The sequence below is a fragment of the Globicephala melas genome, chromosome X (assembly GCF_963455315.2).
Source record: "Globicephala melas chromosome X, mGloMel1.2, whole genome shotgun sequence".
NCBI lineage: Eukaryota > Metazoa > Chordata > Mammalia > Artiodactyla > Delphinidae > Globicephala > Globicephala melas.
Genome location: NC_083335.1, coordinates 2,212,172 through 2,352,343, shown reverse-complemented (window position 1 = coordinate 2,352,343; position 140,172 = coordinate 2,212,172). Strand labels below are relative to the sequence as shown.

At 51.7% G+C, this 140,172-nt stretch overlaps 5 protein-coding genes across 19 annotated transcripts; 2 read left to right on the top strand and 3 right to left on the bottom strand.

Moving 5' to 3' along the window:
• Nucleotides 1-24,857: 24,857 nt before the first annotated feature.
• Nucleotides 24,858-27,480, bottom strand: LOC115849296 (paraneoplastic antigen-like protein 5). 2 transcript variants are annotated; one of them, XM_060292360.1, is made up of 2 exons: nt 25,935-27,480; nt 24,858-25,097 (listed from the first exon to the last, which is right to left on the bottom strand). In XM_060292360.1, exons 1-2 carry the CDS (start codon nt 26,961-26,963, stop codon nt 24,927-24,929), a joined length of 1,200 nt encoding a protein of 399 aa, XP_060148343.1. In that variant the 5' UTR covers nt 26,964-27,480; the 3' UTR covers nt 24,858-24,926. The 2 variants fall into 2 exon arrangements, with proteins under 2 accessions (XP_060148343.1, XP_060148342.1); XM_060292359.1 differs by having other exon boundaries at nt 24,958-27,480.
• A 9,921-nt stretch (nt 27,481-37,401) lies between these two features.
• On the top strand, nt 37,402-54,153 carry ZNF275 (zinc finger protein 275). 6 transcript variants are annotated; one of them, XM_030850388.3, is made up of 6 exons: nt 37,449-37,540; nt 42,641-42,721; nt 46,268-46,359; nt 46,821-46,928; nt 47,835-47,919; nt 48,226-54,153. In XM_030850388.3, the coding sequence occupies exon 6, from the start codon at nt 48,255-48,257 to the stop codon at nt 49,380-49,382; it is 1,128 nt and encodes a 375-aa protein (XP_030706248.1). In that variant the 5' UTR covers nt 37,449-37,540; nt 42,641-42,721; nt 46,268-46,359; nt 46,821-46,928; nt 47,835-47,919; nt 48,226-48,254; the 3' UTR covers nt 49,383-54,153. The 6 variants fall into 6 exon arrangements, with proteins under 6 accessions (XP_030706251.1, XP_030706250.1, XP_030706247.1 ...); XM_030850387.3 differs by lacking the exon at nt 42,641-42,721 and having other exon boundaries at nt 37,437-37,540; XM_060291964.2 differs by lacking the exon at nt 46,268-46,359.
• ZFP92 (ZFP92 zinc finger protein) lies at nt 37,439-103,537 on the top strand. 7 transcript variants are annotated; one of them, XM_060291961.2, is made up of 5 exons: nt 37,439-37,540; nt 95,508-95,635; nt 95,827-95,953; nt 97,018-97,122; nt 97,462-103,537. In XM_060291961.2, the coding sequence occupies exons 2-5, from the start codon at nt 95,603-95,605 to the stop codon at nt 98,727-98,729; spliced, it is 1,533 nt and encodes a 510-aa protein (XP_060147944.1). In that variant the 5' UTR covers nt 37,439-37,540; nt 95,508-95,602; the 3' UTR covers nt 98,730-103,537. The 7 variants fall into 7 exon arrangements, with proteins under 7 accessions (XP_060147944.1, XP_060147945.1, XP_060147942.1 ...); XM_060291962.1 differs by lacking the exon at nt 37,439-37,540 and adding an exon at nt 89,978-90,402 and having other exon boundaries at nt 95,535-95,635; XM_060291959.1 differs by lacking the exon at nt 37,439-37,540 and adding an exon at nt 89,978-90,402.
• Nucleotides 103,538-108,250: 4,713 nt separating this feature from the next.
• Nucleotides 108,251-111,595, bottom strand: TREX2 (three prime repair exonuclease 2). The gene is given in 6 exon segments (XM_060291888.1): nt 108,251-108,566; nt 109,127-109,251; nt 110,191-110,997; nt 111,000-111,195; nt 111,197-111,490; nt 111,492-111,595. Coding segments are annotated over 4 exon segments (648 nt in total). The 5' UTR covers nt 111,584-111,595; the 3' UTR covers nt 108,251-108,566; nt 109,127-109,251; nt 110,191-110,931.
• On the bottom strand, nt 108,251-131,783 carry HAUS7 (HAUS augmin like complex subunit 7). 3 transcript variants are annotated; one of them, XM_060291887.1, is made up of 12 exons: nt 131,654-131,783; nt 130,596-130,711; nt 126,523-126,590; nt 123,981-124,042; nt 120,996-121,087; nt 120,418-120,576; nt 120,208-120,304; nt 119,537-119,761; nt 118,545-118,655; nt 110,191-114,974; nt 109,127-109,251; nt 108,251-108,566 (listed from the first exon to the last, which is right to left on the bottom strand). In XM_060291887.1, the coding sequence occupies exons 1-10, from the start codon at nt 131,750-131,752 to the stop codon at nt 114,699-114,701; spliced, it is 1,305 nt and encodes a 434-aa protein (XP_060147870.1). In that variant the 5' UTR covers nt 131,753-131,783; the 3' UTR covers nt 108,251-108,566; nt 109,127-109,251; nt 110,191-114,698. The 3 variants fall into 3 exon arrangements, with proteins under 3 accessions (XP_060147870.1, XP_060147868.1, XP_060147869.1); XM_060291885.1 differs by lacking the exons at nt 108,251-108,566; nt 109,127-109,251; nt 130,596-130,711; nt 131,654-131,783 and adding an exon at nt 128,135-130,556 and having other exon boundaries at nt 114,831-118,655; XM_060291886.2 differs by lacking the exons at nt 108,251-108,566; nt 109,127-109,251; nt 110,191-114,974; ... (1 more) ...; nt 130,596-130,711; nt 131,654-131,783 and adding exons at nt 118,663-119,211; nt 128,135-130,563.
• Between the last annotated feature and the right edge of the window lie 8,389 nt (nt 131,784-140,172).

Genomic DNA, 140,172 nt, shown 5'->3' with positions numbered 1-140,172 from the left:
CTTTTCAAGTACCTGTTGGCCATTTATATGTTTTCTTTGGAGAAATGTCTATTCATGTCCTTCGTCCATTTTCTAATCAGATTACATGTTTTACACTGTTGAGTTGTATGAGTTCCTTATATATTATATTTTAGACATTAATTCCTTGATTAAGGAGTTAATGGTTTGCAAATATTGCCTCCCATTTTGTAGACTGACTTTTCTTTTCCTTTCCTGTGCAGAAGCTTTTCAGTTTATTGTAGTCCTACCTCTTTACTTTTGGTTTCATTGCCTATACTTTTAGTGTCATATCCATAAAGTCATTGCCAAGACCTTTGTCATAAAGCTTTTCCCCTGTTTTCTTCTATGAGTTTAACAATTTCGTGTCTTACATTTAAGACTTTAATCCATTCTGAGTTGATTTTTTTTTTACATCTTTATTGGAGTATAATTGCTTTACAATGGTGTGTTAGTTTCCGCTTTATAACAAAGTGCATCAGTTATACATATACATACGTCCCCATATCTCCTCCTTCTTGTGTCTCCCTCCCACCTTCCCTATCCCACCCCTCTAGGTGGTCACAAAGCACCAAGCTGATCTCCCTGTGCTATGCGGTTGCTTCCCACTAGCTATCTATTTTACGTTTCCTAGTGTATATATGTCCATGCCACTCTCCCACTTTGTCACAGCTTCCCCTTCCCCTTCCCCATATCCTCAAGTCCATTCTCTAGTAGGTCTGTGTCTTTATTCCTGTCTTACCCCTAGGTTCTTCATGACATTTTTTTCTTAAATTCCATATATATGTGTTAGCATATGGTATCTCTCTTTCTCTTTCTGACTTACTTCACTCTGTATGACAGACTCTAGGTCCATCCACCTCATTAAAAATAGCTCAATTTCGTTTCTTTTTATGGCTCAGTAATATTCCATTGTATATATGTGCCACATCTTCTTTATCCATTCATCCGATGATGGACACTCAGGTTGTTTCCATCTCCGGGCTATTGTAAATAGAGCTGCAATGAACATTTTGGTACATGACTCTTTTTGAATTATGGTTTTCTCAGGGTATATGCCCAGTAGTAGGATTTCTGGGTCATATGGTAGTTCTATTTGTGGTTTCTTAAGGAACCTCCATACTGTTCTCCATAGTGGCTGTACCAATTCATGTTCCCACCAGCAGTGCAAGAGTGTTCCCTTTTCTCCACACCCTCTCCAGCATTTATTGTTTCTAGACTTTTTGATGATGGCCGTTCTGACTGGTGTGAGATGATATGTCATTGTAGTTTTGATTTGCATTTCTCTAATGATTAATGACGTTGACCATTTTTTCATGTGTTTGTTGGCAGTCTGTATATCTTCTTTGGAGAAATGTCTATTTAGGTCTTCTGCCCATTTTTGGATTGGGTTGTTTGTTTTTTTTGTTATTGAGCTGCATGAGCTGCTTGTATATTTTGGAGATTAATCCTTTGTCAGTTGCTTCATTGGCAAATATTTTCTCCCATTCTGAGGGTTGTCTTTTGGTCTTGTTTATGGTTTCCTTTGTTGTGCAGAAGATCTGAAGTCTCATTAGGTCCCACTTGTTTATTTTTGGTTTTATTTCCATTTCTCTAGGAGGTGGGTCAAAAAGGATCTTGCTGTGATTTATGTCAGAGTGTCCTGCCTATGCTTTCCTCTAAGAGTTTGATAGTTTCTGGCCTTACATTTATGTCTTTAATCCATTTTGAGCTTATTTTTGTGTATGGTGTCAGGGAGTGATCTAATCTCATACTTTTACATGTAGCTGTCCAGTTTTCCCAGCACCACTTATTGAAGAAGCTGCCCTTTCTCCACTGTACATTCCTGCCTCCTTTATCAAAAATAAGGTGACCATATGTAGTGGGTTTTTCTCTGGGCTTTCTATCCTGTTCCATTGGTCTATATTTCTGTTTTTGTGCCAGCACCATACTGTCTTGATTACTGTAGCTTTGTAGTATAGTCTGAAGTCTGGGAGCCTGATTCCTCCAGCTCCGTTTTTCGTTCTCAAGATTGCTTTGGCTATTCGGGGTCTTTTGTGTTTCCACACAAATTGTGAAATTTTTTATTCTAGTTCTGTGAAAAATGCCAGTGGTAGTTTGATAGGGGTTGCATTGAATCTGTTGATTGCTTTGGGGAGTAGAGTCATTTTCACAATGTTGATTCTTCCAATCTAAGAACATGGTATATCTCTCCATCTCTTTGTATCATCTTAAATCTCTTTCATCAGTGTCTTATAATTTTCTGCATACAGGTCTTTTGTCTCCGTAGGTAGGTTTATTCCTAGGTATTTTATTCTTCTTGTTGCAATGGTAAATGGGAGTGTTTTCTTGACTTCACTTTCAGATTTTTCATCATTAGTGTATAGAAATGCCAGAGATTTCTGTGCATTAATTTTGTATCCTGCTACTTTACCAAATTCACTGATTAGCTCTAGCAGTTTTCTGGTAGCATCTTTAGTATTCTCTATGTATAGTATCATGTCATCTGCAAACAGTGACAGCTTTACTTCTTCTTTCCCGATTTGGATTCCTTTTATTTCCTTTTCTTCCCCGATTGCTGTGGCTAAAACTTCCAAAACTATGTTGAATAAGAGTGCTGAGAGTGGGCAACCTTGTCTTATTCCTGATCTTAGTGGAAATGCTTTCAGTTTTTCACCATTGAGGACAATGTTGGCTGTGGGTTTGTCATATATGGTCTTTATTATGTTGAGGAAAGTTCCATCTATGCCTACTTTCTGCAGGGTTTTTATCATAAATGGGTGTTGAATTTTGTCGAAAGCTTTCTCTGCATCTATTGAGATGATTATATGGTTTTTCTCCTTCAGTTTGTTAGTATGGTGTATCACATTGATTGATTTGCGTATATTGAAGAATCCTTGCATTCCTGGAATAAACCCCACTTGATCATGGTGTATGATCCTTTTAATGTGCTGTTCAATTCTGTTTGCTAGTATTTTGTTGAGGATTTTTGCATCTATGTTCATCAGTGATATTGGCCTGTAGTTTTCTTTCTTTTTGACATCTTTGTTTGGTTTTGGTATCAGGGTGATGGTGGCCTCGTAGAATGAGTTTGGGAGTATTCCTCCCTCTGCTATATTTTGGAAGAGTTTGAGAAGGAGAGGTGCTAGCTCTTCTCTAAATGTTTGAAAGAATTTGCCTGTGAATCCATCTGGTCCTGGGCTTTTGTTTGTTGGAAGATTTTTAATCACAGTTTCAATTTCAGTGCTTGTGATTGGTCTGTTCATATTTTCTATTTCTTCCTGATTCAGTCTTGGCAGGTTGTGCATTTCTACGAATTTGTCCATTTCTTCCAGGTCGTCCATTTTATTGGCATAGAGTTGCTTGTAGTAACCTCATGATCTTTTGTATTTCTGCAGTGTCAGTTGTTACTTCTCCTTTTTTGTTTCTAATTCTATTGATTTGAGTCTTCTCCCTTTATTTCTTGATGAGTCTGGCTAATGGTTTATCAATTTTGTTTATCTTCTCAAAGAACCAGCTTTTAGTTTTATTGATCTTTGCTATAGTTTCCTGCATTTCCTTTTCATTTATTTCTGATCTGATCTTTATGATTTCTTTCCTTCTGCTAACTTTGGGGGTTTTTTTGTTCTTCTTTCTCTAATTGCTTTAGGTGCAAGGTTAGGTTGTTTATTTGAGATGTTTCCTGTTTCTTAAGGTAGGATTATATTGCTATAAACTTCCCTCTTAGAACTGCTTTTGCTGCATCCCATAGGTTTTGGGTCGTCGTGTCTCCATTGTCATTTGTTTCTAGGTATTTTTTGATTTCCTCTTTGATTTCTTCAGTGATCACTTCGTTATTAAGGAGTGTATTGTTTAGCCTCCATGTGTTTGTATTTTTTACAGATCTTTTCCTGTAATTGATATCTAGTCTCATAGCATTGTGGTCGGAAAAGATACTTGATACAATTTCAATTTCCTTAAATTTACCAAGGCTTGATTTGTGACCCAAGATATGATCTATCCTGGATAATGTTCCATGAGCACTTGAGAAAAATGTGTATTCTGTTGTTTTTGGATGGAATGTTCTATAAATATCAATTAAGTTCATCTTGTTTAATGTATCATTTAAAGCTTGTGTTTCCTTATTTATTTTCATTTTGGTTGATCTGTCCATTGATGAAAGTGGGGTGTTAAAGTCCCCTACTATGAATGTGTTACTGTCGATTTCCCCTTTTATGGCTGTTAGTATTTGCCTTCTGTATTGAGGTGCTCCTATGTTGGGTGCATAAATATTTACAACTGTTATATCTTCTTCTTGGATCGATCCCTTGATCATTATGTAGTGTCCTTCTTTGTCTCTTCTAATAGTCTTTATTTTAAAGTCTATTTTGTCTGATATGAGAATTGCTACTCCAGCTTTCTTTTGGTTTCCATTTGCATGGAATATCTTTTTCCATCCCCTCACTTTCAGTCTGTATGTGTCTCTAGGTCTGAAGTGGGTCTCTTGGAGACAGCATATATATGAGTCTTGCTTTTGTATCCATTCAGCCAGTCTGTGTCTTTTGGTGGGAGCATTTAATTCATTTTCATTTAAGGTAATTATCGATATGTATATTCCTATTCCCATTTTCTTAATTGTTTTGGGTTTGTTATTGTAGGTCTTTTCCTTCTCTTGTGTTTCTTGCCTAGAGAAGATCCTTTAGCATTTGTTGTAAAGCTGGTTTGGTGGTGCTGAACTCTCTCAGCTTTTGCTTGTCTGTAAAGGTTTTAATTTCGCCATCAAATCTGAATGAGATCCCTGCTGGGTAGAGTAATCTTGGTTGTAGGTTTTTCTCCTTCATCACTTTAAATTTGTCCTTCCACTCCCCTCTGGCTTGCAGAGTTTCTGCTGAAAGATCAGCTGTCAACCTTATGGGGATTCCCTTGTGTGTTATTTGTTGTTTTTCCCTTGCTGCTTTTAATATGTTTTCTTTGTATTTAATTTTTGACAGTTTGATTAATATGTGTCTTGGCGTGTTTCTCCTTGGATTTACCCTGTATGGGACTCTCTGTGCTTCCTGGACTTGATTAACTATTTCCTTTCCCATATTAGGGAAGTTTTCAACTATAATCTCTTCAAATATTTTCTCAGTCCCTTTCTTTTTCTCTTCTTCTTTTGGAACCCTTATAATTCGAATGTTGGTGCGTTTAATGTTGTCCCAGAGGTCTCTGAGACTGTCTTCAGTTCTTTTCATTCTTTTTTCTTTATTCTGCTCTGCAGTAGTTATTTCCACTACTTTATCTTCCAGGTCACTTATCCATTCTTCTGCCTCAGTTATTCTGCTATTGATCCCTTCTAGAGTATTTTTAATTTCAATTACTGTGTAGTTCATCGTTGCTTGTTTCATCTTTAGTTCTTCTAGATCCTTGTTAAATGTTTCTTGCATTTTCTCTATTCTATTTCCAATATTTTGGATCATCTTTGCTATCATTATTCTGAATTCTTTTTCAGGTAGACGGCCTATTTCCTCTTCATTTGTTAGGTCTGGTGGGTTTTTATCTTTCTCCTTCATCTGTTGTGTGTTTCTCTGTCTTCTCATTTTCCTTATCTTACTGTGTTTGGAGTCTTCTTTTTGCACACTGCAGGTTCATAGTTCCCGTTGTTTTTGGTGTCTGTCACCAGTGGCTAAAGTTGGTTCAGTGGGTTGTTTCGCCTTCCTGGTAGAGGGGACTAGTGCCTGTGTTCTGGTGGTTGAGGCTGGATCTTGTCTTTCTGGTGGGCAGGTCCACGTCTGGTGGTGTGTTTTGCGGTGTCTGTGCACTTACTATGACTTTAGGCAGCCTCTCTGCTGATGGGTGGGGTTGTGTTCCTGTCTTGCTAGTTGTTTGGCATAGGATGTCCAACACTGTAGCTTGCTGGTCGTTGAGTGAAGCTGGGTGCTGGTGTTGAGATGGAGATCTCTGGGAGATTTTCACCGTTTGATATTATGTGGAGCTGGGAGGTCTCTTGTGGACCAGTGTCCTGAAGTTGGCTCTCCCACCTCAGAGGCACAGCACTGACTCCTGGCTGCAGCACCAAGAGCCTCTCATCCATACGGCTCAGAATAAAAGGGAGAAAAAGTAGAAAGAAAGAGGATGAAAGAAAATAAAATAAAGTAAGGTGAAATAAAATAAATTTAGTAAAATAAAAAATAATTAAGAAAAAAATTTTTTAAACAACAAAAAAAGAAAATGAATGGATAGAACCCTAGGACAAATGGTGACAGAAAAGCTATACAGACAAAATCTCACACAGAAGCGTACACATACACACTCACAAAAAGAGGAAGAGGGGAAAAAAATCATAAATCTTGCTCTCAAAGTCCACCTGCTCAATTTGGGATGATTCGTTGTCTATTCTTGTATTCCACAGTTGCAGGTACATCAAGTTGATTGTGGAGCTTTAATCTGCTGCTTCTGAGGCTGCTGGGAGAGATTTCCCTTTCTCTTCTTTGTTCTCACAGCTCCCGCGGCTCAGCTTTGGGTTTGGCCCTGCCTCTGTGTGTAGGTTGCCTGAGGGCGTCTGTTCTTCGCTCAGACAGAACAGGGTTAAAGGAGCCGCTGATTCGGGGGCTCTGGCTCACTCAGGCCGGGGCGGGGGGGAGGGCGGGGCATGGAGTGCGGGGCGGGCCTGCGGCTGCAGAGGCCAACGTGACGTTGCACCAGCCTGAGGCGCGCCGTGCGTTCTCCCGGGGAAGTTGTCCCTGGATCCCGGGACCCTGGCAGTGGCGGGCTGCACAGGCTCCGCGGAAGAGGGGTGTGGAGAGTGGCCTGTGCTCGCACACAGGCCCCTTGGTGTCGGCAGCAGCAGCCTTAGCGTCTCCCGCCCGTCTCTGGGGTTCGCGCTTTTAGCCGCGGCTCGCGCCCGTCTCTGGAGCTCCTTTAAGCAGTGCTCTTAAACCCCTCTCCTCACGCACCAGGAAACAAAGAGGGAAGAAAAAGTCTCTTGCCTCTTCGGCAGGTGCAGACTTTTCCCCGGACTCCCTCCCGGCTAGCCGTGGTGCACTAACCCCTTCAGGCTATGTTCAAGCCGCCAACCCCAGTCCTCTCCCTGCGCTCCGTCCAAAACCGAAACCCGAGCCTCAGAGCCTCAGCTCCCAGCCCCGCCCGCCCCGGCGGGTGAGCAGACAAGCCTCTCGGGCTGGTGAGTGCCGGTCGGCACCGATCCTCTGTGCGGGAATCTCCCCGCTTTGCCCTCCGCACCCCTGTGGCTGTGCTCTCCTCTGCGGCTCCGAAGCTTCCCCCCTCCACCCCCGCAGTCTCCGCCCGCGAAGGGGCTCCTACTGTGTGGAGACCTTTCCTCCTTCACAGCTCCCTCCCACTGGTGCAGGTCCCGTCCCTATCCTTTTGTCTCTTTTTTTTTCTTTTGCCCTACCCAGGTACGTGGGGAGTTTCTTGCCTTTTGGGAGGTCTGAGATCTTCTGCCAGCTTTCAGTAGGTGTTCTGTCGGAGCTGTTCCACAGGTAGATGTATTTCTGATGTATCTGTGGGGAGGAAGGTGACCTCCGCGTCTTACTCTTCCGCCATCTTCCCCCTCTCCCCTGGGTTTTGTTTTTAAAAAAGAAAAGCTAGCAAACCGTCAGGTAGTTCCTCAAAAGGTTAAACATAGGATTTCCATACAGTCCAGCAATTCCACTTCGGTATCTACCCACAAGAATCAAAAGCAGTGTCTCAAAGAGGTACTTGTACACCCATGTTCACAGCAGCATTATTCACAATAAGTAAAACATGAAAGCAACCCAGGTGTCCATCAGTGGACAAATGGACAAACAAAATGTGGTCTATCCATACGATGGAATATTATTCAGCCTTAAAAAGGAAGGAAACCCTGACGTATGCTACAGCATGGATGAACCGTGAGAACTTTATGGTGAGTTCAATTAGCCAGTTGCAAAAGGACAGGTAATGCATGATGCCACTTCTATGAGGTCCCTAGAGTAGTCAGATTCATAGAGACAGAAAGTAGAATGGTGTTTGCCAGGGGCTGGGGGAGGGGAATAATGAGGACATATTTAATGGGGACAGAATTTCAGTTTTGCAAGATGAAAAATTTCTGAAGATTGGCTGTACAGCACCATGGATATACTTAACACTACTGAACTGTACACAGAATTGTTCAGATGGTAAATATTTTGTTATGTGTCTTTTACCACCTTTAAAAATATTTTTAAAAGAGAAAGAAAAGCTAGCTAAGCATTTTAATTTCAGCACACTAACTAACGCTCCACGTTACAAGTAAGGACAAGCAATTTCAACCACGGGGATTTGAGGAACTCTGAAGCTACTGACAGCCAGTTAGGACCACCTCGTGCCAACATTTCTGAGCCGCAACCCACCTGGGAGGTGAGGCTTTCAACATCCAGCAGTGTCCTGCGGAGGATACGCCAGCTGGGTCTGAGCCCCACAGCCAGCATCCTGAAACCACGGGGAAGAAGGTCCAGCACAAGGGGAAGCAGCCTCAAGGAATAGCCTGGCTACTGCTGTTTTATAAACAGTCACATCAAGAACCTGCTAGAAGTCACTTAAGTAAATATAGTCCTTGGCAATTACTGAAAGAAAAGCCTTTTCTTCTAGTGTACCCGTGATGCTTAGCCTGAACAGCCTGACCTAATGTGCCTGGCCCATGGCTGCAGCGTGTGTACTGGAAACCTACAGGGACTGGCTCACACGCCCGCTCTCAACTCCTACCCCCAGCTTTGTGTGTGCCTGCGTGGACCCCTCCCTCGTCTTCAACTGGCAGATCATTAACAAAGCCCCACCCTCTTATCAGTGCTCTGTGCTGGATAAATACATATAAACATGTAGATGGCAAAAGAGAGTTTTGTCCTTTGGATTGATTCACTCCCGATTGGAAAACAATCCGGGTTAAGATCAGTAGGAGCTTTGCTATTGCTTTTTGAGTCTCTGCAGAAAGAGGAATGTAAACTGAGTTATCCCAGTCGGCCACGAAGTTGAGTTCTGGTGTTTATCTAACCGAAACCCTATTTAATTTGAGCACAGAGAGGCATTCATTCATTCAAGAAGCACTTTTGGAGCACCTATGCCATGCCAACAACTAGTCCGGGAGCTGGGATTAGAGCAAACCCCCAGCACAACACACATAAACCAGCACCCAGTAGAGGAGATGCTGAAACAGGCACTTGGAAATCAGAGGATGCTGCTAAGATCCGAGATGGTGGAAGTCAGAGGACTATGGGAGGCAAGAGCAAGGGCACCTCCCCGTATTCAGCAGATAGGGAAGGCTTCCAGTGGGAACTCTTTAAGCAGAAAAAGGCATAATGAGTAGCAGCTACCCAGGCCAAGGAGGCGGGAATAGGAGGCAGGGAAAAGCACTTACAGGCAAAAAGGAGCACAGTGAGTCAAGGTGGGGATGGCAAGCTGTTTCCGTAAAGGGCCAGAGGGAAAATATTTTTAGTTTTGCTGGCTCAACGCTGCTGGAAACGAATGGGCGAGGCTATGTGCCAATACAACTTTACTTATGGACACTGACATTTGAACTTCATAAAATTTTCACGTGTCGTGAGATATTATTCTTCCTTGGATTTTTTTCAACCATTTGAAAATGTTAAACCATTCTTTACCCTCCAGTCAGAGAATATATATATATAATGGGGCAGTGCTGAGCATGAGGCTGGAGTGAGAAAGTGACTTTGGTTAAATGCCACTCACTCAGCTTATGCCCAGTCCTCAATGTCAGCAGTCTACAAACCGGGTGGCAGGCCCCAGGTGGGAGGGGGCAAGAGTACATCTTCCATTTTTCTTACATGATTTAAAGTGTCTAGTTTGTGGAGATTTCATAGTGCAGTAATACTATGTTACAGTAGTAACACATATGTGCTTTATAAATAGCTAGCTATGCACACATTTGGGAGGGGGGCATCTTGAGTCCTCTGGGGACACCAAGAGGGCCTTTGGATGCTGCCTCTGCCAGCCATGACTGGATAAACAGTGGGTTCCTTGCTTCACATACACAATGCTCTGGGTATACGTGTACAGATCTGCCCTGGTAAAGCCCTCCGGACCGCCCGCACTATGCCAATTCCCCTTCATGCACCTTCATTGCCCTGAGAACCTCTCCATTTCATGACTGTAACTGTAAATCACACTGTGTGGGTATTTGAAGAATGTCTCTTAACCCTCATTAGCCTGCAGGCTGCGTGAGGCAAGGGACTGAAGTGTCCTCAGAGCCTGAGACTGCCTGGCACACAGCAGGAGCTCGGTAAAAAAAACAAAACAAAAAAAAAACCCTTGCCAATAAATAAAAGAGCAGGCAACGTCATCCACTCGTTTTAGACCTCCCACAGTACTGAGCACCAGAACATGCACCCAGGAAGCAGATACTCCTGAAGTTGAACTTGTTAAATCGTATATATTCTAAAATGACCCCAGTGCAAATAACCTCAAGAATTAATGTCTACAAAAGAAAATTATGGCGACGCAGCACATGTAAGGAGGAAGAGGACATGGGTTAAATTCCCATCCCTACTGGAGACCAGTTTTGTCCTTGGCAAGTCACCCAACCTGTTTCCGTTTCTTTATCTGAAAAATGGTCATACTGGGTTCTTGTGAGGCGTCGATGAAATAACCTACACAGAGTATTCGACACATTGCCTAGAGCATCACGATCGCTTGATGCTTGTGTCTATTATTGTAATTACTGCACAGTTTGGTCCTGGAGTTCAGCCTCCTCCTGGCCCATGTCATCTGCATGTGCCCTTATCCCTTAGTAGCAATGAGTCTATCATCCAATGACTCTTTCACCTGCGTTTCTCCTTAGCACACACGAATATTTCTTTACTTATTCATTCTCAGCCCAAGTCATTCAATTCCAGTGCTAAGCCACACACATCCACACCTGGGGTCCTGCATACCTGCCTACCAAGAACGGCTTCTGGTTACCTCGCCACTGAACACATCACTTACAGATTTCTAATTCCAAAGGATTTGAATATGATGAGACACTAAAATTATGCTCTAAAATTATACCCAGAAGCTTGTTGTCTTGGTCAATTCCAAAGCTGCCTGGAGCTTTCAAAAGCCATCTTTCAAGACCTTAACCTTGCGCGTGCCACTCCATGACCTTGGAATGGCAGCTTCGCTGGAGAACACTGCCAGTGCCGACCCACCAGGGTTTCAAACGTGTTTCGCAGCATCGCCCTGCCCATGCGACTCGAATGCAGATTCCAGGGCCCCACCCCTGCGAGTCTGACTTGGGGAGGTGACCTGAAACACCGGCTTCTGCATTTTCACATGCTGCATGAGGATCTGGATGCACGCCGTGCCCGCCGCCCTGCTCCATGGGAGTCCAGGCCTGCGGTCAGTCAGCGTCTAGATGCCAGGAAGGCGCGCGGAGCTCACCGAGCCTGCATCCAGGGTCGCACTGCGCAGAGACTCCAGACTCGCCTTTCTGCCCACGTGGCCACTGGCAGCCCGGCCCACTCGGCAGGCCACGCCCCCTCACAGCCCCGCCCCACGCTCCCAGACGCCAGAGGAGCCGCTGGAAGAGCCGCAGAGCCCAGGCACCCGGAGGCGGAGGCGGGACCGAGGCGGGGTGGGAGCAGGGCAGGGCTCTCAGTAGCCCCTCTGAGAAAACCGTAGGGCTTCTTCCCACAGTAACGCTGCAGGAGCGCCCCCTCTGGGCGGTGATGCTGGGCACACGCAGAAGGACAATCACAGCAGACGGGAAAAGGACCGAGAGAAGGGTGAGCACCAGTGTACGGGAGAGGCCGTCTCTGGTCATCTCACTTCCTCGCTCCAGCCCGAGAGCGCATCTCATGACCTCCATTCTACAGATGAGGAAACTGAGAAGGGAAGGAAATGGTGTTTCTTGGGGTGAAAAGGGTAATCACCAAAACAAGTCAACTGAGCAAGAGAACATGTCTGAGTGAGGCCAGTTCCGTGTCAAGGGCAGTCACATGGAGAAGGGTGGGCAAAAGGGCGCCCCGTTCTGTCAGCCGAGCGCTGTGTCTGAGACACCTCCTGAGTGCTCTAGATGCACTGTCCCATCCAAGACTCCCTGCACGCCTACCAGGGAGATACCTTTATTATGGCTACTTCAGAGTTGTGGAAAATGGGGTTCAAAAGGTGGAGAGTATTGCTGGGGGTCACAAGGCTGATAAGTGGTGGGACTGGGCTTAGAATACAGTCACACCAAACCCTGTACTCTTAACCCAATGCTGGGCTACAGTGCTTCTAGAAGCTTCTTCCCTGTCAGAACCACTTGGAGAGCTTTGTTAAAGCTCAGAGTGCTGCGCTCCACTCCCAAAGTATCTGGGGTAGGGTAGGGCCTGAGAATTTGCATTTCTGAAAGTTTCCAGGGGATGGTGATGCTCTAGTTTCCAGGCCTCTACCTCCTCTCAGAGCCCACCGCCAGCACTGGCCCAGCAGTGCCCTCAATACTGAAGATCCAGTCCTGCCTGCATGCTTTGGGGCACTCCCTTCTGGAATGTCCCCTTCCCGGGTCACCCTAGGAAAGTTCTCCAGGTCCACCCATAGGAGATGGCTTTCTCCAACCCGTTCTCTGCCTGCGGCAATCTGCACCCACATTCTGTCGCTACTCCTTGTAACAATGACCTCATAGTTTTGTGCGTTACTTACGTTTGTCTTTATCTGTCCCTCATGCTGAGTTCTTAATTGTCCAAGCGAATGGCCTTGTCTTACTTATCTTTTTATGCCCAGCTGCAAGTACAGGCTTGCAGAAACGCTTGTTCACAACGGCATGTCTCCACCATGCTAGCTTTCAGGTCCCTCCGTAGCCCTGGCCTAACCACTGTTTCATTCTGACCTTTTGCCATTCCTTTGACTCTCCGTGCTGCTCCAGATTGCTTTCCACGGGACAGGTGGAGTGACAGCATCCACAAACATAAAATGTATGATTAATGATAACAGTGACCATAGTCAATGTAATTAATAAATACATTTCCAGGACCCAAGAAGTACGGAGTAACACTGCGGTTCTCAAAGCAGAGTCCAGGGAACCCTGGAGTCCTTGAGACCCTTTCAGCTGGAGTCTACAGGATCAAATCTCTTTTCATAATGATGCTAAGATGTTTTTGCCTTTTGCACTTTTTCCCAAGGGTAAGGTAGAGTTTTCCAGAGTCAACCTAAGTGTGATATTGCAGCGGACTGAAGTCAGAAACAGACATGATTACCCAGCTGTCTCCTATTAAGCCAGACATCAGAGTGTTGCAAAAGTGTAAAACAATGCCACTCTTTCCACTAAATTTCATTTGTTTTATAGATTTTTTCCATAAAATATGTTATTCATGTTAACATGTAACGGTTTTATTACTGTCATCTTTAAATGAATGAACAATTTTTTTAATTTCTCATTTTCAATTTTAATACAGTAAATATTGATATGTATAACCCACATAAACAAGAGCTCTTTGAGGTCCTCAGTAAATCTTAAGAGTGCAAAGGGGTCCTGAGGCCAAAATGTTTAAAAGACTTGCTTAATTTGATGCTCCACAATGGAATGAAGAAAAAAATTTCTCATGGTATCTTAGGTTATTGGGGTGGGGGTGGTCTTTACTCTTGTACGCGGGCCTCTCACTGTTGTGGCCTCTCCCGTTGTGGAGCACAGGCTCTGGACGCACAGGCTCAGCGGCTATGGCTCACGGGCCCAGCCGCTCTGCGGCACGAACCCGCGTCCCCTGCATCGGCAGGCGGACTCCCAACCACTGCGCCACCAGGGAAGCCCAGTCTTTACTCTTTTATCAATGACTTTATGTTTTTTTCCTCTTGATGATGGGGCAGGTACCACAGAATGCAAATTCAGGAGGGCAAACATGGAAGATTTTTGTAATCCATGCAAAACATCAGATGTTTGTACTAACAGTTTTTGTGCCTTAAAATTCTCTTTATTTGTTTTTATATGGGAAGGGTCTATAAATGGAATGCAGATAAGGAATTATGGATTCAGCTTGAAACTGCCTGCGATAAAGAAATGGGCTGTATTTGTTTGTTAGGGCTGCTGTAACAAAGTACTGCAAACCGAGTGGCTTAAACAAGACACTTACTGTCTCAATCTGAAGGCCAGAATTCTGAGATCAAGGTGTTGGCAGGGCCATGCTACCTCTGCAGGTGCTAGGGAAGGATCTGCCCATCCTAATAACTTCATTATAACTCAGTTATCTCTGTGAAGATCCTGTCTCCAAAATAAGGTCACATTCTGAAGCACTGGGGGTTAAGATTCCAACATATCGTTTTAGGGGGAACTCAATTCAACCCATCACAATGGACAATGGCACAAGTTAGAGAAATTATACAGGAAAGAGGTATGAGTTAAAGTCATGGAGCTCAAATCAAAGAAGCCAATTCCATATTTCAGTCCATGATAACAAAAAGCTGAGATTGTCAGGCCCAAATCCCTTATTGTATTGTTGCTTTTTGTCGCCATGTGCTTGAAGACGTTACTTAGGGACCTGGGTCTTCTGATGTTAAGTTTCTTGCTGGACCTCACAGAGACCGGGAGTGTCTGCTGGGCTGGGGGAGCCAGTTCACGTTAAGTCAGCACTGCTCAGATGATGCAGATGGGAAGAGTGATCCGGACCTGCAAATTTTAGAACCAACTCCAATACCCTTGCGCCAAAAGCCTGGGAAAGGAGGGGCCATATGGAGGAAGAGAAAGAAGAAAAACATGGAGTCTTCCAAAATTCAAAACCTTCTAAACCTTGGGACCTCGAGGCCATTTAAAGATGCAGCTTGCAGTGATGAGAAGCGTTGCTAGGAATGAAATGAGTTTGGTCAGTGAATTTAGGGAAGGAGATCTTGTAAAGAAAGACAAACGAGGGCAAAAACACTGCCGAATTGTTATAGTGAGTTGAGCCAGGAAAACAGTTGGAAGTTGACCAAAGGAAGCCCAGAGACTGAGGAGTGCTGAGCCCCGCATCCACCACTCCGTGTGGCCTTGATGACGAGAGAGCCACACCCATGGGAAGGAGCTGCACTTACCTAATTCAGCCTCGTGTACCCTATAGCTACAAATTTCGAAGCTTAAAATAGTGCCCACTTATTATGCACAGTTGCCCTGGGTCGGGAGTCCAGGCACAGCCTAGCTTCCAAGGCTGCACAGTGTCGGCTGGCTGGGGTCTTCCAAATTGCTTTCTAGCCAATCCTGGCTTATAATTGCAGGCTTTTCCTCTGCAAGAACTGGAGCTGGCCGCCTCTGTCCTGACGCAGACCACCGTTATGCATTTTTGCACAGAATGCGCCTCCACAGCAGATATCAAGAGAGCTCTCTGCTTATTATGGAAAACTTCCTTACCAGTCCCTGTTTGCCTCTCCAGCCTCTCTCGGTGTGCCAGGCCCTCCAAGAACACATGTATCATGGTGCACATGGATCTCCTCTCTGACAGAACTGCTGACACTGCTCCCTTAGTCTTCCACCCTTTAGCCCTGGCTGGGCCTTTAAGACCAAGCTCAGAACACGTCTCCTCCAGGGAGGCCCTGTGGATCCCCCTCAGACTGAGTTCCATGTCATCGAAGTTGATCTCTCTCTGGCCCCCACACACACACCCCACACACACTCAGCCCCAGGTGCTCTGCACTGCCCGAACATGGGACACCAGTGCCTACAAAGTCCTAAGGAGGGCCCAGCACTTAGCGAGTGCTCAGTGAGGGCAGCGGCATTCCTGCCACCACTACCTTTGTCAGGGTGCCTGGTGGCACAGGTGCCGGCCCTGTCAAACAGAGTAGCAACTCCAAGGTGTGAGTAAACAGGCCAGCAACAAACCCCACTAAATGCCTCCATCTCTTGGAGAGGAATGCACCAAGCATGGGGCCCTTTGTTGGTAAACAATGAAAGAAACAGACCCCCAGGATCCTGACCTCTCCTCTGAGCAAGTGTGTCCTATGCAAGTGTGTCTAGCATCACTAGATCTGCCGGGGCTCTGAGTCACCATGGGGACCACCTGCAGGGCAGGCAGGATAATGCCTCCCTCTCTCCCTCTAGGCCATTCTGGCCTTCACAGCTCCTCTGGCCCCCCAGGCACTCCCCCCTCTTTGGGGGACGCCTTGAGACCAGCATCAGCAGGAACTTGCCCACAGTCAGAGCCCAGGGCCCTGAGGTCTGCAGGGCCCGCCCTCCATCCCCAAGTACCAGAGGGTCTTTGACTCTACCCAGGTGTATCTCGGTTCTTCCCCCACCCGCTCCCAGGCATGCCCCTTCCAGGGCCTCCGAGGGCCCGGGATTCGCCGGGCATGGTTGGCAGAGAGCTGCCCGAGGGAGGGGGAGGGAGAGGCACGCACACCTCCTGCCCCTCTCAGGGGCCCTTTCCCACATGGCCAGCCTGCTTTTTCGTTTGTTCCCAGAGCAGCTCCCCTCTGGGAGGAGTCAGGACCCGACCCTGGAACCGTAGCCCCCATCCTGTGCCCGCTACTTGTCAATCAGACCCTGGGGGTGCAGGGACACAAGTAGATACACACGTGTCCCACCCAGGCAGGAGTCTGCAGGGGGCATGGAGTGACAGGCCGGACATGCCCTTCCTCCAGTGCCACCTCAACTCCAGGGCAGCCCTTCATCTGCAGCACCTCTCAGTGATTCCGGATCACTGGGAACCCGCCTGCAGAATTGCCCAGAACATTTGCACGTCGGTTCTCAGAGAGGGGTGGTGAAGGGCTGAACTGATTCAGGCGACAGCGGACTTCTGGGAGTTTGCTCCAGTTGCTTTTTTCGTATGTTAACATGTAATGATTACGTGGGAAAGCGATCCCAAGTGACCTCACTGTGGTCTTATCATCCTCAGTGATGGGCACAGGGGGAGCTGGATGTGGCCTTTCCCCTGTGCCCTGTAGTACTGGCCGTGGGTGGTACTCCCGAGCACTGCACAGATGTGATGTGAGGATGCACACATGGCGCGTGTGTAGGGAAAAGCGGTGACGGCACTGCAGTTCCACATCCACTTCTGTGTGCACTGCTGTGGGCTGACTCAGGAGCTGTGGTAGTCTCCAGTATAAAGAAATCACCTGCTTTTAAATCGAGATAGAATTCCCTTTCCATACAATTCACTCTTTTGAAGTGGACAACTTCACAGTGTTGTGTAGCCTCACCTCTATCCAGCTACAGAACATTTTCATCCCTCCAGACAAGACCCCGTCCCCATTAAGTAGTTACCCCACAATTCCCCCTCCACCGGGCCCTGCCAACCACTACTCTTTCATTCCCTATAGATTTACCTGTTCTGAACATTTCATATGAACGGAATCAAATATGTTGCATTTTCCATCTGGCATCTTTCGCTTAGATAATGTCTTCAATGTTCGTCCATATTGTAGCATGTATTGGTACGTTATTACTCTTCCTGGCTGAATAATACTCCATTGTCTGGATAAACTACATTTTATTTATCCATTCATCAGTTACTGAACATTTGGATTGTTTTTACTTTTCAGCTACTATGAATAATGTTGCTGTGAACATTTCTGTGCAAGTCTTTGTGTCAACATATCTTTTCATTTCTCTTGGGTAGGTACCTAGGAGTGGATGCTGGATCCTATGATACTCTATGCTTAATCTTCTGAAGAACTACCAGACCATTTTCCAAAGTGGCTGCACCATTTTATGCTCCCACATACGTATGAGGCTCCAATGTCCTCACATCCTCGCCAACACGTTACTGTCCAGCTTTTTCATACCAGACATCCTGGTTGGTGTGAAGAGCTATCTCATTGTGTGTTTTTTTAATATGATATTGCTTATATGCGGAATCCAAAAAAATGGTACAAATGAACTTATCTACAAAACAGAAGCAGACTCACAGATGTAGAAAACAAACATATACTTACCAAAGGGGAAAGGGGGGAGGGATAAATTGGGAGATTGGGATTGACATATACACACTACTGTATATAAAATAGGTAACTAGTAGGGACCTGCTGTACAGCACAGGGAACTCTACTCAACATTCTGCAACAACCTATATGGGAAGAGAATCTAAAAAAGAACGGACACATGCACGTGTATAACTGACTCACCCTGCCGTACCCCTGAAACTAACACAACATTGTAAGTGAACTATACTCCAATACAAATTTTTAAAAAATCAAATAAAATATTTTTCTATTAGGATTCACTAAAATATTTGACATCTTACAGGGGAAAACTATTTTCTAAGAATTCCATTTTACTAGTCGTGATCATTCATTCATTCATTTCCCAATGGTTCCACACCCACCCTTGGGCAAAACAATGTCACATTAAACAGCAAAACCGAATTTTACCAGCTAACGACTGCCATCTTTTTAGCAGGAACTCCATTGCCTTGCAAATCTCAACCATATATTTTCTAGGACACACTGGGAGGTGTGTTCCACAAGTCCAGGATCCCTGGGAATCATTTCCAGCCCCCACGGCTATTCCAGGCACAGAGGGAGCCTGAGGTTCTCCAGCATTGCTACCCTTGTCTCTACAAAACTGGGAATCCTTTTCCACAAGTGCCTTTATCTCCCCTGAGCCAGAGTCTGAGGAGACAAGAGTCGGCAGCTGCCGCTGAGAACGAGGTGACACAGGGACCATCATCTCTCTCAGGCTCCATCTTCGCCATCCCCAGTATCCTTACACCTCCTGAGGTTGTGACTAAAGGCTGCTCTAAGACGAGGTGACATGCTCTGCTGGTCTTGGAGAGTCTCCTGGAGTGGCAGGGGGTGGCTACAGCTCACCCTGGAAACATGGACACTGGTGTCAGACATACTGGGGAAGATTCAACCTCATAAACACTCCAGGCAGCTGCCAGCTTGGCTATTAGCACCAATACCTGGCCTCACTGTGGTTTTAATTCGTATTTCCCTGAAAACAAACGAAGTTGGGCATCTTTAATCCTTAATCCAGTTATATTTAATGTAATTCCTGATAACACAGGATTATGTCTGCCATTCTTTCCTATATGTCTTACGTCATTTTTGTCCCACTATTCCTCCATTATGGCCTCTTTGTGTTAAATAGATCATTTCTAGTGTACCATGTTCATGTGTTCTCATTTCTTTTACTATATTTTTGAGTTATTTTCTTAGTGGTTGTGCTGGTGAATACAATTCTGCCTTCCCTGTGGAGCATCTCCCTCCCCGGCCCCACTGCAGCCCCCGAGTCACGGGAGGGAGTCACTGGGCTGAGGGCTACAGCAAAGGCAGACAGTGTGGGGAGAAGGGAGAGGACTGGGTCCAGCTTGTAGAACAAGGGTCCTGGAGGGAGGGGTGAGCCCAACAGGGCTGGAGAGAAAGAAGAGAAGGAAGAGAAACCTGGGTCCGCATGGGGAAGGAGGGAGGACCCTTCCCAGGAGTGGCAGGGGCTGCCTGGAGGAGGCCCCTCTGCCCAGCTCTCTTCTCTGTGGCCTTAGAGAGAGGGCCCGACCCTGCACAGCTCGGAGCTGCACCCCTGGAGCCCCACAGAGGGAGGAGTTGTCCCGGAGCAGCCAGGGATGCAGATGAGAGGCTGGGGGGAGCTGCCCTGGGGGCTGTGCCCGACAAGGTTGAGGGCCTCCAAGGACAGGGCATGTGCGAGGCTCTGGGTCAAGGAGGCACGGTCCTGGGAGCAAGTACAGCCGAGGGAGACAGGAGGTCCTTGTTTCAAACCTCACAGGCGCTGCAGGATGAGGGCTGCGTCCCACAGCCTGGCAGGGGCACGGGGTCTGGAGCACACATGTGGGCAGTGGCTCGGCCCTGCTCACCCCGAGGCCCTGCTGCCGGTCTGGAGCCTTCCCCAGGCCTCCCCCAGGGACCAGTCCCACCCCGGGAAGGACCCCGCAGGCCCTGAGATGAGGCGGTCAAAGACGTCCCCTCATTCAAGCTCAGCCCCACAGGGCAAGCCCCGCCTTCCTGCACAGCCTCATCTGGCCGTGTCCCCACTTGTGCCAGGCCCCCTCCAACTCCAAGACTGTGCCAGGCCCCTTCTCGGCCCTTTCCTTGGCCTTTACCATGCAGCCTGACTCCCGAGACGGCTGGGGTGCCGGTGGGGGTCTGAGTCCTCCCTGCCTGGCGTGCAGCCCACACCCGCACCACCAATCCGGGCCCCCTCTGGTGCCCCACCTCATCTGGGCCCCCCACAGAGCCCGGGCTCTGGTCTCCGCATCTCGTGGCCTGCAGGCAGCTGCTGCATGAGACAGCACGTGGGAGAGGGCACAGGGTCCCCCAAGGTCAGGATCTGGGGTTGGAGCCCACGTTCGCAGGCCCCCAGCTGGCGTCTGGCGAGCTGTCCAGAGCAGGGGCTCAGGGACGTGAGCTGAATGGCCTGTCTCGCTTTCACCTCGGCCCTCTGCCACTCTCTTCCTTCTCGTTTTCCATTTTTGGCAGGACCTGGCCACCCTCACTTGTCCTCTCACTTGGGTGGGGAGCCTTGTGAGAAACAAGCTTGTGTTGCCTGAGAACCAGCCGGGCTGTGTGCACAGACCGCAGTGCACAAGGAGATACCCAGCGAGGCCCTGAGGATGTGAGGGGTGACATCCCAGGGGATGCCAGAGAGACACCCCAACACCTGCCCCAGAAGAGGCAGAGGGCCAGCAACAGGGCCGTGCCTGGGGTCAGGGAGGAGCGGAAGGCCAGGGGCCATCACTCCCTTGTCACCACTAACAATGTGCCTCGAAGCCCTCAGGTGCGTATCCAGGACTGGCACTGCTGGCCACGTGTCTCCAGCCAGCGCTGTGGCTGCTTTTCCAGGGCCGGGGCTGTGCGGCGTGCCGGCTTAGCCTGGAATCCCCGCGCCTTTGCTGACAAGCTGGGGCATTTCAGGCAAGTCTCTGAACCCTCCTGTGCCCAGTGTTCTCAACAGGAGCAGAGGGGTCGTAACAGTGTTCACCTGCCCCCCAGAGCTCCTCTAAGGACTTGAGCAGCGAGTGCGGGCCCAGGGACTCAGCCCAGTGCCTGGTACATAGTCAGTACTCAGAGATGCAAGCTTTTGGGTGTAGGGCTGACCCTTCTCCCAGGCTCCAAACCCTTCAGCACCTTTGCAGTGCTACGGGGCCATTAGTGCCAGGTTTCTGCTGTCCCTTGTTTCACCAGGTGGGATCATGGCTCTCAGACTGCCTCGCGGGACTGGAAGTAAGGTGCGGTATTGCCATGAGCAGTGCACAGAAGCACAGTGTGGACGGCACGCAGCGTGGGGATCACCCTGTGCAGGGCCCAGGTGGCCATGTGCTAGGACACCTGGAGCTGGCCTCAGGGAGGAGGTCAGGGCCCCGTCTTCAGCAGTACAACGTGCCCTGGAACAGCGCCACAGGCCACGAGGGTACTCGCTGGTAATCTGGGCTTGCTGGCAGCCCTGGTGGAGAGGAATCTGCCCCAGCCATGCTCTAGCATAGGAAAGCAATCTGTTGAAGGGGCTCATCTTCCATCTTTGTGATGGGGACCATGGCTTGCAACGAGGTGCTGGGGAGATAGAGAGCTAAAGCTTTCTACTGTGAGATAGACAGCCTTGAGTTTGAGCCCAGGTGGGTAGCTGTGGAAAAAGCAGGGCAGCCCGAGGTGCTGACAGCCAAAGTGCTCACAGGAACCACCCCCGAGTACAGGGACAGCAAGCTCAGGCTCTGGAGGCAGGCCCTGCTCCAGGCTCCAGGAGGAGGACGTGGGGTCTGGAGCAGGACGGCGGCCTTGAGAAGGGCTGCACCCCAAATGATGGGGGCTTCAAGTGGGGAAAATCTCAGAGGGCAGAGCCAGCTCCCGGGCACGGGGCCCCCCTGGATACGGAAGAATTTGGGGTGCACAGCTCTGGGGGCCCCCAGCAGCCAGGGGATGTGGGTCTATCTCCCAGGCCTGGGGAAGTGGCTTGAAATCACCTGGTCTTTGAACCTTGCCTACTGGCCCTAGGCAAAGGAGCCAGCAGGTGGGGGTGGGGTCAGGGAGAGGGGTGGTCCCACTGAACAGGCAGAGGAAAAAGGGAGCCGATGGGGGAAGAGTGCACATTCCTCTTTCCAAATCCTCTCCCTACCAGGGAAAGGCTGGGAGGCAGGGGCCTCCGGGGGCTGGGGGCGGGGTCCTCTCTCTTCTGTGCCAGGCCCAGGAGGAGGAGGGCTGATTCCCAGGGTCCCTCTTGGGTCAGCCTGCGTGGGGGCTCCGGCCCTCCTTGGGATGCCCCTGCCATGGGAGAGGCGGGAAAGTGGCTGCCCCTCGCCACCCTAGGAGGACTCAAAACCACCAGCCACCCAACACGCACACACACCACTCCCACAAGTACACACTCAGACTCACCTGCGAGCTCTGACACACTCTCTTGCACACTCCCACTCACTCACACACACTCACACCTGCCCAGGGAACACGTAAACACAGGTACGCTCTGAATAAGGGAGAGACGAGGGACCGGCCCCCTCCCATCCCCTCTCTTCTTGTCCTGCCCCCAGAAGCTCAGGGGCTTCTGGAAAGGGGCCGGTTGCCATTGCCCTGCTGACGGTCACGGGCCCCACATGGGGCCTCTCCTGGATCCTGCAATGCAGCATGATGGGACACATCCAAGTGTCCCCACAACAAGGGACCAAGCCCATTGGGCCGAGGAGGCTGCAGGCATGGCCCTCGGGACCTCCTTCCCAACAGCACCCTGCAGGGAGGGGCCCAATCCCTTGCTCCCTCCCCCAAAGACTCTGAATCCTTTCAAAGGCAGATGGAGGGCAGCCCCCAATTTGCACCGGGCTCATCCATTCCCTGGGGTGAGAAGGCAGGACCCGGGCGGGGGGGGGGGGTGGCGGGGGTGAGGGATGTCGAGGAAGACGGTTCCTGGCTCCTAACCCGATGACAGCCGCCACCGAGAACTGCCCCCCAGGCTGCGGCCCTCTGGGAGGGGTCTCCCGGATCAGCAGTGCCTTCCAGCCTGGCCGATGCCCTCTTCAGGTGGCACAGAGGGACCCGGGGGGTACAGAGCCAGCCTCTGGGCAGGAAGGGGTCATCCCGGGGCCCCATCTACAGCCTCCCACTCACAGGACCCCAACCCCCCCCCCCCGCCTCCTGCCTGCTCCCAGGACACAGGAGTGATGCAGGGAGTGGGACAGGGAGGGGGCGCCCCTGCCCCTCGGGGGGCCGCCCCGCCCGGGACTTAAAGTGGAGGACAGCTCTCCCTGCCTTTCTGTGCCCCCACCCAGGGCCTGAGGGCTCTGCAACTCCTGCTGGGCGGCCCTCCTTCCCTCGGCCACCCCATAGCCCCAGGTCCCCAAACGTCCCTCAGCGCCTAGACCAGGGCGGGCCGCTGCGGGACGGCAGGGGTAGACGGATCTCAGGCAGGTGGGCAAATAACCCCCACCCCGGAATCCTGCACTGCGTTCCTGGCAGGGGCCTCTGACCTCACGCCCGGACCCTTCTGTGGCCGGCTGGTCCTTGGGAGGGCACACGTGACGTCTCTGAACTCTCTGGGTGCCCCGAGCCCCCACAGAGCTGCCAGGGATCCTGGAGCTTCCGGTCCTGCCTGCCGTCCCTCCCCCTCCCCCTGACACCGAACCCACTGGTTCCCGGGGACCCCCTGAGTTTCCCGGGGACCCAACCAGCCATGGCCCGTGCCCACAAGGCCCTGCCGCCCTGCTCCATCCAGCCGAGGAGACCACATGGACCCTCTTGGACCCTGCCCGGACCGTACCTCCGTGCCGACTCGGGGTGCCAGGCCACTGCTGCTGCCCCCAACCCTGACCCCACCACAGCAGCCCCTTCACGCCATTGCCCACAGCAGAGGCCAAACTCAGAAGAAACGTTCAGAGAAATTTATTAAACAGAAACATTGACTGAAACCATTGAACACAGGGCATAACAACACACAGAGGAACTTCTAACGGCCACCGGAGCTCACGGGTCCCGGCCCCACCCAGGGTCCTCAAAAAGGTGCCTCCGCTACACCCCACCCGGCGGCCCTCCATCTCCCCACAGTCTCCCTTCCTGAGGGCCCCGCGGGTGGCCTCTCGCCAGGAAGATGGGCGCCGGCCATGCCCGCTCCCCCCAGGGCAGACCCTCCATTTCTGGCCCACATGCCCGGGGCCTGGCCCTGCCCTACGGTGGGCACAGGACAGTCCCACAGCAGGGCGCACGCCACCAAGCCGGGGACGTGGAGTCCCGAGGAACAACGGGGTGACCCAGCAGAACACAAGCCCTGGGGGGCCTCCCGCAGACCTCCTGCAGCCCCGGTCAAGGTCTTCCTTCTGAAGGTCGCAGGTGGGCTCCCAGGTCCTGGGGTGGGCGCTGGCTGTGACCTCGTCCATCCCGTCCTTCCCGCCGGCTCCTGGGACTGGGCTCGGGGTCTCCACGCCGCGCAGGGGTTGGGGGAACTGCTCAGAGGATAACACATGCACATTTCCACAACAACAGGCAGCGCTGGGCCTGAATCTATGCCCAGAAAGCACACGTTGAGCTCACGACACTGGCCCACAGAGACCAGAGCCTTGGCTGGCACGTGGCGCACCTCAGGGCTCTGCGGGGGCACGATGGCTAGGGTGTGTGTGTTGGGGGGAGGGGAGCGGGGGCTGGGGGGTTCCTTGACACCTGGGTCCCTCTGGGGCCTACAGGGACACATTTGGGCTTGCCAGTACAGGGAGCAACCTGCCCCAGGGGATGATGAATAGGGGTCCCCTCTCAGGAGGGAGGCCCAGGCACCTGGAGTGGCCCCTAACGACTCCCAGGCCAGTGTGGGTGGCAGCCATCTGCAGGTGCCCCTCACCCAGGCCGGGGCTGGCCACTCAGGGCTGCTCCCAAGTGGCAGGCTTTGGGGCTGGCCTTGGCATTGGCAGCTGTGAGCTGTGGTTCTCCAGGCCAGTCCCACGTCTCCAGTGGCCATGCACAAACCTAGGGAGAACTAAACACTCCTTCCTCCCGCCAACTAATTCTCTTGGACCCTGCCCGGACGCCCTCCCCCTCCCGCCCCTCCCCCTCCCCTCTTCTCCGAGTCTCCCACCTCCGTCTCCTCCTCCTCCCTCCTCCTCCTCCTTTGGAACAAACGCTTCCCTGCACCCCCACTCACACCAAAGCCAGTTGTGGGGTACTGGGCAACCAGGGACTCAGCGCCCTGCCTGCCAAGCTGACCTGACGCTCTCGCGTGGGATCGTCTCCTCAGTGTCTGCTGTCCTTGCCCCTACTGCCCTTTCAGGCTGCAGGGGCAGGAGACTTGCTCCTGCCCTCACCTGCGCAGAGGCTCCAGGGTGCTGCCTTCCCGGGGCTCCCCTCGAGCGCTGTAGATGATCGTGAAGTTGGACCCTGCGGTGTCCCTCCGGGGCATCTCCTCTCTGCCCCACAGCCCTTCCTCGCCAGGCCGGCTCCTTCTGGCAGGGGCGGCCCCGGGGGAGGCGCCTCTAGGCCCCGCGTGGCCTGGGGACCCATCAACACCCTTAGCTCAGAGCCCCCAGGGTGGGCGTTTGAGGGTGGCCAGAAGACAGGACTGACGCCAGAGCCCCCGACTATACCTTTGTCAGCCTCTGCTGTGCTGGGGTCTGTGTCTGAGGCTCGGGTACGCCTCGTGCTGCGTATGGCGGCTTCCCGCTTGTGCCGCCGGTGCCTCCCTGAGCTGATTTCGGCTTGCTTGGTGGAGTCCCTAACAGCTGGTGGACGCTGCGGGGGCTGGGGCGGGGCCTCGGCCTGGCTGCCCTGCCCCTGTGCCCCAGTCAAGGCCCCCACTGTTTCTGTGGGCTGCCCCTTCCCCTCGTTGAAATATCTGTGTTGCCTGCTAGGGGAGGGGGTGCCTGGATACCTTGAGCCTACGCTTCCTGGGGCCTGGGGTGGCTCCCGGCCCCAGCCCGCATCTCGTTTCCCGACTCTTCTGCTGCAGGCTGAGGCGCCTGCTTTGCCGGGGACTGGTCCTCGGCCCTAGGACACGCGGCCTGGCTGTGGCCTTCCTCCCCAGTCTCGCAGCAGCGTGGCACCTGCTTGCGCTTCAGTGACAGGGTAGCCCCTTCCTGGACGGTCTGAGTGCTGCTGTCATGGAACTGCCCTGCCCGCACCATGACCGGACGGACCGGGACACTGGTTTCTGCCACTACCTGGGTGCCAGAGGCCCTGTGGCCCCCTCCTACCTGCCTCTGCTTCTCCCTGGTCACTGCCGCGGCGGTCTGCCACTCCTCCACGTCTCGAACGAGCTGCATCAACTCCAGGAAGGGGGGCGCACAGCCTCGCTGATCCAAGACCATGAGCTTGTCCCGGAGGCCGGTGCTCACGTGGGCCTGGGCTAGGGTGTATTTCAGGCGAATCATGTCTGCGCTTCTCACTGGCAAGGGGCTGTGCCGCACAGCGTTCTGCAGCACGGGCTCTAGCCGCAGCAAGAAGGCAGAGACTTTCCCTCCGGGCTTCTGCAAGGTCTGGAGCAACTGAAAACGTGCGGTTCTATAGTTGTCTTTATTCCCGAAGATCTGCTTCAGGGCGTCCAGGCACTGTGCCACGGTCATGGAGCCACTGTTGGCCCGGAGCATCCGCACGATGGACAGGGCGGGGCCGCGCAAGCTCTCCAGCAAACGCCGCTGCTTCTCTACCTCACACACCCGCCACATCTGCATCATCTGCGTCACCTGCTCCAGCCAGGCTTCAAAGTTCTCTTCGCCCGGGCCTGGGGAAGTGCTTCCCGAAAACACCTTCAGTTTTCGGTACCACATGCTTTCTTGCAGAGGCTGCGGGTCTGGCGGCCTGACTTGGGCCAAGCCTTTTGGCTGTCCCTCCTCAGGGCGAGTGATATACCCCAGGGTTTTGACCACATCTACCATTCTCCGGCCCTCAGCTTTCAGGAAGTGGTTCAGTCTGTTGATAAGTTCATCATCTGGGTTACGGGGCTTCACCACCACTTCCCAGGTACCTCCCTTTCCTGGGATCTGACTCGGCACCGTAGCATAATTGACCTGGGCGGCCAATCCAATGAGAACTGCCTTAGAGCTGTCTTCCCTTCTGAACATTCTGCCCAGCACCCTGTAGGCACACAGGGGCTGTAAGCCCGCCCTCAGGGTCTCTTTAATTTCCTCTTCACTACACTCCACAGGGACGCCCACGATCAGCAGGGCCTTCCTGGGGTCCAGGTCCATGCCCTTGCACCAATCCTCCAACAGATTCACAGGCATTGCTCCCACTGTCTATGGACTGATCTAACACTAGGGGCAGTAGTCAGCTCACAGAGTTGGACCGGGACTCAGGGAATTCTGAGTCAACGCCGAGTATGGAGGCAGAATCGTTCCGGGTTTGCACAGCCTATAATGCAAATGGGGTGAGAGCATCATTCACGCGCACCCTCCCACCCCGACTAAAAGTCCACGCACTACCCCCACTTCTGGTCACAGAGATCCAGGCCCTGCTTTTCAGAGCTTCCCCAGTCATTTGCTGGAGAGGTGTCTTTAGGCCAAGCTCCCCTCCCTGCTGACCTCGGCTTGCCGTGCACTCCTCCTCAAAGTCCAAGGACTCCTCTGTGTGTACTGCAGGTGCCTGTGGTGAAAAGGTCAGCGTCAGGAGGAGGGGCCTGACAAAGCCCGCCAAACGGGAGAGGACAGCAGGCTGTCCCACTCCCTGCCTCAGGGCTGTTCAGGCCCAGGGCACCCGGTATCCACTTCTCTGGGGCAAAGGTTGGAGGACGGAGATGTGAGTTCCCTCCTTTCTCAGAGAATGTCTGACAAATGAGAAAGATGGTTGGAGCTCTCTCTGCACAAGGCAATGAAACTGGTGGGTGTGGAGAACGTGTGACAAGCTGCAGTGTTGCCGTGGATACTGAGAAGGGCGGGGACCATGGGTTTCCATCGCAGAGGGGTGCTATGTGGTAAAGGTTAAGGAGCAACAGGGGATGTCACTGGCCTCCAACCAAAGAAGTGTCCTGTTGTCGCTGGAGGGGAGGGGACATGGGGGGTGGGCGGCAAGGATCACGTGCTGAAAAACAGTAGCCTACCGTTTCAAACTGTGTGGAAGCCAGAATCAGGGACAGAAAAGGGACCCAAAAAGGGTCTACAGTGCCACACCGCTGAAACAGACAACCCTCACCCTAGGTGTGACCCCACCCTGTAGACCCTGGAAACCCTGGCAGGCAACCCCACCCCTCCGGCTTTTTGCCAGGAAGTTACAGAAGCCTCTCCCAACATAGGTCTACGTCACAGCTGTTCACCGTGCTGACTAGGGACCCACCGGCAGTGCAGATACGGGGATTCCACCCACACGCAACACTAGGCCTGCCCTCTAGCTCTGCCCAGAGGCAGCTCCCGGTGCTGGGAGGTGGTACTGCCTCACTGCATCTGTCCAAGGCGAGGCAGAGGTGCTGTGCTACGGTTCCACCCCACACGGCCCTGCTCAGGCTGTGCCCATTCTGAGCCTACAGAGGCACTCTGGTACAGGGATACAGGAAACTGCTCAGGGGGCGGGGGGTGGTGGTGTGATGAACTGGGCCATTGGGATTGACATGTATACGCTCATGTGTATAAAATGGATGACTAATAAGAACCTGCTGTAAAAAAATAAATAAAATTCAAAAATTCAAAAAAAAAAGAAACGAAACTTCTCAACTGGTGTACAGTGCTAGTAGGGGAGGGATCCTACAGTATGATTATTGCCCCGCCCTCCAATCCACCCCCTCCCTCAAACTCTGCCCCCACTGACGCACGACGGAGGACTTAAGCCCCACCCCTGACGCCAAGCCTCCCCTCACGGAAGTTTGAGCCCTGTCCCCCCTCCAAGTCCCACCCCCACCCAAGCGCCACCCCCACCTAAGCCCAGCCCCTGACGCCAAGCCCCACGCTTATGGAAGTCCGATCCCTGCCCCCACCGAGCCCCACCCCTTCCCATGTCCCATCCCCCACTCAAGTCCGATCCCTAACAAAGCCCTGCCCCCACCCAAGCCAAATCCCTGCCCCCACTCAAGCCATGTCCCCCCCCTTCCCAAGCATCATCCCCGTCCCAAGCCCTGGCCTCACTCAAGTCCAACTACTGTCCCCAAGCCTCCCGCCCTCATTCCCCTGTTGCCCCCACCCACACCTAAGCCCTCCTCCCTAAGTCCCCACGACCCCTCACACACCCGCTACCTCAAACGTCCCTCATTCCAGAGCAGGAATACACGTGGTCAGTGGAAGTTGGTGGAGGCCAGGGGAGGAAGGGCTGAAGCCACTTTCCCTCTAGGATAAGGCCCAGAGCCACTAGTCCTGACCGCAATGGCTGTGAGCAGGGTTAGGTGTGGAATAGGTTCCCCTGCAATTCCTAGGCTGGTCGCGGTGCCTGGAAATGGCACGGAATGGATGCGGTGCCAATGCCTGGTGTAGTGGGATCCCATTTCCAGGGGAAACCTGTAGCCACCAACCCCTGGGACGCCAAGGGAGATGGCAAGGGTCATTGTGCGGAACCTCACGTGGTTTGGATGGCTCTCTGTACCTGCTGGAGGTGCCTACAGGCCGAAGCGCCTGTGCACCACGACCACCACGCGTCCGGAACCACGGCTCGCGCGGTGCACACTGGGCCGGGAGCCCGTGGAAAGGGGCTGTCGGGCTACAAACTCCCCGCCCCCCCGCCCCCGCTCCCCCCGCTTCCCGCCCCCGCAGAGCTGCACACGGCCCACTCGCGGCTGCGCCCTAGCAGCGTGGCGCCCACCGTTTCCCCTCGGAAGGGGGAGACCTCGCCCCGCCCTGCGCCAGTGTGCGCAACTACGCGGACGGAGTTCGAATTAAACCGGGGCACCTTAAACTGCAGAGCTGGACAGGATCCAGCCTTGGACTGTGAGCGGGGTTAGGTGTGCAATAGGGTCCCCTGCAATTCCTAGGCCGGTCCCTGGAAGGAGACCGCCAGACCCACCACGTGCCACGCCAGGCCCAGCAGCCATCTTGGCTCTTGTTTAGCATGTCTGTTCCCCATTGAGCGGGAGCTGTGGCGTGACAGTCACCAGTCGCTCTCCCTATTTGAATATTCCAAGAGGTCAGCGCAGGGCCGGGTGCAAAAGTAAAAGCCCGGTGGGTGCTTACTAAATGAAATCCTGATCGTTTTTTTTTTTTAATTGTTGTTTTCTAGAGGCGGACAGCAGAAATACAGCTGCTTCCGGGAAAAATGCAAGGGCAGGAAAAATTTTCGTATTCACCAAGAGACCGAAAACTTTGAAAGGATTACATTCTCCCATTATTCCCTTGACTTCACAGCCTAGTACTACCCACCTAGTACTGCCCACCTAGTACCCAAACTGCTTCCCGCCCTTTTCCAAAGAAAATTTCTTCCACAGAAGGAAGACTGGAACATTTTCCCTGGGGCCCGCGGGACTCTTAACTGGCTGTTCCAGAGAACGGCGTGGGGGGAGCTCAGGTTATCGCACTGGAAGTCTGCAAATCTGGTAGATCTTGGTAAAAATGAAAGTTCTGATTCAGGAGGACTGGGGTGGGACTGAGGTTCTGCGTTTCTCGAAAGCTAGGTGACTCCCATGCTGCAGGTCCCTGACTACGCTTGGAGTACCAAGGCTCTGAAGCCTGTAGTCACTTTTCGGACCAGAAGTTGTGGTCATCTGGTGACAGAATAGATTTCTTTTGCTTTATTCGGGACACAGAAGAAGAGGCTTTTCGATAACGTTTTAATAAAATATTAAAAGCAGACAAAAACGTTAAATTAAAGATTACCTTTAAGTCCAGATATTTCCTATATCAGAGAAGGAGAACACAGACCTGAACATGCCTTACTTAATTAGAACGTACTATTGAGAGGCTGTTAAATCATTCTCCTTCCATGCCAAGAAAAAGGGGTTACCTGCTGGTGTCAGAAAGTCTCCTGCAGACCTCCTGCCATCCCGGTCCAGTTTCTGTAACAAGAGAATGGGAGTAATAATAGTACATGCCTCAGGGTCATTGTAAGAATAAGATGAGATAGTATTTATAAAACAGTGCCTAGTACATAGCAAACAATCATCAAATAGTAGCTTTTGATATCAGTTCATTATTTTTTTAAATAAATTTATTTATTTATTTTTGGCTGCGTTGGGTCTTCGTTGCTGCGCGCGGGCTTTTGCAGGAAGCGGGGGCTACTCTTCATTGCGGTGTGCGGGCTTCTCATTGCGGTGGCTTCTCTTGTTGCAGAGCACGGGCTCTAGGCATGAGGGCTTCAGTAGTTGTGGCGCACGGGCTCCAGAGCACAGGCTCAGTAGTTGTGGCACATGGGCTTAGTTGCTCCACGGCATGTGGGATCTTCCCTGACCAGGGCTCGAACCCGTGTCCCCTGCATTGGCAGGTGGATTCTTAACCACTGCACCACCAGGGAAGCCCCTCAGTTCATTATTAAGATGGATGTGAAAGACTAGGGAACAAATTTTAATCCCTTAACCACCAGACTGGAACACAGATGTATTCATTTATTTAAGAAATATTTTTGAGCACCTATTATATGCCAGACATGGTTTTTGGTTTTACTGGGAAAAATAGTATCTGTGACCTTAAGATCTAAACCTGACATTAAGAACTCAAGGAATCTGTGAACTTGGATGGGGGAAAATTCATATTTATTTTTACTCAAGCAACTAAAATATAGCATTTCCTTCAATTATGAATGTGGACAGCAAACCACAGTACTATTAGCAGTACGTTACTTCATCACCAACAAAAATAAATATTTCTATATCCCATTATAGTTACTGCAGATATCTAGAAATATTTACTGAAAATAGCATTACCTCAAACTTAGACAGTCGGTAGACCAGTTTTAGATACTGTTATATTATGTGTTCATGAGGCATATATAGCACTGTAAAAATATAATTATATAATTATATAATTATGCCCTTAAGCATATTAATAATAGCGGCTTGGAAAATATTGTCTGTGAATTATGATATCAGGGTCAGTTTCCCTTGAATGTGTTTTTTCTTGAGTGTCATCACATTTTCTTGTTTCGTCTAGTAATTAAGCATCATATCCTGGACATTGTCAATAATGTGTTCTAGTGGCTCTGGCTTCTTGCTTTCTGTTGTATTTCTCCAAAGAGGTGTTATTGTTGCTGCTGCTGCTGCTGCATTAGCAGCCAGTTAACTTAGCTAAACTCAGACTGCAAACTCTGTCTCCCATGTTGAACGTCATCTGATATCTCTGCTCAGTTATTTTCTTAGAGTCTGCCCTGTACATACACATCCCAGTGTCACCAGAGATTTGAGCAGAGTTTATATGCCAAAGTTGGGTTCCGTGCCTCTGGTTCTTTCCTGTCCAGGGTTTTCCTTCTCACTTTCCCTCCACTGTGGTCACCCTGAACTGTGTCCTCTGGGTCTCTGAAGTTTTAGCCACCCAGCATGACATCCTCTGCAGCCTGCCCTCACATGTAAGCAAATATGCAAGCGGGAATATCAAATTCTACAAATTATTTAAGGAAGAAATAATGTCAATACTACACAAACTCTTCCATAGACGTGAGGAGGAAAGAATACTTCCAACTTATTCAATGAGGCCAGCACTAGCTTTATATCAAAAAACCATTCAAAGACATCATATAAAAGAAAACTACAGACTGATGTGTTTCATGAACATACATGCAAAAATTCTAGACAAAATTTTAGCAAATGGAGTTCAACAAGATACAAAAATGATAACATATTATGACTAAGTAGTCTATAATAAGAATACAAGTTTAGTTTAAACATTTGAAATTTTATCAACATAACTCAGCAGATTAACAAAAATAAAAACAATATGACATATCTCTTAGTCTATTCAGGCTGGTATAACAAAATACCACACACTGTGTGGCTGATAAACAACAGAAATTCATTTCTCACAGTTCTGGAGGCTGGAAGTCCAAGATCAAGGTGCCAACATGGTTGTACCCTGGTGAGGGCTCGCTTCCTAGTTAATAGCCAGCAACTTCTTGCTAGGTCCTCACATGCCAAAGGAGCAAGGCATCTCTGGAGCCTGTTTTATAAGGGCATTGATCCCATTGGGACCTAAATACTTCCCAAAGGCCCCACCTCCTAATACCGTCACCTTTGGGAGTTAAGATTTCAGCATATGATTTTGGGGGGGGGGGGGCGGGGGGATACATTCTGACTACAGCAATATTCTCAATACATGCAGAAAAAACATTTGACAGAATCCAACATCCAGTCATGATAAAATAAAATTAAAAAACTCCCAGTAAACTAGGAATAGAAGGGAACTTCCTCAACCTGATAACTGACATCTATAAAAAAACCTACAGCTAACATCGTCCTTAGTGGTGAAAGACTGAGTGCTTTCCGCCTAAAATCAGAATGAAGACAGGGAAGCCCCACTCTTACACTTTCTATTCAACACTGTGTTGGAGGTTCAAGCCTGGGAAATTAGGCAAGGAAAAGAAGTAAACAGCATCCAGACTGGAAAGGAAGAAGTAAACTGTCTTTGTTCACACATGACAAGATTATCTATTTAGAAAATGCAATGGAATCTATAGAAAAGTTGCTAGAACTAATATGGGAGTTTAGCAGGCTGCAGGATATAAGATCAATATACAAAAATCAATTGTATTCCTATATGCTAGCAATGATCAATCAGAAATTAAAATTTTTAAAAACAATACCACTCACAATAGCATCAAAAATGTGCAGTACTTAGGAGCAAATCTGGCAAAAGATATGATAGAACAGCGCATTGAAAAATACCAAATATTGGTGAGAGAAACTATAGACCAAAATAAATGGAGAGAGACCTAGTTTATGGCTCAAAGAACTCAATATTGGTGAAAAGATGTCAATTCTCTCCAAATTGATCTACAGAATTTAAACCAGTACCGATCAAAATCCCCAAATCCCATTTTTGGGAATGCAAAAAAACCTAGACTAGTTAAAACAACACTGAGAACAAAGTTATAGAACTTACACTATCTGATTCCAAAGATTATTACAAAACACTAATCAAAGCTTCATGTTATTGGTATAAAGATAGAAAATACATCAATAGAACAGTATAGACAGCCCTGAATCCACAAATTTCTGGAAAACTGATCTTTGATATAGGCAAAAAATTACAGTAGAGATAGTCTTTTCAACAAATGATGATGAGATAATTGGATATCCACATGTACAAAAATGAACTTTGACCCATATCTCACAAAACACACAAAAATTGACTCAAAATGGATCAGAAACCTAAGTAAATATAAAACCTAGAACCATACAACTTTTAAAAGAAAACAAGATCTTTGTGACCTTGGGTTAGACAAAGATGTCTTAGATATGACACCAAAATCACAATCCATAAAAGAGCAGATTGATAAATTTAACTTCATCAAAATTTAGAATTTGTGCTCTTCAAAGGACAAGCTACAGACCGGGATAAGATGTTTGCAAAGCATACACCTGACAAAAGACTTGTATTCCGAATATATAAAGAGCGTTTGCAACTTAATAAGAAGACAAACAACCTGATAATAACACTGTAAAATGGGCAAAAGGTTTAAGTAGACACTTCACCAAAGAAGAGTAACAGACGGCTGACATCAATATCACTAGTCAGGGAAGCTCAGATTAAAGTCATAATGAGATTACACTACATACCTATCAGCATGGCTAAAATTAAGACTGGCTATACCAAGTATTGACAAGGGTAGGGAACAACTGGAGCTCTCCTACACTGTTGGTGGGAATGCAAAATGGCACAACCATTTTGGAAAACGATTTCGTAGTTTTCTTTGAAAGTTAAACATACCTCTACTATATTATCTAGCCATACCACTCCTTGGTATTTACCCAAGGTAGAAGGAAATGTATGTCCATATAAAGGTTTGTACACAAATGTTCACAGAAGCTTTATTTATGGTTGCCCCAAACTGGAAACTACCCAAATGTCCATCGACCAATGAATGAATAAACCCACTATGGTACGTTAATGCAATGGAATATTATTCAGCAATAGAAAGGAGTGAACTGTTGGTACATACAACAATATGGATAAATCTCAAAATAATTTTGTTGGGTGAAAGGAGCCAGATACAAAAGTACACTTATTATACGATTCCATTTACATAAAACTCTAGAAAATGCAAACCACCCTATAGTGAGAGAAAGCAGATCAGTGGTTGCTTGAGGACAAGAGGAAGAAGACAAGATAAGAGAAAAGGACACAAGGAAACTTTGAGAGTAATGGATATCTTTAATTGCCTTGATTGTGGTGGTGGTTTCATGAACATATATATATATATATATATATATGTCAAACCTTATCAGATAGTACAGCTTAAACATGTCCAGGTTATTGTTTGTCAAATATACCTCAAAAGAGCTGCTTTTTTAAAAAAAAATACACCTACAAGTAAATAATAAAAAGACAAATAACGCATAAATGTGGGCAAGCTATTTGAACAGACACATAAAAACATCACACGCAACATGATTAGTCATCAGGGAGATGATAATTAAAATCACAATGAGTTACCACTTCACACCCACTTAAACGGCTAAAAATAAAGGCTTACAACCCCAAATACAGAGGAGGATTGGAAGGAAAAGGAACTCTCATACGTATCTGTGGGAACATAACTCGTACAACCACTTCGGAGAACATTCTGGCAGTTTCTCATAAAACAACTCTACTGTGATGTGGCAATTCCCTTTCTAGGTAGTTACCCAACTAAATGAAAGCATATGTCTACACAAACTTGTACACGAATGTTCACAGTAGCTTTATTTATAATACTCCAAAACGAAAAGAGACCAGATCATAAACTGGTGAATGAATAAAAACCAACTGGAATATATCCAGATAATGGAATACTATTCAGTTATCAAAGGAAAGAAGCAACACATTAAACAACATAGATAAATCTCAAAATCGTCATACTGAATGAAAGAAACCAGACACAAAATAGTACATACCATATGATTCCATCCATATGAAGTTCTCAAATAGGCGAAAGTAATCTAAGATGGAAAAAATTTAGAACAGCGGTTGCCTCTGTGTGGAATTGTGGTGGGAGCTGACTGGGAATGGGCACAAAGGAGATTTCTGGGGTGTTGATAATGTTCAGTATCCTGACAAGAGCTTGGTGTATGCATTTGTCAAAAGTCACTGCATGGGGCACTTAAGACTTGCACATTTCACTGTATGTAAATTTTACCTCCAAAAACAACAAAAAAACCCCCAGTAAACAGGTATTGATCTCTAGGTAATGCTATGCGTGCTGAAGTGTTAAGGGGTGAAGTGTGCTTGTATGTCTGCAACTTACTGATACTTTGAAATGGATCAGTTAAATAAGGATGACCATGCAATCAAGCAGGTGTAGCATAATGCTAATTGTAGAATATTGGTGATTGGTATATGCGTGCAAATCTTTCAATTGATCTGTATGTTGCAAAGTTTTCATAATAAAATGTGGAAGGTAAATAAGAAAAAAAGTTGGTAGCATCTAACAGATAAAATTGTTACAAGAATATTTAAGAAGTTGGTTATAATCATTATCACTAATAAAACAATAAATGTATATTAATAAAAAATGAACAAAAAAGTTAGACCGTGTCCTTCAGACTTAATTTCAGTGCCCAGCTAGTGTGGCTCCTTTTCCCTTGGCTTACTGCTTTCCAGCATTTTCCTTTTGATCCTAGAATATGCCCAGTTGGTTCCTACCACAGGGAATTTGCACATGCTATTCCTTTTACCTGTGGATGCTCTTCCTATCAACAACCTTCACACGGCTCAGTCCTTCTTGTCATCCAAGTCTCATATCAACCATAGTCTCACTGAAATTACCCACCCATCACTCCCAAACACCCCCCTAATTGATGTTCTTCACAGTTCTTGTCATTCTTGTGTGTTGTTTGTTGACCCTTGTTTATTATTGTATTCCTTACGAAACAGGAATCTTCAAGAAAGCATCGATGGGCTTAGCACACTGCAGGGTGCAGCAGCTTCCTAGATCTTTGTTGACTGGCAGAAATTCCTCTGGAAGTGGCTGTCACTACTTGCAGCACCCCCTATCCAAGAATCCTGTTCTCTTCTCTTCTTAGTATGACCTGCCATTTTGAAATTAACTCAAATGACTTTCCCCTCCACCTTTACCCGAGCACGCGGGCGCGCGCGCGCGCACACACCCACACACAAACACATACTCACAGGAGCTCTTGGGCGCCAAATGCGCGCCCCCTGAGGGCAGGGATGCAGCCTGGTTTTGCTCACAGCTGTATTCTCAGTGCTTGGCACGGCGAGAGCTCACACCTTCCGTGACTGAGCGAGGCGCTTTGACCCCTCCAGTGGGGGCTGGCTTTGCTCTGCGTCGCCCTCCGTTCTCATTCCCCCACCCATATTCCCGTCCTAAAGGCGCCCAAGGGGGAGGGGTCCTCTCCATTCCTTCGTTCCCTCCTTCGTGGGCTTGTTGGTTCATTCGCTAGTTCATTCATTCATTCATTAGTACATTCATTTTACTCCTCCCGCCTCCACCCGAGCACCTGGCCCCACCGCGTAGCTCCCCTGGGGTCTGGCCTGACCCACCCACCCAGGGCTCGGCCACGCCCCCTTCCAGCCCCGCCCCCTCTCTGGGCCAATCGAGACCGGCGGGCCGGGCGGGGCCGGAGCCAGGGTGGGGCCTCGCTCTCCCACTACCCACGGCGGCGCCCGCGGCTCCGGAAACGCGCCGTGGGGCTGCTGGGCTCAGCCGGGTGCTGGCGGCTCCGTGGCGCTTCCTGCCACGCCGGGCCTGGGCCGCGCCAGCGCCGCTCCGCCGAGGACCGCGCGTTGGCAGCCGCTGGGCCGAGGTGAGCGTGCGGGCCACAAGAGGATGTGCGCGGATCCCGGGAGGGTGTGCGGAGCCCGGGAGGGTGTGCGGGGCCGGGATGAGCGCGCGGGCCGCCAGAGGATGTGCTGGGAGTCGCGGATGAATGTGCGGGTCCCGGGTGATCGTTTGGGCCTCGGGAGGATGTGCAGGGGACGGCCCAGGAGAGTGTGCAGGACTGGGGTGAGTGTTCCAGAAAGTGTGCGGTGGGGGGGCAGGGGGCGGCCAAGCTTTGTTGGGGGGCGTCTCTGTTCCCGCGGGAAGCTGCTCGGCCCTGGGGCCAGGTGGAGCGGGAGATGGGTCCGGGATGGCGGGTACGAAGAGGCCGAAGGCCTTCCCGTGGCGGACAGGGGGCGACGGTTAGGGGCGGGAATCGCTGGACGTGCTGAGGCCTACGCTGCTTTTGGGGTGACGCTAAGGGATGGGAACCGGTCGCTATGGGAAGAGGGGGCCCCCACCCCAAGTGCAGAGGAGGCCAAGTGGGAGGGGGCGTTGGGAGGTGTTAAAGGGCTTTTCCCCAGTCTGGGGGAGGGGCTGAACAGCTGTCGGAGACGCGGGGTAGGTGTACTGGGGACTTCCTGCTGGCGGAGTCTCTCCTTTCCTTTTGGGTGGGGGTCGAGCGTCAGCTTGTCGGGGAGGATGGGGGGGCAGCCTAGAGCCCAAATGCTGTGAAGGAGGGGGAGGGGCAGCCCTTGCTGGGTGAAAACGAGCTCAAGGCCCTCGATCTGAACAGTGCTTTTTCTGTCGCCCTTCTGGGGCCACCATCACCCGCTCCAGTGCCCCCCCTTAAACTCCTTTGCTGCCTCCTCTAGTCTATATTTGGGTGATTAATTACATGTCTTTTTCCATCCTCCCCCCGACACAGTCGCCTGCTGCCCGAAGCCCATGGTCCCTTTCAAACACCAACCCCGCCAGAATCCTGGCCCTCTTCCCGGAGGTCCCACCCTGTTCCAACTGACACCCTCCAGCCAACGTTGGCCCAGCTGGGGGCCACCAGCCCCCTTCAGTCTCCTTGGTCAGTGAAATATTTCCTCTTCAACCTCAGACCCGACATTTTTCTTTTACCAAAGGATTTCAGATGGGATTGCTAGAACAGCACCCGCTCTGGGTACTAATGCTGCCTCGCCCCATCCCCCATCCTCCCTCCTGCCCTGGGCCTTTAAGTAGAAGCAGCTTGCACAGTGCCTGACACAGTCCAATCCATTCCCCCCAAATGCCTTAGGATCTACATTTAGAATCCTATCGAACAGTGATTTTCAGCCTTCTTTGGGTGAGGAGACCCCTTAGAAAATCACTAGAAACTGTGAATTCTCTTCGCAGAAATCTGACAGTCAGCACAGAGAGTGGGATCCCGTTCAGGAGGCTCATGGGCCAGAGTCCTGTCTGATGAGCCCTGGAGGTGAGGAAACCTCCAGATCCTAGACGGGCCCAGTGCTAACCAGGCACAGAGCAGCATCCCAGTTTCCTGAGTGCTGGTTGAAAATGCAGATTTCTCATCCCCACCTACACCAGCTGCTCTGTCCCGAGTTCTTAGGAAACCCCAGGCCAGGGTTCTAACCCACCCATCCAACCCTGGCCCTAACCTGCCTGGGCTCCCCAACTGCCCAGGGCCCCTTGGGATTTGCACAGCATTCCCCCACCCCCATTTAGAATCGTTCATATCCTGGGCAGTGTGACTTAAACGAAGCTATACTTAAAATTTATTTTGATTTTCAGTAAGAGAGCATGCGTCTTCTTGGGGAAATGGGAACATAAACCTTCCCTCAATTAAGTACAACAAACACTACAAAATCCCCTTCTGGTCTACCTTCTGGCTTTTTATAGAAGGCAAAGAAAATGGAAACCTAAACAGAGAGAGACAGGTGCCCAGGCAGAGAGACAGGAAAACGGGGAAGACGGAGACAGATGCCTCCCACCCACGCACACAGAAAAAGGCACACACAGACGCAAACATCCCGAGAGAAACAGACTTTCCTGGTGAAACACCCTCTCTTTTGGCCCTTTAGGATTCACTTCTAGTAGCGTGCATTTTCACAGTACAGGGTGGGCCCAAAGGGGGCCTTTGCAGCCACATCCTGGCGGGACGGGTGGAGAGCTGCCGAAGGCTAAGCCCAGCTCCAGCCCAGGGGCTCGGCTTAGGATCCCAGGCTTGCCTGACTCAGGTGGATTGGGGTCTCAGCAGTGTGTTCAGTCTCACAGCCTGTCCTTTGGTTGAGCACTCATGACCCAAAAAGACATGTTCCCGGAAGGAGTACCCAAGTCTGCTTCTGTCCCCCCAAATTATTTCAGTCCAACAGGTGGGATCTTACCTGCCTGACTAATCGCTCAGAACTGTTCTGAGACATGATGCCATCCCTGCATCTCTCTTTGGGGCAAGTCTGGATGTTTATAGACCATGTCTGCTGGCCTTAAAGCTGGCCATGCTGTTAGAAGACGCCATGGGGACGCAAGATGGTGAGAAGTATTGTTTTCGATTCTGGAAGCACTTATATTTTTATATATGCCAGTGTCGTTGAACCATCTCTGCCCAGAGATAGTTCTCTCGATCTAAACAACACAACTCAAGGGAGAACAGATATCCAGTAAGGAGAATTTTGAATCTAGGTAATTAATAGGCTGATTTAGGGTTAGGGCTAGGGGTGGGAGAGGGCGCTGAAGGCACCCATCTGAATTAGGTGATCGAGAGTGCAGTCTCTCCTGTGACCTGTAAAGATTCCCTCCAGGGCATTTTTGCTCCGGCCCAGAACTGAAATGCACACCAGGAGACACCTGTTGTCTTCTGGGGCCTGAGGACATTCTGTTTCAGGTCCTTATCTAGATGCTCCAGGGAGTCCAGGTGTTTCTGGCACCCGTTTGAAGTTTCTGGAAGCTGCCAGATTGGTCTAGTTTGGGTGGCCTTGCTCCCTCTCCCCTGCCCCCACTGCCCAGGGAAGGATGGCACCTGCTGAGAAGGTTGCTTGGCCACTTGTGCCATGGAATTAGTCTAACACTGATCTTTTAGGCTCAGAAGTGAGCTTTCCTAGTAGCGAGACATCCTAAGGAGGGGTCCCGAGCTCAAAGGTGACCAGAATACACCTAATTATTCACTGTTTTTTTGTGACAGCTGTTGGCTTTTGTCTCCACTGGGTTCAGCTGTTAACTTCTGTTCTTTCAAGTCAAAGTGAAATGATGGGTTTGGTTCTCAATGTTTCTGATTCAATATGGAAAATTGGATTTAAATAAGTTGGTTAAAATTTACATTGCCATCTAAAGCACATTTCAGGAACATTTGTTCACTCACGTGAACTCTCATGTTTTAGGAAGCATGATTTTTCAGAAATGTGTCTGTGAAGCAGCTGCAGTGTCTGTGGCACTTGGCTAGGTCCAGAGTGGAATCCGCAGTCAGCTTTGATAGGGCCTTCACTCTCTGGGAGCATATAGTCGTTAGACTCTATACTTCAGATCCCACTTACAGAAGGAAGATAATATTTATATTAAGAGGCAGAGATTTGTTTTCCCGTAGTCTTTCTACCGGTTGGGTGAAGAAGTGCGCTTACAAGGTTTGGGGCATGCTTTTCCATGGTGAGTGCAAGTGCCTCACATTCAAGGTCAGGATCACCCTCTGTATCCATCGGGTGCACTACAGTGGTTTTCACATTGTGCCTGGAATTGCTTTGACCTTGATCTCCCAAGGTCCACTTTTGGAAGGCAGTAGACACCTGTATGTGTCACTTTTGTCACAGTGCAGTTTCTTTTCCAGATTAGTTCCACCGTTTTAAAGTGGAGCAGTTGGGCAGTCCGGCTTCTGAATTATCAGATTGTTTTCAGGATTGATGATGATTTTGCTTTTAACTGCAGTGGGATTAATGTGTATTATCTTTTTTAATGATCTTCCCTTGCGTCTCATAAAGCTTTTACCCGATATGCCTTGTTCATTGTGCAGAGTTTAGCTTCCTTTTGTGAAAGCAGGGCTCACTTTTTCCCTCCCGTTTTTATGAGCACCTTCGAAATGTTCTCTGTGTGTCTGTGGGTTCTGTCACTGTGGGTAGTGATCTGAAGTGCACTTGGGTTAAGTCCCCTGGGCAAGCCTGGTACAGGAAGGGCCAGTCCTGTTGCTACACAGGAATTAAAGGATAATTAACAATTCACTTGGGGGTTGCGGCTCCAGGACTTCGACAGTTAATCATGCCAATTAAGTGAAAACACTTTGGTGGGATCCGCTCAATTAAATGGGAACACTTTGGGAGGACCTGCTCAATTAAACATGGGTGGCTTGGAAAAAAACATGCCTTGGCATGTTTCTGACTGGATGAAGGCCGAGGGTCTGGAAGGAATGACTGAGACATGGGGTGCAGACGTGGGTCTGGTGGGCTCAGCCAGGGACTTGGAGGGGGTTAAGGCCTTAGGTCTCTGGCCTGAGGGTGGTGAGATGAGGCTTGTAACAGACCATCTTCCTCAGGAGGTGAAGGTGAGATGTTCTCCTCTCCATTCTACTCGGCAACAAAACCTCAATGTCAATTGGAAGCGAAGTTTTTAGAATGAATTGTATAAGTAATCTATGACCATTTCATTTTGTATTGGAAGCCAAAGTCAAACCAGACATCAAATGTATAACAGGAAGAATCCAACTGCTCCGAGGGTGCCCCGCCTGGGTGACAGTGGGGTACAGAGGGCTTGGCTGCTGGGCACCTGGGGCTTCCCTCACACACTGGGGAGCACCTGTGCTGCCAGCTACTTAAAGATGGAAATAGAGTTTCCGTGGACACTGGGGCCAAAGAAGGCCTTCTGCTCACACGTGTCATGGTTCTGATAGCTTGGGGGGATGATCCCAGGAAGTGACAACCTCATGGACCTGCCTCTAAGCTGTCTAGGACTGCCCACATACTCCGGCCAGCCCTGGTCCTCTGTGCCTGCCTTGCCTGTGTGGGCACCTCGGGATGTTGCCCAGCTTCAGGGGCAGTTCCCTGTTGTCTCCTTGGCATTAGCCCTGTCCTCTCACATGCTGAGCGTCTTTCTTATCCAGAGTCAACTGAAATCTTTTAAAATTGTTGTTCCTTTCTGATTACCAAAGAAATGCAGTTTGGTTACTAAAAATTCATTACAGAAACAGAAAGCAGAAGACCTTTCTAGACCTGGACTCTACCCCAGGGTGGTGCACACTGCAGTCTCGATGTGCTCATTCACTGTGAGTCACTCTCAGTTTATTCCTTTTTTCTCCTAAAACATAAATATATACCGTTCTCTTCCCTTCTCCTACCCTCTTTGGATTTTTTCAATAAACAGTTACTGTCTGTCTATAATCTTCTTTGAAGGAGGATTCAAATTTTTGTAATCTGCTGTGTGTCATTCTGCATTGGCCACCTGTTGATTTTTTTTTTCATTTTCATTTACTTTTTAAATGTTTTCTGTTTTTTTTCTTGTCTCTTACCACCAATTGATTTTATACTTAAGCTCTCCAGTCTTCTTCCTGCTCTGAGTTGTAGGATTCTTCAGAAAGGTCTCCCTCATGTTTTTATGACGTTGGGGTTATTGAGACTCTTCCTGTTGGTTATAGTACATTGTTTTCCATCCTTTTACTTTTAACCTATCTCTGTCTTTACATTTAAACTCTTTATATTTAAAGTTTCTTGTTGACAGCATATAGTTGAGTCTCATTTTTTTTAAAAAAAAATACAATCTGATGATCTCTGCCTATTAACTGGTGTGTTTAGTCCATTTATATTTAATTTAACTATCCATATGGTTGTGTTTAAATTTGCCTCTTGGTATTTATTTCCATTTGCCCCATATGTTCTTTTTCCTTTGTGTTTTTTACCTTTCTTCTTTTGGATTAGTTTTTAGAACTGTATTTTATCTCCACTACTGGCATGCATCAGAGTCTTGGAGGGCTTTGTAAAGCACACAGATGTACATTTTATTTCTACGTATGTTATAAACCCTGCACTACCTTATTATTTTTGCTTTAAATGTTCAGTTATCTCTTAAAGATTTAAAAATGAGAGGAGGTAAAAGTGTTTATATTTCTGCACATATTTACATTCTTGATGTTCTTCATTCCTTTGTGATCCAAGTTTCCATCTGGTATCATTTCCCTTCACCTGAAGAACTTTCTTTAATATATCTTGTAGTACAGGTCTGCTGGTAACAGATTCTTTCAGCTTTTCTCTGTCTAAAAAAGTTTTTATTTTGCCTTTATTTTTGAAGGATACTTTCCCTGAATATAGAAGTCTCGGTTGACATGTTTTTTTTTTTTTCCTTTAGCACTTTAAAAATGTCATTCAGTTGTTTTCTGGCTTGCACATTTTCTCATAAGAAGTTAGCAGCTATTCTTATCTTTGCTCCTCTGTATACAACATCTTTTTTTCCCTCTGGCTGCTTTAAGATTTTCTCTTTATCACTAGTTTTCAGCAATATGATTATGATGTGTCTTAGTGTACATGTGTGGGGTTGTTGGGTTTTTTTTTTCGTTTTGTTTGTTTGTTTAGACTTGCTAGGGGGTAATTGGGCTTCTTGGATCTAGATTTCGTCAAATTTAGAAAACAATACATTTTAACCATTATTTCTTCAATAATACTTTTATCCCCCTCCTCCTTTCCCTCATCTTCTCAGATTCCAGTTACATATGCGTTAGACCACTTTCTGTTATCCTCAAGTCACTGAGACTCTGTTTTTTAAATATGTTTTTCTTTCTGATCTAAATTTGGGATAATTTCTATTGCTGTGTCTTCAAATTTTCTAATTTTTTAGGGAGGAGAGGGCTGTGTCTAATCTGCTGTTAATCACATCCAATGAAATTTTCATTTTAAATATTACAGTTTTTACCTCAGTAAGTCCCATTTGGTTCTTGTTTATATCATCCATTTCTTTTATTATGTTCCTGTTTTTCTTTAAATACTTATACATTGTTAAACTAGCTGTTATCCTTGCCTGTGAGTTCCGTCAGTGATCATTTCTGAGTGTTTCTATTGACATTATTTTCCTTTCCATGAGTCACATTTTCCTGCTTCTTGACATTTACTTAATTTTTTATTGGATGTTGAACATTGTAGAGATTATGTTGTTGAGTGTCTGTATTTTGTTGTTTCACTGTGAAAATTGTTGGACTTTGTTTTGGGAGGTAGTTATTTGTGGAATAGTTTCATCCCTTCAAGGCCTACTTTCAAGTTTTTCTAGAGCAGATCCAGGGTGGCTGTGGCTCCAGGGAATAGATCAGTCCTACTACTAAGGTATGGCCCCTCTGATTCTCTACTGACTACCCCACGTGATCACTGAGGACTCCCTGCTCTGGTTGGTTAGACCCCGAACATCTCCCTACCTTTGTGTGTCCTAGGAATTGTTGAACTTACAGCTTCCTGGTCATTCTTTTCCTAGTCTTTGGGAGTTTCACTCTATGCATGCATGGCTTAGTAGTTAAGAAAGACTAAAGGGGAGCCTTGGACAGATTTTTTGGAGCTCTTTTTTTCTGTATGGCTCCCTCCTTTCTGGAACTCTCTTCTGCCTCAGCTTCCCTGAACGCTGGTCTGTGTTGATGATAAAGCCACCAAGCTCTGCTTGGGTTCCCCTTCCCTATACTCTCAATCTGGAAATTGCCTCCAGGAAGAGATCTGGGCCACTGATAAAGCTCCCCTCATTTGTTTCTCTTCTCTCCAGGATCATGATCCTGTGCTGCCTGCTGTCCAATATCTAAACACTGTTGTTTCACATCTATTTTGTCCAGTTTTCTACTTATTTATGGCACGACATTAAATCTGTTCCTTGTTACTCCATCATGGCCAGAAATGGAAGTCTCTGTCCAACCCTTTTAATATAACATCTAATTTTATGTAAAAGTATTTCTGGAGTATCTGGGTTCTGTACTCCTTGAGCTAGTGTAAAAATGCTTCCTTTTCATATAACTGTGAGCCGAATTGACCTGACATCAGAATAGAAACTGTGTTCCTGTTTCTGTGAACTCACTGAAGTGGGAGGCCTGCGGTGCATGCACACCTGTGGTGGGATCCAAAAGACAACGGCAACTTACACATGTGGTTCAGATCCTTTTTTTAGCAACTTAGTCTTTGAAGATCTTTTGTTTTTTTTGGAGGTGTCTTTTTCCAGGTATTTTGTTCAACTTTTCATTTTGTAAATATATCACAGAAACATTCTTGTCTGCAAGCTGTCACCTGGTGAACTGTTTCGGTGGGGTGGAGTGTGGCCTTTAGACGGCCTTACTGCTAGTCAGGAAGCCCTGACTCCTGCTCTGTTATGTCTCTTCCCTCCAGTAGCCCAGTCTGGTTTTTTGTTGCCCCTACCAAGTTGAGAAGGATCTCTCACTTCCTAGTTATTTCTTCTGATGTTCTTTTGGGGATGCTTCCTCCCTGTGCAGTGTGAGCATTGAACTCTACAAGGCCTACTGCTGGGAGGCCTGTGGCCGACCTGTCTCTGAGAGCCAGTCTCCCTGCCACTGGCTCTTCGTCTGAGTTTGTCTTCTCCTGCCTGTGCCTGGGCTAACATTCATTTGTCTTGTGTGGGTTCCCTCTGGCCTGCCTGTATCAGTTCTCTGCCAGCCCACTTTCCCCACTGTTTGGGATGCATTTTGTTAGGTATATCCGTGCTCTGGCTTGTCATTCAGCCTCTGTGCAAGAGAAGACTCAAGAAAATTTAAAACAGGGGAAAAGGAAATCACCAGTCTCATCCCACGGGACCCAGAGGCAGGGCTGCTGTCACTCACGGCTCTTTTCACTTTCCTTAGCTCTGCCTGCCCCACAGGGTCTTGCCCTTCCACAAGATGGATTCCTGGGAAAGCAAGTCCTGGCAGGCCCCCTTGGGGTGCTGGAGGCCCAGGTGAGCTGTGCTTCCTTCAGTCTGGCTTGGGAATCTGTCACTGCTCCCTGATTCTGGCCTTGGACTCTGCCTCTTGCCCCAGCATGACACACAGCAGGGCCTGAACCCCCCTGCTGCCTTCCCTCCCTCTCTCTGCTTCTCTCCCCGGAGTCTGCCAAGGAATGGTTGCCTGCCGGGCTTGTAATTCCCATCGTACTGATGGGGGAGCTGCGTTTCAATCCAGGAAAGTGATTGAACTGAAGTCCCTTGGGAGGACAGTGGGAGCCAGGGCCACGGCCCAGGTCTCTTGGTACATGGTCAGGTTCTCTTTCTAGCACTTCTTGAGGCTTGTAGTTACATTTCCATGTTAGCAATGCACGCTCACTTCAGACTCTCACCTCTCATCCCTGGGGTTAGTGGCACTGCCCTTGCCTCATTCTAGAGTGGATGGAAGGACAGATTATCCCTGGGAATTCTTTCAGGATCCGGTGACATTTGGTGACGTGGCACAGTACCTCCTCAAAGGGAGTGGCTGAGGCTAGATCCTGAGCAGAGGACACCGGCATATTGAAGGAATGTGACCTCTGTGGGTAAGGATGCCCCCAGCCCTTCCACAAGCTTTGCCACCAGCTTCACGGTCCTGCGAAGCTGGGAGTAGGATAAGGGGCACCTGGCATAGCGTTCCACAAGCTCACCTTCCAGGGGCTTATGCCCCTTGGGAATGGGCTGTGAGGAAGTACAGAGGGTCTGCTACACCCGACATCTCAAAGTAGCAGGTGTCCCTCCCCACTCCTAATGGCATGGAAAGAAGCCCCCTCAGTCTTTCATTGGGAAAGAAATTAGAACAAACTAGCCACTAGCATTAAATACTTATTTTACATCTTTATTGGAGTATAATTGCTTTACAATGGTGTGTTAGTTTCTGCTTTACAACAAAGTGAATCAGCTATACATATACATATGTTCCCATATCTCTTCCCTCTTGCATCTCCCTCCCTCCCACCCTTCCTATGCCACCTAATTAAATACTTTTTTAACCCACAAGTTATATAAATTTCATGGCAACTTTACCGTAGTTTACCGTTGAGAGAGGTTGACGTAGCAAGCTCCTTTGCACCATCAGGGGCTGCACGTGGGGAGGTGGGGAGGCTTCTTCGGAGGAGAGACTGCCAGGGGTCAGCTTTGACAGTTATGGAAGAACCCCAAGTTCAATGTGCAGACCTTGAGGAGGGCGGATGGGGGAAAGGGAGGATCAGCTCCTCAGGAAGACAAACTGGCACCCAGATGGGCCCAGAGCTTGCTTCATCCACAGCCCCTGGAAGGAGCCGACTGTTGGGAAAGGCATTTTAAATGGAGGAATGACTTGCCTAAGGGAACAGCCAACCCAGCCTTTGGGGATTGAAAGGCTCTCCCCTTCAAAGGCCCTGAGCCATTCCTCCTCGATCCTGATGTCATCTCTGGCTGCTGCCATAGCTTGTTTCCTTTTCCGCAAGCAGGAGTTCCTGTTCTGAATCCTGACTTGGTCTCTCACCTGGTGCAAGTCAGACCCATCCCCTCGCGTGGACCGAGCTGAGCATTCAGGTGAGTAAAAAAGAAACCTGAAGAAATGTCAGGGCATCATTGGGGAGGCCCAGGTGAGCCCTTGGGGTGGGAGTGGCGTGCCTGCCCCTCAATCACCTTGACAGGGAGCATCCAGCAATCGGGCCCTTATGCCCCTTCCATCTCCCGCGCTTGTTTCCAGCTGGGCGGGGAGCCGCCATCCCGCCCCAGTGGCCCCAGGCCCGGTGCTCGGCGGCTGTCTCAGGAGGAAAGTGATTGTTGACAGAGGAGAGTAACCTCCTTCCTTCCGCCTCGGCAGAGTGCAGTGTCTTGTGGTTTTCATTTCAGAAAGCATCTGGGTGACCCAGCCGCCGAGGATGGGTGAAGTCGCCCAGTCACAGGAGATGGCGTCCACGAGCTCCCCGACGGCCAGCGAGCACAGCCCTGAGGTCAAACAGAACGGGGACTCTGAGGGGAGGGGAGGGAGCCCCCAGAATCTGCCTGTAGAACATCATTTTGCATGTAAAGAGTGTGGGGATGCCTTTCGGCTTAAGGTCCTCCTCGTGCAGCACCAGCGAATTCACAGTGAGGAAAAGGGCTGGGAGTGCGGCGATTGCGGGCAGGCTTTTCGCGGGGTGTCTGAGTTCAACGAGCACCGGAAGAGCCACGTGGCGGCAGAGCCCCGGCCGGGCCCCAGCCGGGCCCTTGACGAGGCCGTGGAGAAGAGGGAGCAAATGGAGAGGGAGGCGAAGCCCTTCGAGTGTGAAGAATGTGGGAAAAGGTTCAAGAAGAACGCGGGCCTCAGTCAGCATCTGCGCGTCCACAGCCGCGAGAAGCCCTTTGACTGCGAGGAATGCGGCCGCTCCTTCAAAGTCAACACCCACCTCTTTCGCCATCAGAAGCTGCACACTTCGGAGAAACCCTTTGCCTGCAAGACGTGTGGCAGGGATTTCCTGGATCGCCAGGAGTTTCTCAAGCACCAGCGGATGCACACCGGCCACCTGCCCTTCGACTGCGACGACTGCGGCAAGTCCTTCCGAGGGGTCAACGGCCTGGCCGAGCACCAGCGCATCCACAGCGGGGCCAAGCCCTACGGCTGCCCCCACTGCGGCAAGCTCTTCCGGAGGAGCTCAGAGCTCACCAAGCATCGGCGGATCCACACGGGCGAGAAGCCGTACGAGTGCAGCCAGTGCGGGAAGGCCTTCCGGCAGAGCTCCAGCCTCCTGGAGCACCAGCGCATCCACACCGGGGAGCGGCCCTACGCGTGTGGCGACTGCGGCAAGGCCTTCCGGGGGCCCTCCGACCTCATCAAACACCGGCGCATCCACAGCGGACTGAAACCCTACGAGTGCGACAAGTGCGGGAAGGCCTTCCGCCGGAGCTCCGGCCTGAGTCGCCATCGGAGGACCCACAGCGGGGCAAGACGCTGCGAGTGCAGCGAGTGTGGCCGCGTGTTCAAGAGGCGGTCCGCGCTGCAGAAGCATCAACCGACCCACCGCGAGTAGGGAAGGCCCGCGGCCCCGTGGCCGGCAGCGGATCCCCTCGGGGCCCGGGGCCCTAGAGGGGGAGGGCAGGGTCAAAGGAGATGAACAGTTTTGTAGCGCTTATATATTTTCTCTTCAGAAAGGTTGAAACCAATTTATACTGCCACCAGCAATTTATAAGTGTTTGTGTTTCCCATCTTGCCTATCGAGAGTAGCTTCTACCATTTTGATTGAGTTTTGGCTGGTTCAGCTGGAATCGAGTACCTTCAAGGTATTTAAATGCACAGGCCTTGAATTGGAGAACGAGAGAAGAGAAACCCGGACGTGGGGGTGGAGCTCAGGATGCTTGGTCCTCTCCTGCAAGCTCCCCCTTCAAGGAAACTGAGACCCAGAGCTATTCAATGATGGTGTCCACAGAATGTGATCCCGACTTTCCCCAACAGAAGATCGATGGCCCCAAACTTTTTTGGCCTACTTGAATTTATAAATTTTTAGGGTTGTAGATAGAATAATCAAATGTCTTATAATATTTAATTTATTAATTTAGTTCTACATACATATTGCAAATCACATATTATATAGAATAATATATTAATTTAGAAAAGATTCCTTTTCTCCCTAGCTCCACTCCATGAGATCTTTTTATCCTAATTCCTCGTATGCATTTCTAACCTCACCGTCTTCACCAACCTCAGAGGCCCTTTGGAGTCATCATTTTCAAAGCACACATCCAATGACTTCCATCCATCCGAACTATGTGCCACGTAGCACTGTGACAATCCCTGCACAAGGGTCTCACTAGAAAGCGCCTCCCAAGCCATAAGTACAGGTTCATGTAACATTAGAATGATGGTTGTCGTTTTCTAATTTATTCTGTAGCTGTACAATGCAACCACTTAAGGTTTTCCTTTTTTTAATGACCTTTAAAAGGCTTTTTTAAAGCATCGAAGACTTGTCATTGTGAGGTCATACTCTTAAGAAGAAGTACTGAATCTGAGTTAAATTTCTTTTGTGTCCTTTTTTCTTAAACCAATTCAATCTGGTGACTCCCAGGCATATCCAATACTAGCGTCGAATGGGGTTTGTTTCAGGCTAATGGGTCTTGTCCTCAAGCAGCACTGTTTTGTTCAAAATCAGGTAGCTGAGAGAGCATCCCCGTAATAACAGGGACGTCGCAAGGACTCAAGTGTAAGGTGACGCCTTCCCTTCGGGAACGATAGCCTCGCATATGGGGCCTAGATGGTACTTCTCCAATCCTCCGTTTCCACCTCTGTAAAATGGGGATGATCACAGGACTACCTCCTAAGGTTATCGCAACGACTGCGACGCCGTGCCTGGCGTGGAGGTTCACACTCAGTGAAGTCATCTGCCGTCATCACCATGGTTATTGCTGTTCTGTGACTCATTAGTACCCAAACTGAGGATGGACCCAGGCCTCCTGACTCCTAGTCTCATCTTCTTTCTCTCACGTGATGACTTAAAATACTGTTTCCGTTTTCGTGCATGCAGAGTACGTTCATCTCCTTTGACCAGTTACCAAGTTACCTTTGGATATATTGACTTTATACAGCAGTTCTTTCTGTATCGATTGTGATGATCTCTTTTCCAGTTTTATTGCTTTGCTCTTTGTAGCAGTTTTATTACATTTTTGTTGTGCAAGCTTTTGATTTTTACGTATCCAAACATTCACTGTTGTCAGTTAAGTCTTAACTTCCATTGCTTCAGTAGTTAGAGATGATGACATTTTCTTCTAGAATTTGAATTACAAACGAAAAGTTGAAAACCCTGCCCCACCAAAAGGTGGATGCTCCAGGTGGGCAGGCTGGATGGAAATGGGCCGGAGACACAGGCTCACTCCTCATCCAAGATGCAGACTCTGCATGTCTGTGGGCGGTACTTGACTATCCAACCTGGCCACTCAGGCACTCGAGAGGAATTTCCATCTCGGATTGGCCAGAACACTCTGACTGTTCCTCGGTATAGCCCTAACCTTCAGCAGCAGGGCTGGGCCTCACCTAGATCAACGGGGCGGTCCGAACTTGGTCTTGCCAGCTCCCGGGAGCCTTGGCCATGCTGAGCGTGGACTCAGTGCCTGAGCAGCAGATCCACCCGAGAGACATCTAAAACACAAGAAGACTTACCCGACTGACACCGTCGCGTGGATGGCGTCCTCCTAGCGAGTGATTCTGGAACTAGAAAGAGGTCGGTTTAGTGGCTTCTGCTTTTCGCAACTAGGGGGAAATTCACCCATGTGTTCTGACGTCACCTCCTGCAGCCACACCTAAGAGGGGCGACAGAGCAAAGGCTCGGAGACGAACCGTGCCCCACTGATGGCCACACCAGGCCTGGGCTGTGACTTGTAACAGCCTTGCCCAGGAGGGGCAGTACAACAGGGGTTTGGAGGGCAACGATGCCCTTCTGACGACGGCCCACGTGGCATAAAAGTAGAAGTTGGTCATCCTGGGGCTGGCCTGTCACTTTCAGCAGCAAGGGCTGGCCAGGAACCTGGCTCCTCCAGTGGCCCGCAGAGCCCACAGATAGAAGCTGGCCTCACCGGGGCTGTAGTGTGACTTCCCAGCAGCTGTGCCTGGGGTAGAGGCTGGGAAGCAGGGTCCCACAGTGACCCTTGTGACCTTAGCCAGAAGGTTCTCTGGAATGGCCCCCAGGCCACGCCAGTGGCTCTCTGTGACGTCTCCATCCTGACCCCCGGGCTGGAGAGAAGCTGACAGCACTTGTTGCGTAGTGATTCTTTCTGCTCTGGGGGCCTCAGTTCTTGCAGTAGTTGTGAATCTGTGTGTGAAATCACTACTTCCTTCTCTCATGAGTTTTCTCTTTTCAAGCTGTTATGACGTATTTGCTACAACTGTTATTTGGTAAGGAATGTTGGCGTCCACGGGGGGGCAAGTCTGGCACCTTAACCTGGAAGTACCTTGCCATGTCTTGCCCGGGTTTTATGAAGGATCCAGATGCAGTATTAACTCAGAACTTAGCGTCGCCGTCACCGCTGTACTTGTCCCCAGCTAGGGCATGGCATCTTGGCATCCCGTCATGCCCTCCTTTCCTTTGTTCCACTCTTGGTTCTATGATTTTCTCTTGAACAGGCCGTCTGCCAGAGTGAACACGTCTTTTCCGTCACTCTGTTTGCAGGTGAAGTCCGTGCTCTCTCTGTGGCTTTAATGTGTGTCCTGTAGTTGCACCGAGTTCAAGTGTTTGCCTCTGGTCCCTGGGGGGTGGATTTCCTTGGACTCTCTAGGTCTGCTGCTACGTCAGATGCAAAACGTGATCAGACTTGCTGTCGTGTGTGCTTGTCTATGCATTTGTGTATCTACCTCATTTCATTTTTCTTTCTAATCACGCGTATTCCTTTTGCAAGGCAAATGGAGAGCAGGTGGGTTATACAGAATGCTGGCTCTCCTTCGAAATAGGCCCTTTTCTTATATTCTGAAAGAAACCCTCCATTGCTTTTATTAAAGTTTTGAATACTTGCTGAAATTTTCAAAAGAAAGTAACTGTTTACCACTTGTGCTGCTTAATAAGATTAACCGTGTGGATTAGTTGTGTCATACCCATTAGTTGTGTCATTCCAGACTGAGCCCCACCGGTTACGGTGGGCGTCAGTCTCTCTCGCGTGGGGCTGCATTCCACGTGCCTGGGGCTCCAGCCCCATTGTGCGCCATGTGGCCCCCACCCCGTCTAGGCCACATTAATTCAACCAGAACTGAGCACCTGACTCAAAGGCAGCAACCGGTCCACAGCGCTGGAGACATGGACCAGACCTTTCAGGTTCTCCAACTGTGAAGTACAAACAAGGAAACAGAGAGAAGTTTCTAGTTGGTGCTGGAAGAAAGAGGGAGCCACCTGGGATTTAGAGGAGTTGCCCCCATGGGCAGCACCAGCTTGAAGATCTGTGGGCTCCGGCTGGGCACCCCCAGAGCAGCCTCAACCCCAGCACCGCAAGGGAGGCCTGACTGGGTTACCTTCTGGGATGTCTGGCAACTGCCCTCACCGGTCCACTTGTGTCCCTGCCATAGACTCCCTTGACCTAGGCCAGCTTGAGTGGGTCTCTGCTTTTTGCAGTCTGTCAAGAGCAATTGCATTGTCCCATGTGGCTGCTTCCTGAGAAGAATAACACGGCTCGCTTTCCTCATGTCCTACCTGGCCCTCGTTCCTGGCCCAAGGCCCACCTGACTGTCGTAAACACCTGTTTTAAATGTGGTACTGTATTCTGTTTGCTAGGGTGGGTGCAAATCTATGCCTCCTAGTCTCTGAGTTTGACCAATGCTTTTCTGTCTGGGCACTGTTCCTGTACTGACCCCATGTTTGCCCCAGGAAATGAGTTTAAGTCACCGCCCACCCTGTTCTTTATTTTGGAAGTGTCTCGCTACTCGTAGCAAACCCGTCAGATTGGGGAATTGATAACTTCTGTATGACTAGTATCCTTACGTTGTGTAGTTCTCATTGTGTCGGTTGGGTGTTTATTTTCAAGAGTAGAAATGGTCTCTCTAAACAAAAATGGCCTTCAGCACTACTTGCAGATGTGAGGACAGCTGTGTCCTGCCCCAGCTTGTATTTCGGTTGTTGGCACTATTTCTCATTCCTCCCCAGTCCCCTTAACTTGTCCGTGTTATGGCACTTACTATAACCAGCTTTGCACTAGAGCTTCTGCCTCCCACCCTCCCCGGCCCATTAGATTGTGAGCTCTTAGAAGACAGGGTGACCCTTCATGTCTGATTCCCCTTCCAGATCCAGCACAGTGCCTTGCATCGAGTAGATTTCAATAAATGTATGTTCAATGGCATTGGTCTTCCTTGACTTATTTCGTCAAAGCTTGCTTTATCAGTTCTCCCCTTCCTCTTTTCTCCACGCTCTGGAGTTCCGCCCCTGCCTTGCCCCCCCCCGCCAGCCCCTGCAACTGCCTGCTGGATGCCTAGAGGGGAAAGCAGGTGCCCTGAGAGAGAAGGCTGGTTTTCCTGGAAGTTTAAGCTCTCCCTTGGCAGAAGGGGCCTGTCATTCAGCCAGTTGCCTCCCTCCACTCCAGCTGGAGCTCTCCCCTGGGTCTGAATTCCAAGTGGAAGCAGAAAACCGGCTTGACCCTGAGCTTCTCCCCTAGGAATCAGGAATGGGGTGACAGAAGTGGCTTCTGGGACTTGAGAATTGGCCAGCCTCTCTGGGCTGCGTGGGAGTGGGGAGGTCAGTCTTCTTGGTGGCCAGTGGCTGGCCTTCTCTGTCGTGTCCATAGCCTCAGAAAAGGCAGGTGACAAGGACAGGCTGCTGGCTTCCTGACCCTCCCAAATGCAAACAAACAGAGATCGGCCATGGAGTCAGCTGCCCCATCCTGGAAGGCCAAGTGTAAAGTGGGCTCCAGGAAGTGCTTGGGTTGGGCCCTTCTGGGCCACGATGTGCTCCAACAAGAGGAAGCCACATCTTGGAAAGGTGCATGACTCCACCCACCAACCCAGTCTCCCTGGAGGCGCCCAGGCAAGGCCTATGTCATCTTTCCCCCATGGTCCCATCCTCACCACGCTGTCAATTATTCTTCTACCCAAATGCAGTTTCTAGCAGGTGGCGTGATGCCGCCCTGCCCCACGCGCAGCCCAGTTTGGAAAGAACCATGCGTTTGCTTTGCCGGTTTCATGATGTGCTTGCTACTAAGAGTTTCACCGAGTTCTCCTTAAAACATGTGCAAGCTCTGTTCTGGCAAACTTCCCTGTGTAAAAGTCAAGGCCACAGGTCCACTTGAATAGCTAATAATGGGCCCAGGGGAGGGGGGACAGCCTGGGGCTTTTCTCTTGGGGCCTTGTGGACCTCCAGGGCTTCTCTCAACACCACCCTCCTCTGAGCGCCCCCAGAAGTCTTTTGCTTACCTGAGAGTTCACAGTCCCCAGACCCCCCACCTCATGGGCCAGCGTCTGAGCCTCCCTCATTGCTAAGGAGGCTCCCACCCACGGCCCTGTGCCCCAGCCCACTTCTGCCCAGCTCACGGACCACCTGGGAGGGGCCACAGTCCATTCAGGCTGCTCTAACAAAAATACCATACACTGGGTAGCTTTTAAACAACATATTTATTGCTCACAGTTCTGGAGAATGGGAAGTCCAAGATCGTGGTGCTGGCAGAGCTGGTATCCAGCGAGGACCTGCTTCCTGATTCATAGATGGCTGTCATTTAGCTGTGTCCTCCTGTGGTGGAAAGGGTGGGGGAGCTTTCTGCGGTCTCTTTTATAAGGGCACTAATTCCATTCATGGGGCTCCATCCTTATGAACTAAAAGCCCTCTAAAGGCCTCACCTATTAATCCCATCACATTGAGGGTTAGGATTTCAATGTATGAGTTGGGGGGGGGCGGGCACAGACATGCAGTCCATAGCCAGCATGTAAGTAGAAAGGGGATACTTCTGCTAAAATGCAGAATACTCCCAATAGTCTCCTAGCCCACTAGGCTGAAGCTTCCAGAGCTGTATCGAGGTCCACCCTCACCAGCTCCTCCGAGAGATGCTGAGCATCGGCTGGGTGCCAGCCCCGCTGGCCCAGGTCATCATCGGAACACTGGGCTAAAATGCATTTCATTCAAAAGACTGACTGCTGGGCTGCCACTAGCCTCACATTGAAGTGCACCGTTGATGTGAGTCTGAGGTGGTCCAGCAGGACTGGACTGAAACTGTCACACTGGTGATGAGAGAAAGAAGAAAGAAGAAGAGAGAAACTCGTGGGCAAGGCTGCCCTGCCCACCATTAATGGAGGTGAGGGGACTTGGGCTTCTCTTGGATTCATGCATTTATGAGTTTGACTTATACTTTGGTGACTGCTTGACCTTTTCCCACTGAGCACATATTACTGCTTTAATTAAAATATTTTAAAATATATAATAAAAATATGGCCCCCAAATTTTTTCAGGCAAAACAGCTTAGAAAAAAACCCTGTACTCTCTCACCCCTCACCCCTTTTCTGACCTTCATTCAACAAGCATTTATGGAGGACCTTCTGTTTTCCAAGTCCAAAAGAGAATGACGTAACCCCTGCCCCGGGGACAGAGCACTACAACGAGACAGACCCATAACCAAAATGCTACCACAAATGGGACCCAAGTTCACAAAGCTGGGCTCTTAGGATTTGTGCAGTTTAGTGGATACCGGTTACACTTGGGTTAAAAATTAAAAAATAAATTTAAAAAAAACACTGCAGAGCCAAACACAAGCGCATAATATTAGCAAATGAACCACCCTCCCTCCATCCTCATGTCCTGTTGATTTTACATCACAAAGACCTTCCTGTCTGGGGCCCCGGCCTCAGAGTCCATGGCGGCGCCCATGATGCAGCTCAGCCTGGGCCTCCCCTCATCCCTCCCCAGAGCGAAGCGGTGGAGATGATGGATCAGATCGTGCACTGGGTGCGGGAGGACCCCTCTGGGCTGGGCCGGCCCCAGCTCCCTGGGGCCCCGGCCGCGGAGTCCATGGCGGTGCCCATGATGCTTCTCAGCCTGGTGGAGCAGCTCGGGGAGGCCGACGACGAGCTGGCGGGCAGCTACGCGGAGCTGGGGGACTGGTGCGCTCAGAGGATTCTGCGGCACGTGCAGGTGGGGGCAGAGCAGCGGGCGGACGGCGGCCGCCAGACAGGGCCTGGGGAGCTGGGGGGCAGGGCGACCCCCTACGCCCCACCCCCGGGGCGCCTCCTCCGCCCGCACCCACCCCCGGAGCCGGGCGCCGGTGGCTCCCTTTACAGACTGGGGAGATGGGGCGAGGTGCGGCCCAGAACCCTCGGGAAGGGAAGGAGGGCCCCGGGGGAGCCGGGGTGGGTGCCAGAGCCCCAGGCACGTCAGGGAGCAGGAAGCCTGGCCGGACTCAACTTCGTTCCACTTGAAAGTCTGGTTGGACATGACAGGTGAGTGGCACGTGCCCGGAGGATGGGAATGGATGCAGCCTCAGCCTTGACTCAGAAGCCCCACCCCCCAGACCAGGAGACGCCTGCACTCTGGGAAGCTGAATGGGAGGTGCTGAATTGTTGGGGGTGGGGACTGCTGACCCTGAACCTCTAGAAGCCTCACAGCACCGAGCTGGCACGGAAGATGGCCAAGGCCAAGTCCCAAATCTCGCCATCAGAGAATGAACTTCTGAGATTCAGTAATTCTGAAATTTTCTCCAAATGTAACTGTTATTCCAATTTCGTTACACACTTTCATCCTCCGACTTTCAGGACCGATGCTCTCAGTTGTCTGTGACTGGTTCATTGGGTCCTTGTGCTGTGCACTTGCCTCCGCATGACCTCATGCTTTTCGAGGATTTGAGAAGAAAGGTTTCGGTAGTATGTTTTCCACAAGGAAGTTTGTACTGATAAATGGAATAGTTATAAATGGAATATTTCCTGCCATATCAAGAAACAAAGGATGTCACAGTCACCAACGATTGCAGCCCTCCAAAGTGAGCTGGTGAGCCCTGAGGAAACTCCGGGCTGAAAAGAATACCTGCCATCCAGCAGCCGTCAGACTGCAGCCACTCCCCACGGTGAGCCCTGAGGAAACTCAGGATGAAAAAACACAGGATACTGGCCCCAGATAGCTGAGGTACATGTCAAAGGAATGATTTCAGTGAGCCCAGACTCTTGCATCTTCCCAGACATAGAAAAGCACTAAATTCCTTACCTTGAGATATCTGGTTTTCTTTACTTAACAATAATTTTTTGATGTTCCCAATTACCTGCTCTTCATTGCAAAACTCCTATATATCCTGGCTCCTCCCCTCGCCTCCTTGGAGCAGTTTCTCAGAGTTATCTGAAACGCTGTCTCCCGGGCTGCAGTCCTCATTTTGCCTCAAATAAAACTTAACTCGCAACTCTCACGTTGCGCATTTTTTAAGTCAACAGAACCTAGGATTAACAGTTTGGTCAAGTCTCAAAAACCCATTGTCTTTAGTCACTGAAAACTGTCGGCATCTATAGCAGTTCTTGTGACAAGATTTCCTTGAAATTTTTTAGCAATTTAAGCATTTTGTAAAGTCTGGTTTGACGTTTGTTTAGTTGAGACCAAATTGTTTTGTTTTGTTTTGTTTTGTTTCTAGCCTTCTGTTTATTTTCTTTAACAGCTTTATTGAGATACGACTCACACATGATACAATTCACCCATTTGAAGTGTACAATATGATGATGTTCAAAACCATCACCAGTTAATTTTAGTACATTTTGTCAGGTCAAAAAGAAACGCTAAACCCTTTAACTATCACCCCCCCCCACATCAACCCCCATCCCTCCTGTTTTGAGAGCCTCGTTTTTCTCTAAAACTTGATTCTTTTCTTCATACCTTCAATTCTTTATTATTTCAGGATCAGAGATGATTTATCAAAGACAGAGTTGTATACAACTTTGGAGATTTTCCTTCTGGAAAATCTTACAAAATGAGAATTCCCCGTAGGACTTTTTCTGAAAATATTCATGACCTAAATGGAATCAAACAGCTGAGTACTAAATTTCATTCTTAAAGTTCTTTTACTCAGTGCAGTGAATGCTGTGCTGGTACACCGAACCACTGAATGACGTTATTATTCTGTATTGTATTATTATTTTAAAATGTATAAATGTTCTGTATTTTATATTCTTTTAAATTTATTTTAATTACACAAGCAAAACATGGGTATAAGCTCATTTTAAAATATTAAACAAATAGGGGTAAAATAGAGGCCCTTTTGGCCACTCTCTAGGCCCCTCCTAATCCCCCCGAAAGGATTCTTCCTGACATTTTCCGCACATTCACATGCATATAGATACATATACGTGGGAGAGTTTCTCACACTATATGATTATTCTGCAGCTTACTCTCTTCATATAATGAAGCATGCCTGGGATAGAGCTTCTAACTACAGCTCAGTATTCCACAGCACAGATATAGCATGCTTTGTTCCCTGCTTCTGCTCCCTGGTGCACATTCAGGTGTCTTGCAGGGTTTTGGAAACAATGCTGCATGGGCAGCCTTGCCCCATCACACAGGACAGGATGGATGCTGAGTCAGGTAGGGCGGCACTAGATGGCTTCAACAAAGAGTCCACCAATAATGTGGTGGTTTACGGAAGACTGAAGATTATTCCTTGCCCACAGAAGTCTGAGCTGAGCGGTCCAGGTTGATGTGGCAGCTCTGCCCCGTACAGTCACTCAGGGACCCCGGGTCCTTGCATCTTGTTTATTCTGTCTCCTCCAGACCAGCTTATATGCCCCCCCACAATCCACAGCAGACCAAGACTTCGGTAAAATGCAATAAAGACGTCATGGCGATGTTGAATTGCTATAACAGCTTCATAACACTTCTTCCTGATGTCTGTACTAGCCTCATCATCGACCACTAACAGACAGCTAGTGGCTGAGCAGTGGTCCAGGGACCATGCCCAGGAGCTCGGCTCAAGGACATTGCCTTGACTGCGGGGTCAGCTCCTGCAGTGGCACACCCGTGCTCGGGCACCAGTGAAGTGAAGGGGCCACCACACCAACCCCATAGGAGACTGGGAAACCGTCTAGCTGAGCTGCCCAGCGCCCAGGAAAGACAGCCTCAGGTGGGGACAATGAACAGTCTCCTCCACAGATACTCAGAAGTGGCATTTACTGGGTTCAAAGGATATGGGCACTTAAAAAAATAGATACTGTCAAACTTCCCTCCAAAAGAGCCTGTATCAAGAGTATATACGAGCTCCCACTTCCCCCCACCCTTGCCAACACTCATGGGAAAATGGTATCTCCTTGTTATCATTAGCATTTTCCTGATTACTAACAGTCAGGTTGAGCACCTTTTCAAATACTTATGGGCCATTCCCATTGACGCTTCAGCAAACTGCTTGTTCATATTCTTTGTCTTTTTTCCTTTTGACTTGTAGTTCTTCTTATCTGCTTGACATTAGCCCTTCATCTGTTATACGTGTTGCATATGCTTTCTTCCACAGTTATTTATTTTTAACTTAGTTTATAGTACATTTATTGTGATGCAGAAGTTGTATTTTTATCCTTATGCCGTCAGATGTTAGCGAGTTTTCCTTTTGTGGTGTCTGCATATTTGCTTAATAACATCTTTATCCAAGGACTAGAAAGATATAGTCCAGTTTTCTTTTTATAAATCTGTTTTTATAGTTTTACTCTTTTTTTGCGGTACGCGGACCTTTCACTGTTGTGGCCTCTCCCGTTGCGGAGCCCAGGCTCCGGACGCGCAGGCTCAGCGGCCATGGCTCACGGGCGCACCCGCTCCACGGCATGTGGGATCTTCCCAGACCGGGGCACGAACCCGTGTCCCCTGCATCAGCAGGCGGACTCTCAACCACTGAGCCACCAGGGAAGCCCGGTAATTTTTGTATTAAAGAAATTTTTTTTGTTTGTTTTTATGTATTTAATTAGGATCCCTTTTCTTTTTTGGCTTCTGAGGTCTAAGTTGTACTTTAAAAGTTGTTCCCTCCTCCAACATTATATTTTAAATGTACCATTGTTTCTTCTAGTAGTTTTATCATTTTGCTTTTTTAATCTTTAAATCTTATCCATCTGAAATTTAGTTTGCTGTATGAGGTAGGGATTCAACTTTATATTTTTCCGAGATGGCCACTTAGGGGTCCCAACACCATTTATTGAGTGACTCATTTTCCCCTGAACTGAAATAACAGTTTTATCATATACTAAATTCTTATTTCTATTCAGGTGTATTTTAGACTTTCCTTTTTTTCCTATTCTGTCATTGTCTTCATACACCATTACCATACTTTTTAAATTACTGTACGTTTATTATGTTTTAATATCTGATGGCTATCTTCACTCCTTTAGTTTTCCGAAGTAATATATGAGAATCACCTCGACAAGTTCCAACAAATTATATCTTATTTTTGAGATCATTTTTAGTTTATAGATTGATGTAGGGAGATTTTGCATCTTTTTGAAGTTAAATTTTCCTGCCTGAGAACTTGGTAGACCTTTGCATTCAGTCAGGACTTTTTTTTTATGTCCCAGAGGAACATTTTAAAGTTTCTTTTCATAGGTCTTGCATATTTCTTGTTAAGTTCATTTCTAGATATTTTATCTTTTTTGTTAAATGGAGTTTTTTCTTTCATTATGTCTTCTAGTTTGTCATTTGTCTAAATGATTCTGTACCCAGCCAACTTAGTGCATTCTTCTTAACTCTTTGTAACATTTTAAAGTAGATTCTCTTGGATTTTCCAGATATAGAGGCATATCATCTGCAAATAGTCATCATTTCAATTCTGTTTTGTAATGTTTTAACCTTTCAAATTGTGAAGTACAACACAGATGCGGAGAACGGTGTAAATCATATATGTTTTTCATGCATTTCCTGAACTTTAAATAAAGTGAACATGCTTTTAGGGACTTCCCTGGCAGTCCAGAGGTTATGGCTCTGCGCTTCCACTGCAGGGGGCATGGGTTTGACCCCTGGTTGGGGAACTAAGATCTCATGTGCTGTGTGGCGCAGACAGAAAAAAAGTGAATATACTTTTATAACCATCCCCAGATCAAAAACTTAGAGTCCTACCCTCTGGCCCCAGCATGTCTGCTCGAAATCATCTCCCTCTCCCTCCCTAACTTCTATGGTAACCATTTCCCTGCTTTCATCAGAGTTTTGCCACCTGAACATACATCCAACCATAAAAAATGTGCTTTAAGTTTTCCTCTTTTAAAACTTTATATTAATAGAATTGTAATTTATGTATTCTTCTGTGTCTTGCTTATTTCACTCAGCACTGTCTTTAAAATTCACCCATGCTGTAGTATATATAGAGTTTATTCTCATATTTTGGTAGGGTATTCCTCTGTATAACTTTTTATTTATTTATTTTTGGCTGCATTGGGTCTTTGTTGCTGCACGTGGGCTTTCTCTAGTTGTGGCGAGCAGGGGCTACTCTTCGTTGCGGTGCACGGGCTTCTCATTGCAGCGGCTTCTCTTGTTGCAGAGCATGGGCTCTAGGCACACGGGCTTCAGTAGCTGTGGCATGTGGGCTCAGTAGTTGTGGCTCACAGGTTCTAGAGTGCAAGCTAATGGCACATGGGCTTAGTTTCTCCACGGCATGTGGGATCTTCCCAGACCAGGGATCGAACCCATGTGCCCTGCATTGGCAGGCGGATTCTTAACCACTGTGCCACTAGGGAAGTCCCTCCTCTGTATAACTTTACCATAGCTTATATATCCATTCTATCCTCGCTGGATAGTGGATTTGTTTTCAGCACCCAAATGCTATGATGAACCATTGTTTCAGTTCCCTGTGACTGTCTTAACAGTACCACAAACTTGGTGGTTTACTACAATAGAAATTTACTGTGTCACCGTTCTGGAAGCCAGAGATCCAAGATCAAGGTGTCAGCAGGGCCATGCTCCCTTTGAAGGTTCTAGGGGAGAATCACTCAACCTCTGCCCCTGATCACATGACCTTCTCCTCTTCTGTCTATCCAAATCTCCCTCTGCCTTGCTCTTACAAGAACACTTGTCATTGCATTTAGGGCCCACCCAGATAACCCAGGATGATCCTATCTCAAGATCCTTAACTTCGTCACACCTGCAAAGACCCTTTTTCCAAGTAAGGTCCCATTCACAGGGTCTGGGAGTTAGGATGTGCACGTATCTCTTGTTTCCTGGTGCCAACGTACATAAGTTTCCCCAGAGTTTGTATACTTGGCAATGAAATGTTGGCTCATAGAAGTATGCCTTCAATCTTCTTACAAAATGCCAGCCTGTTTTCCAGCACACATTCCCGTCAGCAGTGTATGAAATTAATTTTCCATTGCTCCACAGGTGTGCCAACTCTTAGAATCGTCAGACTTTTGGGTTCCCACCAATCTGGTGGGTGTGTAATGCGAAAAAAAATGTCTGTTCAAAACTTTGGCCCATTTTCATACTGTGTTATTTGTCTTTTTCTTGTTATTTTGTTCCTTCTATCTTCTAGTTAGGAGAATGTTGGCAGTGATGTGTGTTTCCCTTCTCTTCTCCAAATCTCCCATCAGAATCTCTTATGTGGCCCACCCTAACTGAAACCTATAGGAAAGAGAATTCTGGGAAATGTAGTTCAGGGTACTCAAGATGACAAATTACAAAACCACTCCAATCCCTTTATTTAACTCTCCTCAAATTACTTAGTTTGCATGCACCGTCTGTTTCCTGTCAGGCCACTGACCAATTCAGATGAGTGTAGTATTTTTTAATCATTCGATGAAACATTACCTAATTTCCATCATGTTGTTGTCTTTGAACGCTGGGTTATTTAAATGTGTATTTCTTCATTTCTAAACATGTGGGGATTTTCCTAGTAATCTTTTTGTTATGAGTGTCAATATGCCCAGAAACAGAACTGTAGATGAACAAGTTGGGCCTATTACTCTCTGTAGTGAGTGAGATGCACGTCATGGGGAGCTGTGGGGTGTCTCAGAATGAATGTACTAGAAAGAACCTATTGTAATATTTGGGCTTTAGTTGGGTGATTTGGGGGAGAGTCCAAGGAACTGAGGGTTTGCTTTAGATGCAATCAGAAAGCAAGGGCAATTCTGTGACTGAAGATGTCAGTAAATCTTCTCTACAGAGAGATCAACTACGGTAAGTCTAAAGCTGTGATTGGGAAAGTCAGGTAAGAGGGAAATGTTTGCTATCTGCCGGTTGCACATTGACCTTGGTTTTATCTGTGCTTAGAAAAAAATCATGAAATGGCCTTGCTTCATCTGACTTTATCGTGGTCTCAGAGTAACCTTGTCTAAGCTTGCTATTCCACGAGAGGGTTTACACCCAGTCAAAGAACAGCATGGCCTGGCTATGAGAGCCAGGCCAGCTTACAAATGGCAGGGGCTGCTGGTTTGTTCTTTTTTTCCTTTCTCATGGGTTTCTAGCTTAATTACACTGTGGTCAGAGATCATGCTATGAATAATTTTGATCCTCTGAAACATGTTAAGACTTGCTTTACTTCCAGTATGTGGTCAGTTTTTGTAAAGTTCCCTTGTGTGTGCAAAACAGTGTGCAGTCTGTGGTTGGGTGCAGTGTTCTGTACATGTTCACTACATAAAGCTGCCAATTACTGAGAGAAGTGTGTTAAAGTCTCCCAGCTCCACATATGAACTATTCTTGCTAAAAAAAAGGAAAACTTGAACCCAAAGCTGGTCAGCCCTCTAGATCCAACTAACAATTTACAGGAAATAATAAGCTCAGAGGAACTTGTTAAACTACCCCCACAGGGATGCAATCATCAACATACAGACCGTGCGAACTCTACAGTACAAACAACACAGTTTTCTCAACAAATCAATTGCAAAAAAAAAACCCCAAAAGAGCTAGAGGAAGAAACTGCAGTTTAAAAGACACTTGAAAACAGGGCTTCCCTGGTGGTGCAGTGGTTAAGAATCCACGTGCCAATGCAGGGGACACGGGCTCCAGTTCTTGTCGGGGAGGATCCCACATGCCGTGGAGCAACGAAGCCCATGCGCCACAACTACTGAGCCTACGCTCTAGAACCCACGAACCACAACTACTGAGCTGGCGTGCCACAACTACTGAAGCCCACGCACCTAGAGCCTGTGCTCTGCAACAAGAGAAGCCACCACAATGAGAAGCCCACGCACCACAACAAAGAGTAGCCCCCACTCGCCACAACTAGAGAAAGCCCACGTGTAGCAATGAAACCCAACGCAGCCATAAATAAATAAATAAATTTATTTAAAAAAAACTGAACGCACAGAAAATCTGAAAACTATAAAAAAAAAGACACTTGAAAACATATCATTCCACTTGACCTCAATTGGTTCCTAATTCAAACAAAAAAACTACGTATAAAGAAAAAATGTGAAAATGGAGAATCTGAACACAGACTGGATATTGGACAATAGTACAGAATTGTCGTTAATTTTTAGTGTGATAATGATATTATAGTTATGTTAATAGAATCCATCTTTTAAAGGTACATACTTAAAAGTTATGCAAGTGACAACCCATCACCTGTGCTACATCATAATATTTTATAATCTTGATGCTGTTATAAATTAAATATTTTCCATTTTTATTTGGAAATCATTTCAAACTGACAGAAAAGTATCCAGAATAGAATAAAAACAACCCATATACACTTTAACCAGATTCACCTACTCTTAACATTTTGCCCCATTTACCTTATCATTCTCATCCTCTCTTTCTATCTTTGCTACTAAAAGCAAGAGTCCTGTCCATTTGTTTATCCATCGATTTATCTCTTTATCATGGGTGTGGGCTCACAGGTTTCCATCTTTCAATGTCTTATAATTCATTACTTTCCTTACTTATTTGAGCACTGCCTTACTTTCTGCCCCAGTTCTGAGATCGGCTATTTCTCTGAGGAGCCCTGGTTTCTTTTAGTAAAGAACGATATTAGGGACCGAGATCTGGGTGTTGAGTGTATTAGTTGCTACTGGGCTTCTTTCACTGAAAGGAGCTAAGAAACATATCCATGTACTTATTTACATGCATGCATATTCATGTGCACATTTGCATGCATGTACATGTGTGCCTTCATTCCACATTCATCCCCCGGGCTTCTCATTTGTCTTCCTCTGTTCCTTATCTGTACCTCGCTTATTCCAGTGAGAACCCTTACTCCCAACAATGACACATTCAGTCACACATTTGCCCCAGCCTGTAATATAGCCGACTTGCTTCACACTTCCGCTGCCATAAACAAACCTACTAAGAGCTTGGGCCTCTTGGCAGTCCCCCTTGGCCCAGCAACCTTGCCCAATACTGAGGTTAAATAGTCAAATAAGCTTTTTTTTAAAAAAAAAAAATATATATATATATATATATTTTTTTTTTTTTTTTTTTTTTTTTTTTTGCGGTACGCGGGCCTCTCACTGCTGTGGCCTCTCCCGTTGCGGAGCACAGGCTGCGGACGCGCAGGCTCAGCGGCCATGGCTCACGGGCCCAGCCGCTCCGCGGCATGTGGGATCTTCCCGGACCGGGGCACGAACCCGTGTCCCCTGCATCGGCAGGCGGACTCTCAACCACTGCCCCACCAAGGAAGCCCAAAAAATAATTTTTTAAAATGGTGTTTATGAGTTAGTGTTTTATTTCCTCCTCAATGTGGTTATAATATTCAGTTGACATCCAATCAGGTTCGTTTGTTTTCTGTTTTAGGGTTTTTCCCCCCTTCCTATCCCTCCCATACCCCTTCTGCTCCATTTCCCCCACCTCTTGTAGATAACCAACTTCTTTGTTTTCTGGGTTATCCTTCCTGTCTGTTTTTATAACGATTAGCACGTGTGTGTATATTTCCTTATTTTCACTTCCTTATTGTACAAAAGGCACCATACTATATATTCTCTTTGCACTTTGCTTTTCCCACCTAACAATAACTCCTGTAAATCACTTTACATCAGTGCACAGAGCTCTTCCTCGTTCTTTTTTTACAGCTGCATAATACTCTATTGTGTGTATATATCCTAGTCTCTTCAATCACTCTCCTATGTTTAGACATTTAGGTAGTTTCCAATGTTCCAATATTTTTCAATTACTAGTAAAGCTGCAATAAGTAACATTGTACATATGTATTTTCGTATCGCTAAAGGTATATCTCGAGAGTAGAGTAGATTCCTAGAAGTGGGATTGCTGCATTGCCTCCTCTCTCAAGACTGTAAGCTCCATGAGGGCAGTGACTTCATTTTGGTCACTAACTGGAATATGACAGAATTAATGAATCACTGTGCAGCATTTGATCATATATTTAAAACTTATTTACATGTCTTATGAACATGTCTATTCTCTTCCTCATGGATGTTAGGATTGTTTCCAATTTTGCCCTATTATTTAAAAAAATGCCTCAACGAAAATCCATGTATATGTCCTCATGTATACATAGACAAGATTTTCTCAAGGGTATAGCGCCAGGAGTAAATTGCTGAGTCATACAGTGTTCATTCTCATTTCACTTGTTATTGTCAAATTGTTCTCCAGAATGGATCTATCAATTTACACCCCCATCAGAAACATAAGAGAATATAATTTTCCCTACGCCCTTGCCAGCATTTGAAATTTCTTTGGTCAACTTGATAAATAAAAACGGTACCTTGTTGATATCTTAATTTATATCCCCATGACATCTAATCATATCTAATATCTTTTATAGATGTGTTGGCCATTTTTATTTCTTCTTCAGTGAATCTTCTGCTTTTATCTTTGCCCATTTTGCTGTTGGATGATTTGTCATTTTCTTCCTGATCTGTAGGAATTTTTTATAAGGTCTTGAAATTAATTCCTGGTCTGTTTTATACATTGGAAATATCTTATTCCAGTCCATCGTTTGGTTATAAACCCTGTTAATTGTGACTTCTATCAACACAGTTTTTAATTTCGATGTAGTAAAATGTGTATTTGCCTTTGTGCTTTTGTGTCTTACTTAAGAAAGTTTCAGAAAATTTCCTACTACAAATCATTTGTCTCATATTTTATTTTAATGGTATTTGAATTTTGTTTTTCACATTTATATCTTTAACTCCTCTGGAGGTGATTTTTGAGAATAATGTAAGGTAGGAATCTATTTTCTTTTTGTCCATGTGGAGCGCTGAATTTTCCAATCACCATTTATTGAAGACACTCTTCTTTCCCACTGGTTCGTGATGTCACATACCAGATGTCATATACTAGATATGTAAAGGTCTCATCCTTTTTCTGTTCCATTCATCTGTCTATTCCTGAGCCAATACCAGGCTTCTTTAATTACCAGAGCTGAAAATGTCTTGATATCTGATAAAGCAAGTACTCTTCTTTGTTCTTCTTTTTAAAAATATTCTGCACAGTCTTTATTCATCCATGTTAATTTTAGGACCTGTTTGTCAGGTTTTTACAAACCTATTGGATTTATATTTGATTCAGAGCTTAATTTCTAGAAGAATTGTCATGTTGGCAATGCAACACCTTCTCCTTCATGAGTGTGGTATATCTCTCCATTCACTTAGGTAGTCTTTTCTACTCTTCACTTACTTTTGATAATTATCTCCATAAGGGTGTTGCACATTTGTTGTTAGGTTTACTCCTAGATACCTTCTCGTTGTTATAGCTTTGTGAATTGTATCTCCTTTGTCCCTATCTCATCTCCTATTTGGTGATGGATAGGATATAGGAATACTAATGTTTTCTATATGCCGACCTTCTTACTGGCTACCTTGCTACACTTTTTATTAATTTTAGTAAGTTGTTCATTGATTCTCTTTTTTTTGTAATATAGAATCCATAATCCAACAGTCCTCAAATACTGGTAATTTAGTCTCCTTTTTTCTAATCTCCATCCTGCTCATTTCTTTTTCTTATTGCATTGGTTAGTACTTCAGATGCAAAGGTGAACAGTGGTAGTAGTAACAAGCAGAGGGAATTTATTCTCCATTAAGTATGGTGGCTGCTGTAGGTTTTGTGGTAGCTAACCTTTATTAGGTTAAGAAAGTTGTCTTATATTCTTAGTTAGATAAGAACTCTCATCAGGTACAGGTGTTGATTTATGTATGGCTAATCCCTTTTCTGGGTCTATTGAGATGGTAATATGATTTTTCTCCTTTAATCTGTTATGCAGATTATTGTTTGCCTTTTTTTTTTCTTGATCACTCTTGTCTGAAGTTTGCACATTTTATTAGTCTTTCCAAAAAATCAGCTTTTGGTAGTGGTCATCGTTTCTGCTTTGTTTGTTATTTCATTATTTGTTTGTGGTTTCATTAGTTTTCACATTTATCTTTATTATTTATTTCACTCATCTTTCTTTGGCTTTGTTCTGTTGCTCTTTTTCTAGCTTCTTAAGCTGAACAGTTGCTAATTCAGTTTCATGATCTCTTCTTTTTAAATAAATGCCTATAAAGCTATGCATTTTCCTCCAAAAACTACCATAGCTGAACGCCACAGATTTTGATATATATCAAAATTTTCATTTCATGATGTTCAGAATTTTCCATTACCTCTTTAATGGATTATTTGCAAGTGTGTTTTAAATATTTGTAAATCTATGGGAGAGGGTTTTTTTAGTGATTTCTATTTTTGTTGCACTGTAGTCAGAGAACATTTTTGAGGAGACTGTGGCCTAATGTGTGCTTGAGTTTTACAAATATTCTCTGTGTGCCTGAAAAGCCTTCTCTGTTGGGCACAAGCTTTTGTGTGAATGTATGTGTGCACATTCACATGTGTCTAATATATACTTATTTTTATGTTAGATTGTTCTTATCTTTTGTAGATTTGGCCATTCCCTCCAATGACTGATTTTATAATTTTTAGAGATAGATAGATAGATGATAGGTAGGTAGATAGATAGATAGATTGATAGACTACATTGTTAGAAAAGGAAGGATAGCATAGCAGTTAAAAATCATAAAATCTGTATTGGACTACGAATGTCAAATCCTGGATCCTCTCTATGATTGACTTGATGTTTGTACCTCAGTTTCTTCATCTGTAAAATGGGGATCACAGTAGTACCTTCCTCATAGGATTTTTGTGAGCACTAAGTGATTTAATAGTATAAGGTACTTAGAATTGTAAGTATCTGCTATTATTAGTTACACATAGGCTAATTCATTTTTTTAATGTCCAAAGTAGATTGTTTTGTTTATCAATATAAATGCTTCTTCTACCTCTTATTTGCCGTAAATTCTATTTTGTAAGATAATTAACATTATAATAGTTCTTCTCCTTTGGTTAGTATTGAGTTGGTTCATCTTTTTCTTTTCCTTTATTCTCAGTCTTTCTTAACCACTCTGTTAGATGTATCTCTGTTTTATCTATCCAATCTGAGACTCTATTTTAATCAATTATTTAACCTACTTACCCTTATTGTGATTCTTGAAACATTTGGGGTTTACATCTTATTTCATATGCTGTTTTTATTTTTCCTTTCTTGTGGTCTACTGGATTGTTTACTTAACTTTTTCCCTTTATTTTCCTTTACTAGTGTGGAATTTATACATTTTGTGTCTATTCTTTTAGTGATTATCCTTAATTTTAATATACATGCCTTAATTTATATCTTTTTTTAAGAAAGATTAAGGTCAGTCACCATCTCTAGCCTCTTTCCAATCAAGATGAGAACTTTCATGCATTTTAATATCCCTCCCTACCCCTACTTCATCCTTAGTGTTGTGTAAATTTTCACCACCCCTCCCCAATACTAATTTACATTTTTCAACATCTTTTGCCAATTTATTTGCTCACTATTGCTTCTCCATACAACTCTTTACAGGATAAGTTTTATTCTTACAGGAGTACACCCTTTAGTTGTTGTATAAGTAAAGACTATGTTTGGATGCTTGTAATAAGGAGTCCCAAGTCAGCGGTCCAAGATTAGCCCTGCTGCTCAAGGACTTTTTGAGGACCCAGGTTCCTTTTGTCTTCTTTTCGTGTCATTCCTGAGCATGTGGCTCACATCTTCATGGTAGGAAGATGGCCTCTGAACCTCCTGAATGGGGTGAAAATTCCTGGCATAAGGAAGGGAGACAGTTGGAGAGCCAATATGCATGTCTGACTCTTTCCAGCCGAAGGTTGCTGAGTAAGCAACTAACAGTAGCTGCCACAGTAGTTCTTTTAGATTTGTCTGTGGGTAGAAGAATCCCTTAAGCTTGGTACATCTGGCCTTTCCTTTTGAGTGAGACTACACGGGGATGTAGAATGCTAGGTAGACAGCTTTCTTCCATCAGGACTTGGAATTCCTTTATTGTTGTATGATGCATACTTACTATCAATCTGTCTTTTCTCTTGAATGAATTTGAAGATTTTATCTTTGTCTTTGACGTTCTACACTTTCACCACAATGTGGCTGAGGATGCGTTTTGTCTTTTTTTAACCTTGTTTGGCTCTTGGTGAGCTCTTGAAATTTGAGAACTTGTATCTTGATTCAAATCTGGAAAATTTTCAACCATTAGCTCCTAGAATATTTGATCTGTCATACTGTCCTTTTTTTTTTTTTTTTTTGTGATACACGGGCCTCTCACTGCTGTGGCCTCTCCCATTGTGGAGCACAGGCTCCAGACGTGCAGGCTCAGCGGCCATGGCTCACGGGCCCAATCGCTCCGTGGCATGAGGGATACTCCCAGACCGGGGCACGAACCCACGTCCCCTGCATCTGCAGGCGGCCTCCCAACCACTGCACCACCAGGGAAGCCCCGTACTGTTCTTTCTAATTGGATATCCTATTCTGTCTTGGAGGGTCTTGACTGATCATCATCCATGTCTCTTTGTCTCCCTGTGCTATGCTTTAGGGGCAAGAAGTTCCTTGTTCTATCTTCTGTTATGGACTGAAGTGTTTCCTCCCACCCCCAAACTTCCTATGTTGAAGTCCTAACCCTCAATACCTCAGAAGGTAACCTTATTTGCAGACAGGGTCTTTACAGAGGTAATCAAATTAAAATAAGGTCATTAGGGTGGGCCCTAATGTAATGACTGGTACACTTATAAAAGGGGGAAATTTGAACACAGACATACACGTAGGGGAAAGACGACGTGAATACACAGGGAGAAGACAGCCATCAGCAAGCCAAGGAGAGGGGCCTGGAACAGATCCTGCCCTCAGAAGGAACCAACCCTGCCCACACCTTGACCTTGGATTTCCAGCCTCCACAACTGGGAGACAATATGTTTCTGTTGCTTAAAACTACCCAGTTTGTGGTACTTTGTTGCAGCAGCCCCAGCAAACTCTGTCTGCTCTGCTACTTGACTCACCCAGTGAAATTTTCTTCCATTGACCATTTTAAATTTCTAAGCTCTTACCTTGGTTTTTCATCTGTATCTTCCTGCCTTTGTTTTATGACATCCTGATCTTGTCCTATGGGTGCTGGTCCTTCCTTTATCTCTCTGAAATGATGGAGGGCTCTCTGGCAGGGCTTTGGGCTTCTTGGTGTGTTTTATGGTTTTACTCTGTGAGTTCATCCTCAGAAGGAATACTCTCCCACAGGAGTTCTGAGCATGGCTGATGCCTGGCTGGTCTGGCAGTCGCTTTGTTAGTCTCTTGACTCAGGAGAGTACCCCCGTCCCATGCAGGTGATGCGTATTTCGGCCGTACATCACACATGATGCTGGCTTGGCGTTCAGTATTCCCTGTCTAAACTATTCTCATCTGGCTTCCATCCCCAACTCTTGTCCCGGTCATCAATGGCCTCCAAGTTATTAAATCCAATGGACGCATTTATGTCCTCATTTCACTCAGCCTCTCTGCAGAATTCAACACAAGTGGCAACTTTTTCCTCCTGGAAACACTATTCTCTTGGCTTCTGTGACACTACACCCTCCCAGTTTTACTTTAGGCACTATTTCCTACCATTCTCCCCCATGTTCACTCCATTCTGGCCTCACTAACCTCCTTCCTGTTCTTGCCACAGGGCCTTTGCACTGTTTCCTCTGCCTGGAACACTCTTCTCCCAGACAGACAAAGGGCTCATATCTTAGATTATATTCCCCAGAGCAGACCCTGAAATGAGGATTTAAGTGAAAGTAGTTTATTTTAAAAGTGACCCCATGAAGGCCAGTGGGAGAATGGGGAAGTGAGGCAGGGAAGGAAGGATGTCAGCACTGGGTATGTTATCAAGCAAGTCACCACTGTGTACAAGTGAATCTCAAGCCTGAGATGCAAAGGAGCTGAGGTATTTATCCTCCAAGTCTCATCTGTCATTGTTTGAGGGCTGCTTCCAGGAGCGTTGACCCTTGCACCTCCATATGAGAATGCAGCCAGCCAACACCTTGATTACAGCCTGGCAGGATCTTGTGCAGAGGACCAGTCAAGCCCAAATACTAACCCAGGGACTGGGAGACTAAAATGTGTGCTGTTTAAAGTTGCTAAATTTTTGGTCATTTGTTATGCAGCAATAGAAAACACACACCTGTTGTAGAGAGTTGACTGGTGGCCTCCCAAAAGACATATCCACGTGGAACCTGTGAATGTGAGCTTATTTGGGGAAAAGGTGTGATTAAGTGAAGGATCTCAATATGTGATCATTCTGGATGAGGGTGAACCCTAAACCCTATGACTAGGGTCCATATAAGAGACAGAAGACAAGATGCAGACACAGAGGAGAAGCCCACGTGAAGATGAGGGCAGAGATTGAAGTGATGTGGCCACAAGCCAAGGAACACCAAGGATTACTGGCCACCACCAGAAGCTGGAAGAGAGGCCTGGGACAGATTCTCCCTCAGAGCCTCCAGAGGGAACCAACCCTGCCCACACCTGACCTCAGACTTCTGCCTCCAGAACTGGGAGAGAATGCATTTCCATTACTTTAAGCCCCCCAGTTCATGGCCCTTTGTTATGGCAGCCCCATGAAACCCATACCCTTGTGAGTGCACCAAGCAGTAGTGCCCGGGGCAGAATGCAATGGAGATCCAGAGTCCAGTAGGGATGGGAGTTGAATCGGGCTTGATCCTGAGGAAAAGGAAGGCTTTGAACAAAGGAGAAGTGTGAGAGAATGGCGAGTTCACCAGGGTGGGTGTGTCCATCCGAGAGGCGGTGTTCACTCTGGTGACTTTTGTGTGCAGAAGGGTGGGGGGACGTTGAGGAGATGGGGCCAGTTCTGCTGCCGACCTTGGCCCCTCGGCTGGGGGCAGCAAGGGGCCACTGAGCGGCTTTAAGCAGGTGAGGGCGAGATGTGAGTGGCACTTGCCAAGGACCGGTGGAGGAGACCGACCTGGAGGCCGGGAGAACCACAGCGGGCAGTCCCCATGGTCCAGAGGACAGAGGGCACCTGCGAGCTCAGCCTGGAGCCTGCTAGACCGAGAGAATGTGAGGCTGACAGGAAGGACAGAGCCCTTTCGAGACCAAAGAGGGGCCTCGGATTCACACATAGTAGACTTTGCTTCCTGCTCAATAACCCAAGGAAGCGGGAAATGCGACCACAGCAGGAAACCAGGCAGTATGCGAGTGCCCCCCGCCCCCGCCTGTTTGAACCATCAGGTGGTGCCCAATGGACCGATCAATCCATCAACTTGTCCCTTTTTTTTTTCTACGTCTTTATTGGAGTATAATTGCTTTACAATGGTGTGTTAGTTTCCGCTTTATAACAAAGTGAATCAGTTATACATATACATATGTTCCCATATCTCTTCCTTCTCGCGTCTCCCTCCCTCCCACCCTCCCTATCCCACCCCTCTAGGTGGTCACAAAGCACCAAGCTGATCTCCCTGTGCTATGCGGCTGCTTCCCACTAGCTATCTGTTTTACGTTTGGTTGTGTATATATGTCCATGGCACTCTCTCACTTCATCCCAGCTTACCCTTCCCCCTCCCCCTGTCCTCAAGTCCATTCTCTAGTAGGTTTGTGTCTTTATTCCTGTCTTATCCCTAGGTTCTTCATGACGTTTTCTTTCTTAAATTCCATATATATGTGTTAGCATACGGTATTTGTCTTTCTCTTTCTGACTTACTTCACTCTGTATGACAGACTCTAGGTCCATCCACCTCACTACAAATAGCTCAGTTTCGTTTCTTTTTATGGCTCAGTAATATTCCATTGTATATATGTGCCACATCTTCTTTATCCATTTATCCGATGATGGACACTTACGTTGTTTCCGTCTCCTGGCTATTGTAAATAGAGCTGCAATGAACATTGTGGTACATGACTCTTTTTGAATTATGGTTTTTTCAGGGTATATGCCCAGTAGTGGGATTGCTGGGTCATATGGTAGTTCTATTTGCAGCTTTTTAAGGAACCTCCATACTGTTCTCCATAGTGGCTGAACCAATTCACACTCCCACCAGCAGTGCAAGAGTGTTCCCTTTTCTTCACACCCTCTCCAGCATTTATTGTTTCTAGATTTTTTGATGATGGCCATTCTGACTGGTGTGAGATGATATCTCATTGTAGTTTTGATTTGCATTTCTCTAATGATTAATGATGTTGAGCATTCTTTCATGTGTTTGTTGGCAGTCTGTATATCTTCTTTGGAGAAATGTCTATTTAGGTCTTCTGCCCATTTTTGGATTGGGTTGTTTGTTTTTTTGATATTGAGCTGCATGAGCTGCTTGTATATTTTGGAGATTAATCCTTTGTCAGTTGCTCCACTTGCAAATTTTTTCTCCCATTCTGAGGGTTGTCTTTTGATCTTATTTATGGTTTCCTTTGCTGTGCAAAAGCTTTGAAGTTTCATTAGGTCCCATTTGTTTATTTTTGTTTTTATTTCCATTTCTCTAGGAGGTGGATCAAAAAGGATCTTGCTGTGATTTATGTCATAGAGCGTTCTGCCTATGTTTTCCTCTAAGAGTTTCATAGTGTCTGGCCTTACATTTAGGTCTTTAATCCATTTTGAGCTTATTTTTGTGTATGGTGTTCGGGAGTGTTCTAATCTCATACTTTTCCATGTAGCTGTCCAGTTTTCCCAGCACCACTTATTGAAGAGGCTGTCCTTTCTCCACTGTACATTCCTGCCTCCTTTATTATGGTCATCAACTCGTCCCTTTTAGGTGACTGCAGTGGCCCTTCCCTCCATGGGCTGTGATTCTGAGCTCATTGGACCCCAGCTGGGCCAGGACCTTTACAGTCCTTCCCAGTTCCTGAGTAAGCATAATGGAATTCTAGGTACGAGGGACTTGTACAGCCCTTACAGGGATTGAATCTTCTAGGCCGGCTTCCCAGTTCTTACATTCCATTCGGATTGTGCTGTAAATCCCAGCAGAAAGCAGAATTTTCCAGAGGGCGCAGACTCTTCCCTGGCTGTGCTCCAAGGCTTCTGCACCTCCTGTACTGCTGAGAGCCCCTGTAGCCAAGGGCAGTGGACTTGTGGTGGCCCCCAAAAGATGTCTACGTTCTAATCCCTGGAACCTGTGAATGTGACTTTATATGACAAAAGGCACCTTGCAGTTGTGCTCGAGTTCAGGATGTTGAGACCGGAAGACAACTCTGGATGATCTGGGAGTGCCCTAAGCGGTCATGTGAATCCTTATAAGGGGGTGATCTGAGCCGCAGAAGTGAGAAGGCAAAGTGATGGCAGCAGACAGAGTTAGAAGATGCTGCACCGCTGGCATCGAAGATGGACGAAGGGGCCTCCAGCCAAAGATTGCAGGTGCCTCTAGAAGCTGGAAAAGACCAGAAAATGGATTTTCCCCTAGAGCCTCCAGAGGGAGCACAGGCTTGCTGACACCTCGATTTTGACCCAGTGATACTGATTTCAGACTTCTGACTCCCCCGATTGTATAAGCTCCTTAGCATAGGCTCCTTCTCAGGTCCTGGGAGGGGCACTAGCAATATTGTATTTGTAATTTTATGTTGTTTTTCTTAAACAGGGCCCTCCAAATTGCATAAGTTTTAGGCCCCACAAACCCTGGATGCACTCGTGGCCGTGCCGAAGCGCCCACTGGCACGTGGAATGAGACCCACATGAGTGACTCACTGTGGCCGGCAGAATTCCTCCTCTGAGCACTCTTCCCCACAAGGCCTCAACCTTGGCTGATAAAGACTTGAACAAAACACTAACACATGATGGGAATGTAAATTGATACAGCCACTATGGAGAACAGTATGGAAATTCCTTAAAAAACTAAAAATAGAATTACCATATGATCCAGCAATCCCACTACTGGGCATATACCCAGAGAAAACCATAATTCAAAAAGACACATGCACCCCAATGTTCATTGCAGCACTATTTACGATAGCCAGGTCATGGAAGCAACCTACATGCCCATCGACAGATGAATGGATAAAGAAGATGTGGTACATAGATACAATGGAGCATTACTCAGCCATAAAAAGGAAATAAATTGGGTCATTTGTTGAGACGTGGATGGATCTAGAGACTGTCATACAGCGTGAAGGAAGTCAGAAAGAGAGAAACAAATATCGTATATTAATGCATGTATGTGGAACCTAGAAAAATGGTACAGATGAACCGGTTTGCAGGGCAGAAATACAGACACGGATGTAGAGAACAAAAGTATGGACACCAAACAGGGAAAGCGGCGGGGGGGGGGGGGTAGTGGTGTGATGAATTGGGAGATTGGGATTGACATGTATATACTGATGTGTATAAAATGGATGACTAATAAGAACCTGCTATATAAAAAATAAATTAATTAAATAAATAAAATTAAATTAAAAAAAAAAAACACTAACACATTTTCTGACGGCTCCAGTCTGCCTCCCTAGAATGACCCTAGCCTCCTTAGAGCGCTGGCCTGAGAAAACTCAAGGCTGCCAAAAGAACTTGCAGTTTGTTCTAGCCCACGCCTAAAGATGGGCCCTGATCTCCCAGCCTCTGTGGGATGGCAGGAGCCTAACTTTGAGAAGCAACAGTTAGCAAAGCCATGCAGGTTTCACGTGGACCAGCCCCACTTAAAACTCCCAGTCCCCTCTGTACGGATTGGAGTTGTGTTGAGTTCACACTGGGCTCTTTTCCCCAGTGCAATAGTATATTACTGATTAACACTTGTTCTTGCCTCTTTAACTAGGGTTCAGCTTTGAGTTTTCTCTGACATACCCCAAGTCCCAGCTCCTGTGTGATGCCCCAGCCTGCAAATCTGATGGGCCACCGCGCCCATGACTGGGTTATGTTCTAGGACACAGGTGACTTTAAGAAAGAGAAATTATCCCCATTGGACCTGACCTGATCCCAGGAGCCCTTTAAATCTGGGTCTAGTAGCCAGAGACCAGGAAGTCAGAGATTCAAAGCATGAAAGGGATTCGATGAGAAGGAAATTCTCCTACTGTCTTTGAAGATGGAGGGGGCCATGTAGCATGAATGCAGGCAGTCTCGGCGAGCTGAGAGCAGCTCCCAGCTGACAGCCAGCAAGGAAACGGGGATCTTGTTCCTATAGCCACAAGGAGCTGAACGTGGCCAATGACCTTGATGAGACTCCAGGCTAGAAGGCAGCCTGGTGACACCTTGAGGGAAACCTGTGAGACCTGAGAGAGGACCGAGCCATATCATTCCTGGAACTTCTGACCAATAGGGCTATGAGCTAATAAGCGGCTGTTGGTGAAGGCCACTGAGTTTGTGATAATCTGTTACGCAGCCGTAGCTAGCTAATACACTTGCCAATCATGATTTGGTCCCTGGCTGAACACATGGCTGCAGCAGGCTAACACCCAAGAGAAGGGACTCTGCTTCTCCTCTTCCTGGAGATCACAGCATAAAAGTCACTTCCTCGAGGCCTCTTTTCTGCCCCCTTTCCTCCTAGACTACACTTGGACCCTTTTGGGCTCTCAGGATGCCTGACGTTTTCCTACACAGCACTTTGTCACCATTTGTAAGCGGTTTTTTAACTGTGAGGTGACTTTCCTGTGTCTGGACTGTGACATCCATGAGGGCAGGGAACTGGCTGATCTGGGTTCCCGGCTCTGTCTCAGTGCCTAGCAGAGTGCCAGGCACACAGTTGGTGCTCAAGAAATGGGATGAATGAGCAGCAACGTGGGAGGCAGGGGTGCCGAGGAGGTGGTCAGGGGCAGCCCCGAAATTCCAGGCAGTGAAGAAGGGGAGCCCAGAAGGGGCTGGGCTGGTGCTGTCTCCCATCAAGGTCACGGGAGGGGGGAGGAGAGGAGTGGGGGGAGGACAGAATGAGGAGGTGCTCGGCTGTCAGGGAGGGGGCAGGCCCAGGGTGTACCCACAGAACAGGGAACCAAGGGGGGCACAAGCAACAGGGACACTCGACACGCATCTGACTAGAAGGGCCAGAGTGTATACACAGGCAGAGGAACGCAGGTACAGGAAGTGACTCTGTAGGTGGGAAGACAAGAGGAGTGTGAGGTGGTGGCCCCTAGAGACACACGTCAGCTGAAGCAGGAGCTGGAGGAGAGGGGGTGCGGGCTGGAGGAGGGCACACTGGAAGGCCTGGGGAGGGCACAGAGGAGACGGTGGAGGGAAGTGCAGGGAGCGGGGGGTGGAGAGGAGGCTCAGGGAGCTGGCAAGAGTGGGCGGTGAGGCTGGTGGGCTCAGCTGCAGCCAAGGTTTCCAAATGGATCTCGGGGCTCCCTGGTGGCCCACTCTCGGGCCTCTAGGTGGGGGTGTGGGGCCCCCAGGGAGCTGTCCCGCTCCCCCACCAAACTCCGAGTTCCATGTCTGTGCCCAGAACTCCTGACCCAGGCGGGCCAGAGCGGGTGTTCCACGAACTTCAGTGTCCTAGAACGACACCTGCTGTGCGCAGGCAAAGGGCAGGGAGCTGGGGTGTCTGGGGAACCACACGTTCCCTGCCCTCACGGAGCTCGTGGTCATGAAAGGGAAATAGTCACCCCGCCAGGAAAGAAGTGGGGTCATAACAATGGTTCTGGCAAAGAAAGCCTCAGTTTCCCATCGTGTTCCACATTTTGGGTCACATGTGCCACACGAGGCCTTGGCACGTGTGTCTCACTTCCATGGAACAGCCTCCTGCCCCTACTGCTTGTCCTTCAGGTTTCAGATTCGAGGTCACCTGCTCAGATCGCCTTCCCTGACCCCACCCCTGTTCATCTCTATCCTGTCTGTTCACTTCGGGGCACTTCTCCCAGTCCATTCTTTTCTAACGTGGGAGTGGGATCTTCCATGAATGTCCACCTCCCTGAGTCTGTCCTCTGGGCTTTCACGTGCCCCAAGACCTAGCCTGGCGTTGGCCGGGCCTCAACGACCACTGGCAGAATAAGTGAAGGGAGGGGTTGTAAAGATGAAATGAGGTGAGCTGTGGAAAAGTGCCCAGCACAGCATCTGCTACAAAGTGCTTTTGGTATTTCCTTGAACCGTGAGATCCGAACAGAATGTAAGTTTCGGAAAGTTGGTAACCAAAGCAGTGGAGTGAGAGAGTTTCCTGTCAGGCGGGCTTTGATCACTTGACCACGTGGCTACAGAGGTTGCCTCCAGCCCTTCCTGGGAGACCCTGGCCTGAGTCACGGAGCGCTCTAAGTTAGAACACATGTTTCCATCAGCTGAGCTGCTGATCGAGGACAGACCTTGTCAGCACTGGCCACTCTCCCAGACCCTGCCCTTGGAGCTGTGCTCACTGACTGCGGGCCAGTTCTCGACCTCGAGGCCTTACAGCTCTGAAATAGAAGTCACCAAGGTGGGGCTTCTGGAAATGGCGCCTTCGGGTGGAAGAGGGTCAGTTGGGCTCTGAGAGGTCCCCAAGGGAGGCTCTCAGGCCAGCAGGTAAGACAGAAGTGGCCCATGAGGTCACAGGCTGTAACCGAGGCAAGGCGGGAGACCCCTGGAGAGGGTGCTGTGGAAGGCGGGCTTCAGAGTCTGGTCCCAAATGTGGAGAGACAGCCCTGCCTGGGGAGGAGAGGGCACGGACGGCCAGGGAGGGATGCTAGCATGCCAGGAGCAGAATGTACCTGCGGGCTCCTCTGTGCCACCTTCTTTCTGGTTGGGGCGCTCAGAGACACAAATAGAAGGCAGTGGTACTTCTCACTGCATCTCTGCTCCCGAGGGCCCCTCAGAGACCCCATCGCCCGCCCTCACCTAGGAGGGGGACTTGAAACTGGCCTTCAAGGCCTCAGGCAGGACCCAGGGCCCCAGGAGCGCTGAGGGGGCCCCTCTTACGGCCCCTCTCTCCTGGTGCTGCAGCTTCGGGCCTGCCACCCTGTACGTTTCACGTCATCTTGAGACATATGTCCTGCTTTCAGCACCAGAGAAATGGCTGCCCCGCCCATGCGTCCTAACTTGAATCAGGGTCGGGGGAGGCCCACATGACATTCGAGGTTGTCAGAAGCGTGCATTTTTGAGGACTCACTAACCCAGCATGGTTACCTGTGCGTTCTCACTGACCAGGGTGGATGCGAAGCCACCCGGGAGCTGGTGTTACACCTAATGTTTCCTTTTGTCCTGGTGGCCTTTTTTAAAAATGTCACTGCTGTGGGACCCCATTACCCCAGTTCAAACACCTGGCACCGCCTTGGGATAGACAGCAGAGGGGACACGGACTTGCTGTCCCGAGTTCTGACACCAACAGCAACAGTAAGAGTGTGTGGAGTCCGCCCCCTCCCCACACCAGCTCCCCCAACGTGGACCACCATACGCGCACCCACCCCAGTTCCCAAGCTCTCCTTGATCATGGCCAGGCTCATGCCCAGGCGGTCCTCTTGCCCTCCTTCCTGCCTGTGTTCTCTTTCCACCCTTTTCTCCCCGAGGCCAACAGCCAGTCCCCTCCATGGGGCTGGGGGTAGGGCAGACCGTGCGAGGTGACCTTCACCTTCATGAAGACCTCAGCCCATGGGGCCGCAGGGCTCCAAGGCTCCGGACCTGAGCTCAGACTCACAGACTGCATGGTGCTCCCAGGCCCACGCTTACCAAAACAGAGGGAGCAGTGCCTCCTCGCTCTGATTTCAGGGGCCAGAGATGACAGCCATGAGCTAGGAGGTGACTGACAATTGGCCTTGGGCCTAAAAATTAGGAACAGGATCAAATCTTAAGCTACAAGGTTTTGTTCTAGAACCTCTGTTCATCAGAGCTATTCCGTCCGAGACCCACCAATGGCGGGCGGCTGCCTGGGTCCCACGGTGAGCTTGACTTGGGGCAGCACGGAGCTTGTTTGCAAAGGGCAAGGTGACCTGTGTGGGTTTGCAGACTGAACTAAGCCCCTGAAGCCAGGGCAGGTAGAACGATCCTGCTGTGACACATTGGTTTACCAGTGGCACCACGTGCCTGGCTGGCTCTGGCAAATTACTTACGTCAAACTTCCAAGGGCCTCTGCACCTCTTAAGGACATGGGTTCCAGACTCCACCAGGGTGAAGCCTATTTCACGGTGCAGGGTAACCAGGAGCCTGCGACAAAGAAGCTTAGCTCAGCGGGCAGGGAACTAGCGCTCTGCACGCGGTTTTCCTTGCAAATCCCATCTCCCGTGTCAGATGAGTACTCTGCTGTTGCCGTGGTGAATTGGTATTATACTGTGACCTTGATTCTGAGCAGAAATGTACGTTGCCTTGACCATGATTAGACAAAACTGGTTGTCTGGGAAACAGCACAGTTCTGAGAACAGGAAGGGCTAGATCATTCTTAGCTTTGACTGGAAGCCACACAGGGTTATGTTGTACCCAGTGAGGTCTCGGCTTTCCTCAGGGGCCTCTTGGCTTCGTGTTTGTGTGTGTGACACAGAGAGAGGGAGAGAGAGGGGTGGGGAGAGAGACAGAGGCAGACGGAAAAGGGGGTAGCGCTAGCATCCCTCTGTACCCTGGGAAGTTTCAAGCCAGGACAAGCCTCTGCAGCTGTTTGGAAGTGAAGGGGGCTTGCAGCACCCTCTCCCATCTCTTACTGGGAGGCTGCTGGGGAGGGGAGCAATACGTCTCGATACTTCTGGCCTCCTGCCCGTTCCCTTTCACCCAACGCAGCTCCAGAGCTGGGGAGGCGTTGCACTGGGGGAGGCCCCTACCGGGCTCTGGGACACAACCGTTTCCCATAGAGGGTGCCTGTCTCCATCTACGAGAAGCTCCCCCACATACTCACTCACACACACACACACACACACACAGCGCCAAGGGCCGATAGATGTCGCTTGTTGGGACTTGGATCTGTTTCTTTCCCCACCTGAACCACGCATGCTACTCACAGCTGGCTTCCCAGGCCAGCCATGAAAGCCACCTTGACCTAGAAGGAAGCCTTGGAGGATACATGCTACCAGCCCGTGGGCACAGATGCCAGCGTGGCAGGGGAGGCAGCTTCCAGCAGGGCACACTGAGTGAGGACCCGGCAGAGGCTGCGTGCAGGGTGATGTCCTCCTCAACCTGTGCCCTTCCCTCTCCCAACACGAGAGCAGCCCAGGTTAGGAGCACATCGCCTGCCCCCTGATGGACACACCTGCTGACCGGTAACTCCCATCCAGTTGCCCAGGCTGAAAACCTCCCCATCATCCTTGACTCCTCCTTCTTCCTCAACCACAAGCCCATGCCCCTCTCCAGTCCATCACGAACCCTTGTTTTCTCAGCCCCTCGGTCGATCCCCGGTCCAGCCATCCACCCCTTTCCATTATCCCTGCCGATGACTCCAGCCCAGGCCCCATCCTCCCTCGACTGACAAACGCACACAGGAGGGGTACAGTAAACACTTCTCAAATAAATAACTGAGCAGGACTTGCTTTATTGAAATATTCACTTATCGAGGTAGTCTGGAACCGAACCCGAGACGTGTCTGATGTATGCCTGCATTACACTCATTTAATTTGATTGGGAACAAAGAAGAAGAAATTGCAAGAAACCTGAACTTGTACTAAATGTTTCTTCACGAGGAGTGTTAGTTCCTAAAAGATCTCACAAAAGTTAAAGAGTGAAATATTATGTTTTGGGGGTTTTTTTGAACTTTAATCTTTATTTATTTATTTTATGTCTTAGGTCATGCCTTGCATGGCATGTGGGATCCTAGTTCCCTGACCAGGGATCAAACCCATACCCCCTGCTTTGGGACCTCAGAGTCTTAACCACTGGACCGCCAAGGAAGTCCCTGAAGTATTATGTTAATGATATATTCCAACACAGTATCCAATGACTCTCTGCTCTAACAGATGAACAAATCATTCCACACTCTTCCTGCCGCCCCCTCAGTCCTCCACCTCTGGTTTTGGTTAGATTATTACTTTTACATTGTCAAGATTTCTGAGATTTCCGTTCTGTCCTATAGTAGAGTAAGTATGAATGCATAATTCCACAGTTATGGAATATTAGTTCTGCATATAAATGGATTCAGTGGTCAGGATTGTTCTTCCATTTCTAAGTTCTTTGCTTCAATTCATCTTTTATTTGGCTAGCCTTTATTTTTCAGTGGTAATTTTAACTTTCCGCTTTTAGACTTGAAGGACAAGTTGGATGAATGGAACATTCTCGGAACAAACTGTCTTCCTCAGAAGTTTGGAAAACTTTTCCCACTGGCTTCTGGCAAAGAGAACGGATTCAGAGAAGTCTAAGGCCAGTATGACTTTTCCCAGGAAGATATTGTTCTCTTGGTCGTTCTCTTTTTTAGGAAACCAATTATATATGTGTTGCAACTCCTTTGCTATCTCCCAGATTGTCGTCTGTTCTGCAATCTTCTACTCTCTCCCATTTTGTATTCTGTGATTTCTTCAAGCCTAATTGCTGTGTCCCCAGGTGGCCATTATGTACGTGGTCTCCTTGGTCACATTTACTTGAATCGTTATTGCTCTCAGTGTGGCTTTCATCTCAGTAATATTTCTATTTTTCTCTTCTAGTTCTTTTCTGAGTTCTGCTACGTTCCTTCCATCTCCTTCTGCCTTCCTATAGTCTCTTCTTTGAACCCTACATCTCTTCTTCAAATTTTATTCTGAGCAATCATGTTTTCTGAAACTTTTTTGCATCTATGGAGTTTTGGGGTTTTTTTATTTGTTTTCTTTTGTTTTCATCTAGAGTCTTCCTGTATTATTCGTGTAATTCCCCTTGTGATGTGCTTTCCTTTTCCTGTTTGCTTCCGTTCCTTTCCTCCCCTTATTATTTTTGTAATTGTTGCTGTTTCCCTTTTATGTATAGGGCCCATATTGGGCTGTGAATGCCCTTGATTTTGCCAACATGTCCACATCTTCTCCCTGGGTCTCCACAGTGACATTCTGCTGCTCCGGTGCTCTGTGTCTTTAATTTTCATTAATCTAACCAGATCTTCCGGACTGTAACCTTGGACTTAGGGGCAGTCTGATTCCTGCTCCAGTTCTGAGGATGCATTGCTGGCCCAGCTTGCTCCCTATCCCTGTCCAGACATAGCAGTGTTTGGTTGGAGAGCTTCCTAATTTGTGGTCTGGGGTTGTAGCCATTTTCCTCTTTGAAGCCAGGCCAGCCCATCATTTTTCTGTTAAACTGGAGGGGAGGAAAGCCCAAGGCTTTGAAGGAATTTCCTTTCTTAAGTCGGTATGTTTCACAAGCAGCTAAGATTCAGGCAGGAGCACAGAGCACCCAGCTCCGCCAGCTCACAGGCTGTCGACTGGGGAGGGGCCCAGGCTGGGAAGACCTAGCCCGTCCAAGCTGAGAGCTGCTCTATGCGGAAGAAGATGGGTGAGAACTGTCACCCAGCCCAGCCCTCTGCCAGCCATCATACTTGTGAGGTCATATCCAATGTGTCTGTTACATGTCACACTAGATCTTTGGGAGATGTGTCATGGCTGGGAGCCAGCCCTCAGCTGGCTGCCTCTCAGGGGCCTCACAAGGGAGCTGAAGACTAGCATAGAAGGAGATGTCTGATATCCCAACGTGGCTGGACGTGGCGAATGGGCTCCATCCCTTTGATGACCAAGTCGGGGGTCTTGGGCAATCCCAAGACTGAGTGGTTCCTTAAACCGTGACCCAGGGCATTAGATGGCAGACCTTCCCAGCCCCCTGGGAAGAAGTTAAAGAGAAAGTGGCCCGAAGTTACTGCTGAAAGGCAAAGGCAATGAGGATGGCGAGGCACCCCAGGAGGACAAAGCGGAGCAAGGGGCAACAAGGAACCAGCAGCCTGTGGTCAACCCGAACCTGGGACCATAAAGAGCAGGGAATTCTGGGAAAATGAGTTGCAGTTTACCCCGGGCGACACGGTACACTTGACAAGTGCTGTCTCCCAGCTGGGGATGCCTCACTGCTTCCTCCACCCCTCCCCGCTGCCCCTCTATGTGCACCTGCAAACATCCACCTTCTGCTTTAGAAGTACACGTGTGCCCTTGGGTCCCTGAGCCCCCCAGCCCTGAGGGCATCTGTGTCCATGGGCTCCAGAGGGCAGGGCTCGGCGAAAGGATCACTGAGGGGAAATTTCTGGGGCCTGACCTCTTGGGGACCCTGCAGGGCAGCACCGCCCTGTAGCAGTGCTGGCAGCCAGCACGAGTTCCTGATGCAGCCCCCAGGGCAAGGTTCTCAGATCCCCCAAGAGCTTGGAATGAACCAGATGTCTGGAACACACCAGATGGAGAGACTGGCAGCTCACGTGGCAATGATTGAAGCAGCCTCTCCAGCCCAAAGTCTTCAAAAAGACCAGGCTTTGGGGTCTGCAAGGCGGCCACTGGAGTGCAGGCTCACAAGCTCCCTCAAGGCCAACCTGAGCCCAGATCCCTGCTCACCCAGAGGTCACTGGCTCCTTGGGGGGCCTGGCTGCTGGCAGAGTCCCTGGAGCCCCGCTCTGGTGAACTTGTCCCCCAAAGCCCAGTGTGACCACTAGAGTGTGTCTGCAGAGCAAGGCTTAAGGTCCCACACCAAGCCCCTGTGGGGAGCTGCTCAAGGCCAATTCCACAGTGCCCCCCAAGGGACAGGCACCGAGGTGCCGACCCAAGCAGCCGCTCCACAGGGGGGATCTCAGCGGCCATTTGCTAAATACAGTCTCCCCTCTGCACACGGGGACTGGGCTGGCACCTGGGGCTCCAGGGAGAGCCGTCCACACGGTGAGCGGCCACCCCGCGGCTGCAGAGCCATGGACGTAGCCCTGTCTGCTGGAGAGGGCGTGGCAGGGGGTGGAGGGCGCCACTCTGTGGGCCTCCGCCGGCTGCCTCGGGTCCCCGCAGGGCCAGGAGGGGCTAGAACAACGTGGGCTTGGACTGCGGGCCAGAGACGGAGAAGGAGATGTGAAAGGATGTCAAGGCCTGTGGAAACGTCTCCAGCCACTCCATGTGGGACATGAGTAGAGCACCTGAAGCTTTGGGGAATGGAGACAGGGCAGGACATTGGGGACAGGGTCCCCCCCAACCAGTCTCCTTGGCCCCCTCAGTTGGAAGGAGTCAGCTGTGTTCTTCCTCCAGTTCATGGGGAAGAGGGAAGCCACTGGAAGTCTCAGGCTCCCGTCAGAGAAAGTAATTCAGCCTGAGTGCTCCCACACTCACACGTTCATAAAACCACACACACTCACACACACTCACACAAACCCCACACAAAGTCACACACACATTCACACATATTCACAGAAACCATTACCGTGGACCACACACACTCACCCACATATACACCACATGTGTGCACACTCACACACACACACACACACTCACACTCACTGAAGCTGTGCCTCGAGACTCCCGGTCCCAGGGCCTCCCCACCCCTCCTCACAGGCTCCTCTCTCCACTGCCGACTCCACCTGGGCCTGGACGGGCTGCTCGGGCAGTGGTGTGTGCCCTGCCTCTGACCACAGACCACAGGCCCTGCTCTCGCCATCGGACTGGCTCCCCCTCACACTTCAGTTCCAAGAGACAGGAAGCAAAGACCCGGCCCCCGACCCCATTCTCCTATGGCCCCGCACCTTAAGCCCCCCCACCGCCCGCTTTCCCCCAGACTTGCCCTGCAGGTATTAGCCATGACCTTCCAGCCCCCGGCCACCCAGCAGGAGCTTGGGGGCTGGGGCTCCTTTCGAGGCGTGTCGTTGGGAGGCCCTTGTACCACTTGGAATCTTTAGCCGTCACACCTCACTGTGGCCAATGGCAGCGCAAAGGGAATTAGCTGAAGGATGGCAGCTGGGACGAGGTCTCCCTGGAGAGTCTCCCATGGCCTGCTGTAAAGTGCCATTGAAGGGTCCACCGTGTCCCTACAGGGCTAAGGCCGGGGGCGAGGGAGTGAGAGGAGGGGCCAGCACACTGACTGGTGTCAGCTGAGTGAAATGCGGGTGTAAATTTTCAGTCCTGGGGCTGAAAGGAACACAGTGAGTATCAAACTGAAAGAAGACCAGTGTGGCAGGAGCAGAGAGGGAGAGAGGGAGGGAGGGAGAGCGAGAGCGAGAGCCACACACACAGAGTGCCACAGAGAGAGAACACCACGTACTGAAGCTAGAGGACAAGCCGTGTAGGCCTCGTGAGCCTCAGGGAGGGGCTGGTCTTTACCTAAGAGTTAGGAACCCACTGAACAGTTTGAAGTCAGAGATGCAAGTGCACTCGTGTGTGTGTGTGTGTGTGTGTGTGTGTAACATGAGCACGTATTTTCAGGTGTTTTCTCTTGCTTCCTTGTGGAAGAATTATGGGGGGGCAGGGCACAGAGTGGATGCAGAAAGTCTATCAAGGGGCAGTTGGGGTTGTCCTGGGAGAGATGGTGGTGGCCTGAGCAATAGTAGTGGCAGCGTCATAGAGTTGAGCCGATAGGGCAGATATAACAAACCTAAAACATGTGGAGAACTAAGCAAACACTGTGGCTGGTCAGATGTGGAAGGTGAGTGAGGGACGTGTCTCTGATTTCTGGCCTGTGACATGGGTGTATGGGGGCTCCAGTCACTGTGGCTGAGGACTCAGGAAGAGCATAGAAAATCATGAGTTCTATTTTGGACATATGAGTTGGAAACATCAAAGTGGAGATGACAAGAAGCCAGCTGGATATAAGGGGCAAGGGCTCTGAGGAGAGGTTTGGGCTAGGGACAGAAATAGGGTAGCACGGAGAGCTCCCAGAGCCCCCCCTCCCAGCCTCAGGCCCTCACTCCCTCCTTCCGTGAAGGTTGCATGCCAAGGCTCTCTAATAATTGCCCAAAGCCACAGGAGTTGCCTTACCCAGGGCTTGTGGCCACATCCCTCCAGTCTCTGCGTTTGTCTTCAAGTGGCTTCTCCTCTGTGTCTGTGTCTCTCCTCTTCTATCTCTTATAAGAACACCTGTCATTGGATTTAAGGCTCACCTGGGTCATCCAGAATGATCTCATGTTGAGATTCTTAATTTCATCACATCTACAAAGAGTTTTTTCCCGGAAAACTCACATTCACAGGTTCTGGGAGTTAGGGCGTGCACATATCTTTTGAGGGACTATCGTTCACCCCATTATACCTCTAGAGCCCAGGACCAGGCCTGTCTAGCCAGACTCCTGGCGAGAGGACAAGATTGGGCATCAGAGCCCACAACCAAGGGCCACAGGGGACCTCCCTGCCTCTGCTCCAGGGGAGGGCCCCTGAAGCTGTGCTGCATTTGGCCCCCTGAGAACCCTGCTCCCTAAGGCCAGAAGCACCCTGAGTGGGGATCCCAGCTTCTCCCCTATAAGCCAGGGGCAGGCAGCTGCTGTCCTGGGAGCATCAGCATGGCGGGGGGTTCTCACTGCAGGCCTGCACTCTCCTGGTCAGGGCCCATTTGAAGAGAAGATGCCTGAGCTCTGGTTGCGTAAGGAAAGGTACCCACCTTGTGCTCAATTCCCAACAGCCAGGGCGGGGATGGACAAGAACACGCCATCCTGCTGTTTTTCCTTGCTGCTTTTCGTCCACAGTGTTTTTCCCATTCCTAACTTTGGGAGGAACTCATCACTGTCAACGGTAGGCATGTTCCTGTGGGAAAATGCAGACCCCAATGCCTACCCTGTGGCCCGGTTTGACAGTCACATGGGGGGACCAAGGGAAAGACCAATGCACCCAGTAGCTCTTCACTACTCCTTCTCCATCTGTCTGCACACCGCTCCTCCCCGACTCCCCTCTCACTGCCCTCACTTTCTTAGCTTTGCCCTCCTGACTCAAGTGGGCTGGTCCCTTATTGGGGTGCCATGGCTGGGCCACATGGTGCTGACTACGCCGCAGGGATCCCGTGGGTCCCAGATGGATGGACGGATGGATAGATGGACGTAAAGTAAAGCCCCAGAGTCTGAGACGTGCGAGGTGCGCAGCCAACACTGCCCCTCCCCTGTCCCCTTGGGGGACTGCGGTGGACGGACCACTGCGACCCCGAGCCCTCGAAGCAGCCCGGACTGAAGGCGGAAGTGCCCCGGGGTACGCAGTGAGCCAGGCCAGAACCCCCACGGGGCGCGCCGGGGCGGCACGGGCCGTCCCTTCCTCCCGCCGCGCCGCGCATGCTCCGTGCCCCCACCCCACCCCACCCCCGCGCCCCGTTCCCACGCCGCCGCCGCCCCGGCCCCGCCCATGCCTCGGCCCCGCTCGTCCGCTCTGGACTGACGGACTGCCGCTCAGAACGCGCCTCCCGAGCGGCGCCCAGCTGCGAGGTCGAGACGCAGCCAGGAGCCCCGCCGCCTCCCCTCCCGGGGGCGCTGACCCGGAGGGCTTCTCGGAGGTGGCAGCCTTGACCTCGAGCCTGCCCGGAGGCTGGGGCAGGGGGAGGAGGGAAGGACAGCCCAGAGGCCCGCGAGCCGCTCTCGGCAGGTGGCCGAGGGTCACCCTAGGAGGTGGCGAGCGTGAGCGCGGAGAGCTGCTGGCTGGCCCTCGGGGCCGCCCCCTTCGCCCGCCGGGGAAGGGCAGCCCGTGTTTCCCAGTTTCTCTCCTCTGACTGCGGTTCGCCGCTGATTCTGGGGCTGGCAGGAGAGCATCCCAACGCCAGGCTGCCTGGTAAGTTTGGATTTCGCGCCTCTGCGTGAGGTCGCAGCACTCCTGCCCAGGGGCACCTGGCGAACCGTCCGCAGGCATGGGCCCTGAGGGTGCCCGGACGTGCGCCTGCAGCTCTCAGGGTTGGGGGTTTGTGCCCCTTGGTGGTATGGAGTGTTGGCGGGGACGAGCACGCCAGGGGAAGGTACAAGAAGAGGAGGCCAGGGGCCGGACGGAAGGACCGCAAGGGCAAGAGCTGAGCTGGCCGAGCGGGAAAGTGTGCGGGGCTGCCATGCAGGGCCAGCTGTGGCAGCCCTCCCGTCCAACAGACAGCTGCGAAGCACGCCTGCGGGCCAGGCTGTGGGCACTGCAGATACTTCCTCAGGGAGCAAAACTGCAAAGCCCTGCTCGGGGGTCCAATTCTAGTGGCAGGACACAGGCAATAAAGAGTCAACGTTTCGGGGCTTCCCTGGTGGCACAGTGGTTGAGGGTCCGCCTGCCGATGCAGGGGACGCGGGTTCGTGTCCCGGTCCGGGAAGATCCCACATGCCGCGGAGTGGCTGGGCCCGTGAGCCATGGCCGCTGAGCCTACGCATCCGGAGCCTGTGCTCCGCAACGGGAGAGGCCACAACAGTGAGAGGCCCGCGTACCTCAAAAAAAAAAAAAAAAAAAAAAGAAAGAAAGAGAGTCAACGTTTCAAATTAAGAATTACAGAGTACGTTAACCAGGGGGAAAAATGGAGCAAGGGAAGGGAGGTGAGCGGTCGGGCTGCGAGTTTAAGTAGTGTGGTTAGAAGGCAACATTTCCAAAAAACTTGAAGGAGGTGAGAGAGCATTCTGGGCAGAGGGAACAGCCAGTGCAAAGGCAGGAGTGGCCTGGTGCGTGGCCGGAGCAGGGAGAGCAGAGGAGGGCGAGGTCAGGAGATGGACACCCCAGGAAGGGCTGGTAGCAGGTGGCCTCTTTCCGTCCGGGTCAGCCTCTGCCCCCGGAAGGGCAGGGCCTGGAGACACGGGTTTCAGAGTTGCTCCTCAGAGCGCTTTGCTTGGCCGGGCAGCAGGGATGGCCCTGGGCTGACCTGGGGCCGCTCCCAGGCTGGATCTCTGCTCCGGGCTGAGGCTGGGCCGCCCACGGCCTGGGGCCTCCGGCCTTTCCACCAGGTGGGTGGCAGGTGACACAGGTCTCAGAGAATGCTGCGTGGGGCTGAGAGGAGGCAGTTGGGGTCTTGAGGTACCAAACACCAGAGGAAGTCGCAGCAGGAAGGAGGAAGCCCAACCCTAGTGGCCCTGCTTGTCCCTCCTCGCAGACGAGAAGGCCCCAATTCCCGATCCGGCCTCAGTGGGCTTACTAGATGCCTTTCCTGTTGTTGTTTGTTTGTTTGTTTTCTGTTTTCTTTTTCTGGGGAACTAGCCCCATCTCGTGGTCTTCCAAAGACATCAACGCTGAAGCCCACTGGCTTCTCCCTTTGGGGGCCACGTCGTTTCAGGCTCTCCCCATTCCCGCCGCCTCCTCCGCGTATACTCGGCTTTACTTGGGCTGGGCTCAGCGAGCGGCCTGGGAGTCTGCTCCCCTCCGTGGGGCGGACCGGCGTGGGGGGAGCGCCCAGTTACCCTGGCTCCCGGGGCCTTCCCAGCTTCTTGCCCCAGGTGCTGCTCTCTGAGGGACCCTCGCCTGCATGCCCGGTGTCCTACTTCAGAGAATCTGAGCGTCAGGGCCTAGAATCATCCTTCAGCTTCTCCTCCGCTCTGGAGGCCCACCGACGTCAGAGGCTCTCAGGAGAAGCCACTCTCCAGTTCCACAAGCTCCTTCCATATCCTTCCTTCCATTCCTGCTTGGGAGCGTCTCCCTGTTACCACCCCGGGGGAGATCGGGCATTAGGGTCTGTGAGGACAGGGCTTGTCGCGTCTCTTTCCAGGATTTGAAATTATGCTGCCTTTGGGGCATTAGGTCTCAAGGATAGACACTGCTGTGTGTGAGCACCTCCTGGCTGGCACCACCGATGGTCTCCGTCTACAGGCGAACCCTGCCCGTGGCGTTTCTCTCAGCAGTCACAGCTCAAGTTTCTTCTCTCTTGGGGGCTTGCACTGCAGCGTGTTTTGGGATGGGGGATTACAGAATAACACCTCTTCTTTTCAGCTTTTCTGTATTTTTCAAAATGGATGGTGACCTGGCAGTACAGTCGTGATAGAGAAAAAACAAGCTTGTGATGTGTTTCAAAACAATTTGATGCTAGTCTAAAAACCCTTGCTGTTATCAGTATTCTTCCCTCCCCACACCTTTAGCTGGTGCAGGTCCCCCTGTGACTGGTGGTGTGTCCCAATGAAACATGTCTGGCCTGTGGACAAAAGGATGAACACTTGACAGCGACGTTAAGTATATTTGCAACTTTGTGCAGCCACCACCACCTTCGACCTCCCAAATATGTTTATCACCCCAAAAAGAAACCCTGTCCTCATGAAGCAGTCACCCCCCCACCCCACCCAGTCCCAGGCCCTGGCACCCAGATCTGCTCTCTGACTCTCTGGATTTACCTAGGACTCTCTGGACATGTCATGTGTTTTATAAGATTTAAAGGTTTTTTTTTATAGCGAGCCACAGGACAGTGGCACTCTGGAGAGATGACAGGCAGAAGGAGGGACGGCTGCCACGAGGGATGGCGCACCTGGGTAGGGGTAGCTAGTGGTCCCTGGGCAGTGGCCGGTTTGAACAGTTTCGCAGGCTCTGGTGCGTAGGACCTGTCCTTGGTTGTCTGGTACCTGGCCACTGAGTGTGAGACCCCGATAGGAGGGTTTGGGGCGTGGGTTTAGTGGCCCCAGAGAGAGGGGCTTTGATACGGGAGGTGGGTGGTGGGGGAAACTTCCCAAGTTTAGCAAACTGCTTGCGAAGGCCAAGGAGAAAGAGTTTCTAGTCATAACTTCAAAAGTAGGTCAATAAAGCCCTTGTGAAATATTGTATTACATCATATAAATAGAACCATGCATGTGTGGCCTTGTGTGCCTGTGTCTGGCTTTTCTCACTTAGCATCGTGACACTAGGTTCGTCCACACGGTAGCGTGGATCAGTGTTTCATCCCTCTTTGGGGCCGAATAGTATTCCATCGTGCGTCCAGACCATGGTTTGTTATCTGCTCTTCTGTTCATGGACGTTTGGGTTGTTTCCACCTTCGGGCGGTTGTGAAGTGTACCGCAGTTCATTCACATGGATGGACGTTTTTGTGAGAACACTGTTTTCGATTCTTTTGGGCATATACCCAGGAGTGGTTTGCTTACTGAAGGACCACTAGACTATTTTCCCTTGTAATTCTGAACACTGTCAAGCAAACAGACGAGTAGAGAGAATAGTCCAACCAAGCCCGCGTACCCACCTCCCAGGGTTAGCAGTGGCCTCCAGCTCCAGCTTGCCTTATTTGCTTGGGTCCCCCCCACCTCGCGCGCTCTCTCTCTCTCTCTCTTCCTCCCTCCCTCCCTCTCTTTCCTTCTGTCTTTTGTATTTGCTGAAGCACTTTAAAGTCACTTCACACGCCCTTTTCTCCCCAAATGGTGCGAATGTGTCTCTTGAAAAGGACATTTTCTTCCATGACCTGGTGCCACTACCCATCCAACACATGGGCAGCAGTGGCCCCGCTCTCACCCTCCACTCTCCACAATGCCTTTGACTCCTCTTTTGTTCACGCCAGCATCTCATCAAAGACTCCCATTGCACTTGGCTGTTGTCCCCTTAACTCTCTTTTCATCCAGAACAATCTCCCTACCCAGCCTCCTCTTTCCCCCGTGACACTGATTTGCAGAGGAGACCAGGGAACAGCCCACCTTCTGCATCGGGTGCCTCCCTTGTGGTGCCTTTAACTGGTCTCTCTGTCCCCAGGGTCCTCTGTAAACTGGATGCTGGGTCCCAAGGCTGCATTAGAATCAAGTCAGGCTTTGGCAAGAGCCCTCCTGGGCATCCCCACCAAGGGGATGTCCCACTTCCGTCCCACCATTAGGTTCGCTTCCTCTCTTGTGACCAGCAGTAAACGGGGAAGACATCATGTGGCCGACCCTTCCCCCTCAGCCTTCATCTAATGGTTTTGGCATCCAAAATCTCTCTGATTAGTATAAACTTCTCCATCAGACATGCATTCATTTATTTATTCTGGGCTAGTGTTAACTGACAGCTCATCACAGGTGATAAGGGAATTTGGGGCGATTTAACTTGTTCTGAGGACCCCATCCCCTTGCCCTCTCTCCTGGGGCAAAAACAGGCCGTGATGCCCACTCCGCCCTCCCCCCGCCACTGCCTGTCTCCTCCACTCCTCCGCCCGTGACTCCCATGTTGTGGCCGCCAGTTGTCTTCCGGCATTGAGGGCTGGTGTGGAGAAATCTGGTTCTGTCCACTTGGTTGGTGACACGCTCCTCCTGCCTTAGCGTGAGCCCCGGGCAGCCTCACCTTCTCCCCCTCCCACCCCCTCACCCCGCTCCAATTTTCAGCACCATGACCGTGCAGCTAGGGCCCCTCTCAGGGCCGGGTATGGGCCATGCCATTGGCCAGCTACTCTCTTTATTCACCCCCAGCCTGCAGCTCTCAGCCTGAACGCTATCCCTCCCCCAGCGATGGGGGACCCTCCCTCTTGGATCCCACTAGCTTGGTCTTTCTCTTTCCTTGAGAGCAAGTCTGTTTGCAGGTGAAGGAGGTATGTGTGTTTGGAGTTTTTCTTGTTGCTGTTTTTTTAATTTAATTTAATTTAATTTTTGTATACAACAGGTTCTTATTAGTTCTCTATTTTATACACAGTAGTGTATATATCTCAATCCTAAACTCCCAATTCATCCCACCACCATCACCCTCCCCCTGGAGTTTTTCTTTAAGAACCCCGACCTCAGGGGGCAAGGGGGCAGCAGTGGGGCTTCCAGGGATGGCTAGAAAGTCAGGATTGGGGTGCTGGTCACGTGGGAGGAGGGCTGAGAGAGGAAGGAAATGAGAAAAAGGAAAGAAGAAACACACTCCCTTGAAAGCCTGACTAGGCAGGCCCAGCACGAGGAGACAGAATCCTTGTCTGGTGAAGAGAGGGGACAGAAGCTCAGTTTGAGAAAGTGTTATGGATTGAATTGTGTCTGCCCCCGCAAAAGATATGCTGAAGTCCTGTCCCCCAGCAGCTCTGATTGGGACCCTATCTGGACAAGGTCACACTCGGCGCATGGGCTCAGCTCACACCTGGCTCGCTCCGCATTAGTGTCTCTGCGCCCCTGCGATGGCAGCCATGCTCCTGATGGCCAGACGCAAGGTGAGTGGGGCTCCCTGACTGTGGGCGGCATCTCCCCCAGCAGCCTCTCTCTGCCGCTTCCTCCTGTCCCATCCTCACAGCTATTGCCGAGCTCTCCAGGGACCCCCCCACCCCATGTTTAGTTGCTACCAGCTCATCCTGGGGCCCACGGAGGTGAATTCCCCTGAAGCCCCAGCAATGGGTTGTTTTAGGTGCCAGTATCTTTTGAGGACGTGTCTGTGTACTTCACCAAGACAGAATGGAAGCTTCTGGATCTCAGACAAAGGATGCTCTACAAGCGAGTGATGCTGGAGAACTACCGCCACTTGGTGTCACTGGGTAAGGGCCTCACACACAGCCAGGCTCCCGCCCTGTGTCTGAGCTGTGTATTTCTGAGCGTCTTTGCTAGTTGGTTACTGTGAGTCCAAGAACACGTGCATTTCCCCATCAGGTCAGTAACCTATTGATGCCCAACTTTTACCTCAGTAGCACAGCGTTTAGCTAAATGGTCTGGGCTTGAAGGTGTTTTAGGTAAATGTGTGGGCCCCCGTCAAACTTATTTTGATATAAAATCACGAGTTAGCTAAATCTCTTCTACCCAAAAGATAGATGCAAATTAGCCTTGAATATTCATATACATCAAGGTGTACTTATTCCATTTTTACCAAGGTTGCCTTTTACGTTCGTTTCATGTTCTAGGGTTTTCAAGCATCTGTTCCTTGCATCAAGCCACAGAGAGCCCAGGACATAGAGGCCCAGGACTTGGAGAAACGGGAAAGAGCTGGGGCAGGCTCCCCCACTGCGCCCCTGCCTTCGGGGTTGAAGGGGATCCTTTTGTTCTGTTTCTTCTTTTAAACTCTACAGATTCCACCTCAGTCATCTAACCCCACAGAAGGAGACTAGCTTCTTCCCCTTGGTTGTTTTTGGCCCTTATCAGGCAGATCTGGGGTTCCCCAGGGAAGCTGTGGATTCCTCAGTGGAGTCTGGCATAAGGAACAGAGACATCTACTGTGTTTGATGGTGAAACAGGGGGCTTTGGCTTTCGGGACACAGGCAGCCCTTCAGCTCTGTCTGCTTCTTGATACTCCCTGGGGCCTTGCTCCAACCCTCTGTTTGTCCTTCAGGGTCTCCACACTGATCCCCCATTTCCCACAGGCCATCCCGTCCTGCAGGCCAAATAATAACATCATTATCCTCTTGGGCTGAATCACCACCTACTTAAGATTCACCATGCATGCCTGGCCCCTGTACACTCAGAGCGCCTTTCGTCCTTAGAGGGACTCTGCCGTTTCTCTGGACCTTCCCAGTGGCACTTTCTAGAGAGTTCTTCATTCTCTGTTCCTGAAGATATTAATGCTGGACTGAGTCCAGGAGTGACTAACCTGCTTCCTTTCCATGGACAGGGTTTTCATCCTCCAAGCCTCACCTGGTCTCCCGGCTAGAGCGAGGAGAGGGGCCCTGGGTAGCAGACGTCCACAGGATGGGGACCACCACAGGGATGCAGGCAGGTGAGTGAGGGCCACTTTGTCAGCTTGCCGAAGCCATTGGCAAAGAACAGCAGCTGATGGAGGGTGGCATGGCCACTTCGGGTGGGACATTCTCTTTCATGGCAGATTTAAATCTGTCATGGAGTCCCCTGTCTCATACCAGCTCTGATATTTCTAGCTCGTTGCCATCTCCTCCCCTCTTGCCCTCCTGTCTGCTGACGGTTATCTTGCTTCTTCTCCCTTGTCCTCAATTCCTGGTTCAGCTCTTCTCAGCCTTGGAGTGAGGGTGAGGGTGAAGAACCAACCTAAATAGAGACCCAGGGAGGGAGTGACACTGGTTGGTGCTCTCTGTCTTTACAGGTGACAGGATGAAGAGCAAACCGATAATTTCAAAGCAGAAAACTTGTTCAGAAGAACTCGCAGGGGCTGACCTTCAGGGTGGCAACAAGGGCCAGGTAGCCGGGCAGTCAGAGGAAACACTTGAGCACAGACGGAAACATGCTTATTGTCCACAGACAGCTTTCAGCAGGGGTGACCCTCCCATGGAGAAAGGCCAAGGCAGCTCCCCAGGTGAGGAAAGAGAGATACAGAGAAGTAGCTGCAGAGGTAGACAGGGTTTGGTTCTAAGGCAGCAGGGTTCCAAAGGTGCAGAGAAACAGTTCCTGTGTCAGCAGTGTGGGAAATCCTTCAGCCGGAGCTCCAACCTCATCAAGCACCGGATCATCCACAGTGGCGAGAAACCCTACGAGTGCGGCGAGTGCGGCAAACTCTTCCGGCGCAGCTTCGCGCTCCTGGAGCACCAGCGCATCCACAGTGGTGAGAAGCCCTATGTGTGCGGCGAGTGCGGGAAGACTTTCACACGCAGCTCCAACCTCATCAAGCACCAGATCATCCACAGTGGTGAGAAGCCCTACGAGTGTGGCGAGTGCGGGAAACTCTTCCGGCGCAGCTTCGCGCTCCTTGAGCACCAGCGCATCCACAGTGGCGAGCGGCCCTACACGTGCAGCGTGTGCAGCAAGGCCTTCAGCAGGAGCTCCAACCTCATCGAGCACCAGCGCACACACAGCGGCGAGAAGCCCTACACGTGCAGCCAGTGCCTGAAAGCCTTCAAGGGCATCTCCCAGCTCATTCACCACCAGCGCATCCACAGTGGGGAGAAGCCATTCGAGTGCAAGGAGTGTGGGAAGGCCTTCCGGGGGCGCTCGGGCCTCAGCCAGCACCGGCGGGTGCACAGCGGCGAGAAGCCCTATGAGTGCAGCGAGTGCGGGAAGACCTTCAGCCGGCGATCCAACCTCTTCAAGCACCAGGTGGTGCACAGTGAGGAGAGACCCTACAAGTGTCAAGACTGCAGGAGGGCGTTCCGCAGCGGCTCCGTCCTCCTGGAGCACCGGCGCACCCACGGCAGCCTGCGGCCCAGCGCCTGCGGCCACTGCGGCCAGGCTTCCAAAGGGAAACCGCAGCTCGGCCGGAAGCCAAAAACTCACTGCAGAAGGAAGCTCTCGGAGGGAAGCAACTCAGAAAAGGCACCGGCCTGCCTGGCCCTCTGGAGAGCCACTGCGGAGCCCCGCCCCGAAGACGAGAAACTCCGTCCAGACTCCGCCCACGCCACCGCCCCCAGCTCCTTCTGACGGGGTGCACCGTGGGAGGGCTGGCTTTAAAATGAGGCCCACGTTCCCCACCTCAACCCCCTCCCTTTGCTCGTTGATGCTGCTGCAATGGAAGCACCTAATGCGCCGCAGGCAGACGGGCCCCTGTGCCCGTGCCAGCTCCTGTGCGGTGCGCACGGGCGTGTGTGTGCCGCCAAGGTGCACGCACGTTTGTATTCCACCCTGGAGCCGCTGAAACTGCTCTTGCCCCATGTGCCTGGGGCCTGAGTGCTGTGGGTGGGAGGGAGCGGGTGCCTTCAATTAGGGAGGAGTGGGGGCCTTCACTTCACCCAAAGACTTGTTAGCGTTTCCAGGTAGAAGACACGAAAAGCACTTTAATCCTTTAATAGCTTAATAGTGGGAGGGACCTGAGGGCATTCAAAATTTGTGGGCTCCACAGCGAGGCTGTGGCTGGACTGTGACATCACCTAAAATTCATCAAGAAATGGTCTGCAAAAGGACTCAGGCAACTGCGCGTGCTCGCGTCGGCAGCCCCCGGAGAGTGGCATCTCCTCGGCAGGAAGGCACAGGACAGCTCGCTTCTGGGAGGAGCGGCCCCAGACCCCATCTTCTGGGAGCTCAGGGGATTCTGCCAGATGGCTGGCCTGGGCCCTGCGGAGAGGCTGAGGCCTGGAGACTCTCGGCTTCTCCGCCCCAAGAGAGGAGCCCTTTGGCTCTGGTCCCTCCCAGCTGCCACCAGCTGCCCTGCTGCCTTTGGTCTCCTCCCCGCACCCTGAGCCCCGGAGCTCACCCCACCTGCTGCCTTCAGACTCTGCCTGCAAAGGCCGCACTGGCCTCTCTGCCCCTTCTCTCCACCCTCAGTGCCTAAAGCTCCAAAGTTAGCTGCTCCCCCTGCAGCAGCCGTCCCTTGTGGCTGGTGCCAGATCAGGAGGAAAGCGGCCGGCTGAGGAATTTGCACAGAGCGTGCCCAGTAATGGCTCTCTCTCCTCAGCTCTCTTTCATGTGACATTGCTTAAAATATTAGAGGTTCAGTTGCTTTGAATGTTTTTGCCTTCAGGGGTAATGTAAGTCAAAAATAGAGATTTTTGCCATATGGAAGTGTCAGGTAATCACTCCTTAAATAAGAATCTGTCCAGCTCTCTGAGAAGGCCTCAGGCAGGAGAGAGGGGGCCGCCCCAGGCCTGACACCAGTTAGCATGCTGGCCCCTCCTCTCACTCCCCCGCCCCCGGCCTTAGCCCCGTAGGGACACGGTGGACCCTTCAATGGCACTTTACGGCAGGCCATGGGAGACTCTCCAGGGAGACCTCGTGCTGCTGTGGGGGGGGGGGGGGCAGCTGCTGGCAGGTTCCACCCTGTCCTGCTCACACTGTCCCCAGAGCTGGGACCAGGAGCTCTGCCACTTGCCATTCTCAGCCCGGCATCCCAGTTGGCTCGCCACCTCCTTCCAGCCCCCTTCACCACCGCCACAGGCTGCCCGAGGGCAGGTGGATGTGATGGGGGCCCCCCACTGGGCCTTTGAGAAGAGCGCACTTTCCCTGCCAGACAGGGAGGGCCAGACACCATCAGGAGGGTGTGGGAAAGCCTGGGAATACAGGGCTCCTTCTGCCCGTGCTGCTTGGAGCTCCAACTGCTAGGACAACTCCAGAAGTGAGAGAGACAGAGAGAGAGATCGAGGAGTTTTATATAGATAGAGAAGTTTTATATAGATATATTAAAATGACTGTACACACTTGTGACTTACGGAAAGTTCCAGAGTTGTAACTTGCTCTTGTCTCATAGCCTCCTTGTGCTGTGCGTGTCACGTTTTCTTTGAGCCCAGAGCTTGGCACTTAGTAAATACTTGTGAAATGAGTGTTGCTGCCTTAGCACATTGAACTCAGGTTCTAGACCACAGTCGGCTCCAGCCTTACCTTGCAGCAGTGGAAAGCATCTGCAACCTTGGGTTTTCCGATAGTAAAAGAAGTATTAGGAGCGGTGTCTTTGCAATCCATGGTAAGGTAGCTGGGAAGCGTGTGTTTATGTGAGGTGCCCACAATGTTTGCTCAGCCGGCGGCAGGGCTTCAGTAAGCCAGCCCCCACGCAGGGCAGGGGATGGTGCCTGAGGCCTTGTGCTCGGGCTCCGGTCTCTTTTTTGTTCAGCCGGAGCTGCTTAGGATTGGGGCAACAATTGCTACGTGACAGACCCCGGTAAGAGCATAGATCCATGCGCACTGCTGCCCATTTCCATCGCTCTAGGAAGTGAACAGTTTCGCTCTTATGGGCCAGTCAGTAACCAACTTTTAATAAAGAAGAGTTGTATCTCCCCAGCATAGCATCATCCCATTGGTTCTACTGGATAAGCTAACTCGATTTTTAATGTAAGTGCCTTTTTTTCACCTTGGACCCACCCAGAGATGACTAGATACTGGGGGCTGGGGTCGTGATGTCCAGTGCTTTCAACAGAAAGTGGACTTGCCGGGAGAGATGCCAGGCACCTGCACTCCGGTCTCGGAGTGCCCTGAAAGGCTCCAAGGTCTCCAAATGCTTACCCGGGTACATGACATTTCTAATAGTAATGCAGCTTTGGTTTGTCCGTTCTGCATCTAACCTCACTCCTGATCATTAGATGTTTACTCTGATGCAGGTTTTTTTTTTGGTTTTTTTTTGTTGTTTGTTTTGTTTTTGTTTTTGTTTTTGCGGTACGCGGGCCCCTCACCGCCGCCGCCTCTCCCGTTGCGGAGCACAGGCTCCGGACGCGCAGGCTCAGCGACCACGGCTCACGGGCCCAGCCGCTCTGCGGCACGTGGGATCTTCCCAGACCGGGGCACGAACCCACGTCCCCTGCATCGGCAGGCGGACTCTCAACCACTGCGCCACCAGGGAAGCCCCTGATACAGTTCTGAGTATCGTCTTCTTTTAGATGTGGTCATCAATCAGATGTGCAACAGGGTGTGAACGGGTGTCGCATGGGATCAGCCAGAGAGTGTCTGGAGAGGACGCTTGCATTTTTCCCTCTACAGTGCCTTGAAATAGGTCTCCCACCAGGCAGGGTGGGGGACTGTGATGGTGGCCCACACTTGCTTTCTGACGACGACTGGAGTATAAAAGCTGAGACTCTTGGGGGATGTCCTGTCTGCTTTCCAGGCCCCCGCCACCACCACCACCACAACATCCCTGGATGCCAGCCCCTTCACACTTCTGGACTGGGCTTCCGCTCCAGAGATGAACTTGCAGGACGCTGGACCAGCCCATAGCACATCATTTGCTCTTTGAAACTTCGGACACTTTTCAAGAGCTGTTTAAGTGCCGTGGCAGTATCTTCACGTAACTGTTAAACTGTCCCACCTGAATTCATTTACTTTGGGTGCAGACAAATAAGGAATGTCTGGGTGTTGGCCTTGAATGACACCCTCTGGTGGAGACGGCATCTATTGCGGTTTGAAGTAATGGCTAGCAATTGGGTGAAAGGTCTCAGGAAAGGCCGCTGACCTAGACGTGGGGGTGAAGACGAGAGAGCATGTGGGCGCCCCTTGGCCCCTGCAAAGGGAAGGTGGGAACCCTTGAAGTGGAGCTGCACGGGGACCAAGGGCAGCCACCCTGAAACAGCATGGATGGTGTCTTAGGACCTTTGCTTAGATTGCCTGCAAGACTAGCTCTACTTTGTGAAGCTGCCAGGACCCCCCCCCCTTCACTCCCTTCCTCAGTGGCGGGACACAGTGGCTTTCAGTTGGGGCTGCTAAGTCTACGCCTGGCTAGGTAGCAAGGGGTAACACGCCGTCTCTGGAGGTCAGGGTAGGACTAAGTAGCAGGTGAACTCTCAGGACAGGAAGCAGAGGTCGAGGGACTTCCAGTGGGTTGGAGTAAAGCACAGGGAACGTGTGGTGCTTTCAGGAACCCTAGAAGGACAGAGGGCTTTCTGTAGGGCAGTCGTAGGGTAAAAGGTCATTAGAACCAGAGGGCAGAGAGCCAGGGATGCCAGATGAAGAAGTTTGGTCTCTAGCCGGTTCCTGAGGAGGAGCAATTTTTTTTAAAACATGAAAGAATTATTCTAAGATCAAGGAGGAAAAAAGTTGACGCAGATGATAACTGCTGGAGTGTGTGAATTTACACATGGATGACCACCAAGTATACACACTAGAGTCACCTAGACAGCTCTGATGCTCACTGGCTGTTCACCCACGGGAATGAATGGCGGCAGCCCGCCACTCACGATGCTTTGACGTGAGCAACCTCAAATGGCACTTTGGGGAACTCCCACTTGCCCTGGAGTTATGACAAATATCTGGAAAACTTAGATCGTTTTCTCTCATGCTAGCCTCAGTGTGTGCATGACTTCACAACACAGGGGCCCTCCAGGATTTGAAGGTTGCTGTTTCTTCATCTTTCTTGACAGCCTTATAGACGTATAATTGGTGTACAAGAAACTGCACTATTTAAATTGTACAATTGGATGAGCTTTGACGGGTATCCACCTGCGAGACCATCACAGCAATGAAGACGGTAAACATACGCCCATCACCCTGGAGCGTCGCCTTGTCCCCCGGGTGAGCCCTCCTTCCTGCCCCTTCCTCCCCCCAGCCCGTCCCCACAACCACTGCCCTTTCTATCAGTACACATTAGTTTGCCTTTTCTAGAATTCTGTGTTAATGGAATCATGCAGTATGCACTCTTCTTGCCTGGCCTCTTAGTATAATGATTTTGAAGTTCATCCTGGGTGTCGTGTGTATATCAATCCTTCGTTTTCTATTGCTGAGTACTATTCCATTGTGTGGACGGACCACAATGCCTGTTGAGGGACATTTGGGTTGTTTCCAGGTTTGGGCCTTCACAAATAAAGCTGCTGTGAACATTTGTGTGCAAGTTTTTGTGTGGACAGATGTTTTCCTTTCTCTTGGGTATACAGCTAGGAGTGGAATTGCTGGGTCACGTGGTAACTCTGTGTTCAACTGGTTTCCAAAGCAGTCTCAGCATGCTACCTTCGCACCAGCAGTGTATGAGGGGTCCACTTTTCCATGTCGTCCCCAACACTTGTTTTTGTCCATCTTCTTGATTCTAGGCCTCCTGGTGGGCGTGAAGTGCTATCACGTTGGTTTTGATTTGCATTTCCCTGCTGACTAACGATGTGAGCACCTTTTAGCGTCCTTGTCAGCCACACTCACATCTTCCTGGGCGATGTGTCCCATCAAATCTTTCGCCTCCTCCTCTGTGTCTGTGTCTCCTCTCCTGTCTCCCGTAAGGATATCTGTCATTGGATTTTGGACCCACCCAGCTAATCCAGGAGGACCTCATCTCAAGATTTGTCGTATGTCTGCAGAGACCCTTTCTCCAAATAAGGTCACATTCACAGAGTCCAGGTATTAGGACATGGAGGCCCCCATTTAGAGACAGGAAGATTCCGAAGCCCAGGGAGCTGGGGAGGGAGGGGGGCAGTGCGCAGGGGCGGCGTGTAGGGTCAGAGGCCATGACGAGAAGAGGATATGCCAAGCATCTAGGCCAGGGTTCCAAGCAGCAGGAGCTGTATCATAGCTGACGCTCACTGCCCAGCTGCTATGTGCCCAGCCCTGGGTGCGATCCATCCTCCTGGCACCACTGTACTGTTTCCATTTTACAAAGGAGGAAACTGAGGTTGACCTGTGAGGTAATTCTTCCGGTCACAGAGTTGGGGAACAGGGTGGGTAGGGGCAGGGCCCAGCACCCAGGCTCTCCCACGGCAGAATCTGCTCACATCACCAAGAGCCGAGGCTCCCTCCCGACTGCCCGGGCCAGGGTAGGCACATGTGAGGGGAAAGGCTGATTCCTTGCTTTTTCTCCTCTTTCTCCACGAGCAGGATTTCCAGGTTCTCTACCTGACGTGCCCTGGCGGGCAGGTGAGGTGCTCCAGGTACCCAAGCTGCCGGGGTCAGGGAGTGAGCGAGCAGAGAGCTTCCAGCTTTCCAGCCTCCTCCTGCCTCCCTCCGCCTGGCCCGCTGGCCCATCCTCCCCAGCCGCCGCCGTCACCAGCCATCCTTCTGCGGGGCTGGGCCTCGGGGGCTGCCCGGTCCTCGTGCCCGCACTCCCGGCCGGCTCTTCGCCACGTGGTTTCCAGCCTGGAGCAGCTAAAACAACCAGCCACGCCCTGCCCCCACCCCGCCCCACACCTCGGCCGACACGGATGGGGTCCGCTGACCCCTTTGGGTGACGGCCTCGCGCTAGGCCTTTCTAGAGACGACCCATCCCGTCCCGGGAAGGCTTACTGCAGGCTTGCCGAGAGCACTTCCTTTCCGCAGAGCCCCAGTGGTGCTAAGCTTGGTGACCGTGAGAAGCGACACTCCACCGTGAGCCCTTCACCAAGCAGGGAGCTGCCCTTGTGAGGGAGAGGCCACGCAACTCATCAGACTTCCGAGTGTCCCCGGAGAGGCGGGTCCGGTGGGGCAGCACCTGAGGGTCCACAGGGCGGCCGAGGGGGGACGTTGTGCAGCCTTCTGCCGGAGCTCCCCCGTCACCGGCCCATCGAGCCCACAGGCTGGAGGCCTCCGAGGGCCTGAGGGCCGGCGCGGGGCTGCAGGAGCCCTGCAGGCTGAGACCGGCAGTGGAGAGACTGGCAAAGCTTCAGCCGAGCTGCTGGAAGGAGACCTTTCTCACCTCCCTGTCCTTAGAGCTCTTGGGTGAGCCCCGCCCCCTTTGTGAATCAGGGAGATGATTTACATAACCTCTCAAACGGCCACTTGAGATGTTTGTAAATCTTTGTAAACCTAAATAAGCCTCCTGCCGGCCTTACAGCCCAGGAGGGCTCTCCTTCAGAGCCCCGGCACCACCTCCTTGAAATGCAAACCTTCAGGAAGGTTCCCTAGCTCCCCTCCAGGCCAAGAGAAAGCTTTCATTGTCCTGAGGATAAAGGGCAATTCTCCAGCACTGAGGGCCACCCTGGTTACCAGAACTTGCCCTGAGCTAGGACGGGCGATCTCAGGAAGTACTGCCTGGCTGGATAAAAGGCTGAGGCTTCCTTCTGGCCTGGCGATCTCACGAGCGGTGGCCGGAGATGGGCATGGCAGGCAGTTGGGTTTAATGCTTAATCAGTAGTGAAGCTGTTTGCTTTCTTTTCCGCTTTCGTGGAGAGGACTCTGGGTGGGCAGGGTCCACGGGGAGGGGGCCTAAGTGGGAGGACGTGGATCTGAGGTCTGGGGCAAGGACCGACGCCAGGCAGAGCTGGGCCCACGGAGTTGCGGGGCCCCGCCCTCCCCTCCTGGCCTCCCTGGGACCGTGGTCACTGTCACAGCTCACCCCTCGTCTACACAGTGGGTGGGCTCACCAAGCTCCGAACCAGTGGGTGCCTGAGGCCCAGGCATTGCCAAGCAAACATTCCTGAAATCCCAGGAAAACAAGAACCTCTTAGAAGCTTCCGAACAGAAGGAACCAGCCACAGCAGAAATGGATTGTCGACTGAAAAAAAAAAACAAAAAAAACCCACAACCTAAAAGTTGAGAATTATGTTTTATTTGTGGGCATTACTGAGGACTGTAGCCCGGGAGACAGGCCTTCAGAGAGCTCTGAGGAACTGTTCCAAAGAGGTAAAGGAGGAGCCACGATATACAGGAAGTTTTGCTTTAAAAAACAAACAAACAAAAAACATGTAGTCTAACGTCAAAAGATTACTGCTAATCACAAAACCAGCCATCTCAAGTTAACGACGTGCTTTTCTACGTCTGGGGAGATTCAAGAGTCTGGGCTCACTGAAATCATTCCCTTGGTATGCATCTTAACTATCTAGGGTCAGTACCCTGTTTTCCTCCATCCTGAATTCCCCTCAGGACACTCCGTCGGGAGGGGGGCAACTCTGGAAGCTGGAATCTGGAGACATGTGCAGGTCAGGGGCGCTGCAGCCAGTGGGTCCTGTTCCCAGCCACAGCCACTCACCCAGCAGGGAAAAGAGAGTGAGGACGCAGAAACTGCCTAGCACACCACACAGGACAGAGGCCTCAGGAAAGAAGAGGAGATGAAGGAATCAGTGGTGGGCGGTCACTTTGCAAAGTGTGCGGGTCCATCTCCACGGATGAGGTCATTGTGCTGGAGGGTTTCTGTGTCAAGCTGGCTAGGCTACGGTTCTCAGTGTTCAGTCAAACATCCGTCTAGATGTCACTGTGAAGGGATTTTTTAGGTGAGATTAACAGGGAAATCAGTAGACTTTGAACAGATCGCTCTCCATAATGTGGGCGGGCTGCCTGCAGTCAGCTGAAGGCCTTATGACAAAAGAGGAAGGGATTCTGCCTCCAGGTGGCCTTCGGACCACAGCTGCATAAGCTGATTCCATACACACACGCGCGCATACACACACGCACATCTATAGATGTCCTACTGGCCCTGTTTCTCAAGTCCTCAGCATGTGACCCTTCTTTGCAGACCAGGATTCACAGAGGTGGTCAAGTACAGAAGAGGTAAGGTGGGCCCTAATCCAATAGGACTGGGCCTTTATAAAAAAGGGAAATTTCTTTCCAATTTGTGGTACTTAGTTACAGCTGCCCTAGAAAACTAATGAAGCCCCCCCAAAAAAACCTTAAGCAGCACACCCTCAGACCATTATCCAAAACAATTAGAAATCCACAATAAAAATGACCACAAAGTCTCAGCAACTTGGAAATTAAGACAAACTCTACTATGCAAGCAGTAGATGGGTGAGGAAATGCAAACTGAAATTAGAAAACATCTCCTAATGCAAAGCAAAGAGGAACATTTAATGGCAAACCTATGGGACGCAGGAAAATCTCCTTCAGGGCAAAACTGCAGCCTTTGAGCGCCTTAGTTATTCAAGATGGAAGCTGACAAAGGAGGTTAGTGTTTCTCTTAAGAAATTAGGAAAAAAAGAACAAAAAGTGACCCAAAAGAAGACAGACAGATGGGATTCATAAAGATACAAGCTGAAGTCCTGCGCACACGGTGCCTCACGGCCTGCGGCTCCCCGAGGAAACACGCCTCCAGGCTGCTGCTCCAGGCTTCTGCATGGCCTGGTCCAGATTCTGTCCTCGTCGCCTTGTCCCTCTGCCTGGATAGTTCTGTTCTCAATCAGGTATGCTCCTGATCACAGCTTCGTCCCCACTGGCAGACACGGATGTGGTTGTGAGCCAGTGACGCTTCTTGACGAGGGGCAGGTGGCCGGCCAGGGCGAGCTGGAGCCGTGGAGTTGACTCTTTGGGTCTGGCCCTGACGGGCAGCGTAGTCACTGTGAGTCCCCTCAAAGTGCTGGGTCTCAAGAGCTCAGTCTACTGCACAGCCACGTTCGGCAGCGTGGATACATGAGGTCCCTCCCCCCATTCACCGGCCCAGGGACCCGAGGTGGCGATGACTAGAGCTGCCATGAGCAGAGGTATACGAGTCTTTGTGTGGACGCATGAATTCATTTCTCTTGGGTGAATAAATACCCAGGAGTGGAATCATTGGGTCATTATGTAGGTGCATGTTTAACATCTTAAGACCCAGCCAAACTGCCTTCCTAAGGGTCTGTCCCGTCTCCCATCCCCACCAGCACTCAGTATGGCCAGTCTTTTGTATTTTAGCCATTCCAATAGATGTTAAAAGTTCGGGAATTTAAAAAAAAAAAAAAAAAAAAGTTCGGGAATTTTGAGAGTTGATTGTTAAACACCACCATGATTAAAAATTAAATTGTATAACCTTTCATTTAAATTGTATTAAAAAACCAAGGAGATACTCAAAATTCATCATGCCTTATTTCCCCCCTCGCACCCATGTCACAGCGCACCACCCAGAATCTCTTCTCAACCACATGAGTAGCCTGAACGTGGCCTGGTGGGAGGATTTACCCCACAGGAATCAGCACAGCCTACAAACCAGGGCTTCATCTCTTATTGTTCAGTTGATTGTGTAGACTTGAGTCTGTAGCAACTACACTGTGAATAGCAAAAAAAAAAAAAAAAAAAAAAAAAAAAGAAAGAAAGAAAAGAAAAAAGGAAAAACTTCCAATATCAAAAACTACTATCCAATTCGGCAGAGAGTTTGCTCACGTCACCAAGGAACATGCGAGGTTCCGACACACACCTTTGTTGTTTCAGTTTTGTCTTAGTAAGATCAGTGAAAATACCAACCAGCGTTTATGTGGGAACCGCACTCAGCCATCAGTTGCAACCGTGGGTCAGGTACAAATACAACAGTTTGTCAAGTCAACTGAAGGGGTTTTGGTGAGACTCAACTGGCCATATGGAATTTACAAACAGTGTATTGTATATTTTATTGTATATTTTATATAAACTGTAGATTTTATTTGTAAACTGTGTGCTTGCATCCTTTATGTCAGTACAGTTTATAATAAACTTACATACGTCTGGATGTGTCTGGATGTATCTGTGCGCATGTGTATAGAGACAGACACAGAGAGACAGAGAAATAAATACACCGCACACACGCGTGCGCACGCATGCACACACACACACATAAACAGGCTTACGCTTACTTGTCACCATGTATCAGCACATCACAGCTTTCAGACAGCAGGGGGGCAGGTCCCAGCCTGTCTTCTCGGCGCAGAAGGCACACGGCTTGGCCTGGCCAGTCCGAGCATGGGCTTGGGGAGGGCACCTGAGGCCAGGAGAGCGGGGACTGGTGAGGGAATAGCACCTGGGCCCTCAAAAGGTGAGAGGGCACGAAACCCGAGACCACAGCGGCAGTGGCCACAGATCAGGCCTTCGACCCGCCCACTCGGGCCTGGAGAGGCCCTCTTGGCCTCAACCGCTCATTGAGTCGGTGGCCGGGAGCCTGCCCGGTCAGATAAAGGAAGCGGGCCCTGCCCGGGCACCAGGGGATCTGAGGGGCCCTGGCCGCCTGCATCCTCACGGCGCCCCTCTCTCGGTTCCACCTGCCACAGGCTCCTGGACCGAGGCCCCGCCTGGCCCTCTCCCGGGTGGGTGCTCTCCTGGGGCAGGGGGCAGTGCACAGACCACACTCCCAAACTGTTCCCTGTGGCTCTTTCCCTTATGGCGTAGCCGCCCCACCCCTGCCAGCCTGTGTCCTGGCCACACCAGTCTGCCACCTTGCACACTGCAGCGGCTCTAGTCACTCTGACCCACTCAGTGTTCCCGGACAGCCCGGCCGGCTCAAAGCTCAAGGCTTTGCTCGTGTGAGTCACTCCTGGTCGTGGCTGCCCCACCCCACCCCCGCCCCTTCTCACCTGCTCTCTGCGTCCTGGACAGCCCGCCCCTGCCTTCCCCATCCTTTGGTGACACAGGTGGGGCCCCAGAGGCAGGTTAGCCGGCTCCCCAGCTGAGGCGGCTGCCGAGAAGCTGACCTCGCACCGAGCAGCCTCGCGGCCCTCCTCGGGCTGTGCCACAAGGCACACGGGGCCCAGAACGGGCTCCTTCCAAGCTGTCGCCCTCAATGCGCCAGCCAGCCACCTCTCCTACACGCTCTGGGTCACCTGGAGCGCGGGGCAGCCTGGAGCCCCCGTGGTACCCACCCCTCATGCTTGACGTGTGCCTTTCAGGCCCTTCCCCAGCACCTCCGCCCTCCCCCCGGACCTACCGTATCATTTCACCCTGCTGCCACTCGCAGAGCTGGGACAGAGGCTCCAGGAAAGGAAGGAGTGGGGCTTTGCCCCTGGAGGCCGGGGCTGCAGCTCCCTCTTCCCTCTGTCTCCTCGACACAGATTCGGGCCACACAGATGTCCCTTAGGTCCTGCTCGCTGATTTCTTAGGTCTCTGGGGTGACAAGGCAGGGAAGGGGTGATCATCGATGGCACAGTAGGAGACCAGCCAGGGCAGAGGCCCATGGCCTGAGGTCCACAGCCCCAGCCTGTCGGCCCCTTGGACCAGGCTGTGAACGCCGACGGCTCCCCGACCAGGCTCACCGCAGAGATAGGCCACAAGGGGGCAGCCCTGGGGTGCTCTGCTCGTGCCCCTGGCCTGGCTCCCTCTTGGCCCACTCCGGGCAGGGTGTAGGGAGGAGAGCAAGCGAAAGGCAGCTGGTGAGCGGTTGTCAATGTTTATTGAAAGACGGGGTGGAGGGTGGGCGCCAGCGGCAGCAACCTCTACCAGGGCACGGGCCGGGGGAGGGGCCGGGAGGAGGCTCTAGGGCTGAGGGGCAGGTTAGGCCAGGGCCAGGGAAAGCCCGGCAGGCGCACAGGCCCGCCAGGATGGGCGGCAAGGCACTGGCCCAGGTCCAGCTCCGGGCCACACAGCCCGGCTGAACGGCGGAGGCTGGCACTGCCCTACTGCAGGGAGTGCGCCTCGTCACCCTGGGCAGCAGCGTTACCGAGCCCCTGGCTCAGGCCTTGAGACTCGGGCCGTCGGGTGGCACGTCCATGGGCTCGACACGGGCCCAGCTAAGGGCATATGCTCATCAGCCCAGGCGAGCAGCTCGGCGGCGCGGTGCAGAAACCATGAGCCGGGTGTGCACGTGGCCCTCGGCTCCGCCTGGACGTAGCAGCGGAAGAGGCTGCCCAGGCTGTAACCCTTGCCGCCCTGGGCCCGGGTGCCATGGCTGTGGGCATGGTCCAGGCCCCGCGGCACCGGCAGCGTACCCAGGCAGCTCCGGGCACAGCAGGGGGAAGTCATAATCGAAGCCGTTGTGCGCCACGAGGCACAAGGGGCCCTCCTGGTAGCTCAGGAAGGCCTGCGGTGTACGCACCACAGCGCTGTCAAAGCCGGCCTCCTGGCACCTGGCCAGGCCCTCGCTGCTCACGCCGGTGATCTCGCTGGCCTTGGCAGTGAACGGGCGCTCCGGGCTCATGCAGAGCGTGAGCTCATCCGGGACCTGGGGCAGCACCGGGGCATCAGACTCATCGCGCTTGGGGTTCTCCAGCGAGGAGCGGTGGATGGCAAACGGAGATCTCGGCGATCTTGGGGTCCACACTGGGGAGCCCGGTGGCTTCCAGGTCCAAGAAGACGCAGGTCTCAGCCTGGGGTCCCTTGGACATGGGGATGTTTTCACAGGGACAGTGAAGCCTACAGCTGCCCAAACAAGAGGCACAAAACCTGAGGGCCAAAGAGATGGGGATGCCTGGAGTTGGCCACCCACAGCCGTGCCCATGGCCAAGGTTCCAACCCTTCTGGGTTCACTTCCTGCCACTTCCCAAGCTGGGACCCAGAGACCAGGCCCTGTTACTTCTGTCCAGGATGAGGTGTCCTAGGGGGCTTGTCACCCCATCCATTTTGTCCTTCAGTCCCTCCCCGACCATCCCCACTACTACCACCTAGTAAACAGCATAAGGAAGGCCTGATGTGCCCAGACCCCAGCCCAGAGGCCTCTGCCTCTTGCCTCCAGTATACGGACAGGAAGACCATGCCAGGTCCATGTCACTGGGGACTTGGGGAGGTGCAGCCCAAGACGGTATGGTCACGGACACACAGTGGCCAGGCGCCTCAGGCACAGCACCCCAGGTACACACACACAAGAGGGCACCTGAGAAAGCCCTCCCGGTGATCCCCAGCCTCCCTGGCTTGGCCTGTGCCCTGGCACGCGGGTGCTGGCCCCAACTCAGCCCCCCGCCTGTCTCCGGGCCGCCGGCAGCTGCCACGCTGGCTTACCGGGAGCGGGCGCTGCTCGGCTTCCTGGGCTGTTGGGCAACCGGCTCCACACAGGCTGCTCCGAGCGGCCTTTAATCTGTGGCCGCGCCCCCCTCCCCCCAGCTGCCTGTCGGGCAACCAGGAGGCCTGAGGCTGCAGGACCTGTGTGGCCGGCTCGCGGCCCCCTCCCTTGCCCACAGCCGCTGGGACACATGCCCCGTGTTTACAGATCGGAAATCCAGCTCCTGGGCCGCAGGCAGGGTCCCAACAACGAGCGAGCAGCGCAGCCCAGGCCGAAGGAACGTGTTGTCACAGGCACGAGGAGGAAGCCCGAGCCCTCCGCCCAGCCCTGCCTCCCAGTGTAACTTAGGTTCAACACCCAGCCCCAGGCTGGGGCATCTCCCACGGGGGCATCTCCAAGGCACAGCTCCCCGCCGTCACCAGTGAGCCGGTTGCCCCTCGTGAAGCTGAAGTGAGCTGTGAGGACAGGCCTTGGTGCGGGCTCATCTTCCACCAGGAATGGGAGATGGTATCTGTTTCTCGGATATAAGGACCCAGAACTTCTCAGGAGCCTTTAGCGGAGGCTGCCAGGGAAGGAGCAAGGGAAGCGAGGCAGGCGGAGGCAGCCCTCCACCGAGCCCTGTGAGATCGGGTGTGGGGGCAGCCCGGAGCCACCCAGACCCCAGGCTCCGGGGCCTTCCCAGCCCCAATGGCTCAGTCGAGGGTGAAGGGCACAGTCAGAACAGGAGGGGAATGAGACGGCCCTCCGTGGTCCAGGAAGCGGGTGACCTCATCCCCGGGACCTCCTCCCGGGGCAAGACATGCCAGCACTCGGCAGTGGGCGCTCACAGGCCCAGTCTCCTGCCGCAGGTCTTCCAGAGTCCCCTGGTCTGTAAAGCTGTCAGTGAACCTGGACTGTGGTGCCCAGGGGCCTGCCCGTCCTCCCACCTCCCAGGGCAGCCATCTGGGGGATGCCCCAGGCAGGCAGGGGACCAGGCCTGGGGGCTCTGGCAGCCCAGGTGGGAGGGGGCCCAGCGCCCAGCCCCTGGAGCCTCCTTGCCTGCAGCAGCCACAGGGTCCTTGGGGAAACGAAGGTGCAGATGCAGGGGCAGGGCAGCGTGGGCGCAAGCGAGGCGGCGACCAAGCGCCGAGGGATGCCCCTCCCCCACGGCCTTCCGCCTGACGCTGGGCTCAGGGAGGCGGGGCCCCACCAGTGGTGCCGGCTCCCGCGCTTGAAGGGAGGGAGGTGGCTGTGAACGGCGCCCTGCTCACGGGAGATGCAGAGAACAGCTTCCTGGCCAACCAGTCAGGCCACCGGCAAAAATCCCCCAGGCCAGTGCCGGGCGACCTGGGGAGGAAGGAGGAGGAAGCACACGCTCCACTGGCCGCGACCCAGACGCAGCGGGCGCCAGCGGCCAGGCCGTGGGGCAGCAAGGAGCCCTCACGGGGCATCCCCAAGGCCGGCCCCAGGGGAGGCAGCGGAACGGGGCAGGGGGCGGGCGGGGAGCTCTGGCGGCATTCAGCCAGAGGTCGTGACGAGGCATCACCAAGCTTAACAGGCAGTGGCGGCGGCTCGTGGGACAGGCAGGATGGGGCAGACAACCGAGCAGCCCAGGCCGCACAGACGAGGGCAGGATTCACTTCGTGATACAACAAAAACTAACACACCACCGTAAAGCAATTATACTTCAAGAAAGATGTTAAAAAAAAAAAAGTAGGCTGGAGGCAACTTCTTAGAACCTGAGCTTTCTTTTGTCCCCAGCTCACACCGCCCCGCCCCACCTCCGGGCCCTCGTCACGCCCCCCCCAATCGCTGACGGTACGGAGCACGTGGCTACTGCAGGCCATTGGGCAGGCCATCGTTGAAGACCTTGTATTTCCAGGTTACCCCTCCCATTCTGATGGCTGCAGAGAAAAGAAAACAGCAAAGTCAGTCCAGCACTTCCCAGCCCGTCTCTCCACTGGCCTTCCTCAGGTCCCAGGCCCCACCCCCACCCCCACCCCCGAGCCAGGAGCCGTCAAGGGAGCCAGGGCCCGGTGAGCACGGCTGGAAGCCCCCGCGGGCGCCAGGCCGAGCCCCAGGCCGGGGTCCACTCGCTTGGCCACGTCCCTGCCCACCCCCGTCCCCGGAGCCCAGGAGCGAGGGGCTGTTCTGATTTTGATGCTGTGTGGATTTTAGTCAGACCAGCAACCGGTGCACACCCGTCCTCTGCCCTCCCACACAGCAACGTCGGCAACCGGCATTTGGTTGCGCCCACCCCAAGGGCGACTCTGAAGTCAGGAATCATGCGGTGGGCCTCAGCCACCCTCCCTACTCACCATCGACACTCCCTCTGGGGACGGTCACGTCTCTCCGCAGATAGGATTTGGGGGTGTCACTTGCCTTTACTAAATCCTCAGGTTTTCCCAACCTCTAGACGCCCCAGCCCCGCTCTGCTCCCGGGGCTCCCCCGACCCCGGGCGCGTCCTCAGCTCACACGTCTCTCCTTTGTTCCGGGCCCTCGTCCTGCCTTGCCTTCTCTTGGCTCAGGGCTTGGCTGGGTCGTGTTGTCTCTGGAAGCCTGGGCCCTGCTGCTGCGTCCCAGCTACTCCAGATTGCAGGAGACTAGGCCTGGGGATGCGTCTTCGCGGTCCACCTGCTCTGTACTCAGCCCTCAGCTCTGCGACCTCCGCCCTCCTCCTTCCTTCCTTTCTCCGCATCAGGCCTCTGTGCTGCTTTTCTTTGTCCTTGTTTTGTTTATCCGCCCCATTCTTAACTTCCAAGGGTGCCTGCTTGCGCTTCTCCTTGTTGGTGTTTCCTAGGTATGTTTGGACAAGATACTATGTTAATTCAACTTGGCTGGAAAGTTCTGTTGTCTGAATGACCCATGAGGCCTACTTTTCCAGGTCTTTCTTCTCTCTTCCATGGTGTTGGTCCAGGCTGGGGAGAGGAGGCCCTCAGAGGCCAGAAAGAGGTGGCTTTCACCTGGCCACCAGCCGTGTCAGGAGCCCGAGCTTGCCATGCATGTCGATCATTTTCCTCACAGAAGAGCAGGCTAGTCTCCCTGGGAGCGCCAATCTGTACGGACCTGCTCTGCTCACGCCCTCCGCTTCCAGCCCACCTGCCACCGTCCCCGCCCTGGGACTGCCGGCCACACCGCCGTGGGGCTGTCCTCGTGGTTGCGGCTTTCTCCCCCCATTGCATCCATCGAATTGCCTCCATGGACTTCGCTGCTTCCAGAAACCTGTTTGTTTTCAAAATGCATTGATATTTTGATGGCCTGGGAGGCAGAAGGGGCTTTGGGTCCGCCCAGTCGAGCCGGTGACGGGTGAATGACGATGGGACGAGCTGCCCACCCACATCGCCAAGGCCCTGCCCACACACTCGAGGCCACGGCTCTGGGCGCCAGCCCTGTAGGCGCACCCAGTCCCCTCACTCAAGCCCCTCACTTCAGGTGTGGGGACGTGTGACCAACATAGCCTGGCTACTGGCACCCAGATCGGTGGCCTAGCTTCTTATACGGGGAGGTGAAGTAGCACAGACACACGGACCTCCCACAGTGGTGGGCCCGAGGCCGCAGAGACCAAGGCCCTTACTCTCTCAGGTAGACACAAGGGAAACGCCAAGGCCCTTCCAACTGGCCCCTGGCGTGGAGTTGCCAGGGGTCATTTCTCTGCTGTGTCTATAGCCCAAGAACGAGTCTCAGACAACACGAGGAAGCGACGCTGACCACAGCGCTTGCACTCTAGACTCCCTGGATTCCATGGCGAGCAGACACTTCTCTGCAGGCACAGCAGGGGAAGCAGAGGGGTTCACGCAGCTTAGACGGGAAAGGCGAAGGCTGCCGCTGTCCTGTGAGCACGGGGCAGGTGGCGCGCCGTGGAGAGCACTCGCGGTCACTAATGTACTAACGAGAGCATGGGCTGCAAGCGCAGTACTAACAACAGCTACACACACGGGGTGAGACTCACAGCAACAGCGGTGATGAGGATAAACGTTAGGATGGATGTTTAAATGGAGGCTTCTGCTGCAGTTCAGTCAGAAAGAGGCACTCCTGGGTGCCCAGGTATACACGTGGTGAGCGCGTGCACGAGGCCAAGAGCGGCGAGAAGGCCCGCGAATTCACGCAGACAGCCCCCCGAGGGAGGGCTCGGGGCTATGTGGCCTGAAGCCAGTCCTTGGGGGTGCACTGGGTGGGGGGGATTGACAGGCAAATGCTGGAGTCGCCGTTGCCTCAGGCGGTGGATAAGAGTCGGGGCAAACAGTAGACCAACCAGAAGGCGCAGAAGGAGAGGATGGGAAAGGAGATGCCCACGAGGGCTCTGCAGAGCTCTGACAGTCCTGGGAATCTAGAAGGCCACGCGCACGCCCCGGGGCTGTGCGGGCACCCAGGAGAGACCTGAGACGGCCCTGAGCCGGTGCCTCTGCTCGGCCTCTAAGAGGGTGGGAGCAACAAGAAGTGAGGCGGAAGGAAGAGTCGTCAGCCACCTGGCCGAGCGTGGATGAGAAACACGAAGCTACGTATACCCAAGGAGCTCAAAAACCTCCAAATGAGAGAAACGCAAAGCGACCCGCACCAAGACACACTATAATCAGACCGCCAAAAGCCAAAGGGCAAGAGAGGTCGGAGAACGGAAGAGAGAGGGGACTGTGCAAGGGCCTCGGCTACGAACCGATGAATGTCAGCAGATCACAGACCCCCACGTGGGCGGTGGGCGCACAGGGAGAGAATTCTCAGCGGGCAGGGACAGCGCTTGGTCGCGGGCAGGCAGAGGTGGTGGGAGTCTCTAGCGTGCGAGGCATGTTCCATTTCTTAGCCGGGGTTGTGGTTACACAAGTACTGGCTTTAAAGTCATTGGAACTGGATTGAAGGGGAAATATCCAACTTTTCACTTTTCTCTCTCTAAGACTCAGAGAGAGAAAAGGCCCTTTTTCTTATCACAAAAGAACAACAACAACAAAAACCTTTTCTGAGTGTTTTTTTACCTAAGAAAAATAGACTTACTCAGAAAAAAAAGTTTAAAATTAAATTCAGATACAACTTTGCCCCTATCCAACAGCAGAAAGGTTGGAAGGTTCAAAGCCAGCGCTGACGAGCATCAGTAAGATGGAGACCGCTGGCCTCACTGACAAGACAGCGGGAACCCCGCCTCGGGATGGAAGCGCAAATGTCGAAACATGTTCACTGCGACCTTTTTTAAACATTGACCATCAGAGGAGAAATTCTCTGTGTAATACATGTTCGCTGGGGAATACGTGAAGGCTGCAGAGCAGGATAAAGAAAGACTAAACGAACTAAAACACCTCTGATTCCAACACAGAGCAAACCAGCGTCCATGTTCTAGCTGAACTCCTAGAAGGGATTCTTCTACATTTTTTTCCCTTTAGATAAGTGAAATCATACTGTATATTTCTTTTTTGTGTGTTTTTTTTTTTTTGCGGTACGCAGGCCTCTCACTGTTGCGGCCTCTCCCGTTGCGGGGCACAGGCTCCGGACGCGCAGGCTCAGCGGCCATAGCTCACGGGCCCAGCCGCTCCGCGGCATGTGGGATCGTCCCGGACCGGGGCACAAACCCGCGTCCCCCGCATCGGCAGGCGGACTCCCAACCACTGCGCCACCAGGGCAGCCCCTGTATATTTCATTTCTAACCTGCATTTTCCTTTTAACATTACACGATACACACTTGCTCATGTCACTGTAATCAAGTTTTGAAACAACAAATACCGTCCCACCATATTCACATACCAGAATTTACTCAAGCATTACCCAAGGGTAAAACCTTGGATTGTTTCCATTTGTCACTATTGTAAATCCTGCGACAGCATCATGTGAAACGGTATAAAACTAAAAATGACCTACAGGGTCAGTAGTAGAAAATGTTAAGTAAATTATAGCAAATGCCTGAAAGGAAGTGTCTGATGATTAAAAATGTGACTTCAAGAACATGGGAAAACGCTTAAAATGAGATCCACGGGAAAGAATATAATAGTGTACACATGTTGTAATTCTACTCACCTTACACAAAGAAATAAAAGATGACGAGAGGAAACGGAACAGAGGGAAACAGACCAAAATATTAACACCGACCATCTCTGGGCCACCACATTACGTAATGTTTTTAGTTTACCTCTGCACGTCTTTACGTTACGTCTTTACGTTATCCCAATTTCCTACAATTAATGTTTTTATTTTATAATCCGTCAGAAGAGTTTTCAAGGGAAGGAAAACCTTAAGCATTGGAAAAAGAAGAAGAAAAGTGAGGGGCCAGTCCCCAAATGCGGGTCAAGCACAGAAGGAGGCAGGCACTAAGCGGAGGTGCACCATGAAGGCCCTGTCCCTGCCCACCAGACGGGTGGCCACAGCCACAGAAAAGTGGTGACCACATACCTAGACTCATCACAGAATTGCTGCTGCCCCAACAGATCTGCTTGCCCTGCTGCTGCTTCGCCATCCGCACGGCTTTCACCGAGGTGTCAGTGACCTCCACGACCGCTTTCAACAGCTGGGAGGGAGGGAGGAAGGGAGGGGACTTGTGGGCTTGAATGCTGGTGGTCTGACCCACAGAAGGTGTCTCCTGCTTCCCACCCAGGTTGACGCCAAACATGTGCATCCACCCACCAGCCCAGGGTGAGGGCAGGTCTCCCAGCTGGAGACTCACCCATCAGAGCTCCCCAGGCTAGCTCCTCCCCCCTGGCCCAGCGGGGACGCCACACTATCACGGACCCCATCCCACAGAGGCCACGCAAAGCCAGGGTCACGGTGGGAAAAACACTGTCCCAAAGTAAAAGGGCATTTCTGCTGGGAGAGGATGTGCCCTAGCTCAGCCTGTCGGTAGAACTGCAAAGGACAAGCCGGTCAGAGGTTCGGAAGTCTAGGAGCTTTTTTGTTAAAAAACCAAGGCCAGCATCATGGAAGCCCTGAGCACATGTCAGAGTTCCACGCATGGTGACTGTACTCACAACCGTAACCAAACCTAGCATTCCAGGCCAGCCTCTGGGGCTCTGAGTCAATACTGATGTAGTCAGCGCAGCAGCGTGAGGCCACTTTTTCTCATCTGTCTGAACCGGGTCAAGGGCACAGACAGGCAAACTTCTGTCTATCTGTCTGGCATAGTTCTTGGCCACACAAGAACGAACAGGCTGTGATACATTTGGGTGTTTCGTGAAGACAGAGTGAGGCCAATACAGGGACAGAAGCTGGAGGCGGGACGAGGGTCTCCCACATTCAGCTAGGACCCAGTGCAGGCCACGGCACCGTGAGAAATGCCTGCCCCAACCCGCCACCCACGCGCAGGGAGTCCAAGCCTGTCCAAGCCCTCAGGCCCCTCACTGGGGGCTAGGGTGGCGCCTGGGAGGGAGAGGGAGGGGTGAGGGTGACGCTTACTTGGCTGCATGAGGTCAGAGTCTGGTACACGGCCTGGATGATGGGGCCGCACGGGCGGAGGTTGGGGCCTGGGCGCTGGCAGCAGTCTCCCAGCTCATCGTCATAGACTTGCAGGAAAGCCACGATGAGCTGCCGGAAGTCAGAGATGACCAGGCGCAGCTTCTGGTCTAGGGTGCTGGCATCGGCCCCACCCACAGCGGCTCCTTGCTTGTGCTGCGCAAAGCACTGCAAAGCCAGAGGCGGAGGGTCCCTTGAGGCTGCCCTGCCTGTCGCGGGGCACCAGGTCCCTAACCCACTTTGTGAGGCAGGGTCTGCCGCCCACTCCATGCTTCCCCGAACTGGGAGACAGACAGAAGACCAGAGGCCTGCATGGGCCTCAACATCCTCCTCGCGACCTCAGTAATGAAGCTGGGTCCAGGGCTGCGGGGAGGGCCACACGCCGAAAGCCCACCCGAGGACGGTCCTGTCCACTCCTCAAAGAGCCTCCCCACTCCTGCCTTCACGGAGCCTGAGTACCCATCACATTCTAGAAACTGGTGGGCACCCACCACCTCGCTTAGGCCTCCCGACACACTCATCGTAAAGACGGGGTGTCTGAGGCTGGGGTGGGCGACGTGCCTCGCCTTAGGACATGTAGCGGGGCCCCTGCGCCCCTGCGGCTGGCGCCTCACCTCCACCCTGAGCGACTGCAGCTTCGAGGCACTCTCCTGCAGCTGCCGGGCCAGCTCTGCCACCTTGTCGTCCTCTGACTCGATGGAGGGGCTGGCCCTGCAGGGACAGAAGGGGGGACACTTCTGCCCTGTGCCATCACGGGCACTGGGGCACCTGTGGGCCACGCACAGAAGGCCTGTCCCAGGTAACAGACCGAGCGGGGCGCGTACCTCTGCCAGGCATCGCTCTGCTTGTCGAGAAGTGGCTGCACGCCCAGGGGCCACGCGTCACACTCGGGGCTCAGGAGCATCTGCAGGTGGGGGCTCAAGAAGAACTCCCCCAGCAGCGCCTCATTCTTCTCCCGGGTGTCCTCGAAGTGCTCTTTCACACTGCAAAGGCAGCCCCAGGGCCACGCCATCACCGGCCAGAGACCCAAGAGGCCAGATGAGACCGGGCAGAGAGGCCAGGAGAAGGCATCTCCTCCAGTCTCCGAGAGCCCACCCACGTGTGGAGACACCGCGGGTGCCCACCCTCCGCCGAGGTCAGCCCGTGTTCTCCGAGGCCCGCACCACACCTTCATGCCGACAGCCTGGCACCTCGGGTGGCACCCCGGGGTGGGGGTGGGGCTTCCTGCCTAGGCTTGCGGCCCACAGCTCCTGGGCCAGGGAGCAGCCGCCTCTGCGGGAGCGGGGAGCAGAGCCCCAGCCGGAGCTGTGCCCGGGGCTGGGCCCCTAGCCCCTCCAGCGCCAGACGGAGGACCAAGGGCGCCCACCGGCCGTTCCAGGGAGGGCCCGTCCCGAGCCTTTACCTGTGGCAGCTGGAGCCTCCGATAGTCAGGGTCCGGACCACGTCCAGCAGCTGGTCCATGAAGCGCAGCTGCTTCTGGGCACAGGCCCGGCCCTGGGCAGGAAAGGCCACATGCACTCACTGGCCAGGCATGCCACGTGCCCCCAGCCCGCAGCTGGCCCCTACCCAGTAGCCTCGTGGACTGGCCTGGGGCCCCTGGCACAGCAAGACAGGCCATGGCTGTGGCCTGCGCCGAACCCACTCCTTGCGGGGAACAAGAGCTCGTCCCCAGGGGGCGGCAAGCAGCCAGGCCTTACAGCCAGGCTTCCCAAGTGGCAGCCGACTCAGCCCCCTGCCCCAAAGGCGGCTGGGACTCCCGGCAGGGAGCTGTCTGGCCAGGAGCTCAACTCCTTCCTCCTTCCAGAAAGGGGAGGAGGCTCACGGCTGATCCCCATGATGTAAATACAACCTGAGGGGCCCAGCCTGCTCCCTAGAGCCCTGCATAAGCAAGGATGCTGGGAGGTAAGCTGGGCCCGGCTCTCCGCTCGAGCTCCTCGCCGGCCTGCCCTGACACCAGAAAGATGCGCTCAGCCAGCATCACCGGTGACTCAGTATAAAGCCCTCCAAGAAGCACCTGCATTTAAAGTGGGCTGAGAGCTCGGTGCTTTGTGACCACCTAGGGGGGTGGGAGAGGGAGGGTGGGAGGGAGACGCAAGAGGGAGGGGATGTGGGGATATATGTACACGTATAGCTGATTCACTGTGTTATAAAGCAGAAACTGACACACCATTGTAAAGCAATTATACTCCGATAAAGATGTTTAAAATAAATAAATAAAGTGGGCTTAGAGGGAGAGGGCTGAGAGGCTCCTGGTGGCATCTCAGGCCGGGCAGCCCTGTGCGGGGAGCAGATCTGGGGACAGGGCCACATTCTGCTATCATGTTTGCAGCTCAGTTCCCCGTTCACGAGTCTCACGGCTGCGGCTGCCTGGCTCTCGGCTGTGTAGCCAAGAGCTACCTCCTGCCAGTGTCCTTGCCCAAACAGGCAAGGACACCACCTATACACCTATTCCTGGGAATAGGAGGTGGGAGGTGGGACACTGTCTAGACAGAGGAAATCCTGGGCTGAAATATGAGACCAAGCGCCACTCAGGATCTCACAAAGCCTTGACCAGCGCCAGGGTTGCGTGCCGTCCCCTCCTCAACAGACCCGGCTCCAGGAGACCCCCCCAAGCCCAGGAAAGGGTAAGTGTCCCTCACAGCCTGTACACTGAAAGCTACAAAACATCTCTAAGAAAAACTAAAGAAAACCTGAACACGTGGAAACACAGCCCATGCTCAAGGATAGAAAGAGTTAATATGGCTGATGGTAATACTTGCCAAGGTGATCTACAGATTCCACACAATCTTCATCAAAATCCCGATCGGATTTTTTGCACAAATTGACAAGCTGATTCTAAAGTTCATATGCAAATTCAAGGGACCCCCTAATAGCCAAAACAACCTTAAAAAAGAGCAAAGTTGGAGGATTCACATGTCACAATTTCCTACAAAGCTACAGTGATCAAGGCAGTGTGGTACTGGCATAAGGACAGACATATAAACCAATGGAATAGAGTAGAGAATCCAGAAATAAACCCTCACTTTTACGTTAACTGATTTTCCACAAGGATGCCAAGGTCTTTTCAACGGTGCTGGGAAAACTGGATAGCCACATGCAGAAGAATGAAGTTGGATGCATACCTTACACCACACATAAAGCTAACTCCAAATGGGTCAAAGACCTAAATATAAGAGCTAAAACTATAAAACTCTTAGAAGAAAACACAGGTGTCAATCTTAATGGCTGGATTTGGCAATAGATTCTTATATATGAAACCAAAAGCACAAGCAACAAAAGAAAACTAGATAAACTGGATTTCAACAATGCTAAAAACTTCTGTGCTCCGAAGGACACATCGAGAAAGTGAAAAGACAAGCCACAGAATGGGAGAAAACATTCGTAAATCGAATATTTGATGTGACTTATATCCACGATATATAAAGAGTTCTTACAACTCAATAATAAAAAGACAAATAACCCAATTAAAAAGTGGGCAACGGAAGCGAATAGAGACTTTTCTCCAAAAAAGATATATAAATGGCTAATAAGCACATGAGAAGATGTTCAACATCATTAGTCATCAGGGAAACGCTAACCCTTCACACCCACCAGGATGGCTGGTGTCAAAAAGACAAGAACAAGTGCTGGTGAGGATGCGGAGAAACTGGAACCCTCGCACATTGCTGGTGAGGATGTAAACAATTGTAAAATGGCGGCTCCTCAAAAAGTTAAACAATTCCACTCCTAGCTATATACTCAAGAGAACTGAAAACACGTCTTCTGTCACAAACATATAAAGAACAGTCACAGCGTTGCTTGTAATAGCCAAAATGCGAAAATAATTCTTTCAAATATTCTTTTTAAATTTTAAGGGTAGGTGCAGGGTTTCTTTGACTGATATGGGGGTGGGTTAGGCCTGCCTCTGCATGGAAGCCCACGGGTGGGCAGCACATGGGGGAAAGTGCAAGGGCTCAGGAGCCAGAAGCCTGGGTTTGAGGCCAGGCTCTGTCACTGGGTAACCTTGAGAGACTTGTCTGTCACCTTCCCCATGAGATGGGGCTAAGACAAGTACCTCCTGCCAGTGCGGGTGTGACAGTTACTGGCATGTAAAGTACTTACCACGGTGTCGGTGTGCATGAAGCCGTCCACCAAGGACAGGATGTGCTCCTGCCCCTTCGGTCATCACAAGCCAAAGATCCTTCCCGGCCTCCTCAGCCACCCTCCCCTCTCGGCGCTAGGGATGACTGGGGTCTACCCAAAGGAATCCTAGGGGTTCCTGCCCCAGGGGGCTAAGGAGCGGGGACTGTGGGCGCTAGCTCCTGGGCCTGAGGGAAGAAAGCCCTCCCATGCCCACCCCAGCGTCACCGAGGCCCCCGGCCCATGCGGACAGAGGGCCTTCTGTTACCTTCAGGAGCTCGTGGTCATCCAGCCCACACAGCATCAGCTCATGGCCCAGTTTCACCATCTCTGTTGGAACACAAGGACCCAGTTACCACAGACACCCACCCAAACAGCAAGGACACCACACACCCATGCAGGGTGCCGAGTGCTTCCCTGGTAAGGGTGCTCCTGCTGTAGCGTCAGCGGGCCCAGCACCCATGAGGCCGGGTTGGGCCTGCAAGACCCAGGTATACAAGGATGCAGGTGGAGGACACACCAGGTGCCAGGACTGCCTCTTGCTGTGTGACCTATACCCAGTCACTGCCCTTTTCTGGGGGCCAGTTTCCTCACCTGAAATAAGAGGTCGCACTCAGTGCTCTTCCATATAGGGAACTCTTGCTTCTAGCAGAAGCCAGCCAGCTGCCTGAGGAGCCCCCAGAGGCCAGGGAACCTTCCAAACATGCTGTGTGTCACTGTTTCAGAGACCTCGCCAAGCCAAAGCAAAAGGAACCATCTCACATTTGTCAATCTCCTGCACACCTTTCATGCCAGCATGTCCCTTCATTTTGCTGGCAACCCTAGGAGATGGCAACCCTTTCATCTCACAAATTGGGAAACTGAGTCCCTGCGTGGTGCAAGGAATGCTGGGCCACGGCTTCCAGGGAGCCCCGGGCATTTTCTGAGTAACCACCTGGTATACGAAGAAAGGCCAGAACTTGGAGCCAGAAAGCCTGGGGTCAGTGCTCGCTCCATACCCCTCCCCCCAGCCCTGCAGCAATGCCCTTACCCTCACAGCTCCCACCCTCATATGCCTCAGTGGCAGGACACACATCTGCTTTGGAAGGTTTGCTGCTAGAAGCAGAGCATCTCCAGTCATCCTGGAGACACGGTACAAATGCCAGTTATACCCCCAGCACACGTGCTCAGCCCACACCCCTTCACCCCGAATCCTTGCGTACGCCCTGGCCTCCCTCTCACTTAGCCCACATCCGAGTCTCATCGTGGCCGGACTCGTGCCCTGTTAGACCCAAAGGCAGGCTGCAGCCCTCCTCAGAATAAAGGCCAACATCCTTCTGCGGCCCACAAGGCCGGCCTCATCTGGCCCCGTGGCCCCTCTGACCCCATCCCAGCCCTTGCCCTCACTCTACACCCTACGTCAGCCACCCGGCCTCCTGGCTGCTCCTCCAAGCTGCCAGCCACACACAAGCCTACCTCAGGCCCCTTGCGCTTGCTGTCCTCCTGCCCTGAACGCTAACCTTCCTGATACCTGCCTGGCTCCCTTCTTCCCTTCCTGCATGGCTGTTTTTTTAAACAAAGGCCTTCCCCTGCCACCTTGTGTCAACAGCTCCACCCTCCTCCCAACCCACCCGAGCACCACCTTGCCTTCACCTGGCTTGTTTGCGGCGCTTCTCACCATCTGGTGCACTGAGAATTGGCCGCCTTCTGTGCATCAGCTGTCTCTCCCAGCTAGCAAGTGAGCTCCGTGAGAGCAGCACAACTCACTGCTGCACCGCCAGCACCTAAAACAGTGCCGGGTGCACAGTGGGTGCTCCATAAACACCTGTCACGTGAATTTGTGGCTTCTAACCCCCCTACCTGTCCCGGTTTCTCCCAATGATACTCTTTCACAAGCACTCGTGTCTACCACCTGCTCTGCCACTCAGCACACTCCCATGGGGTGGGCAAGGCTGAGCACCCACACTTTACAGAAGAGGAAACTGAGGCAGGGAATGGAAAGGGCCAGGGTTGGCACCTGTGCGTGCATGTGTGTTAGAGGATCCAGGTGTGGCCTGATGACCAGGCTCGCCCGGCCTCGACACGGTCCCATCAGGAGGAAAGTGGCGGACATGACAGTGCTGGGGAGAAGGGCAGTGCCTCTGTGCAGCCCAGGCCGGCCCCCAGGCCAGCCCCGCAGGCTCCAAGACACAACCCCTGCTCTTCTGGCCCACTGCAGCCTCAGGGACAACTGTCCCCAGATAACTAACTTGGCAGTGCCAGCAGCGGCACGGGTCAGGAATCTGGGGTCCAGTTAACCCACCCTGGAGCTGGTGGGGGGAGGGAACACAGGCCCCTGGAAGGATGGACCTTTGGAAACACTGTTGCGTGGGCGGAGAGCCAGCCACCATCTTGAGGACTGCAATGCACTCCCCTTTACCTAATGTTCATGGCTGGGTTAAGGACAGTTTCTGCCAAAAAGCGATCAAAAAGAAGCGGTTCCAAGATAAGGCCCCACAGGCCCACAGAGCGCTGCCCAGCGCGCTCCCGGGAATGCCTCATGTCGCGTGCACGCACACACCCCAGTGCAACGCGGACGGACCGCTGGTGGCGTCGGCGAGAACGGCTGTCTCTGCCCCCAGCACCTCCGTGGATGGGCTGGCAGGGTCTCCTTCACGTGTGCAAGGGAGGGTGGGTCCTAGCAGGCTCTGGTAATATCCACGGAGTGCGCACCATGCAGGAGAAACCACCAGTCCAATGGGAAATTCGCGACCTGCTAAGGAGGCCGTGCACCAGGTGAGAATGGCCCCGAACCCGCCATTCAACACGAGACTCCCACAGCGGAGACCCACCTTGGATCTTCACCTCGGCTGAGGCCCCCTTAGGTGAGCTGAACCTGTCTTGCCAGGAGGGACAGACCCTGCAGGGAAAGAGCAAAGCCCAGTCAGGCCTGAGTGGGCTGCAGGGGCCCCTCACACCCCTCCTTACACATGCTCTCAAAAGCGAATCTTTGTGCCTAGGTGCTAAATACCACTGGAACACTCACTTTAAAATGGATAATCTCATGTGATCTCAACTCCGTAAATTATCAGAGAAACAAAAAACCAAAATATTTCTGAACGCTTACCTCAGAAATGTGAATGTGAATACTGAAATTAAAATTCTCACAATAAGGCTTCCCTGGTGGCGCAGTGGTTGAGAGTCCGCCTGCCGATGCAGGGGACGCGGGTTTGTGCCCCGGTCCGGGAAGATCCCACATGCCGCGGAGCGGCTGGGCCCGTGAGCCATGGCCGCTGAGCCTGCGCGTCCGGAGCCTGTGCTCCGCAACGGGAGAGGCCACAGCAGTGAGAGGCCCGCGTACCGCAAAAAAAAAAAAAAAAAAAAAAAAAATCTCACAATAAAAGACATGAAATGACTGCCCAAGAGAAAACACTGAGTTCCTCAGAGCACTGAGCTCTTTATCAGGAGGAACCCGGGGGCTGGCTTTTCTTGCAATCATGGCGCAGGTCTATTTGGAGGATGTCCGAAACGGCCTTCCCTGCTCTGGCGTCCTTGCAGGCCTGGCTTGGGCCCCCTCTCGCACCCCTACGTGTGTGCCTGCCCTTCTCCGCCTGCAGCGCTTTCTTCCCGCCCAAGCCAAGCACACCGAGTTGGCTCCAGCTCATCCCATGAAGCCCACGGCTGACATCACCGCCCCAGGGAAGCCAGGGGCGGGCTGGACATGCCTGCAGCCAGCTTGGCATCCTTCCGTCACTGCGGGGCCTGGGAGCTGTCTTTCCACTGCGCTCTGACCGCCCAGATTTCAGGCTCACCGAGGTCAGGAGCTGACTTTCTGTTCTGTATTTCTAGGCCCTAACGTGGCAGCCAGCACTGAAATGGTGGCCAGCGGGCATTAACGAACGGATGACCACAGCCCCATGTCACAGAATAATCTGCCATTAGTAAATGCCCATGCTGAGCTCTCTCAACAGAGGGAATGTTTTTAAACTAACATAAGTTAACAGGAGATGATGCTACCCCAGGTCACAGCTTTGAGCCAGCCTCCCAGGTGGGCAAACAGCAATCCCAGCTGTCCCCCCGGCTTGGTGGAGCCCCAGCCTTGATGATGCCACACAGATAAACGGGACAGTGGCCACCTGTAAGCATCTTGCCTTAAGATGCCCAGCTGACGGGCAAGACCATTTCCAGACACAGAGCACATCCAAAGGCAGTAAGGGGTGCGATACACTGGCAGGCGTCACAAGTGACGCACAGCACAGGCCTCCCACTGGGTCTCTTCCATGAGGGGTGCAGTCTGAGCGCCGCGTCCCCAGCCCCAAGCTCCACGCCTGGCACAGCACCGAGGCCATGGGAACTTCGCTCCAGCTGCTTGCCAGGGAGCCCCAGGATGACTGGGGCCAGGACCCCGCCCTGCTATGGCAGTACGGGGGACCAAGCCTCAGCCCCAGGGACCTGCTGACTCACTCGTCACGGTGGGAGAGGGCAGGGTCGGTGTTCGGTGGAAAAGGCTCACTGTTCCTTCCCTGTTCCTTCCCATGCCTCCAAACGCCTGCATCCCAGGTCACACCGGCCCCAACTACGCTGGGGCCCTGGAAGCTAGTGGAGCCGCCCTGACCCGACCTGAGGCACCAGCCCCCCCCCCTACTTGCAGGACTGCAGGGAAGAGGGGGCGGGGCAGCCACCCGTTCTGCCAAAGAGGGCTGGGCGAGTAAGGGCGGGAGGAGGAGCCCCGCTGTGTGAAAAGCTAGGAGGCTGGCCCTGGGCCTGGTTGCTAGGCAACCTTCCCACTCACAGAGCACCAGAGAGCAGAGAGCGCTCAGTGATCCATCAGGCTGGACCTCAGCAAACCACTTCAACACGCTAAAGAATAAATCCCCGAAAGCCTGAGTGACCTCACTCGAAAGGGCTTTCATTAGAGTTGATTTTCCTGAAGCAGCAGGGAGCAGGGCAGAAACTAACGGTGCTCAAGGCCTTGAACGCAAGCACAGCTCTTCGGGAGCCTTAACCTCAGCAATCTAGGGGCCCCACGGCTCTGCCCCGCCCGTGCTGAGGGCCAGCTTGGCATAGAGGACCCCAAGAGCCACCACGCCCAGCCCCCCAGCCAATGCCGCGTGCAGTTTCCAGGTTCCGCCCAGACAGGGGTGAATAGGTGGCCCTAAAGGAGGCTGAAGTGGTGAAGCCACGTGCAAAGAAGCCAGCAGGAAACTGGGAGAAACCGGACTGTGCAATCCTCTGGCCATCGAAAGGCCTACGGCACTTCTGCCAGCTTGGGAATCATAAAAAGCAACCGGACATTACCTGGTTGCTTCTTAAAAGGATTCTGTTTCTTGTATTTAAAAAAGCACTGAAAGCATTTGAGGACTGCAGCCAGAGGCTCTCACCCATGCCCCCTATGGCCAGCAGAGGGACCCAGTCCCCAGCTTGCACCTGGGCCAGGCAACTCTGGGCTGCCTCCCACGAGAGCCTCTCTAAGACCTGACTCTGGCCTCCCTCCGCCTGGGAGCGTGTTCAAGACCCCCGAACTAGCCCAGGCTATCCCCACTACTCTCTCTCCTCCCAGGTCCCTGGACCAGGCGCTGGTACCTCCAGGGCCAACAGTGCCTGTCATGAGAGCCATTGCCATTCCAAGCCAGGCTCCTGCCATCTTTTCCCAGGGCTCTTGCAGCAGCCTCCGTTATTGGTCTCCCTGCCTCCAGCCTCTCCCCTCCAAATCCATCCACCACAGGACTCCCAAGTCACCCTGCCAAAAATGCCAATTTCAGTATGGCACTCCCCTGGTCCCGTGCCTGTCCTGCCCAGAGCGTAAAGTTCAAAGGCCTTCACGTGGCTTGGAAGGCTCCACGTGAGCTGCCCTGGGCTGCCATTCAGGCCACTGCCGCCCGGCTCTCCCTCCCACACCTTGACTCCCCGCTCCTGTGGAAACGAGTGCCCACCATGTCTCGTTCCCTCCCAGATCAAATGCCACCTCCTCCCTGCCAAGGTCCACAGCACTCAAGACTGCAGAGGTGCGCCCAACACTGGGATCAGTGCCTGAGCCTCTGTGGCCACTGAAGTCCCAGCTCCTTGAGGACACCCATCCGTGTGTGGGGCACCTGGAATGGAACCCCGGTAAGCACGTGTCTGTGCACCTACTTGTCACCCCACAGCCTGGAGCATGTCTTACATATGTTCAACGCTGCACTGCGACCTGGGGCTGATGGCGGGGGTGGGGGTCCCACCGGGTGCCTGCCCTCCAGCAGCTCCCAGTGCTCTGGAGAGCCAGACAGGACAGCAGGCCAAGACCCAACCAACAGGCTGAGGGCTCTGGCAGGGGTGCGCTCAAAAGGCTGTGGGTGTCCCGAGGAAGGAGGAATACGTTTTGCCCCGGGAACTGGAGACTTCTGAAAAGGAGACAGGACGTGTGAGCTGGGTCTTTGAAGGCTGTATAGGAGTATGTGTGACATGCAGACGCCTGGGCAGGCTTTGCTTCCCTTGCACGGTGCCAGGCACACACACCCAGCTGCACCTTGACCCAAAGGACTTGGAAATGGGGTCTTGGCCCTGCCTGCCACTCCTCGGTGGCAAGACCTGAGACAGTTCTCGACTCCAGCCTGACCCTCAGCTTCCCAGTCTGAAAATGAAAGGACTGAAGTACATCATTCCCCAGGTCCCTGCCAGCTCTGAAACTAGTAGTTACAGCAAGAAAAAACGCTCAGAAGCCAAGCTCAGCTTCTGTGAGGCGGCAAACAGAGGAGCTGAAGCACTTCGGGGGCACTTTCTTCCCAGATCTGAGCACGGCTTCACTTCTTATCTAAGCAGCTGCTCTCACAGTGACGGGGGATGGAGGACAGCTCCTCAGATAAAGAACAACCCCCATCTTCCCCCCAGCGGGTTGAGTGGTGCCCGTGTACCCCAGGGGTGGGGGAGGAAGAAACCAGGCTGTTACCGTGCATACATCCACTCCAGGATTTCCAAGCGGTACTTCGAGGGGCTACACAGCAGTTCCTGAATGGTCTTTGGTTCTGTGATATAAAGACCCTGGAGGAAGGGGCAGCTGAGGTCCTAAGCAAGGAAAGGGAAAGCCAGGAAGCTTTAGAAAGCCAACATCAGCGAAGGGCTGAAACGCACATCTGCAGTCAGGCTCTCAGCGCACCTCCGTTCACGCACGTTCCCGGCCGCCCAGCACCCACCAGGAGGGTCACACACACCCCACCACCCCCGCCGGGCGCGCCCGGCACACTGGCAGCGCTGTCGATCGCGCCCAGAGTTCAGTCCCCCTCATCCGCGGCTCCGGCCGCCCGCCACTCCCCGTCCTTTACGGACGCCCCCTCGGAGCGCAAGCGGTAGTTTGATTTGGTAGCAACTAGGGGCTTCGGAGAGATTCCGATCCCGGCTCCAGGCTGTGGGAGCAAAGGGAAAGGGGAGGGAAAGGGCCGACGGGGCCGATCGCGGACGGGAGGGAGGTGTCGCGGGGCGGGGGGGAGAGGAGAGGGGATGAGGGGAGAGCCGGGACGGGGTGGGAGAGGGGAGGGGCGCGCGGGTAGCGGCCCCGGGACCGCTGCCTGACCTCGCGGGGCGGGCCTCCTCACCACCGCTGTCACGGGCACTGGCCGCTGACTCGGAGGGGGAGGCATGGACCCCGCCCATCTGTCTCCTCCGGACCCCGCGAGCTCCTCGAGTGCCGGGCCTGTGGCCCCCGACCCCCGCCGCCCGCCCCTGCACTCACTCCGCGCGCCCGGCCGGGTCTTGCAGCGACAGAAGCTCAGGTGCGGTAGGCGCATGGCGCCTGCCTGAAGTACCAGGCGGTACCAGAATGAAGGCCTGGAGCCGCCCAAGGAGCCGAGAAGGACGCCCCACAAGCCTTCCCCCGCAGCAGGACACAGGGCGCAGCCTGCAGCGGCGACTGGGGCGGCGCGCCGGGCGCCGCCGACTTCCGCAGCAGGCCCTGCCCGCCCCGCCGCCCGGCCCCGGCCGCCCCGGGGCGGCTTCTCGGCCCCGCAGCACCTTCAGCTTCGCGAAGACCTCCACGGCCGCCTCGAACACGCTGTCGTCCCCCTCCTCCTCGTAGCCTCCGCAGCCACCGCCAGCACCCAGCAAGGCCATGTTTCGCGCTCGGAGCCGCGCCCCGCCCCCACGCCCCGGGCTGACTGGCCGGCCCAGCTGCCAATCAAGCGCCAGCCGGTGCTCCTCCCGCCCACCCGCCTTCACCGGGGCCCGGGAGCGGCCCGGAGACGCGGCCCACCCCTCCCCCACTGCGCCTTTCCCTGGGCCGCGGCTCCGCCCAGGAGGCTGACCTCAAGGAAGGGGACGGAGCTGGGGCTGGCGCTCAGTAGCCCGCTCTCCCGCCACCCTCCCGCCCGCGGCCGGGGCGGAGGACTCGGCCGGGAGAGCGCCTTCCAGGAGAGGGCGCTCCTACCCTAGTCGGTTTCTCCGCGGGAGGAAGAAGCGGGGCCTGGGTGACCGGACAGAACTGGCACTTGAGCGCCCCATCTCCCAGCGCGGGGCTCTGTCTCCGTTTTCCCACACTCACAACTGTAGTCAGAGGGAGGTTTCATGGGTTCGAATCCGGCCCCAGCTGTGTGACTTTGGGCGGGTTACCTAACCTCTCTGTGCCTCCTTACCCTCACCTAATGTGGATAATGAAACCACTTACCTCCTTGGGTTGTTATGAGGATGGAATGAGGTAATAATTCCTATAAAATACCTAGAACAATACCTGGCATGCAAAAAACACTATGTACGTGTTCACTATTATTATGCTGGGCCCTGCTCCTTCCACCTACCCTTCCTCCAGTCTGTCTTCGACCTTCTGGAAGGTTCTGTGCCTCCTTCCTGCCCTGTCCACTTACAAATGTCTTTGCACCTCTCATGCCCCTCAAACTCAATGAGTCCGAAATGACATTTGTCAGCCTGTCCTCTCCACACACCTCCAAAACCCCCAGCTCAGTGAATGCCCCCATCCCCCGGACCTGCCGATCACATGAGGTAGGAAGGAGCTGGAGGGTGGCTGGTGCCCAAGGAGTGGGGAACCAGCAGCAGGCAGCTGCTGCCAGCCCTCCTTGATCCTCTCCAGAGTCTGTCCCTGCTCTGTGCCCCACCCTGCCATCTCCTGGAGGGTGGGATCGGGGCAGGTCTAGAGGCGAGGAGACATAGGGACCTGGCAGGAGGCAACTGCAGTCCTCTGAGTGACAGGAGAGGACTTAGCCCTGTTCTGGGAGAAGGGGATGGGCAGGCGTCTGGGCTAACAGGAAGGGACCCCAGGCCGGCCTTGCGGGGCAGGGCCTGATTCCCTACTGAACGGTTTGGAATTGCAAGCTAGTCTGAGGACACAGAGCCTCTGAACTTGAGCTGCAGGGATGCCCCAGCCCAGGGACCCAGGGACCCAGAGACTCGCAAAGCAAGTCTGCTCCGACGTGGCTGCCGACTTGGGCCCTTCTGGCAGCTGAAGGCTGGAGGGGTCTTTGGGTTGTTTTGTTAAATCTTTTCTTCCCCTTTTCTGTTTTTGTTTTTCTTTCTTTTTAAACAATTTCATTTCCATCACAGCCCAGCTCAGACGTTCAAATTCTTGTGGGTTTTCCTGTGGAGCTTTCCTAGGACTAGGGAATTTGGCGGGAGAAACCATGGCAGTGCGGTGGCCTTCCCCACCCTCCGCATATCCTCTGCTCCTGAGGCTCGGGGAAAAACCAGCCCCTGTGTATTCTGGAAGAAAATTCCCCTTCTCCACCCAGCTCCACGGAGCCAGTAGTCTAAACAGCCCTTCCCCGACTCAGCAGCTCTGTCTATGGCACAGGGTGGGACTGTGGGATTGTCAGGGCCTTGATGGGAGAAGACCATCTTAAAGGGTCATGGGCTTCGTCCCGTGCATGGAGAACCCGCTGGCCAGCCCTAAGCTCATGGACGTGGCAGCTGAAGACGCAGCAGCAGGCCGCAGCCTCCCCAGCCCCGAATCGTGGTGCCTCCCAGGCGTCCTCCACCGGAAAGACTGGAGGCTGGGATGGGAACAGAGACTACTGGGCCTCTCTAGGAGGGGGGAGAAAGGGCTGCCGAGTGGTAGAAGCTTCTGGAAATGTGGACTCAAACTCAATACAAAGAAGTGCTTCTCTCAGAGGGCACTGTCTAAACACTAACTGGCTGCCTGGAAAGAGAGGAGGAGCTCTCTGTCTCGGGATGTATGCAAGCTCAAGGAGGCAGGGAGGGATGTGGGGTGGCTTGCTACGGCGAGCAGGGAGTGGACAGCTCTGTAGGGCGCATCCCTGCCCAGAGCCCCTGGCTTCTGTGAGGGAGGCCTGGGCCGGTCAGGGGCTGAAAACGGGGCTGAAGGACAGGTCCACCTGGGAGGGGATGCAGCTGGGGGGCAGATGTCAGCAGAGGCTGTGGGGCCCTGAGCAGACCCGAGCACTGAGCCAACCTCCTGATCATGGAGGAAACTTGGCCATGTGTCAGTGCTTGGAAAACAGGTTGGAAAATGAGACCAGTTGACAGGTACTGGCCTCACTGTGTCAGGGATGGGCTGGCAGCAAGCAGCGGTGGCTGAGGCAGCCAGCCACGTGACGCACCTCGCCTGGTGCCTCGGGCACAGGAACGTATAGCCAAGCAGGTGGCTTCACCCCATGGCCTCGCTGCCCTGGAGCAGTGGACTGTTGGCCAGAGGTGCGCAGGTCATCGGGCAAGAGGAAGGGTCCCTAGAGCATCTCAGCCCCGACGTTCCAGCTGCCTTTAGCAGCAGACCCCAGGGTGCTGGGGGAATCTGACCCCCCAACAGCCAGTCGAAGAAAGCTGAAGTTCAAGTGTTACCTCTCCAGCAAGGAAGAGAAGGCGGATTGGCTTCTGCTGCATCTGACAGGGGTTGAAGGCCTTGTTCCCAAAGACGGGAGCTTTTGAGGGACGGGGGGGGGGGTCCCTCCAGCTCCCACTTTCCCCACCCCTGAGATTCCCCAGTAAGAAAAGGAGATTAAAGGACTCCTCACCACATCCTCTGGTGAGCACCAAATGCAGGCTCCTGGAGAAAAGGCAGGTGGAGAGCGTATGTGTGAGAGAGAGAGGGACAGAGGGAGAGAGGTTTCAGGGGAAGAATTCTGTTAGTTATGGGATGAGAAGCTCTATGGGAGAAGTAAGTGGCAGGGCCTGGCACTGGATCTGGGGAAGAAATGATGCAGGGTAATGAGGCCAGGCTGAGGGTGGTCTGAGTTCAAGGTTCTCCAGGAGAGGCGAAGTGAGAGGGCTGTCTCTCCCCTCGCTCTCCCCCGCTCCCCCTTCCCGAACCTCTCTCATCTGCTCGAGACTGAGCCGCCAGGCTGGGCTGTTGGTCACCCATCCACCCAGGTGCCTGGGGCTTGCAGCCAGCCCACGCCATCTGTGCCAGCCGGAAGCCCACTCAAAAACAAACCATCTTCACGCAGATGGGAGGAGGGGTAGAGAACAGGAAAGTGAGGGGCGCTTGCAAATGAGATTGGGAAGAGCCTCAAGGCCGCAGGGACCCCAAACTTTGACCTGAGCAATGAGACCCAAAGGGTTCCAGGAACAAGAATGACACCAACTTTCCTTCGGGTGGCTGTCATTCAGCATCCCAGAGGCCCTGGGAACTGGCCTGGCCAAGCACAAGCTACGGGGGTGGCAGAAGTCTGGAGGGCCCCAGAGCTGCCACTATGGGCCCGACAGACGTGGGCCTGCCACGAGGGTAGTCTTGGGGGCAGTCTAGTGGTCTCTGGTCCTAGCACTGGGTGGATAAGAATGTCAACCTAGGAGCTGCCTGGTGACTGCCAGTTCCGGAATGCTCTCATTCTAGGCCTGTGTCCACACTGAGAGACTACCGGCACAAGAGGATGGAGAAGCAGCCCTGGGACCTTGGCCTCCTCTTCCTGTCGCGTCTGATCCCTATGCTGGGGCAGGGACCACAGCAGCCCAAGGTAGGGGCAGCTGAAGAGCCAGCCCTTGAGAGGGGCAGGTGGCTCCCTGCCCATGGGACACCTAGGCAAGGCTGCCCTCACAGCAGGTCAAACCCTGGACCTCCTGCTTTAGGGCCCCACCCCCACGTCCTGCTGCTCAGGGGCCCTTGGGAGCTCAGAGGACCCCACACGCTCCCAGGCCACAAGCTCCTGCAAGAGCACGTTTCGTATGCCCAGGACCCGGATCGGATCCCAGCCCACTCCGAGGGGCTGCGAGGGTCTGCGGGTCCGCTTGGAGGCCCGAGGCGCTTGTGCCGGTGCGGACGCAGCCAGGCTGCGTGGGCGGGGCTGTCCCCACCAGGTCGCTCCCGGCCCTGGTGGATCCTGGGGTGAGCCACCGGGGAGGGGGGGGGGCTGACCGGGCCTCTGGGGGTTTGGGGGCTCCCCGCTCGCGCCCTCGCGCTCAGGGTCTCTGGCGATCCAGGCGCACGCGCCCAGCGCAGAGAAGGGTGAACAAGCCGGGGCGCGTGCACGCGGCGCGGGCGAGGCGGGGACGCGCGGCTGCACATGCGCTGGGGGCTCGGCGGCCCCCGGGCGGCGGCGGAGGAAATGGCGGGCGGGACGGCCCCCTCCACGGGGAGACGCTCGGGTCTAGACGGCTTGGCAAGACCGGCGGGGCTGAGTCACATGCGTCTGGAGCTGGAGACGCGGGCGCCAGGACTGGAACGTGAACGTGCCCACTCGGGAGGGCCGGCGGCGGGCGGTGGACCTCGCCTTCCCTCTCCCTCGCCCCCAGCCCTCCCTCGAGCCCCAGTGTCTGCCCAGACTCTGTCCCATGTCTGAGGCCCCTCCATGCCCACCTGGAGGGGCAGAGGCAACTTCTACAGGGAGTCAAGCAGGGCCCACGTTATTGGCAAGAACCATCTGGAATTTCAGACGGGAAGGAGGATGGGAAAGCGGCCTTCACGTGCCCCTATCCCAGCCATGGCCCTGCTCCCCCGACCCAGCCACATCGGCCACCTGGGACCTTTTTGCCCCCAAACCACTCTTGCTGCTTTCCACCTCCTCCGGCCCACCTTCCACTGGCACCCTCCCCAGGGATGCCCACAGCCCAGCAGCTGAAGGTGCCGGCTTCTCTCCGCTGACCGCCAGGACTTCTTACTACCCACCACTGCATCCCCAGCCATCACTGGGGTTCTGTGTTCCCTTTTCCTCCCTCTTTCTCTGTCTCTGCCTCAGTGTCTCCCCCCGCCCCCCACCTCCATGGCTTGCTCCCTCAGGAACGCTAGGTCTCAAGCAAGGAAGCATGACACATGAGTCCGGATCGCCTGATGTATTTAGTTTTCACAAAAGCATCTGCAAGAAAAGTTGTTTAATTGGGACCAGATCCTCTGAGGTTTTAATGGCATTAAAACAAGATGGGTTTTCTCTAAGGGAGCAACTGCTGGCAACAGGAAGAGGGCATGGAAAGTTTGGCTTTCTTCTTCTCCAAGTCTGAAGAGGGAAAAAGCCACTGTACCTTTATTTATATACAATAGATGCCCAAACACATGCTGCAGAGACCCTCCCACATACGCCCCCCACGGGTAGACCTGGCATCCATGTGCACATCTGTACACACACACGCACACACACACAGGCTTTGATGTTACTGGGACACATTGTGGAAGGCACAAGAGCAGGCCTGTTCCCTTGCTCTGGGGGTCACCCCAAGGGTGTGTCTTTGGCTGCAGAGCCACTGTTCTGCCCTGGGCCCTGGCAGAAGGCCTGGTACATAGGAGGGGCTCAGTGAACTTGTCAAATGACAGACAGCGGGAGGGCAGGCCTGCCAGCACAGACCTTGGCCCTGAGCTCCAGATTCATACACAGAACTGCCTTATAGATGTTACCGCTTGGCTGTCTGATCACCAGCTTCCCACCTGAGAGGTCAGGAGCTGGCCTCCCCAGCTTCTGCCCCACGCTCGCTCCACCCACAGCGTTCTGGCTCCACCCACTTCTCCCACAAGCCCGCCCCACCCTGGGCCAGACACGGTGACCTCTCCCGTGGAGGGTGCAGCTGCCTCCACGCTGACTCCCTCCTTCTGCCCTTGTGCCCCCAACAAGTCTGTGCTCCACCCTGTAGCCCGAGGGACCCTTTTACAATATAAGTCAGATCACAACCTATGGACTGGGAGAAAATATTTGCAAATGATGCGCCTGACAAGGGCTTAATATCCAAAATATACAAGCAGTTCATATAATTCAATAACCAAAAAAACCAACAACCCAGTCGAAAAATGGGCGGAAGACCTAAATAGACAGTTCTCCGAAGAAGACATACAGATTGCCAATAGGCACATGAAAAGGTGCTCATCATCACTAATTATTAGAGAAATGCAAATCAAAACTGCAATGAGGTACCACCTCACACCAGTCAGAATGGCCATCATCAAAAAGTCTACAAACAATAAATGCTGGAGAGGGTGTGGAGAAAAGGGAACCCTCCTGCACTGTTGGTGGGAATGTAAATTGATACAACCACTATGGAGAACAGTATGGAGGGTCCTTACAAAACAGAACTACCATATGATCCAGCAATCCCACTCCTGACCATATACTGGAAAAGACAAAAACTCTAATTAGAAAATATACATGCAACCCCCATGTTCATAGCAGCACTATTCACAATAACCAAGACATGCAAACAACCTAAATGCCCATCGACAGAGGAATGGATAAAGATGTGGCACACATATACAGTGGAATATTACTCAGCCATAAAAAGAATGAAATTCTTTGCAGCAACATGGATTTGCAGCAACGTGGATGGACCTAGAGATTATCACACTAAGCAAAGTAAGTCAGAGAAACACAAATACCATATGATATCACTTATATGTGGAATCTAAAATACGACACAAATGAACATATCTATGAAACAGAAACAGACTCACAGACATAGAGAACAGACTTGTGGTTGCCACTGGTGGGGGAGGGGAGGGAGGGAAGGATTGGGACTTTGGGTTTAGTAGCTGCAAACTATTATATATAGGATGGATAAACGACACAATCCTACTGTATAGCACAGGAAACTATATTCAATATCCTGTGATAAACCGTAATGGAAAAGAATATGAAGAAAGAAAGAATATATATATGTGTATCTGAGTCACTTTGCGGGACAGCAGAAATTTACACAACGTCGTAAATCAACTAGACTTCGATACAAATTTTTTTTAAAGAGTCAGATCATGTGTGACTCCTCTGCTCAGAAGTCCACAGTGGCTCCCTGCTTCCCTCAAGGTCAAAGGCAAAGTCCACCCGCCACCCTTTGATACCCTATCAAGCTGGCCCTCCTGCCCTTCCCCACCCTCACCCCTCACTTAGCCCGCTCCGCCTCACTGGTCTCTTTGCTGGTTCTCAAATTGGGCCAAAGCTTTGCCTGCCTCAAGGCCTTTGCACTGCTGTCCCTCCTTTTAGGAGGGCTCTTTACTGGAGCCCTTTTTGCGTGGCTATCTCCTTTTCACTCACATCTCCACCCAAATGTCACTTTCTCACAGTCCTCATCTGATCCCCTGTCGAAAGTGTTTCTTCCTGCAGTCACCCTGACCAGCCGTTTCCTTCTGATGGGGTCCTCGTGCACCCCACTAGACGGCCAGCTCTGTGAGCACAGGGGAGCTGGCCATGTAGTTCACCATTGTACTGCACGCTGTGCTGGGGAACGGTGCCTGGCCCACCACAGGGGCTCAGGAATGTTCTGTGAGCAAAGAATCCATTCTCCAATCCTCCCTTGACAGGAGGGGAGCTTTCCGCTGTGCAGTTCTCAGGAGGCTTAAGGGACAAAGGGCATTGCTTTGGCATCCTCCGGGCTGCCAATTGTGAGGGAATGTGTCCTGACTTGTGAGGGTACGTGTGTTCTTGGGGGGCAAGAGTGTGTGGACAGTGGGCCACGTGTAAGGGAAGGACAGGAGGAGAGGGGGCAGGAGTCCCTTCCTAGCCCTCAGAACCCTGCGATTGTGCAGCCAGAAGCAACCGTGATCATCTTATGCAGCCTCTCTAGGCCCCTTCCAGTTCTCAGATTCTAGAACTTTCTAAGCAGCCCATAGCCACCACATTGAGACGGGGAAACTGAGGCCCTGAGCAGGGAGGCTTCCTCCTGACGTCACATGGCCAGGCCGTCCAGGGCAGAGCTGGGAGCCCAAAACCCTTCCAGCAACACCCAGGCTGCAGCTCTGGTTCCTGGAAAATCCTGACAAGCTTCCCGCCCTGCGCTCCAGACACCAAGCTCAGGGTTAGTGTTGGCCAGGGGCCCTGCCTGTCACAGCCCAAGTCCACGACCAAGCTGTGTGTGCAAGAGGGGCGGGGCAGGACGGCACCTCTGGTCCTGCTGAGCCTGCAAGCTGGCTTCGCTCTGTGCGGGTCCCCACGATGGCCAGGCGCCCTGACACTGGACCGAGTAGGGCCCCCGGTGGGGGAAGGGCAGCGAGGACAGGACTCCACAGGACCTGGGGAACTGAGAGTGCTCCAGGCCTCGCCCCTTCCTGCCTAGGTGGGTAGGAGCGGGGGTCCCTCCCTCCTCCAGGCCACTGTGCCAGAGAAACCTGGGAGTAGGCCTCCCCCACCTCCAGCCCTGCTAATGGGAACCAGATGGCAGGATGT

Bases quoted from the DNA above. Each gene is read 5' to 3' on its own strand.
- HAUS7 (XM_060291885.1), bottom strand. From the start codon at position 128,583: ATGAAAGCCCTTTCGAGTGAGGTCACTCAGGCTTTCGGGGATTTATTC. The intron at 121,088-123,980 runs GTAACAGAAGGC...TTTCCTGCCCAG, and splicing joins ATGACCACGAGCTCCTGAAG to GGCCGGGCCTGTGCCCAGAA. The intron at 119,762-120,207 runs GTGAGGCGCCAG...CTGGCTTTGCAG, and splicing joins TGCAGTCGCTCAGGGTGGAG to TGCTTTGCGCAGCACAAGCA.
- ZNF275 (XM_030850391.2), top strand. From the start codon at position 48,255: ATGGGTGAAGTCGCCCAGTCACAGGAGATGGCGTCCACGAGCTCCCCG.
- LOC115849296 (XM_060292359.1), bottom strand. From the start codon at position 26,963: ATGCCTGTGAATCTGTTGGAGGATTGGTGCAAGGGCATGGACCTGGAC.
- ZFP92 (XM_060291961.2), top strand. From the start codon at position 95,603: ATGGCAGCCATGCTCCTGATGGCCAGACGCAAG. The intron at 95,636-95,826 runs GTGAGTGGGGCT...GGGTTGTTTTAG, and splicing joins TCCTGATGGCCAGACGCAAG to GTGCCAGTATCTTTTGAGGA. The intron at 97,123-97,461 runs GTGAGTGAGGGC...CTGTCTTTACAG, and splicing joins CACCACAGGGATGCAGGCAG to GTGACAGGATGAAGAGCAAA.